General features: G+C 39.1%; 5 protein-coding genes across 12 annotated transcripts; 2 read left to right on the plus strand and 3 right to left on the minus strand.

The window, feature by feature from the left end:
* Positions 1–62,284: 62,284 nt before the first annotated feature.
* LOC144055749 (uncharacterized) lies at positions 62,285–66,615 on the minus strand. 6 transcript variants are annotated; one of them, XM_077572009.1, is made up of 5 exons: positions 65,900–66,615; positions 65,693–65,817; positions 64,956–65,007; positions 63,500–63,553; positions 62,285–63,430 (listed from the first exon to the last, which is right to left on the minus strand). In XM_077572009.1, exons 1-5 carry the CDS (start codon positions 66,186–66,188, stop codon positions 62,475–62,477), a joined length of 1,476 nt encoding a protein of 491 aa, XP_077428135.1. In that variant the 5' UTR covers positions 66,189–66,615; the 3' UTR covers positions 62,285–62,474. The 6 variants fall into 6 exon arrangements, with proteins under 6 accessions (XP_077428135.1, XP_077428137.1, XP_077428138.1 ...); XM_077572011.1 differs by having other exon boundaries at positions 62,285–63,387; positions 64,960–65,007; positions 65,900–66,614; XM_077572012.1 differs by having other exon boundaries at positions 64,960–65,007; positions 65,900–66,614.
* A 1,873-nt stretch (positions 66,616–68,488) lies between these two features.
* Positions 68,489–71,684, minus strand: LOC144055159 (uncharacterized). Of its 3 annotated transcripts, none has more exons than XM_077570897.1 (5): positions 70,922–71,679; positions 70,583–70,692; positions 69,815–69,884; positions 69,534–69,690; positions 69,203–69,348 (listed from the first exon to the last, which is right to left on the minus strand). In XM_077570897.1, the coding sequence occupies exons 1-5, from the start codon at positions 71,178–71,180 to the stop codon at positions 69,345–69,347; spliced, it is 600 nt and encodes a 199-aa protein (XP_077427023.1). In that variant the 5' UTR covers positions 71,181–71,679; the 3' UTR covers positions 69,203–69,344. The 3 variants fall into 3 exon arrangements, with proteins under 3 accessions (XP_077427021.1, XP_077427023.1, XP_077427022.1); XM_077570896.1 differs by having other exon boundaries at positions 69,266–69,447; positions 70,922–71,680; XM_077570895.1 differs by having other exon boundaries at positions 68,489–69,690; positions 70,922–71,684.
* A 365-nt stretch (positions 71,685–72,049) lies between these two features.
* On the plus strand, positions 72,050–89,103 carry LOC144055122 (uncharacterized). Its single transcript, XM_077570833.1, has 5 exons — positions 72,050–72,440; positions 77,402–77,571; positions 80,771–80,810; positions 80,936–83,322; positions 83,868–89,103. Exon 5 carries the CDS (start codon positions 86,544–86,546, stop codon positions 87,099–87,101), a length of 558 nt encoding a protein of 185 aa, XP_077426959.1. The 5' UTR covers positions 72,050–72,440; positions 77,402–77,571; positions 80,771–80,810; positions 80,936–83,322; positions 83,868–86,543; the 3' UTR covers positions 87,102–89,103.
* On the minus strand, positions 88,116–101,347 carry vwa11 (von Willebrand factor A domain containing 11). Its single transcript, XM_077570149.1, has 17 exons — positions 101,165–101,347; positions 100,231–100,367; positions 99,995–100,139; positions 99,738–99,831; positions 99,438–99,566; positions 96,149–96,335; positions 95,846–96,015; positions 95,076–95,188; positions 94,827–94,943; positions 94,564–94,737; positions 93,826–93,958; positions 93,558–93,710; positions 91,760–91,852; positions 90,776–91,044; positions 90,495–90,628; positions 88,629–88,788; positions 88,116–88,496 (listed from the first exon to the last, which is right to left on the minus strand). The coding sequence occupies exons 1-17, from the start codon at positions 101,345–101,347 to the stop codon at positions 88,116–88,118; spliced, it is 2,772 nt and encodes a 923-aa protein (XP_077426275.1).
* A 7,968-nt stretch (positions 101,348–109,315) lies between these two features.
* On the plus strand, positions 109,316–120,609 carry LOC144055658 (prostaglandin D2 receptor 2). Its single transcript, XM_077571835.1, has 4 exons — positions 109,316–109,426; positions 112,529–112,607; positions 112,723–112,784; positions 117,677–120,609. The coding sequence occupies exon 4, from the start codon at positions 117,684–117,686 to the stop codon at positions 119,070–119,072; it is 1,389 nt and encodes a 462-aa protein (XP_077427961.1). The 5' UTR covers positions 109,316–109,426; positions 112,529–112,607; positions 112,723–112,784; positions 117,677–117,683; the 3' UTR covers positions 119,073–120,609.
* Positions 120,610–121,014: the final 405 nt, after the last annotated feature.

Raw genomic sequence — 121,014 nt, forward strand, 5'->3', positions numbered from 1 at the left:
TTCGCCATGCAAAAGCTGCTTAGCACATAAACAATTCTCCTCAGGTGCAGATGAAGCAACCACGGCATTTCTTCCTCGCTTTGTTTCTTTTCTTTCTTTCTTTTTTACATTTTCATTCTCCTTTCCTTGTCTTGCAATATGGTGATTTTTAATCACCTAATATCATGGCACAATGAACAGATTGCTATTGCAAATGGAGGCCACACGAGAACAAACAAGGCGAAGGAATCAGAGAGGAAGCACTGAAAAAAAGGAGCCTTGTGTGCATACATGTTTGTATATTGTTCACGTCCACCCACATTGTATTGTTAGTGTATTTAAAAATAAAAATGTCAAGCTGTGGAAGTCAGTTGACAATATAACGACCTGTCATGATAAACTTGACATATTTTAAATTGGAGAACATTGAAAAATAAATTGCAAATTAAGGAAAATTGCAGGCATATTTCTACATAGATTTGTTTCTCCACAAAACTAGCAGTGTTTATACATTTGGTCATTATTCTGAGAAGAATTTATTAAATGTCGGAAATTTGTAAATTAAAATCTGTAGAGTAAATTTGACTCTTATTTAGAGTACATTTGACTCTATTTAGAGTGGGACCAAATAAACTCGTTTTAAAGTAGGCTAATATTTACACTTGAAAGAGAGTAAAATAAAGAATTGGGGAAAAAAAAGTTACTCAAGGGTTGAGGAATTAACTCACGACTTTCAGGTTGGGAGACTGCCACACTACCACCTGAGCTATGCCCCTCCTATTGTTTGCTTATATCCAAGAGGAGATGTTTTTAGAGTTACGAAAATTCCAGTTGACATGAACGATATACTTACACTCAGCAGGAGCTGTGTCGGTGGCTCAGGGAGTAGATCAGCTGTCTCACAAGCTGTAGATCGCGAGTTTGTTCCTCAACCCTTGAGCGACTTTTATTTATTTATTTATTTTCAATTCTTTATTTTACTATTACTCTAAAACTGACTCTATTTGATCCCACTCTAAAGAGAGTCAAATTTACTCTACAGAATTGATTGTGTGTATTTTAACACCAACAGTAGGTATCCCTGGTGTGAGCCACAGTCAAAATCTGCGCAGGGACAGGCGAGACTTTGTTTGGGTATTTTCACAGACGAACGGAGCTTAGTGCAGTTTAAAATGTGGGTTTTGTGCCGTTGTGGGTACGAGCACAGCCAACTTGATGCACCACAAATAGGAGCAGCTCATCTCACTCCTTTAAAATTGGCACGTGAGAGGCATACAGTCCTTAACATGGAGAAGGAGAAACTGATTTGCTGGAGTCTATGCAGGAGGTTGAAGCATGCAAAGTACTTTTATATGGAACTGAAAGCAGACCTCCATGGGTGGATGATGTTCAGTTACCAGAGCGATCACAGATCTGGGAAGTGGGCAATTGGAGACAGCCTTCCACCACAATCATGGGCGTCCGTGTCCGACAACAGAAAAACCCCTACCCCCGACTGCTATTCAACATTCATAATCATTATTGATTTTTTAAAACTCATTTACAGATGTGTGATGTAGGTAGCGATAATTCATCTATGGTAAATTTATCGCCAGTTTTTCAAAGAACAAAAAAGCAATGTTAAGTATGCTGTAAGCTATGAAACTTGTATTTTAGTTCCCGCATCGTGACATGCTCCCGTTCACTTTTTGAGAAATGGTATTTCAACTTTAATCAGAAAGTTCCTGCAATTTCTTGTCTGTCAGCAAATTATGCAGGGGGATGTAGGATCAAGTAGAAATGTGCGGAACCTTGTGTCAGTGTAGCCAATCCTATTGGTTGGAGACAAAGCTCAGTAATGAGCATTGAGGTCAGCATTTTCTATTTCTGTGACTCCAGCAGAAAAACACTGTATCTGCACATTTACACATGAGAACACACATATATGTGCACACACACCCACAATGACACACTAAAGACAAGAACGTTGGTTCTTCAAAAGGGAGTCTTGTCCCATTTTATTTTCTGCCAATTTCAATATTATGCTGCCATCGACAGTAATGTATTTTTCTTTTTCAAGCTGACTCAACATGTATAGATATGACTGACGTCTAAAAAAAAAAAAAAAAAAAAAAGTAGACATAAAACATCACTTGCTTACCCAAGCAAGACTCGCCTGTTAGCCAGACAGGACACAATGCAAACAAACATCTGAACCAGACCAAGCGCCACCAGAGTGTCAAGGTGAGGTGCATCTCCTGTGAGCGCTTTTGGCATGCGAAAGCAAAAGAGAAAGCACCATATAAATCAAATGCCTTATTATTATTATTATTATTATTATTATTATTATTAACTGTTACAGACACATTTCTTAGTTGAATTCAGAAATGGTTTTGAAGTATGTACAGTGTCTAATTCATATTGCCTTTCAGTTTCTAACGTTTTTTTCTTGTATTGCTGCACCTTGGAAACATAATTTCCCTAAATGCAACAAATGACATTTCAGTACACTGCAAAAACGTGTCTCCTTAATATTAGAAAAAATGCATTTGTTCTTATTGTGAATTTACTAGAAACAAGCAATATTCTGCTAGTGCAGTAAGATAATTTTACTTATTTAGATTTCTTGAAATAAGAAAAATGTGTAGATCTACTGTATATTAATCTTAAAATAAGCTTAATGAACTTATTCTAAGCAACAAAACAGTCAATTAAATCTTAAAAAAGGACAAACACTTATTTTTAAAGGTTTAATGGCCTTATTTCAAGTAAATTAAATCTTAAAAAAGCGTAAAACACAAATTCTAAGATGCAAAACAATTAGTTAAATCTTAAAATAAGCCCCCAACCACTCATATTAAGGAGTAAATGGCTTTTATTGTTGCTTAAAATAAGATGCAAATACCTATTCCAAGCATCAATTCAAGACAAACATTCTTAAAACATTTTTTATATAACCATGGAAAATTAAAAATGAATAAACAAATACTTGAAACAGAACATGAGGTCAATCAGGGAGATAATGGGTCCCAAGTTTAATTGCATTTGGTATGACCAGGCCAGATATTGAACCCACAACCTCCCAGTCTGAGAGTAGACACTCATCCACTAGACCACTGAGCTGGTACTATATTTACTGGAAACAGGACAAATGAGTTAAGTGAATACAGTACAACGAAACCAAACGGATTTTTACAAGAACATTTTATTTTAAGCCTCACAGTACTTGTTAACACTCAAGGCTAAGACTGCTTGATCAAATAAGAGAATTGAGTAATAAGTATCTTAAATTAAGCAGAATGATATTGTCGCACAATCTTATTTTAAGTAAAAATAACTTGTCAGAGCAAAATAAGAAAATTTAGGTTTTAAAAATGATATCTTATTTCAGATATCTGCTTTTGCAGTGTGTCATTCCATCAATTGTTGCAATAATGAATGGGACGGTACTTTCCTTTGGGACAAACTTTTGACCTGCAGTTTCAATAAAGTTGTTTTGTCTCAATTCAAGTTTGGTTTCTTTCTGGAAACAAGATCATTCACCATGCAACCTACAAAAGCATTTTATAACATGTAAAAAAAAAAAGCATCTAAAATATTCCTCAAAACAAGATCATTTCAAGATGTTGTCACTTAACAAGATATTCAAGATGCACTGTCTTTGTGTAATTTTGGTTATAAGTCATATTGTCTAAAATTAAGCACATCATTTGACTAAAAATAAGATAAATGTTTTTGGCAAGATTTCAAGTTTTTCCAGCGTGTACGCCTCTTTAAGCAGAAAACATTTACTCAAAGCAGTAGCGGATGTCAGAGTGAGCAGCAGTAATCACAAAGTTGTCAAATGTCTAAAAATGACAGACGAAGAAGACCGTCCTAATGAAGTAGCCGAGTATTTTAGTGCCATTACAGGCAATGATGATACGATATTGAAACAGGTGTTGATCAGCCATAATGACAAGAGAAGAATGTGAGGCTTAAAAATACAGTGTACAGCAGTCCTGTGGTGGGGAGAGCAGCCAAACTAGTTCTCAAGTAAGAATATGACACAAGTAAAACTAAAAAAGTAGTACTCCAAATAATTACGTGAGCAAAAGTATGTATTCAGTGAAAAAACAACTAGGGTAACTGCATAACTGGTAACCAAACATGTAATTGCAAAATAAACTCACCAGACAGATATTAGTTATATAATTATGCTGTGCTGGCATCTGTTTCATTATTCAAACACAATGTGAGTTCTGCCAACGTATATATCTTTATCTAATTATTATTATTATTATTATTATTATTATTATTATTATTATTATTATTATTACTATGCACGTCCATCTCTGCTCGGCGCTGAGGTCCGTCTTCACCCACCGAATCAAATCATGCTGTTGGTGAGCGGCTTTACCATTGTAACAACATAATATACATTCTGTTTTAGAACAGAAAATACAATTAATAATAATAAAATCATTACTGGTGACCATATTTATAATTTCATATAGATAAAATAGTGAAAGTTTGTGGCCAAAATTTAGCAAGCAAAGAAAATAGATTGAAATTTGTTTGCTCTCTTTATTGTAATTTGCATCCTCTTCCAACTGTCATTTTTTTGGTGCTAAATTTCAGTCCAAATTAGGCTCAAATTAATCACACTTTCATGCGCAAGGCAAATTTCACACTAAACTAACATCAAAATAACACCAATGTAATTATTTATACTTTATTAATTGTAAAATGGTTAACCTTTATTTTTTACTCCATCATCTCTGGCTCATTTTGTTTTAAATTCATGATTTGTCAAATTGTATTTATTGGGGAGAATGTTGAAGTATTATTGTTATTATTATTTTTAAAATATTTTATTGTTGAATAAATTCACATGTATTACCACAAACAATAGAACAAAAGTACAAAAAAATGGTACCGTTCAGTATCGGTTTTAATTCCTGGGTATTGAGAATTGGAACTGAATCGGTTCAAATGCGAAAGGTACCAATTCCTACTGTGAGACTGCTTCAATTAAACAATAAAACAGAGCGACCAACTTACTGACAGGTTGTCATTGCCAAATTCAGAGTGAAGACAACTCAATCTGACTATATGACGAATGCACAGTAAAAAAAAAAAAAAAGTGGACGTGCCAGTGAGCTGTCACAGCTTGCAAAATTCATCAAAGTATCACATTTTTATGTGAACTTTCAAAGTGTTTTTACCAAGGTAATCATTGAATCATATTATTTGTACTTTCTTAAAAATGTCTCATGTCTCTGGCACTGTAAGTTAAGTTGTTTCATTGTTGTACATGTTCCACAGTAAAATCACATTAGCCTTACTGTTTTGTTGTTTAAACGCATTAAATGCTCTAAATGCCGAATTTTCCCGAAATGGGCTCAGTGTTTAGACAGCACGGTGGATGACTGGTTAGCACTTCTGCCTCCCAGTACAGCGGACATGAGATCGAGTCCAGGCTTCGGCCTTCCCGGGTGGAATTTGCATCTTCTCCCCGTGCTTGTGTGGGTTTCCTCCGGGTACTGCGGTTTTTGATTGTTGGTTAGGAATAAAAGCCAATTTCGTGGTCTATTTTACAGGCCTGTAATTTTCATTATACATTAATTTGGTATTGTTGTTTAGCAATGAAATATATAAACATATTTGGTTGGCAAAAAAAAAGTATGATGTGTTTTGATGTTATGCTATCTGAGTTGCATCTTCTTCATCGTCAGCTTCTTCTTCCACCATCCGTGTCTTAGTCTTCCCTCATTTGCTTTCTGTTTGCTATTTTTTGAACACCAGATGGAAGAAGCTAAAAGACTACTAGAGATGATGAAGACAGAAAAAATAATCATCTGAGATGTATTGTGGTTTATTGGTAAACTGCTTCATCCCTAAATTGTTCAGAACTTTAAAATGTGAAGTCATGTGCCACTGAATAAAAGGGAGGATACAGATTCACATAAACTAATAATATTTCATTACCTTGTTTGCCACTGATATAGCAATTCATATTCTCTCTCTCAACAAATGTGCCTCCCAAATCTAATAAACCTCACTAACCTTTCATAAATCTCTTTTTTCTTCTTTCCTTTCATTCTTGGCAGCATTTTCTATCTTCTCAATTTTAGATGTGTGATACTGCTTATGTCTGGTGGGATTTTTGTCAAGCACAATAGAGTTCATTTAAAGAGATGGAGGGATTAGTGCTAGACATTACCCGATATCATCTTTGCCTTGCTATAGCCTACGCGCTCAAAGAAAGAAAGAAAGTGCTTGTTATCCATAGCTTCCCCAACAGAACAGAGCTCATTCTTGCACATCCGTGTTAGACAAAACATAGAATACAAAATTCTGTCATTCATGCTAACTATTGCCTTTGCGCATTTTGTGATGTGTTACATAGTGTTGCAATGGATTTGTCGTGCTCTCACCAGAAGCTCCAGGGTTCAATAGGGGCTGAGGCTTTAAATGTCGGCAAAAGCTGTGGAATTATGTCTGTCACATCCCTATCAAGCTTGATAGAGGAGCGGCTGGAAGGAAATGAGACAAAGGCAGCGCGGCAAGTTGAATGACTTTGGTGTTTGTGAAGTCTGCGTCTGCTTGCAGTGTGGGCAAACGCGTATTCGGATGCCAGATTTTCTCCCGTTATCTCAGTCCTGTTTAGCCCGGCTTTTCCTAGGAAAATGTCAAAAGCATGGCTCTATCGTCATGGCCATCGCTTGCTAGCTGAGTAGCTTCCTCAACCTCTGAATCAATCCCAAGCTTTATATTATTCTCTGCTGTCTAAAATCTGAAGAACGCCTTTGTCAATATCTCCTGGCAAAGACAAACCCTGAGCTAATGTATGTATTGACAAAGAGGAAATAGAGCTTTTAATTCACATCAGTGGAGATAAGAAAGGCCCTGGGTGGAGTTGAATGAGTGCTATGTCTTTTTCATGTAAAGCCTACAATAACCTTCATGAGGATTATCAAGGGAGGATACGCCTTGGGAAACTGAAAAACAGTTAGAGATGCAAAGTAATCACTGATTAGGATACATTGACTGAGTTGGACAAGAAACCTCGAGGGGGGTACTGGAAATATGCAGTAGATAATGGTGCTTGCACAAAATGCCAACAGACCGATCTTGGTAAAACATTTGCCATATGCCATTGGAGACAATACATATTGGAACTTTGCTAATGGAAGATAGAGATAAGAGAAATGGTGGTGAATTGGTAATTACATTTACTATATAGCGCAACAATATCAGCAGAAGATAATTATGTTTCAAACATTTAATTAGTCATGCTGTTGATGCTATTGTTATCATTATTATTATTAGTAGTAGTAGTAGTAGTAGTCGTAGTAGTAATCATATTAGTCGTAATAGTGCTATTTGCCCAATAGTTTAGTCTATGTAGAGTATCAGATTGCAGTTTATGTCCTGTTGTCATTTTAAGTAAAATGAAGAAGAATGGGGAAAGCGATGGTTCATCCTAGTAGTAATCGCTTGCATTGCTCATGTGCTTAGTCACTAAACTTTAGTGTGTAGTCTACATTGAACACAATGAAATTTCCCAGACTTTAAACATTTGTCACAGTTTGAACTGTGGTTTAGGAGATCTTAATGATTGTGAAATTAAGGCTAGCTTCAAAAGTTCCAGATTAAACAACAGAGGGCAAGGATAATTTATTTCCCTTGGTGAAGAAGAAGAAGTGTTTTTATTCATTTTTTGCATATAAATTTAACCCCTTACAACAACAACAAATCTTGTGTGCCAGATTATTTATTTTTTAAATGTATTTTATTAAAGTTAAACTACAAGATTATTACAGAGTGGATAAATCCCACAAAACTCTCTATTATACCTCATATATCACTGTGTTTTGCCTACATGCACATCTGTTTGTTTGTTTTTTGTTTTTTTGTTTGTTTGTTTGTTTGTTTTGTTTTTTTATCATTAATTCAAATCAATGCCATTAAACCATTTATCAGCTCAAAACACTTGGTCACTTACGTGGTTCAAGTAGTTTTCATAGGGACAGTCACAAATATTAGCACTATATTAATTTACACAAGCTTAAAAATAATACAAATTTGGCAGCAAAAAAAATAAAATAAATACAACACATGTGAAGGTGAGGTAGAAACACATTACGAGCTTATCAAGGACTTCGCCTAAAAATAATAATATCATTTAATCTTATACAAAATACCGTGACTGGTCACAACAAGACTCTTCGAATGACATGCAGGAGAAGAAGTGTCCTGCCTCCACTTCGATTGCCCAGTCAGTTAAACTCTTCCTTTACATAAGTTTGTGAAGACACAACTCTTGATCACAGGTTTAATGATGATGACAATGTAGGTTTATTTTAGGTTGTTCTTTTTTTACTCATCATTGGTTAATGTATGATAATTTGGGGTGACTTTCTTTAGATCATAGCTGGCAATTTCATTGGTTCCCGTTTCTTTTTAAATGTATTCATTTTATTTTTTCTTATTGTTTGAAACAATATTTTGTTCCAGTCAGCCAACTATAGCCTACATTACAAAGTTCAACCCAGTTTTTTTTTATTATAGTCTCCTCTGTCACTAAAGAAATAGGAAAGAAAGCCTGGAAGTCACTTGTCCCATCTAATTGGAATAGTCTACCTGTTAATATTCGTTTGTTGTCTTCGCTCTATATTTAAAAAAATATATCTTGTTTAATTATTTAAAAACAGATTGTCAATGTTTTCAATAATGTATTGTCACGCTATATTTTTATTTTTTTATTTTATTATTATGAAATAGTTTAAATTTTGTTGTGTTGAGATTATGGTTGTCTCTGTTCAGTGTTATTGTATTCTATGTTTTTTTTTTCTTCTTTTCTTATTTTTTCTTTCTTATCTTTGTCTGGTGTGTTGTTATGATTACCTTGTATTTTTTTGTGTGGGACCCTCTCATAAACGAGATGTATCTCAAGGGCTTATCCCACGATAATAAAAATTTTCAACAACAAAGTTAAAGTTAAAATACCACTTATTGTCACGCCCATATAAGTGGGGTGAATTTAGTACTCCGCATTTGATCCATCCACTGAGGGAGCGGTGAGCAGCAGCAGGGTCTTGCGCTTGGGGATCATTTTGATGAGCTAACCCCCAAATTCCAACCCGTAATGCTGAGTGTCAAGCAGGCAGGCAAACGTGTCCCATTTTATAGTCTTTGGTATGATCCGGCCGGGGATTGAACCCACGACCTCCCAGTCTCAGCCTACCACTAGGACACTAAGCATATCAACAACAACATAAGACTGTGAAGACACAATTCTTGGTCACATGTTTAATGATGCAAGGAAAATGTAAAACTAAAAACTATTACATACAGTAAAATGCATAACGCTAGTGTCGAGCCAATACATTGTACCTCCCCAAAAACCGTCACTTTTCAGGAGACGCAAAAAATTGCATGTTTGTTCACCCATTAACATTGCATCCTCAAAGAGAGTAAGACAATTTTAACACTTAGTTTGGAAGGTAATTAGCTAAAAATATAATAATAATAATAATATTATTATTATTATTAATAATAATAATAATTATTATTATATTAATAATAATAATAAAATATTTTTTAAAAGAACATGAATTTTACTGAATTGTGAGGTTTTGGGTCCACACTAGTTGATTCTTTACCATGTTTATCTATAACAACGAAAAAACCTCACTTTGCTTTTTATGCAATTAACCTTAATGTTTCACACTATTTATTGTAATTACCTTACCTAAGTCAAATATATGAATGTACGATTTAAGGAATGGCAATTATATCAATCAATCAATTGATTGCCAGCTTAATCGAGGACTTCATTTTCCATTTTTAAAAAAAATCTTCCAGCAATAAACACAAATAATTAAACAAGCTCATACAAACAATTATATATTTTGGATTAGCTACAATATCACTTTTATTAATTAATTTAATTGCCTTTGCAGTATACTTGTGCTAGATGGGGGAGAATCTAATTATACTCCACTGTAAATGTCAAACTTGAAAACAACTTTACTGATGCAGTAGATGACATCATTGCTCAATTTTATATTAAATAACACAGTTTGAGAGGCCTTGGGAGTAATGATTACATTTTCTGAAACCTACAATTTTCTAATGTTGATTATAAAAAAACTGGACAATGCAGAAAGGAGAGTCTATTCTTTCATTCGGTTTATTTATATATATTGGGTTTAAATTATTGAACATAATATTGTGTGGGTATTGAAAATTTAGAAATTTTCTTAAATGGCTGTCAGTGAATGACCAACTAACTTCCTAGTTTCTGATGATGCAATTTCCTGTCTGGTTGGTCAGTGACTGACCCTTGCACGTCTCTGAACCATCCCAAACTTGCTGGAGCAATTAATGCAACCCATGACATTCTCATCAGGAAACAAAAAAATAAATAAAAAAATTGTGCCACTGGGCCTTGGCTACTGTAGTTATAATTTAACAACGTTACAACCAAAATATTTGAAGTCTGTTGAAGAAATACAAACATTTTGACTCAGCTTGATAGTGCATTGTGGAGTTAAAAAAAAAAAATATATATATATATATATATATATATATATATATATATATATATAATTTTTATTTTTTTCCCTCTGGAGAGCTCAGTATTTTAAGTAATTTTACCGATTTGACATGTCATCATCATTGCTCTCTTTTTTTTTTGGGGCGGGGGGGGGGGGGGGGTAATGTTAAAGTTATCTACATCAACATGATGTCAAATCAGCTGCAAACTCTATAGTGTAAAACGTTCTATAAAATAAAACGGGAAGAGGGGATACGAGGGTCACAATAGAAATATAAGAGTGCCCATGATTAACAGTAAAGAAGTGAGTGTAAATGGTTGCAGAGCCATATTTATACCCTTGAGGAACAGGCACCACTATGATGGTGTTCAACATTTAATGAGAAATTCTAATAAGAAGCTTCCGTCGTCAACACTCTAATCAGATTAATATACGTATGGACAAAAACACAATGGACATTATGCCTGCTTCCTAATGAAGTACTAAAACATCCCAATGGTAAATGCTTAATTTACTGCATGAGCGATAACAGGGATCCAAAGTGAAGTGATCAATAGCAAGAATTTGAATTGTGAGCACTGGGAAAATGGATACTGAGACACCAAAGAATATGAGGAAGAGTGAGTGATGATGGCATAGGAGGTGAAGAAAATAGGGGGAAAATAGAGAGAAGGCGTGGTGATGGAAAAAAGGAAAAATAGTCCTGTCCCCAGGTTTGGTTTAGAAACACTTATAACTCAAGACCATAGATTATGACAGTCCAATCTTCTGGGCTGCTGCCTGAAAAATAACCACAAGCATCCAGTTGCCACACACACAAATACACAGATAAAATGGAGGGAGATGGGGATAGGGAAATGAAGGGCCAACTGGAAGAGAGGAGGTGGGCGGTAATTGAAATGAAATGAGGAAGGGTGTATGGAGAAAAGGTTGAAGTAAAAAGTCTAAGCACAAGTCTAAGCGGGATTGATGGCACAATAAAGAGCAGAGGAATTTGGAATATTGGAAGGTTTGTACAACGTTTGGAGAAGCAGCACATGGAAAATAATGATAGGAAAAACTACAAGGGGAAGAGGAAAGAACCAACATGAGTAAAAGGACATATTTTATGCTGCTGCACTATCCTCCAGAAGACTTTTGCACACATCTCATAGAGAACAGAAAGCTTTGAAAGGCAGCCCCGACTGAAAGAGGTGTATGGATTATTAGTGGTTTGATAATATACACCATATGAAAAAAACACTAGTACACCAAAAGTAACTGAAAGAAGAAAATGTCTGACCTTGGCAAATACCAGATTTACAGTAGCTAGTGGAAGTGTTCGTCAGTTCATCCAGAAACTCATTTGCGATGTCAGAAGTCACTGATGTTGAGAGCAACAGCCTGGCTCAAAGTCTCTTTTCAAGTTTTTTCAAAAAGCAACCGCTAATCGAGGATGCTGATTGTGGACTTCAGCTTCTGGCAGGCAGGGGTTGGTGATTCCCCTGTAATGAGAGTAGACCGGAGGGTGTGTTCCAAATACAGCGGGGTGACACTCCTCAGCATCCCTGGCAATATGCAGGGGTGCTAGAAAGTGAAGTCAACTCTCAGATTTAGGAGGAATAGTGACACAGTTGATGTCACACATCGTCATCCTCTTTGGATCCAACTATCTATCTATCTATCTATCTATCTATCTATCTATCTATCTATCTATCTATCTATCTATCTATCTATCTATCTATCTATCTATCAAACTGTGAGGTGTGGTTGCTTTCAGTGACAGTTCGAAAACAGCATATGGCCTTCAATCAATCAATCAATCAATCAATCAATAGCCTACATGCTTTTTAATTACACAAGGGTTTTTGCTATTTGTAGGCTTCCCGGGTCCCTATCACCTGCAAATAGCAGGGGCACATTGTATAGAATATATATTGTGGTGATATTTATTTTAATTTTGTCTTCATGAGCAAATTATCAATATTGGAGTAATCCAAAAGTAATGCAGTTACATTACTTTAATATTATGGTACTTGCATTACGTTACTAACTACATTTTTTAGCACGTAACTTGTAACTGTAACGGATTACATTTTAAAAATAACCCTCCTAACCCTGTTCACTATACAAATTCATTTAATTCAAATACATGATTTCTACCAGTTTGTCTAAACAAACAAAAACACACATACCTCACTCTGCCAAGTAGCCCTGGATGCAGAGCGCACTTCGAGGCCACGCCGGGTGGACTTAACGTTTGACTCCGCCCACACGGATTTTACAAAATGGTTTACACAATTTTTTTAATATCAAAATTTGTAGATTTAATGATGCACCATCTTAGGGCGTAAGTAATTTTTTTTAAACACATTATGGAGCATCGAAAATTACAAATACTCAACCCTCAGTCAGCCGGGGTGGAGCTACTTAATCGGTTTGATGGAAGAGGTCGAAGTGCAGTGCTACATGTCCCCAACAGAAAGCGCATCCCTGAATGGTTGAGGTTAGTATTTGGGTTTTTACTGTAATCGTGATGTGTTGTATGGTTATGGTTAGGATTATAAGATGTTATAAGATGGCACACAAAGCCACCAGGCCAATAGTTTGACAACTAAGAAAAAAAAAACTTCGAAAATCCGTGTGGGCGGAGTCAAACGTTTAGGTCCACCTCGCCTGAAAGCAGTGGTGCCCGGCCGTTAAACCATCTATTCAATGGGCTGAATTAATTGGGAACATCGCTCAGGCCAATAATAGGCCTATTGCAACAAAACACTGCATAATGTTGTCTCTGGTCGCAATCAGCAAGCCTTCCAGGTAGCTTCAGGCACTTGGCCAGAGTTTTAATATTCCTTTTTTTAACAACTGACTTGATTGTGAGAAATTCGTTACCCAGGTATCATTTCCAAATGTCCTGGTAGGCAGTATACGTTCCCATTTTGGAAGTTGTGTTTCATCTTCTATACCGCATTTTGGGCACGTTGCGGACATAGCCCAGCATATGCTATTTTTGTTTTTCAGGAGCTTGCAATTAGGGATGCACCGAAATTAAAATTTTGGGCCGAAACCGAAAACCGAAAATGAGAAATGCTTGGCCGAAAACCGAAATGCCTATGCAATGCTAATAACAAAATGGCATACATTTTTTTATTAGCATTGCATTTATTATAATTAATTAAAAAATTACAATATTATTATAAAATATTTAGGCATATTTAGCACGGGCATTTTAACAAAGCACAGTATAAATTGAAATGCGTCCACACCACAGACATCAGAGAAATGTTGCCGAATGGTACATTAAACACCAAACGCTGGGTGAGCAACTGAGCATTTTCTGGCGGTGCAATTGCACTTTATAGTCAATGTACAGTAACTCGCACCGGCGGGCACAGATGCGTGCGGATGACGCATTTGTAGGCTATTTGGAGCGGGACACGGTGCGGCACACTTAAAATTGGCACATTCACATATTCATCAACGTTTAAAAATAAATACATTTCTTCGCACCAGCCAATTGGCTTTGGGACCGGACTGCAAAGTCACGCTCGCCGTCCTGTACAGATCTGTATTCACCCGGAGATAGTGGTAAGTGTTTACTTGTTTAAAACTGTTGATAGCAATAGTGCTAACATTAGCTAAGGTATTTAGCACGGCCACGAGAATGCAAATGAAAAAGTGGAAGCGCTCAAAGATGAAAAGGAAGGCGCTGCAGGAGAAAGAGTGGCTCACCTGTAGTGCAGTACTCGGCAGCGCTCTCTTTTTTTGACATAGTTTACCAAGCGACCCTCTCCTTCTCCGGTGTGCACAATGAAACTGCCGGTACTCACAAACGCCAGCGAGCAGCAAGGCGGACACTCACTGCCGTGTTTTTTTTAATTCAAACAGACACTTGCTTGCAGCTTTTTTGTTTTGTTTTGTTTTTTGCTTGCGTCACCACAACATCCTCTTTCGGCTATATTCTTTCAGCTTGAATTTTAATTCCGTCCGAATGCCGAAAATGCACATTTTTGGCCGAAATTTTTCAGTGGCCGAGTATTCGGTGCATCACTACTTGTAATGCCTTGTGTAAGAACTTCTGCTACCAGTTTTGTTTTTTCCACAGGTTCCCACGGTTTTGGCTGTCCAGGGTTTCACTTCATCAGTTCAGTTGGAGCCACGACCAGCTTCCGCCCTGACAAACTTTTCAATCGATATGATATTAAGCAACAACTAAGTTTCCCCCTGTTGGCATGCTTGGAGAAGCCGAGGGTATCATTAACCATACAAATGCTGCACCTTTTGGAGTTTTTTTCCCCCCAGATACAGTTTTCCTATATCGCCAAACCAGGATACACACGTGTGGCTGTGTATATCCATTTCATCATGTTCGGTTGTATTCCCTACTTTATGACTTATGTCAACTTGCTATCAAGTATACAGTATATATACCAAAGCCAGTACAAAACCTGCCCACTTGTCTACTCACGCAAGAGAGAGCACGGGGACAGGAACCCAAGACTGTCAGACTTGTCAAATGAGAGGTGGCCTTGGGAATGCCTTCCCCAATGCACATGCAGGCCCCTACCCAGTAGCCAACTGGAGCTACTGGTTGCGATGAGACATTCACAAATTGGCGGAGGCAGCCTTCCCAGGTGGCTTTCCCGGTATTTCAGACCTGTGCCCTCTTTTTGCTGAGATTGCTGAGATTCTGTGTTCCTGTCCTTAATACCTTGTGAGAGATGGTGGACAGCTTCCGACTTCTAAGTGTCATGACCTGGATTACAGAAAACGTTAGGGACTCAGGTAACCGAGCACTCGCTTCCACTTGCGCCTGGCACTCTAATTCCCATGTTCATCAACATCCTCAGGCCTTTTGCTAGTACCCCTTGTTAGCCGTTGGTTACAAACATTCCCACCGTGCACTGCGAGAAGGTAAGAGGATGAACTTTTACATGCAAAGGAGTGCTCTTTGTGGGTGGGTCATTTTTCCCACAAAAGTGCTATAGCGGGAAAAAAAAAAATACATTAATTATAGTCAGAATGGTGGCAATTTTTCTAGATGGTGGCCTGCAGATAAGGGTTCTTGCCAAATTTCATGATTATATTACAATTTGCACTGTGTTTTTTGAGCAAAACAACAGAACAGATAATAGGCTATGTCCATCTAGCCGCCATCTTGAAAAATGTATGCTTTTTTTGTGTGTAGCTAGAATGTTTTTCTGGGGGGGGGGGGGGGTAGACCTGTAAGGAACTCACATGCCATATACACTATGCTTGTGTCACAAAGTGCATACATAATTCAACCCAAAATACACATTTACATGCTCCACTAAGTATGGAACAGAAATAAAGAACTTACCTCACTTTTCCAGTAGTTTTAGAGAGGAATGTACATATTGCACTCATTGCTGCATTTGGAGAGTATGCTGCAATAGTTTTCTCAAAATGAGACTGTGGTGATGAATTTTAAAATGGTGAAAAGTGGCAAAGAGCAATGAGCTGAGAAAAAGGCAAAGGAAGATAAAGTGCAAGGAAATGACTACATGTAAAAGCTCAAAGTTGTTGAAAAGGTGGAGGAGCAAAGACAAAGTAAGGGAGGGCTGAGAAAATCCAGGGGGTAAGAAACAGTTAAGAGTAATAGAGGTGGGAGGCCAGAAGATAAGATGATGGACAGAATTTGGCGATGAAGAGCAAAAGAGCTGCAGGGCTATGAAAGGTGTGTCGAAGGTGCCGGTGGAGCTCATTATGGCTTATCTCTGTGGTGGGGCAAAATATTAAGTGTGTGCGTGTGTGTGTGTGTGTGTGCATGTGCGCAAGTTTGTGTGTGAGAAAGAGAGCGAGAGAGCTCAGGCTCTCTTAATTTAAATTTTCACGGCAAACAAAATGATTTATATTATAAAATCTGAACGAAACTGGTTGTGGTTGATATAGTTCCTCAAATACAGTGAATACATATCCCAGCATGTGTACGTAAGCAGTGAGTTTGGTAACCCGCATTACGTGTAAACTCAAGACTTGACTTCAACATTTAAATTTGGCTGCTGTGCTCCCTGATGAGCCACCTCCTCCTCTTGTCTTCCTCTCACATGTCACACGAGCTCTCTGCCGCCAATCTGTGACCCTCCCGCTTGCTCAACCACCTTCACTCTCTCCTCATCAATCTCCCAGCTCACTGTAGACCACACCCATAATGCTGAACTTTGCAGCTCTTCCTCACCCCCCTAACTGCCCCCTCTTTCACCTTCATCATTCTCTGCACCTTCCATCAAGCATGCATCCAGGTCACGCACCGCCATCCGCAGCTCTCACTCAAACCTGTCTACCAACTCAAGACATTAATCTCTATAAGCTATCCACTTGAAGTAAGCCAGACAAGTGGCAGACTTTTCTGTGCTGCTGCCTTTTCTTCACTTTTTCAGAATCTCGTCATCATTTTTCTTTATTTTTCTGTGAAAATGTCCCAAATTTGCTGCACCCATTTAAGGAAACAGATACTTCTTTTGTTATTATATTTTCCCTTTAGCAATATTATACTGAACAGCAGGGAAAATGGAATACGTACATTTTCCCACTATTCTACCTTAAGTTGTGTTCAGAATTATAGCAGTATTGAAAATAAAAATAAAAACTCAAAATAATTATAATAGCTTTTATTTCCTCAGACATAAATGCATTGGGCGAGGTTGTAAAAAAAATGCATATTGCAAGCTGCAAATATGGTTTGTCCAGAAAAGAAAGGACAGTTTAGCAACATCAGCCTTTCTGTCAACACCGTAGCACAGCACATTTTTTATATGTCATCTAACATTTGTGAACAACTGTGTGAGAAAACCAGATGTTTTAATGCATACTCAGTAGCTCTTGATGAGAGCACATACATCACTGAAACTGCCCAGCTCGGCATCTATGTATGTGGTGTTGATGACGATTTTGAAATGATAGAAGAGTTACCCGTACTAACTGGAGATTTTTTTTTTTACTGAACTGCATTATCCATCAGCGGGGCCCTTAGCAGCAAATGCCTAAAGTTTGGCCATGTGACAGATGTCTATTGTTGTGAAATGCATCAACCAAATCAGATCTAGGGGCTTAAAGTACCTGCGTAGGAAATTGAGTCAGAATATGAGGTACGTTGACTTAGTAGAGGAAACATCTTGAAGAGATTTTTTGGAGTTAACGGTAGAAGTGAAAGCCTTCATGGAGAAATAATGGGGTGGCTGTTCCTGTATGAAGTGGCTCCAAATGGCTCATGGACTTAGCTTCTCTTGTTGACATCACGCATGAGCTGAATGTACTAAACAAGAAGTTACAAGGCCATTTCTCAGCATGCAAGGCACTTGTTGATGCCAGCACACAATTCAGTATTCAAAAGTCAAAACTTTGAAATTACATGATTTTGAGCAGATTAGCAGACTTTAGAACACACAGAGACACTTTTCAAATTTTTGTGAATTTTTTCAAAATGTCTAATTTTTTTCCCAAATTTTTCAATTTTTTTCCAAAATCTTTCAATTTTTTTCAAAAAATTTTAAATTTTTTTCAAAAATTTTCAAATTTTTATGTGCTTCACATGGAGCTCATTGACCTCTAGTGCAACGTTGACCTCAAAGTCAAGTTCATGGACAATCATGAGTGGAAAGGCAGTTAAGCTTGGGCAATTTCTTACAGAAGTTAGCCTCAAGTGTCATGACCATGTGCCTATTTAGGAGCAATAATTTGTGAGAAAAGTTTTTCTTCACTTTGAACTTCACCAAGTAATTTTTTCCCCTGTGGAATACCCGATGCGGCCTGACCTCACCCAGACCCTGCCTCATGCGAGCCCCAGGTAACTTGAGTTTGAGACCCTACAGTAATGTTTCTATGGTACTGTATATCACAGTCATTGGCAACTAGTACCTTTCTGTGGTGCCATCACACAAAAAAGCTCAATTTACTTGTGGTGTTAATCTTTAAGATACTCATGAGATGAAGTTTTCACAATACTGACATAGCGCGTTTGGCTTCCTTTAGGCCATTAGGGTTTTGAGATTCCTCTCAACTCCTACTCTAGCGTGTCTACTCGGCTGTTCAAATACTTTATTTATTTCAAAATGCACAGCATTCCTAGTTGTGGCCTGTATTTCTAGCAGACAACTTTAAACAGAACAAACTTCTTTGCGGCCTGACAATCCACGCTTTTCACTTCATTGTAGTTTCCAATTTTATCTCAATAGGGGACAGTCACTGATCCAGTTACATCTTTAGAAGCCATAACCATATGAGCTTAGGGAAAGAAAAGAAAAAAGCTTAAATGTGCAAGGTTGCTCTAAATCAAGTTTAAAGGTAAGATTACAACAAACCCAAAAATATGTCAAGGTCTTTACACTGCAAAAAGGACAGTAGAAAATTTAAGAAAAAAATAATAAAATAAGAAAATTATTACTTCAAATATTGCAAAATTATCTGCCAACAGAACAAGAAAATTTTACTTGTAAGATTTTGAAAAATAAGAAAATAATACTAGGCCCATGTCAACGACAGCGGTTTTGAAAATAGCATTTTTAGACTAAAAACAAGCAATACTGGCTTTTTTCAAGGTGTAATGTATAGAAATATTTTCTTAACAACTTAATTAACTTGACAAATTCATTTACATTTGGCCAACTTAACCTGAGGGTCAAGCAAAGAGAACATGTCACATTTTTATTTTGGTATGACGTAGCCAAGGATTGAACCCACAACCTCCTAGTCCAGTGGTGGGCAAACTCAGTCCTCAAGGGCCGGCGTCCTGCAGGTTTTGGAGGTTTCCCTGCTGCAAAGCATCTGATTCCAATCAACAGGATTGTTACCAATCTTATGCAGAGCTTGCTGATGAGCTGATCATATATCAGCTGTTGGAGAAGGGAAACATCCAAAACCCTGCAAGACTCCGGCCCTCGTGGACCGAGTGTGCCCACCCCTGTCCTAGTCGGAGGGTAGACACTCTACCACTAGACCACTAAGCTGTTAAATATAACAAAGGAACCACTTTACAAGGGGGGAAATGCTTACAATAAAGCAATATTGCACATGTCTGATTGTTTTCATACTTGTATTTAATCTATTTATCTTATTGCTAGATTATGCAAAATCTTAAAATAGGAAAATTCGGGGCATTTGATGTTAGTTATCTTAAAATGTGGAAAATGTTTTTTTCAAGCCTCATAGTACTAAAACAGATTGTTAACACACAATGATTTTTATCAAATAAGATAATTAAGTAATAACTATCTTAACTCTTTTACTGCCAAGGACGTTAAATGATGTTTAGTAAAAACCTACGGAGGGCTGCCAAGGACGTTAAAAGACGTTCTCCAATTTTTATTTTTTGGAAACGGGTGGAGGAAAGCCTTGGCCAGCTGTGGTGAAAGTTTCAAGCAGATCTAGTTAGCCTAATGACTATTTTTGGCCCCTAGATGGCAGCGATGACTCTCTTTTGACAAGATTGAGTAGGCATCAGTAGAAGACGTGAGGCGGAGCTAGAGGGGACAATGGCTGGGGATGGGAAGCAAAAATGGCGACCGGTTGCAAGCAGCTCACGCTTGAGCATTTTTTTCAAAGACCAGTGCTAAAAAGCACATTGATGACGACGATGATCATCATCGATAATGATGATGGTGACTCCGAGGTTGGAAGCGTTGACGCGGCAGTAGAAGACGTGAGGCGGAGCTAGATGGCTGAGGAAGCGAACAATGGCGACCGGTTGCAAGCAGCTCATTGATCAATGCTAAAGAGCACAGTGATGACGACGATGATGATGATGATGGTGGCTCCGAGGTTGACGCCGAAGTTGGAAGCGTTGACGCGGCGGCTATGACCGCGTCATAAAGCCTCACCGGCTAGCAATGCTAGCACCGGAAAACGCGGAGCACAACCGAGCACTTCTGCACAGGCGGACGTTCAATCGGACGATGAAGAGTACCCCGAGTCCAATGCATATTCATCGGAGGAGTGGGTACAGTCTGCTACTTGCTATTCCCCGGAAAAAAAGACCGTCAAGAAAGTGTAACGTCTGCACGCGAAAGGGGCAATCGCAGTGAAACGAATCTGTTGTGCAAATCCTGCTGCGTCCCCTTACACGCAGGGGAGTGTTACAAAAAGAAAAACTGTATTTGAAACATCCACATAATTGTAAATAGTACCACAGTTGCACACATTTGTAAATAGTTTGCGAAATTGTTTTGTCAAATTGTTGCACTGTTGAATGGAAATAAACGTATTTTGCAATCTAAAAACACTTTTTCATTGTTGGTGGTAGTGTTTTACCGAAGTAAAAGCACTATTTAGGTGTTTGTGGCATCATTCATGGACAAAAAGAAGTGTACAATTCACTAGAGTGCATGAAATAACATCGTTTCACAAAAAGCTTGTTTTCTCCGTTTTTTGTTTCAAAACAGAGCATTTCGGTGAAACTAACCATTTTCTATTGTTGATTACTGAAAAACGGAATAAGGTAGAAACAAACTTTTTTTTCTGATGAAAGATGAAAGTTCAACCTTTCATTTGGTAGTATGTGTGTTTCCATAATCCAAACACAACATTTTCTGTGGACCTTGAAAGATCAGTCAAAATGCTTAAATCAGCTGGCACTGGCGGCATCCCTTTTCTGAAAATGTCTGGTAGTCAAAGAGTTAAAATTAACAGAATGATCTTGTCTGACAATTTTATTTTAAGTAAAAATAACTTTAAAATTTAGGTTAAATTGATGAAATTATGTCTTACTTAAGATTTCAGTTTAAGCAGTGAGGAAGGTCAATCAAACTCTACGACCAAAGACCTAGAGGTCAAAAGTACATATGATGATTTTCTTCATTTAATCCCTTCAGACGTGTTTTCTGTGACATTTGACATGCACATGTATGACGAGCTGTGGCAAAAAAAGTGTGACCTTTATTAACCAACCCCCCTCCATCCTAAAACACGCATATGAACAGTCTGCTACTATAAATCCTTTTGATTCCACAAGTGGGATGCAAGCAAACTGTATGACAGACGAGCATGACATATTGGTCTCCAAAGGGACCTATGGAGATACACAGGGTCTGCAGGCTCAGCTTCATCCATCAACACTAAGCCCACTTCTCCATTTCATCTCCCTCCATCCATCCATCATTCCCTTCTTCCCTCTCCCCCTTGTTCTGCTTCACGCCCTCAATGCCTACCCTCCTTTCACCCTGTGTCATCTCTTCCACCTCTCTCATTTCTACTTTAACACGTGTCCTCCTCTCTAACCTTTAAGCTAACCTCTGCCTCTGCGTGTCATTAGGTGCTCTTTCCTCCATCCATCTTAGCCAAGCCTCCCCTATGCAACTTCCCCACCAATCTTCTTCATCTACCTAAAATGTATTTCGGCATGTACGTTGGCTTTCTTTGCGGTATGTTCACTTTATCTCCCTTAAAGCATCATTCTCATCCTCCATCTCTCACACCTTGCATTTCTGAGTGATTCATTTCATCTTATTACAAATGTTACCTTGACTATGCCATCCACCTGGCTTTCTTTGGTCATATCAGCCCGAGAGCTTACACCATTCATTCACTTTCTCTGCGATAAATCCATGTCTTATATCAACACAAATATTAAGCTAACAAATGTTGGCAAAGAAAAACATGACTTCCTTCTTATAAGGCCGCCTCCAACTGTTTACACCATGCCTGTTAAGTTAAATTAAGCATTTGATTTGGATCAGAGGTTGATTTGGGGAAAATCAATATGAAACTAAGGTGAATCTTCTTGTAAAAAGTATTAATGGAATTCCTTTTAATGACGTTTTATATCGCTATTTGTGGGTGTGATAAGTTTGCTGTGCCGTGCTGTTTGTCGCCTTCGGTTTAATATTGCAGCTCTCCCTGGTGCGCACACCAGTACACACACCAGGACTAATTTCATTGAAGCCTCCAGGTGTTGGAACACAAGCCAAATAATCGATGAGAGATGAAGAGGGACAGGAGAGTAAGAGGTTAGAGGTGAAACTCAGAGCGTGTTGCTGATATTAAACAGCGGTTGGTCTGATTTGGTGCAAACGTGTGTCTGTGCACGTACATATAACCTGCTCTGAGGCATTTGTCTGCATTCTACACACCTAAAAAATTATCAGATTCATAGAAGTAAAAGCTGAAAGTTGTTTTACTTCTTTACCTCAGTCAACCTCGCCCCCCAACCCTCCACCTCACTATCTTCCGTTCCCTTTCCTATTCCTCTCACTCAGCAAAAAGGACAAGAGGCTACGATTAATCCCATCCCGAGTTTTGCCCATTGATTAACAGCCACTTGTCTTTGGAAAATAGCCTAGGAGCAACACACACAATGATTGTATATTGAGGTTGGAGATGAGCAGCGGGAGATGGAAAAGAAAGACCATGCGTGTGGAGATATAGCAAGGGAGGGAAAACATAGGAGGCCAGATTCACACTGCAGAAGCAAGCTATAGAAGAATTACAGTGCAACCTCCACATTCAAGTAACCTTGAGGCGTGTACAATTTGGAATTCAACCAACATTTTCCTGTGAAGTTGCTCTTAAAAGCTGTCATGCATGACGTTACGCAAGCTCTATCAAATTACATGTGGACGTGCGTTTTGCTTTTTCAGTTATCTAGTTTTTTTGTACAATAATTCCCACAAAAAGACCAGACCAATAAAGTACTATAGTTAGATGAAGTGACCTGACACCAACACGCGGAAATAAGCTAATATCCATCCAGTCATTTTCTGCAGTAGCGGAGAGGCAATTTGTGAAAATGTGAACAAATTGTGCAATTGTTGACAAATTTGTGCAATTTTGCACAGTGATAGGCATGGGCATAAGGTTGTCAAAAACCACCACATACAAGTTAGGCTCGCTGGATATATAATATATATATATAATAATAATAAATATGGCCACCACAGAAGACTGGAATGGCATATCTCAGGCCCTGTTCACGCGGAAGCAAAGCCGGCTTTGTTCTTCAAAAAAATCTTGTACACTCAGAACATTTCAAGACATGCGAGTGTCCGAAAGAAGACGCTGAGGACATTTAACGGCTGTAATGTATATCCCAAGTCCCACTGGGAGTTAACGGAATTAAGCGTAGAAGAAGGATCAGCGAAGAAGACAAACCACTGATCTGAATATATTACTGGATAGTCGATAGGCGAAGACTTTTGAAGCCGTGAGGCCGCCACATTACTCCTTTCAAGAAACGTTTCTCATACATTTACAGTATCAAAATTGGAGAACATTTGAGACAGTACTTAGTAGAAACAGCATGATTCATGATGGTTCAAATTTGTTAAACATAAACAAGTGGACTTCAGACATTTTACAACTTGCTTTAAATGCATATAGTAATTATATGCTTTATAATGTTTACAGGAGGACATTTTTCGATTTTTTTATTAAAGAATTATAACTATAAATCAACAAAAGATGGCTCTGCCAAATCTAATATTAGGGTCTAAGGAACTGAGCGATAAACAAAAAAGGGGGTCTTCAAAGTAGTTTATACAGTAGTCTGCTCGCAAGATGGGAGGAGTAAGATGGCCGCCCTGTCGTTTCAACGGCTTGCACGGGCGTATATGGGCTATCAGCTATCCAGTATTATATACAGATCAGTGAGACAACACAGGAGAAGTGACAATGGCGGGTGATCCATATACTTTGCTGTAAAAGCATAAGCAAGCTAAGGAGGTTGCGAAAAACGATTACGACACGGCTTTCCGCCATTGTTGCCGACAGACTGGCGGTTCGCGCGGAGTCATGCGAGAATTGGAGCATACGTCATCAAACTACGACTATGCATCGTCATCAAGCTGCGACCACTACGTCATCATTGGAGGAGTATCCCGCATAAGGTATTCACATTGCGTTTTGAAATCTTTCCACTCTGGAATAACACAATGCGCATCCGTATTGAACTTAAAGGGATAGTTTGGGCTTTTGGACATGAATCTGTATGGCATCTTGACCTAAAGTGGTGTGCAATCAGCATTGACTTACCGCTTACAGCGTCCAGAGACCCGAGAACCGGTCTGGTTTTAGTCGAGATGAAAGTATTCCGGCAAATTGGCTGGGGTCAAACAATTTGTGTTCATAAAGTGATAAATTTGCATCACAAAACTGCACAATAGAAAAAAATAACAAACCGCCAGGCACTATTTTTCTGTTTGTATCACTGCGCGGCGTGCTGACAGACCACCGTTCTACCGTAATTATAACTTTGAAAACACACGATAACATGTCTGACTACGACAATGTCTTTAGCCCTGAGCCAAGGGGGTATCTTTATGAACCCGAATATACTGATGCCGTCATTCGTCAGATGGAATTAGAATGGGCAGAAAGAGAGAGCAAGAGCGAGGAGGGATAGAGAAGTGGTACAACTTGATCAGCTGTAGCCCTGAGAGAGCGGGTGACTGTCACTGACAAATGGGATGCACTTGTTTGAAGTGCTCGGAAAGCGGTGATAAGTGTGCGGCGATTCAGGGAAATCACGCGTCCGCACCATTTTTACATATAGAACAATATAATATAGTGTGACGTGTCTCAAGATTGCTGCCAGCAGACGTGGTTGGTAATCTCACCTTTTTATTTGTCTTCACACAAACTACAAACTACTGTTGGCGGCCTCCAACGGCAAACACAAGAAACTTTACTCGCTAACCGAATTAGCACACGTTAGCAATATATATATATACATATATATATAACTATTATTTATTTTTTATTTTTTTGTCCATATTTCAAATTTTTGTCAAATTCATTTTTGTCATAGAAACGAATAGCAACTGCGTTGATGAAAAATTGTGGCCCCCTCCATTATTTTGTTTCCCATCCCTGGGCTAGAGGCTGGGTCCACCCTGATAAGTCTTTAACCTGTGTGACAACTTATAAGTGTAAATGTTGAATATGAAATACATTTTTAGGCACATGTCACACCTTGGAAGTTTTCACTATAACATGTTCATTTAAAGGTTTCAGAATTATCGCAGTGAAACAAGGTGAACGCATCAAATATGTGACAGTACATATTGGGCCGTAACAGCATTTGGAGGTGGTCCAGCATATGTATTCCCTGACATCACGCAGTCCTTGCAAGGTTTGTCCTTTTCTGTTTTGTCACGGTTCTCATGGCTAGCTAGAATGTATGCCAGCCATTTCATTGTGTGGAATAATAGCACGTTCCGATGTGTAATGGTTTAGGGGCTTGGCGATATACAGCACATTGTCTTCTACTACGGTCTGACACATTGCTTCCAGTAGCCATGGCAGCCCCGTTTGCCAAAAAATAGTGTTGTGTGGAATTTTGACCATTTTTTTCCCCCTTTATTTTTGTAGCAAGACTTAAAAAAAAATTGAATACAGAGAAAGAAATGTCAAAGCGTTTCAGGCAAATGGAGCTGCTTGTGGCCACAGGAAAGAAACATCGGTCCAGCTGCCCCCAAGCTATGGAATTTCCTGCCAGACCATTTGAAGGTGCTTAAAGGCTGATTCTATTAGATAGATAGTATTGTACTTTCTTTCTCTTTCTCTTTTTAAATCTTATCATTTTGAGTAATTTTATCTGTCAACATTTTAGATCCCTCTTGATTGACAGCAAGCTGAATTCTCGCAGTATTTGTTCACAAACACTACGAGAATCAATCTTGTACTGCTCCCGCTGATCCGTCCGTAACAACTTTTTTTTTTTTGTAGGTTGGACCAATCAGGCATTGTTTAGGGCGGGACATGAAGCTGTGACAAAACCAGGAAGTGTCGAGCTCGGGGGAAGCAAACAAACCTAACATGGACGAATAGACGCTGCAATTAATTCTGTTCTCTCAGGACTACTCAGTTTCCTTTTTGAAGAACAGCGAGAGGCGCTTCGTGCATGTTTACCTGGTAAAGACGTTCGTGCTCTTTATTCTCCTGCGACGACAACATTCAAATCCGTTTGGTAGGCATGCACAAGTTAAAGCATCGTCCAATCAGCTCCAAGTATTGTACAGAATGATCCGCCTTTCCTGAGTAAATCACAGTTGGAGCGGTCTCAGATTGATATTGTGAAGATCTTCTTCGAGTGAATCACAATTATCAATCTGGCTATTGCCAGGTTAGATGTCTAGGGTTTTAAACGTGTTACTCATAGGGTTTACAGACTGATCTAGTACTGCGCATGCACTTTGTGGCTTCCTAACCCAAAAAATTACACTCTCAAATAATTTGTGCAAAAAACAAAACCAAGTCCCTCGAATGTCTCATTAAAAGCATCCAACAGCTGCTGGTCCGCTCTAATCAGCCAAATATGATTGCGGTGACTGACTGCTTCTCTATTAATCTGAGACTTGCTGCCCTATCTAAAATGCACTTTTGCAGCTATTGGCAGAATGGCCGTGTATTTTTCGCTTTTCTGACTGTGGGAAAAAAAATTGTCAGTCAAAGAGAAAAAGCATGCATTTGAGCTTCTGAGTCACTTTTTTATAACTTGGTACAAGTTTCCATAAAAGTATCTAGATCTGCTGCTAGGTGCTATGGAAAGTGGGGGGCGGGGGATGGTTTGCAAAGTTGCTAAACCTAGCAACAATTGCTCATCAGATTTAACTGAGAGTGTGCTTTTTAACAGTTCTTTCAGTTTTTCACCTGGCTATTAAAGCCTTACCCAGTACAGATGTAAAGCAGAAATAAAATGCTAATATTTATTATTGTTTTCAATGTAAGAGGTTCCATTGTTTATTGGATTTGTGTTAAAAATAAAAATGGACACAATAATTTAGAAATGAAATATGACTATTTAATAATAATTAATTATTAATAAATAGATTATTTTATTTGTTATATTCCTGTGAAGACAAAAAACATATTTTTGAAATTTAAATTGTAAAGATGACATGACATGTTGTATTTCAACACAATGGAATAAATGCACACAATCAAATTATTATTATTATTATTATTAAAAGAAATATAATATGAACATCTTCTTACACCATCCGTACAAGCAAAATATTAACTTCACTAGTTGATTTATTGTTGTAGAAAACCAACACCATATCTTCCACTGTGGACGAAACCTCATGAAATCCCTTTTCATGTCTCTTTATCCTTCAACCATTTGCATCGTCGTGATCTGAAAATGTCTTTTTGCCACATAATTAGTTTCACCAAATAAGGTTTCATTCCACCCATCCCACTCACTCTGTGCCAACCAGTCAATTTCTTGTGTGCGCTTGTGTTCTACTAGCTGTGTTTCATCTGTGTGATCTTCAGTCTGAGACTTTTTAATTCATCAGTTTCTGCTCAGCTCATTTTTTCTTCTGTGCATCTTTACATTTGTTCTGCGCGCTTTGTTTTGGTTCTTGGTTAAGTTTCTTTTCAAAGTTATTGCATGTCTATCTGCTTCAGGGCATTTGGGACTTTATTCAAGTTAAATAAAAACTTTCAGTTCCCTGTTATTGTTTGGTCCAACATCCTCCAACACTGCACATATTAAAACAAACAGAACACAATTGTTTGCTTCGTAATATATGAGACGGCCATGTGTTTGGATTCTCATATTAATTTGAAATGCATTTGTCAAAGTATGTGCAGACTCTCAGAGATAAACTTGTCCCGAGTATTGTATTGATTCCCTTGATTTGGTCATGATTAATAGGATTATAAAAACCTTGGATTTAATAGTTAAGAACTATTACGACAGTATTTTGAAAAATCTTTACAATTTCTCTTGCTTAAATGTTTTTTTTTCCCGACAAAAGAAACGCGGACAAATTAAAAGTTTAGAAACTTATGTATAAGCAAGAAAATTCCTCTGAGAGCTCATAAGCCCAAAATTTAGTTAAGCGTCTTATTTTATGAGTGATTAAAAACTCTGAAGAGTGATTGAGAGCAACGACAAGACAAAAATCTTTGTCTTAATAAGGAGGCAGGGCTGACAAAATTTCTACATCTGACTAATTATTTTCAACACTCTGATTGGTTGCCCAAAAAGAAAAATGAAACGTCCACTATAAATTTTAGAATAAACCACCTTAACCCTCAAGTCCTCCTGTCCACTTTTAGCATATTTTGGGGCACTTTAACTCACTAACTGCCATTGACTGCTATAGAACAAAAAATCCTTTTGACTACAGTATTTCTACAGTATTAATTTTATTTTTTTCCCACTTTTTTTTTTATTGTATTAGAACAGATATAAGATTTGTGATTAATCGTGAGTTAACTAGTGAAGTCATGTGATTAATTACGATTAAAAATTGTAATCGCCTGACGCCCCTAATTTTTAATAATCTTTTCTTTAAAAAAAAAGAGAAAAGATTATTAAAAAAAATAATAATAATTTGTTTGAAAAAAAAAGAAAAGATTATTACAAATTAGGGGCATCAGGCGAATAAAATGTGTAATCGTAATTAATTGCATGATATCACTTGTTAACTCGTGATTAATCACAAATTTTATATCTGTTTTAAATGTACAAAAACATTCTTGGTTTTCATACTCTTGTTATCAAAAATGGAAAATAAATGTTAAACTAATAGAAATAGTTCAAATTAATTTTTGACGTCTACAGCTGTCAATGGCAGTGAATGAGTTAATCATGTTTATATGATTTATAAAGAACCAGATAACAGATGGATGGACAATTCGTTACTAGGATCGACTCTTCCTGCGGGCGTGTTCCCTCAAAATCAAAGAAATGTTTGAGTGGTTTTTACTACTTTTTGTACGAGGATTCTTTAAATAAATATAGGACCAGGTCAGCTGCGAGACTAAGATGTTGATTTCCCATGTCCAAAAAAGGTTTTTAGCGTGATATAAAGTCACTCAATCAAAATGCTGATTGTATTATTTGATCTTATCAGCTTGAAATACAATAATTCCAGAAACCAGTTACTGTATTTTTCGGACTACAAGTCACACATTTTTTCATGGTTCGGCTGGTTCTGAAGCTTACTCAGATGTGACATACAGTAGTTACAGCACGGACTCGCATGCAAAGTCCCTGTGGCATTCCGTTACTTAATCGTGTTAACGGCAGCTATCAAGTTCCAGTTGGAGTATATTTTTTTTTACAATTGCTTACCTTTACTAGACCACGTCACATTGTGGCTTAAAGGTAGAATTCTGGTCGGTTATTACGCCGTATGGTGCTGTGGCGGTTTCCGTGTGCTAATTAGTGAGCTAGCTGTGGAGATTGTCCCTTAATTTGTTGCCATTACAGGTGGCAGCAAACTAGCGACATACATCACACAATTGCACCGCCAGAAAATGCTGGCGGTGCAATTGCACTTTATAGTCGATGTACAGTACTGCGCACCGGCGGGCACAGATGCGTGCGGTGTGGATGACGCATTTGTAGGCTATTTGGAGTGGGACACGGTGCGGCGCACTTAAAATCGGCACATTCACATATTCACCAACATTAAAAAAATAAATAAAATTCTTCGCACCAGCCAATCGGCTTTGGGAACGGACTGCAAAGTCACACACGGAGTCCCGTGTTTTTTTTTCTTGCGTCACCACAACATCCTCTTTCTGCCAAATTCTTTCGGCTTGAATTTTATTTCGGCTGAATGCCGAAAATGCATATTTTTGCCATTTTTGGTGCATCACTACTTTTAATTATCCAAAAGACAAAATTTGATTTCACCATTTAGCAAATTTTTAACGATTCGATTTTTAAAATGACGATGTATCGAATTAATTTGATTTATTGCCCAGCCCTAGTATGCCATAAAGAAGGTGGTGTATTATTAGGTATCTGAAAAAGGGTCATTATTGACACCAAAAGACTTCACAAAATAAACATGGACTTTGAAAATTAAGATTAGATTTATATAAATGGTTTGATGAGTTAAAGTGAGAGTCTTGGAATGAATAAGTTTATCTGAACATTTCAATGTGTTGCATTAGACAATCTCCTGCATGTTATTTGTGCAACTGACAATGCTTGTAACAGGTAGAAGTAAATTACCTGTTTTCAGCATGGAAGTATTTTGGAGTGTGTGAAGTGTGAAAAGAGAACGACAGCAGCATCACAACATCTCAATGATGAAACCATTCCAGACATTCAGAACAATCTAGCAGTTTAAACTGGCTGATTTAACTCTGTGCACCAAAGGCTGAACATTAAGCAACTTTCTTTTCGAAAAGTCTGAAAATATAAGTTGTATTTTTGTGTCTTTCTTCTGAGGACATGCTTTTAAATCTGCGAATGTCTTTTTTATTGACAGATGCCTAGTGAATGGCACCGTTCAAAAATGTAGAAATAAGGTGAGAGCGCTTTCAGCACCTCTGTGCAAGTCAATATTTCGACTTTAAAGCGATTGACAAGTTGTTTTTGCAAACAAATCCCTTATTTTTGGCATGTAATCCTGTTTGTGTTGTGTCCTGTCCCTCATTTAGTCTCTTTGCTGTCAGACAAGGCATTTCATTTGACTGCCAGAAACAAAGGCAGTGAGGCAGACGAGCTTAGAGTAGCACAAATCTAATTTTCCTTTTTGTGCAGATGGTGTCTCTTCCATTTTGGTTAGGTGCTACTGTTTCTCTGGCATTTCTTTTTAAATATAACTCCACCTAACCTTTTGTTTTCTCTCTGGTTTCTCCCCAGCCACCTTCTTTTCCGTGGTTGGTACTCTGATCCAAATGAGGAAAGATGTCACTGTCATTAGGAAAACTCTATCCGGCTAACCCTCCTCCATTGCAGGCGGTTTAAATTGTTTCTCAGACAGCCTTTCACCTTGATCAGGACACTAAATCCACCAATTAAATTGCCACTGCAGCCAGAGGATAGGATGCTACAGGACTAAAAGCAAAAATTATATTTACTACATTGTGACAAACCACCACCGAGTGAATTTGTGTGTCAGACTGTGTATTTTGACAGCACGGATTGGCTGTAGCTGGTGAGCTTAGTCCATCTGTCAGAAGCCCCCAGCCCAAGGCTAAAGGTGCTATCTATCCTACCAGATGACACTGAGACTGGGAGTCCATGACAGCGTGGTGGAAAGTGGGGGTTAGCACACCACAGCCACCAAAAGAAGGATGGCGGTAGGAAAGCAGATGCGTAGAATAAAAGAGGACATTGATGAGAAGGAAAACATAAGAACAAATGTCATGCTCTATGGTGCGTTGTATAATTGTGTTGAAAATGAAATAAGCATTTTGGAATAGTGCAAAACAAGGATGTGAGACGGCGGCATAGAAATAGCAATAATATATTACAAGAGAAAGACAAGCCTGAGTTTCAACTAGGAAATAAAAATCGGCTTAGGAGATGGGATAGATATGACTGATAGAGTCTGGAGGGTTGAAGAAAGAAATTATAAGTGGAGAATGTAGCACGGATGGCGCAGTGTTAAAATCAAAGAAGATTTGTTTCATGGTGCTTTCAAACACACACGCACACTACAGAGGTGTAACTCTCTTTTCAATTACGTGTGACAGCCGCTGTCTCGCTGATCCATGCGCTTACTGTGACGACGGAGACTGGAATTATGGTGGAGCAGACAGGTGAGTCGGACAAGGAAGGAGAGAGAGGCAAAGGCAAAGGTTGAGCTGAGCCCTGGATGAAAAAAAACATTCTGCAAGTAAATGAAAATACAGATACAGCTGTATGTACAAAGCATAAATATAACGGCGCTGCTATGTAAAAACACTTATGTCCATTTAAAAAAAAAATGTTTTAAAGGTTTTTGGGATGTCTGCATTCAATTTCATCCCAAAAACACAAAAAAATTGACTTAAGTGTTTTTCACATTTCCCTTTGGGATGAAACTGAATGCAGACATCCCAGAAACCTAAAAATAAAAAGAATTGAAAAAAAACGGGGGAAAAATGGGCATAAGTATTTTTCACATAGCAGCAACGATAAAGGAAATCATCAATACAAAACTAATATTTTTTTCAATATATCCATATAATTTTTAAAATATATCCATCCATCATCTACCGCTTATCCGGGGTCGGGTCGTGGGGGCAGCAGCTTTAGCGAGGAAGCCCAAACTTCAACCCTCCCCAGCCACTTCAACCAGCTGCTCCAGCAGGATGCCAAGGCATTCTCAGGCCAGCCGAGAGACATAGTCTCTCCAGCGTGTCCTGGGTGGTTCCCGGGGCCTCCCGCCGGTGGGACATACCCGGAACACCTCTCCAGGGAGGCGTCCAGGAGGCCTCCGAACCAGATGCCCGAGCCACCTCAACTGGTTTCTCTCAACGGCAGGAATAGCGGCTTGAGTTCCTCTCGATGACCGAGCTTCTCACCCTATCTATAAGGGAGAGCCCGGATACCCTGCGGAGGAAACTCATTTCGTCCGCTTGTATCCAGGATCTTGTTCTTTCAGTCATGACCCACAGCTCATGACCATAGGTGAGGGTAGGAACGTAGATCGACCGGTAAATCGAGAGCTTTGCCTTTCGGCTCAGCTCCTTCTTTACCACAACGGAATGATACAGAGTCTGCATCACTGCAGACGCTGCACCAATCCGCCTGATGGCAGGATTGAGAATTTGAAACTGGCCAAAGTAATAATAGCCCTAGATTGATAAAGAAATACTGCAAATAAATAAAAAGCAGGCATTGATTTATTATTAAGATCCCCCCAAAAATATTTAAAAACAAGCTCATGAAGTGTATACAAAGTAAAACAACAAATTAATGACACACTTGACAAAATATTTTAGTGCACAATTTGAGGTCATCTACTACAGTACGATCAAACAATTCTTAAGCTTTTTTTGTCTTGTTTGAAAGGTGATTTAGTCTTCGCAGTGTGTGTTTCAGCTTCTTGCACAGATGTTAACTCGGTTGACCTCTGGCATGGTGGAGGTTCAGTACCTTGCAGAAGGGCAAATGATTCCTTCTGCTAATTATTCACACTTTTCCCACATTGATGATCTCAGAGTACATTTCTTTCGCTGAACTTCTACCTTGTGAACAGTGATGTACACTTTGCCAGAGGTTGGCTGCTCGAAAGTACAATATGTGTCTCATTAGAAAGAAATGGTGTTCTCAACTCATCAGTGAACTTGCTATCCAATTAGGGGATGCAGTCCTGTACAAAAATCTGACCCGGAGGGGGAAAAAACTTTCTTACTTTTTAAGTTTCAGCTAATGTAACAAAGGTTGCTCCTGTTGTAGGGTCAAAGTGAAATCTCCAAGATAACCAGAGGGATAGCCATGAAATAACACTGTCTGAATTTGATGTGTTCACAAACATCTTGGGAGCTGATAGACAGACATAGCAAAAGTATGGAAAGACAGATATATGGCCCCTGTGGAGGATTTGATGGAATAAAAGCAAAAATCTTTTCTTGCCCATCTATCTCTTAAATTGTTCCCTGGGTAAGGGCACACGACTGTTGAAGGAAAATCAAAAATTGACCAAAGGAAGGCTGCACTTATCGTGACAAGTTGTACGGTCAGGAGACATAGAGCACTTCTGCTGTTGCTGTTGCTCACAGAGTGGATGCGGCTTTGTATTGGGCCTAACATTTGAACAATTTCCCAAGTAAACTGGATTAACTGTGATGCTCTCCTCCTGTAACTCGAGACGGAAAAACTGTGAAGCGAGGGAGAAAATGACCCATTGCCCAGTGTGGTTTTTCCAGCTAGTTTTGCAAAAGGGAAGCACAGTTTGCTTTTTGTTATGTGCTTCATAATTTCAGCTAAAAGGCTGAGGGAACTATCACTTCTCAGTTCAGCTATTGTTATACTTACAGCAAAGTAGAACAGAAGGTTAAAATGACAAACAGGCCAAGTCATACCAAACATTTTATCTAACCGTTGTGTGTGTGCGTGCGTGTGTGCGTGTGTGTGTGTGTGTGTGTGTGTGTGCGTGCGTGCGTGCGTGCGTGCGTGCGTGCGTGTGTGTGTGCGTGCAACTTCATATTGTGATTAGGAATTATGAGGATGCCACTGTGACTGCCCCTGTGGTAAAATGTAATTAGACTGCGGAGTATGAAGTCAGCTTATTCATCCATTATTACAATTGACAAAATTCAGCCTACAGACTGGAGTCTGTTTTTCTCAGTCTTATATCACACCCTTTCCTCAAGTTATGCATTTTTGCCAATGTTTTGGCTCAATTTTGGATGTGTTTTATCAACAAGGAGATTGGAGGAGATTATTTGAGAAAACTATTTCTATACTGCCAGGCCTCTGAAATGGATGAAAGTGGTTCAGAACTAGCTACCTCAAGTTACACAATAAGAGAGAAGAGGCCTTTGGTGAAAAACAGTCATTCTGAGCACCAAAAGCCTCAATTCAGTTGCTGAAAATCATAAATGAGACATCAAAAAAGAGAAGACAAAGAAGTAGGCAAAGAAGAATGAGTGGAAGGCACAAAAGTAGAGAAAGGATGAAAAGCAGTGGTGCAGATGGAACTGAGGGATGTGGGCCAAGTCTAGAAAAATCACAACTATATATACATTCATTTATTGTATGGTTGTGACCTTAAAGTTCATTTTGTTATTATGAGCCCAAATGACTTTGATCTCGAAGTTTTTGAAGCTTGTCTAGCTGCTGTCTGACATATTGTAAGTGGGCTGTTTTGTGACGTTTGTGCAGTAATGACTTTTTTGGCAGCCCATTTGTGTTCAAGCCCCTCTTTATTTTACTTCTTTAAACAGTCACATCACGTTTCTGTGTTGAAGGCTGTATTCCAGCTGATGTTGCTTGACGTTCTTGGCATCCCGAAGAATCTTCCTCGCAGTTGTGGCTAAAATAATTCTTGGTCTACCTGACTGTGGCTTGTTATCAACAGAAGCACAAATTTCTCAATTCTTTAAACAAGAATAATTGGCACTTTCAAATCAAACTTATATCATTTTCCAGATTTCTAAAGTTCAACTGTTTTCTCACAGGTCCTTTGACAGTTCTTTCGCTTTTCTTCATGGCTTAGTTACTAGCAAAGTCGGTCCAACCCTGGATAAACTTTCATTACAATCAAACAAGTCACACGTAGTGAAACATACTCAAAAGAGCCGCTAATGCCGGTGTGTGTGTGTCAAAAAGTGCATATCGTGAGGAAAAACTTCAAGTGTATGAAAATTTTGATTAACTTTTTTATGTGAAAGGGACAATGCACATTAATCAACAATTTACAAAGTAAATGTGCCCAAGTTATCTAAGTTAAGCTAATTTTCATTGGCAGTCCTTTGGGTGGATGTAAGAGACAACCTAAAATGAGAGTCATTAAAATCACAAACCAATTTCCAACATTATACAATAATATTACACAAGTTCATTTCCTGTACAGTTGATAGTGCAAACTTAATCAACCTGGTAGTATCCGTATCAGGCCGATATCCAGTCATTTTTTAAGGTATTTGTGACTTGTGACGGCAGTCAATACCAGTATCGGACGCCCTCTTGTGGCCGTTTTACAATCGAGAGCTTGAAGTTAGAAATTTGAAGAATAGAAAATCGCAATTAATTTGAAGGAAAATGCTATTTTAGGTTATATAGGTAGGCCTATCTCCTTAAAATTATCTCATTGTTTTTTGTTGTTGTTTTTTTTGTTTTTTGTTTTTATATATCAAAAGTACACAGTAAGTTATGTAGAGTCAATTTGACTCTATGTAGATTGGGACCAAATAGACTCAGTTTTAGAGTAATATTTACACTTGGAAGAGAGTAAAACAAAGAATTTAAATAAAATAAATAAAAGTCACTCAAGGGTTGAGGAATGAACTCACAGCCTTTAGCTTGAGAGACAGCCGATTTACTCCCTGAGCTACGCACCTCCTGCTGTGTGTTAGTATATAACTTGTGTCAGGTGGAATCTTTTTAACTCCAAGAGACGTTTCGGGTTTTTGGTCTCCTCTTCGAGATAAGCAAACAGTAGGAGGGGTAAAGCTCAAGTGGTAGTGTGGCAGTCTCCCAAGCTAAAGGTCGTGAGTTCGTTCCTCAACCTTTGAGTGACTTTTATTTTTTTTATTTTTTTTCAATTCTTTATTTTACTCTCTTCCAAGTGTAAATATTAGCCTACTCTAAAACTGACTCTATTTGGTCCTACTCTAAATAGAGACAAATTTACTCTAAATAGAGTCGAATTTACTCTACAGAGTTTACTGTGTACTAGTGATATCAGTAATTGATATCGGGTACTACTCAAGTTTTGAGTACTTGTACTGGTATCAGTCTGGGAAAAAAAAGTGGTAACAAACACCCCTAGTTTCACAAATGTAAATATGATTGGATATTTTGCCTGTGCTACAATTTACACCACTGCTTTTCACCCACCTTTCAAATGTGAAATTAAAATCAGGCAGTCTTAAGTTTGCTAAATTTCCGTGTGTATGCTAAAATGATCTGTTTGCATATTTTTCTACCAGAACACGAAAAAAATGAAGTGAATGGCTATTTTGGATTGCAATCTTAGTTGATAAGCTTCCTCCTCTGTTTGCATGAGCAATCAATTTTTATTTTATTTTAGCACATTCAAACTTTTAGTTGCTAATCTCTCAAGCCTGCTAATGTTGAAAGCCCTGCAGGGAGCACATGTTGTTAGTGTTTGTATTGTGTGGTTTGAGTATGGTAATCTTATTTTTGATCTACACTCCCCCAAGCCCTCCGACAAGGCTGTGCGCGGTACTGCCCTGGTACTCGGGTGACTTTCTCCAAAACATCCACCAATTGACTCTCTTCAAACTATTGTGTGTGTGTTGCTTGTGTGTACTGTATAAACATTTACAATTCCACTGAAAAGAAAAGTCATTCACTAAGCGTACCCCATGACAGCCATGTGTTGTTGCAAACATCAATGTTCCAGCTGAACTGTAGCTAAACTAAGTTCCAGGCCCAACAGAGATGAAGCTCAGGCATGTGTCCATTTCTCCTCATTTTCAACCTCGTCTTTTGTATGTAGCAGAGACCGTCCCTGCTGATGTTGACTCTTATGATTTGTCCTCTAACAATCATAAGCCACAGTCAGCTAGGACAAAAACATTGTTTCTTTTTGTACACAGAAGGGTGTCAAGAAACCTACAGTATGTGTAACTCAAAGAGACCCCATGTTTGTTTGTGAACTTTCAGAGGCCAGACCACATGGCTACAACTTTTTATTTTTGACTATATAGTAAAATCCTACCTTTATTCCTGCTGGTAACAAATAATTCATTGTTGTCAGTAGTAGGGCTTATAGATAAAAACATAGCTCAATAAATCACAAAATCAACAATAGCAAAACAAATTTTATACCAGTAACCACTAATTTAGTAAATATTGTGAAGACCATGTGAACATCTGCTGAAGGGGAATGACAAAATAATGTGTATTCCTCTTACTGGAAACTTTGCCTATTATGTGCCATGCAGAGGAGAAAATGGTATGGGGTTCCATTTGTAAAAAAATAACAGCAATATTTTGTCACATTGTCACAAAAAAACAGGTGTGGATTTTGAGAGCCACTTTTCTGCACATTTATAACAACATTTGTCACCTGAAATAGTTGCATCCAAATAAACGCACACATTTTTCTTTTTCATTAATTTTATACTTAAATATTCAATATATATATTTCCATCCTCCAGGAACTTCGACGATCCACTTTCAACTTCTTCTTTCCAGCTTCAGGGCCTTTCTCATCATTGCCTCGCCATATTTTTCTGACCTGATCGCCACTTCAGCCCGCAGCCTCAGGTCCTCCATCTCCATCCATCTGACTGTACCACAGGGAGCAGAACTTTTAGCTGCTGTGGAACTCTTCTGCTTCAAGGATCTTGAAAGGCACTGTCGTAGTGTGCCCCCGCCCCCCTCCAGCACCCCCAAAATGCAGGTCTGGTTAGGGTGATCTTGCAAGGTCGCTGGAAAAGCCATCAACTGGGTGATACTGCCCTGTAATGGATTATCCGTGCAATGCATGTGTCAGATCATATACGTCGGGGTTTTAATGGAAAAAAATTATTACACTCATGAAATAGAGGGCTCAAAATGTCTTCCATATAATATTTTAGATTTGGCTTTATAGGGTTAAGCGTTCATTACATCAACTTCACAAAATTCTACCAAACAAGTATAGTAATGTAAACATAAATCAGTAAGTCATAAATCAGATTGCAACAATAATGCAAACAACTCTAAATAATAATAATAATAATAATAATAATAGTAATAATGCTGTGTGGCTTTATTACTTCAACTTTTTATATTTCATGAAACTATGATGTAAACGGGAGGCCTGGGAGCTTGAGAATCTCTTCTGCACAGAGATGTCGGATGTTGTTGTTCCCGATATTTGCCGGATCCATCCAACCAGCTTGTGGGTTGCAAACAATATATAAACCTAGCATTCGAACAGAGCTATGTAGACTTCTAATATCCACCAAATGCATTTATCCCCCTTATACTGTCTATCCTCCCACATGGAATCCAAGTCCACCCATCCATCTTCCATCCATCCATTTTCTATTCTTTTGAACACCTGTAAAAACACAGAATATTTCCCTGTGCCAAGACAGTGGCATTTGAATGCGATCAAATAAACATTGCATGCCTCCTGCCTCAGAGTCCAGTTTGTGTGTGTGTGTGTGTGTGCGTGCACGTGTGCGTGCGTGCGTGTGTGCGTGCGTGTGTGCGTGCATTGACTGGATATAACCTTGGTGTTTCAGGAATGTAATTCTCTTTTTTTTTGGGGGGGGGGGGGGCTATCACTCGAGACTGTTTGGCGCTATCTTTTCCATTTGAGAGTCTCTAGGGTAGAGAAAATCTAATTTATTAAACTTTTGTTTGCATCCAGATTACAAATCTAATTGTGTCTGTCTCTATTTTCCCAGCGCAGCACGCATACAAAGGTCTAAAGAGGGCTCACAATACACCTAGAGTTGTTTACTAACGGCAAAATGATAGCATGTGCACTGTAGCGCAGCGAGCGGATGTTATTACCCTATTTGCCTGAATGAGCTTCTGTTTCTAAGTTGTTATTATTTTTTTTTCAAATACAGTTTAGTTGTTGCAATATAATATATAATATAAACTATAAATATCAGAATACTGTGTTCCCTCACTTTTTGCGGGTGATACGTTCCACGCCCCCCGTGAATTTTCGCGAAGTAGAGGTCGTAAAAAAAAGAAGTTAAATAATAAGGTTAAAACTATTTATTTGTCATTTAAAAAAGGTCTACTAATTGTTTGGATAGAAAATTACTCATTTTATTTATGTTTAAAAGAAAAGTATTATCGCTAAACGTACTAGCGGTTTCCGTCGACGTACGTCCGGTTTGCGAGTGATACAACATGTCCGCCATCACGGAGCAGTATGGAAATGCAATTCACTGCCATTCATGTTGCATTATCAAGTAGGAATACCGTAAGTTTTTCTATTACACTTAATGCATATAAGTGTGAATATTAATGCTTATTTTTGTCAAAATGTTGTTATAAATAATTTGATGCACTTTAGTTTGCAATGGCGCTACAGTGTAGGTAGCGATTGATTTATTATGTTATGGACCCAAATAAATATCCCCGATAGAATGAATCTGCAATAGGTGAACCGTGAAGTAGTGAGGGACTACTCTATTGCATTCTTAATCATCTACCTCCAATAGATTCATTTCTCCAAATTCCATATTCACACCTATGCTCATATGAAATTAGTACACTCACTCTTTCTGTCCCCCTCCAACTCGCTGCCTGTTTTTCTTACACACACATACACACGCACAGGCCAATATTTTACAGCAGCCCTCCGCAGTTACTGAGCTCCTGGGTGTAGACAGCTCCATCCATTGTGTGTGAATAATGGCCAAGGTCAGTGTGTACTCAGCAGGTGATAATAAAAACCATACTGCTGCTAACCACAGGCCCGACCACCGAATTTGACAGGTGCTGGGCGAAACGAGAACGGAAGAAGGGGGAGGTCAGTGAAGTGAATGTGCTGAGCAAGGACTAAGCCTGACAAAATGGAGAGCATATGAGAAGCTAAGGAGGGATGGAGAGCAGAGGAAACAAGGATACAAGGTTTTGGATTTTAAGGCAGTGATTTCCATACACTGTGTCGTGAGTGATCATCAGAATGTGCCGCGGGAAATTATCCAAAATCAATAGGTTGGAAAATGATTTTTTATTGATTACAAATATATCTGTGCATCTATCTTTTCCACTATAAAATGCTCTTTCATTAGATTGCATTAGTTGCACTGGTCCCTCACCTATGGAGGACCAAAACTGTCTAAATAAAAAATAAATAAATGACTAAATAAAACAATGAATGATTAAAAGTGAAAATACAAATGGAGATAATAAAACTCTAATTCAAAAATTAAATACAAAAAGTATCTATATATATACAGCATATATATATATATATATATATACACATACACATACACAACAGCGGAGCCTAACCCAAGAAACGCTTGGGACCACCCCCTCATTTGAATAACATTTCAACCTGAAATAACATCTGCAGCATGAAATTAATCAATGTGAGAGCAGAGTGTTTTTTATTTAATTTTATTTATTGATTGATATTTAACTATATTTATATATTTATTTTTGTATAAATTTTTACATTTATTTTTAAATTTATTTATATTTTTTTAATCTTGTTTTTTATATTTGTATTTATTTTTACTTTTATTTATTTATTTATTTCCATTAATATTTCTTTTTTGTAATTAATGTTTGAATTATATTTTTAAATCCGTTTTATTTCCACTCTTATTTATTCATTCATTTATTTAGCCAATTATTTATTTTTTAATTTTGGCAGTTTTGGTCTTCCATAACCTATGACCTTTTGGCCATGGGTGACCTTGACAGCCCCAAACAACTTAGCTCGTAGAATCATTGGGACACACGCACCCGTCCACACTGAAATGATTGTGTGGTATCTCAACAGACGCTGATGGAGATGTACTTGAAAGCAATGATTTTGGTCATACATGTTTGAATCTAGTATGTTTTTATTTTCCAAGCTGCTTGGTGCAGAAGGCCAACTTTGCATCTGACTGGCTGAAGCCACACACGCTAACAGCTTTGTGAAAGTTTTTCTGTTTGAGAATGTTTACTTGTTTAAATAGTATTTACATTTCACATAATTGGAATGTGTCTGGTGTGTTTTTGGCTGTGGCTGTGTGCATTACCCCTGAATTCCCCATGCACCTCCATAATTAGTGAGCGCTTGGTAATGTAGTCTAATGGCTTCACAGGAACATTTTGAAATACTGATGAACATCTGTTTGGCAGGAAACACACACTCTTTTCATCACACTCTCTCTTCGTTCCCCTCACCCATTTAAATATACACACACACACACACACACACACACAAAATGCAATACTTGGTTTTGCTCCCATTTCTTTAGCTTTGAGATCAAAGACTGTACAGAAAAGACCCGTATATCTCAAATATTGTTCACAAATCTATCTAAATCTATAGTAAAGAAAACCTCTCATTTGCCAAGATAATCCATCCACCTCACAGATGTGGCATGTTTAGATGCAGATGAGATAACAGCATCATTGTACAGGTGTGCCTTAGGCTACCAACAGTAAAAGGCCATTGTAAAAATTCCAGTTGTACTGTATGTGGAGTGTCAGGTGGCACAAAACCAGTCAGCGGGAGTCACAACGCACCTGAATCAAATCATTAGCAAGTTCTGAAAAAGCCCAATAATGATCCTGATCATTTGAGTCAGGTGTGTTGGAGGAGGGAAACATGCAGGAAAGGGGCCCTTGGAGACCGGAGTTAGTGACCCCTGCCAGTTGGTATCTGGTGGAGTGAGCACGATTTGGCTCACTTAGTACTTCTCTTATGTATTGGGTTGCTCAGGTTTCTTCTTTTTTCCTCATATGTTTTTTTTTTTTTTAGTTTTTAATTAAATATTTGTCAACTATGGGCTTTGAGACACTTCTGTGATGAACAGCTATACAAACTACACAACTTGACTTGAATCAGGTTGTTTATTGTGGCCTGTGGACTGTTGGCCCACTCCTCTTCAATGGCTTTACCAAGTTGCTAGATATTGGCAGGACCTGCAACACACTTTCGTCTGCACCAATCCAGAGAGTTCCAGACTGGAAAGGTTATTTTCTGCCAAGTGCAATGGATATATGTGAAGGTTGCTGAAAGAAGCCACCTAATTGGGCACTAGAGGCATCACAAGTTGAGTGAGAAAAATTTCAACAAAAAAAATCTCAATATTAGCACATCAAGAAGAACAGGGAGTGCTAATTACAGAACTGTATACACTTAGGAATGAAAAGAAAAGAAGGAAAAAATATGGACTCATAAACGCTGATGTACGCAAAAGAGTCACATTTAAAACCAAATCTGTTCATAAAGAGCAAAGCTTTTTCACAGACAGAAGCGAAGACACACACTCACACACACAACAGAGAATATAATAGGAGTCCCTCCAATCTCAAAGCCATTGCATTATTTAACAGCAGGAGTCGGGTACCTCTACTCTAAGTGTGTGTGTGTGGGGGGTAATGGGACATCGCAATTCAAAATACACTGCTATAAATATACTAGGATTTATGAGTCCTATGCATGTTTCCCCTGAATTGTGCCTCTCATTATTTTCTCGCCAATATTTTACCCGTACTCAGCAGTTCGCCTGTGTTTTAACGTTTTAAAGTCTTACACCTAAATTTCATGTGTGTAATGTCTGTGAACCTGAACGTTGATAATACTGGGTGTTTCATAAAATTTTATATCGATTTGAGTGTCCAGGAAAGCACTATATAAATCTGATGCATTATTTTATTTTATTTTATTTTATTTTATTTTATTTTATTTTATTTTATTTTATTTTATTTTTTTTTTATTTATTTATTTATTTTTTTTATTTATTTATTTTTTTTTTTTTTTTTTTTTTTTTTTTGTGTTGTTACGATACCGGTATCAGGAGAGGCCCCGATACTGCATTAAAACAGTGGCATCAACATCGGCAAGTACGAACAAGTAACATGCCGATACTATTATTTTGAACACTAATATAGGACTTTGGATGCAGCATCTTGTGTCTTGCTTGTGCACGACATTCACTGATGTTTGGACGTGTTCATTACGTGCCGATCCCATTGGCCCTTGAATGCTTTTAACCAATGGCAGGGCAACTTTTTCATGTTGAAAAAAAAAAACCCTAGGTATTGGTATGGTATCAGCTGATACTGCAAAACTGGGTATCAGAATCGGTAGCGGAACCAATGGCGAATGGTTAGACCTATTTTACGAGGCTCAAGCCTACCTAAAATGTTCTTAAGGCCTCCCTAAATTAATTGGTTGTGTATTTTATATATATAATTTTATAAAAATGTTAAATATTAAAATACTGACTTTAACTTTTACACCAGTGGTGAGTCCTGCAGGTTTTTGAATATTTCCCTTCTCCAACACAGCTGATATATGATCAGGTCATCAGAAAGCTCTGCATAACCCTGATAACGATCCTGTTGATTGGAATCAGCTTGTGTTGCAAAAGGGCCGATTTCACAAATGTTCAATATGCGCTCTGCCTGAGACACGGTAGGCCTACACGTTAACTCGGCACTCCAGATTTTCTTCACCCCAAACACGAACGTTATGCTTATTGACTTTGCCATTTGTATGAAAAGTGGCCTCTTCACTGAAAACAATTTGTTCCTTGAACTCGTCTTCTTCAAGTTTCTCTTGCATATCAACCCAAAATTGTTTGCGCTTTTGCTTGTCCTCTGTCGTTATGGCCTGATAATCGGCTATGAAATCCACAAATCGCTGAACATTGCATCGTCAAATAAAGCAAGACATTTTCAACACTCAGGTTGTTCGATAATTTGTAAAAAAATAAATAAAAAATAAATAAAAAATAATACAATTTAACAAATTGTGACATAGGAGGTTCCAGACCATTATGAGATTTTCCTATTTAGTGAGGCCAAAGTTAAATTTTTACAAGACAAGCCCAACTCGCAATAAATCGCTCACAAATGCGGGTTGCAGACTTACAAGTGACCAAGCCCTTTAAAAATTTGCACAGAATTTTTTTTAGTTCTCAGTTCTCTAGTTCTGGTATATATTATTTGTAATACATTGTTGGTATATAATTATCGCTGAAACATATTGAACTCTAAATTGTACAAGTTATTATTTAAATAGTAACCGTTTGTAATGTTTCAGTTTTCTGAACCTGCTATTGCATCAGTAGGACTTGTATGGCTGTAATTAAAATATTAGGGAAGCGATAGTTTCTTTTTCTTCTTCACACTCCTTTTTTTGAGCAGCACATGGTGATGACTTTTCTGCCATGATCATTTTCCGATTGTTTGTTATTATGTATTGTTCTGTTTGGCTTCTTGGAACATGAGATATTTGTTTTGGTCTGCTCAAAAATGAAATCCAATGAAAATTACCAGGCACATACTCACTCCAAATCTCATAAATACTTTTTTGGGGGGGGAAGCGGAGTGGCACTGCTATTTAAAACACAATACAAAAGCGTAGAACATTTTAATGAGCTATTGAGGGGTGTTCTGTAAGAGTCTAACATATGAGACTGAGAAGGACTTGGCACCACAAAAAATCAATACTTGGTACTACTAAAAAAAACAAAATGAAAAAAAAACTGAGGCAGTCTTGCTTTGTCATTCAGAGGCATGCTGCAGTTATGAATCAATAGTACTAAAGGAGCATTGGCCGGTTCACTTTGATATTTAAAATTTTCTAATTATTGCAAATATATTTCATGTCATTCTTTAGCCGTAGCTGTGTTGGGATGTTGCTGTTTTTCAGGGGTTTGGACAAGCTGGTCAGTGTTGCAATTTCTTCTTTCTCCTGAGTTGAGTGACCACAGGGTCACCTGAGACTCCACTCTCTTTGTTAACTTTCACCTGATTCCTTCACCAAGTCCGCCTTCCTCCACTTCCAAAATATCACCAGACTAATGGACCTTGTCAGTGACCCCAGACCACAAAGATTACAGCAAATGCCGTCTTCCTTGGTCTACCATGTATTGAACCAACTTGGCATGTCACTGCTCTTTATTATCCATCTTCCGGACTACACCACTACCTGTTCCCAGCAATCCTGCATATTGCTATTTTTGTTTTTTATCCCCAGAAGACCTTAAACAGCACTTCACAGATAAACAAGTTGTTTGGAGGCCCAAAAGGTTCAATTCCTGAAATGGGCACTGAGTGCATGAATCGATGCTGATGATGGTTTCTAACAAGATGCTCAAGTAACTGCATCCTTAAATATCCCCTTTCATAATTGTTCAATCACAATTGTATTTGCCAAGAAACATACTGATTCCATTAGAAAAACAATTTTCAAACAAATTTCATTATTAATTACAAATAGTCATGCCAGATCAGATTTCATTGTCTCTAATTATGGATTGTATTTTGATGACATAGTTTCCTTATTCACATTACCATAGTGACTGAATTGTCACATGGAATAACCAAAACCCACATTGCTTTCATCCATCCAGTTTGTGTACCGCTTATCCTAGGGTTGCGAGCGAGCTTGAGTCCATCCCAGCTGACTTTGAGTTAAAGACAGGGTACAATCTGAACTGCTCAGCAGCTTTTTGAAGGGACAACACTTAGTCTTAGTATATTCACACATTTGGACAGTCAGGATGTGTAATTGGCGGCTCACCTTCAGAGTGGCCCACAATTCATTTTTGAAAATAAAAAAATGTTTACTGTAGCCCCTGGCACGGTTGACAATTTGGTGGTGGAACTGAGCATGAATTTAGACCCCAAGAAAATGGTGTCTTTCCGGTAATATAGGAAGCAGATTATTTGTTTTCTGAATTTAAACACAAACCTATCTAACGGCTTTTCTCAGCTGTGAAAGATTTCAACCTAAGCCAATCTAAAAACTACATAAACACCCATTATTATTTTTCCAACAATAACTCTTTACAGATCGTTTGAAGTGCATAATGGGTTTACTAAATTTGTGTACTCCAAAAACATTCAACTCATAATAGTGTTGTAGACATGTACAGTATGGTAGCTTAAATAAAGCCTGAACCATGAAATATATGAGAGAAAAATCTGATTCTTTATGAATATAGTATTTATTGGTCCTTTTGAACAAACAAACATTTTTTTAAAGGTGTAATATTATTCAAATTTTCAACATACTAAAATTGTTCTCAAATGTGTAAAAGACATGTCTGTGACATGCATTCGTCAAAATTGACTTTGGATCTAATATTTGTGCTATCCCTAAATCAGCCAAAAAACGCTCTGTTCAAAACAGCCTGTTTTAGGGGTGTGTCACTTTTATGTAAATAGCTGCACCAGGCCACGCCTAGGCCACACCCTTTTCTCTCGAAGGGGCAGTGATTTCGATCATGGTAGCCATGTGCTAATGTTGTGAATGGAAACGGCTGGCCATGGCAGCAGAAGAAAAGAACAATACAGACATGTCTTTTACACATTTAAGAACTATTTTACTATAAGAAAAAGTAGCATAACGTTACTAAAGAGACTATGTTGTAGCGTTAGTTTGTGATTCTTTAGGCGAATGGTTATTTTGCCGTGAATGTCTCTGATTTGCCGTGAATCTTTGTAGACATTTACAAGTGGTTCTGAATGATACAAATGTCCACATTTAGGCCACTGCGCGGTCGCAACATGCAAGCCGTCTCGTCGAGACCACTTAGCGGCTGGTTAGCATCACAAAGTCATGTCAACTAGGTGGCGAGTTGCCAGTCACGGCAAATTAAACACAGCGGATTTTATCTTCACAAAACAATACGCTACCGCTTCATATTATCCAACCACCGTCTGCTTTATCATATCTGACCTCTTGTAACCAAACCACCTCCACACGACAAATGTAGCTCCCACTTTAGGCACTAAAAATACACTAGTAATATGGTAGAAGGTGCACATCTCTTATTAGAAAGGATAGGAAACTTACATCTTTCCCGTTTGCAGTCATGTCACACTGTTGGGACCAATCCATTATGTTTAAACGTGTTGCTAATCCTGCCATGAACAGGCTTTCACTAGCAAAACAGTCCTTTGAGAATTGATGTCGGTACACATCCTTCAAAAATGAAATGAATCCACTGTCTTTTCAAAGACTTGGGACAAAGGAATCAACCACTTTTTCCTGATCATTAGCTGCTTTTCCACCAAAAAGCCCAGGATCTTTGAGTTCTGGGTAAAGGAAGTACTTGGTTGTAAAAGATCTGCAGGGAATTTGTCATTTGTGTTTCCACAGCGTCTTAGAGTTCTTGGTAAATACTTTGAATGAGTTTGATGACGTATGAGTTTGATGAGCCCAGCCGATGTAGAAACAATTAATTAATTAATTGCATTTACATTATTTCCTATGGGGGGAAAAATGTTTCGGTGGTTGAACAATTCGGACTTTGAACACTTTGCAGGAACAAATTATGTTCAAACTCCGAGGTACCACTGGATAGGTGTCTGTCCTTTCTTAATTGGGGCGATCTTGCAAGGTCGCTGGAAAAGCCATCGGCTGGGTGATCCTGCCCTCTAATGGATCATCCGTGCAATGCATGTGTCAGATCATATACGTCAGGGTTTTAATGCGAAAAAAAATATTATACTCATGAAATAGAGGGCTCAAAATGTCTTGTATTTATTATGATATATTTGGCATTTTAACCCTATAGCTATGAACAATCAGCTGTCATGATAGATGGCTGGCACACCTGCAATGGGACGGAGTTTACTACCAGTACGGACGAGGGGCTCTTTTATATGCATTTTAGTATTAAAATATAATAAGATACTCGTCTGTAAATTGGTTCCATAAAAAACAGACATCCCTTTTGCAGATAATTTGTCCTTTAAAATAAAGGAATAAATCTCAAAGGCCTCTCCCAAGCTTTTCAAGTTGCCTATTCCTGATTTTGAGTCTTCAATGAACCGAAAATGAATCTTTGAAGTTTATTTAAAACATACTGTAGAGTGGTAAAAAAATAAAAAAATAACAACACTGACAGAACTTCACTCAATGATTTTATTTGAGGGAAGCAACGCGTTTCGCGTCATCAGGTTCATCAACTTTTTCTGGTTGTCATACACGAACTCCTGCTTCCCATCAGCACCTGACCATTGGCGGCTGTGCATAGACACCTCGCCATTTATTAAAAAAAATATACAAATCAATAACACAAAACCAAAACGTGTAATATTTCAAGTGAAAACATGAATTGCTAGTCCGAAAAGAAGTAGGAATAAGTTGAACGTAAATGTTTTAGAAATGTGTGAGTAAGCTCACTGTCACCGTGCATTTGACAAATTTATTTTTTCTCTAATCTATTCTGACCAAAGAGCTAATGTGGCTTGAAGTATTGCATTTGCTGCCATAGTTACTTCAAATTTGATATCGTATAATCACCACAATTGGCAGCTTGTTGCAAGGAACTGCAGTAGATTCTGTTTTAATGGGCTCTTCCTTGCTAATGAGGAAAAGCCTGTTTGGTTTAAATGAGAGAAACAAGCCATGTTCATTTTCTGAAAATGACATGTACTTCATAGGGAGCTATATTGTTGTCAGTTGTATGTTTTTGTTAGCGGACCCCCTTGGGTCACAGTGTTCTATTAGTGCACAGCATCCATGAAGCCAAACACCACACAAAGCAGACAGTAGCTCTGCCCCCTGCAGCATCTGAGGCCCAGTATGGGGTCTGGAGCAATTACAATCATAGGGGGAGTTAGAGTTCACCTATTTAAAGCTCTAGCAGATATCTATCAGGAGAGCATTCAATCACGTTTACACATTTGGGCCAGATGGCACCATGTTTGATCTAATTAGAGATATCTCGTATTGTTGTGTCAACATTTGTGCTAAAATAAGGCATCGCATAGATGAGTTGAGTGACTGGAGCATCAACATTTGTGGATTTTATTAAAGTGTCAAAATGGCCATTAAAAATAATTTATGAAACCTGTCAGGCACACCACCCACTCCATTAAAAAAAAATGATATCATGCTGTGTTGTGAACTACTCGCTTCAAAGCAAAGTTGCCAAAAAATGACAGTAACCACAAAATAAAGGAGAATGAAAATCAACTGTGTTGTGACTGCTCATGAAACAAATTCAGCCTGAGGATGGTGCATGGAGTCAATATTCTTATTTACCTCAAACTGCTGACAGCTCGAATACCCACAAAAAAAATCCACAAGGCAGTAATGCAATAATTGAGGGTTCTTTGATGAAAACGCCCTCCAAAAAAAGTGTTTCAATTTAAAATATAGAACAATCTAGCCTGAGTTTAAACTATTTTTTGTGAAAGAATGCTCAAAACTTTTTGGGGAAGTGACCCCTAACTTTTTACTTTAAAGTGGAATAGTTCCATGTGTAAAATAACATCGGAAAACAGGCAATGATTTATCATGCTGTGGCTGACAAGACCTTCTTTCCTCATTCACCATCTCCTTGCTCCAGGAACAGCTTTGTCCTGCTGATAATGATCTGCACAGGTGTGTTCCCAATTTTGATTGTGCTTGGAAAGGAAAAACAACCAAAAGAGAGGGAGTAAGGGAGAGCATCAGGGAGGTGGTTTTGCAGGGTGACATCGGAGCCCAGACATTAAAAGAGCAAGGAGGAATGGTAATGATGCTGGTGGATGGACAGGGGGAATTAAATCTTTTTCATCTCCAAAAGTGGTAAAAAAAAAAAAAAAGAAGCAACCTGAGGCCTTTTTGGATCAAATTTTGTTGAACATCACAAGTAGGTCAATAGTGCTGGTGTTGCTCATTAGCAAAATGGGTGGAAAGCAGTACTGAGAAGAGGGAGCTATGTTAAAAGTTTGTTGTCAATGCAGTAAGTGTCATTTCTGTGCCCTTGCTTCAAAGAAGGCGAGAGAGGAGTTTGAGAAAGTTAAGGGAAGATTATGTGGCTGTCTGGAGGAGACGTTGAAACGGACACTGACACTGAATAACAACCAGATGACTTGAATAGGATCCAAAGGTTAAAACTGATGGATGGGCGATTACCGATACCAGGTATCAGTATCAGGCCGATACCCAGCCTTATTTCAAGGTATGGGTATTCGTACTCTTGTGGCTGTTTAACAATCAGAATGCATTAATTTGAAGAATAGAAAATTGACATTAATTTCATGATTTTTAAGGGGAAATTATAAATTGGGTTATACAGTTCTTCTTTAAAAATATCTGCCATTGTGTTAAATTAACAATGAGTATGTTAAATCTAACACTAGAAAAGTGTTTATATGTGTCCACACCACCCATCCATGTTCTTAACCACTTATTCTTCACAAGGGTCGCGGGGGCGCTTGAGCCTATCCCAGCTGACTTCGGGCAGTAGGCAGGGTACACCTTGAACTGGTTGCCAGCCAATTCAGGGCGCACACAAACGAACAACCATTCACACTCACAAACACACATATGGACAATTTAGAGTGTTCAATTAACCTGCCATGCATATCTTTGGAATGTGGGAGGAAACCAGAGCGCCCGGAGAAAACCCACACAAGCACGGGGAGAACATGCAAACTTCACCCATGAAAGCCGAAGCCCGGACTCAATCTCATGTCCTCTGCACTGGGAAGCGGACGTGCTTACCAGTCAACCCTGTGCCGCCGTGTCCACACTATTGAGTGTAAATCTGACACTTTTAAAGTGTTACTTTTTCCACAGTGTTACTCCAACACTGTATAGTGTTAAAACTCTATACTGGTAAACACTGAGTAGTGTTGAAAGTACTCTACACTAGTGTCAGTGTTAAACATTTAATTCTGCCTAACTACACTTAACTCTAACACTTATGAGTGTATTGCACTAGTGTCAGTGTTAAAAATGCATTTCAAACTACACTTTATTCTGGTAAACGGCACTTCATTTATAAAGCATTTTTCTCCTTACAAGGCCCTCAAAGCGCTTTACATCTTGACTACTGATGACACGGCATCAGGAGCAACTTGGGATTCAGTATCTTTTGCTCAAGGATACTTTGCCACAGTCACACTGACCTGGGATCAACCCTACACTCTCAGGGTCAGAAAACAGCCACTCTACCACTGAGCCACTCAGCCCCAACAACTGGATGTATCGCTATTGAAATGTTGACAGCATGCTGGAAAATTGGAAAGTTTCTCCTTCACCGGAAATTAGGGTGTGGTCAATTTAACACTTAAGATAGTGCAATTCAGGTTACACCCAACACCCACCCCAACACTCAAGGAAATTTACTCTGACAGTGTTAAAATAACACTGCTTACTGGAAATTTAACACTGACCGATACCTTGCCTTCTGGCATAGAGTAACAATACCGACACTAGCACTAGCAATGAGGTATTCAATCCCATTGAAGCCCGGAGGGAAACATTTGTGGAAACAATAAACACAATTGAAAAGGTCAAGGCCAGTGAAGCACAAGAATGTCAGTGTGTTTTTAAAACAGCAGTAGGGGGTTGCTCTATCCATATATTGTTCACTGACATCATACATTATGGCAACATTCACAGCTTTTAAGTATTTTTTTTCACTTGTGTAAAATAAGTTGTATTTATATCAAATAAACATGGTGTGCTATATGATTGTGGATCATATTGTGCCATGTGATGACTTTGCATAATGATAACTCGGGAAAAATGTGATTTTTTTGGGGGATTTTTATGCTGATTAAAACTAAAATTTGCATGCTGATTCCGAAATTGCAACAACAACAAAAATCCTAGCACATCAAGTTTTTTTTAACTCCACAACTTACCTTCCATTGTTATGTTCTTGCTCTCTGTTAATTTTTCGTTTTCTCCGCAGTTCAATAAATAGAAGTGTTGGTGGGTGGGGTTTCCTTGCTGCACCTGTTGGCAATCATTGGCCATAGGTCACAGGTGAAGGAAGGAGCCGGATTATTGTTTCTTTCATGTTGCTTGTTCCCACTGCTAGATTTTAACTGCTTTGTTCTTCATGTTAGTTCGTCTTCTGTCCATGAGTCTTAAGTTAGTACTGCTCCCTTCCTTTCTCTGTGGCTCTGTCTACCTCAGCAGCAATTAGTTCTATGGCTAATGGGCCTTTTGTTCAACATTTAGTTTTTTGTGTTTTTATGTGTGTGCTACTTTGTAATAAAAACATTATAATTGCTCATGAGTCCTCGTGTCCACGTTAGGGTCCACATTATTGCATCAATCAACAACTTGATAATCCACACAACTAGCTATGTGGCAAATTACCACTTTGATTATCTGTGTCCTATTGCATTCCGGGAATGGAAATTAATAAGCTTCGGCTTCATCCCGTCAGCCCTTTTTCTTTTCGGGTATAATTGTATGTGAAAAGTGAATGTTGTAAATTGTCTCTATGATTGCCCGAAAGGAAACACAAACAAATAAAAACAAAAAAAACAAAACAAACTAATCCTAACATCCAGAAGAGGACATTTCCACTGAATAGCTGTAGTAAGAAGAGCTGATACAACTGGACTTACAGCAACGTGGCAACAAGTTTGTGCAGTCACACATGAGACTGTGTGGCGAGAGGTGTGTGCAGCTCCCAGTAGGTCAATACTACAAATATCTGCAAACACAAAGTTAGCACAGTAGGAATTAAGAGGTTTAGTGATGACTCTTCTCTTAACCTCGCAACCATGGGCATACAGTTGTAAGTTCCATTTCGTTTTATGCTTTTTTTTCTCTCAGTTTTCTAAGCATGTAACTATTCCATTGTCGTGTTTTATTTACATGCATACACATTGAAGTGGAAGTCAATCTTAAACATTAATATTACATTTGTGGAATATGAGTTATGAAGCAAAATCCAGACGCCCTGATCCATCTTAGGGGGCGGCCATTTTACCACTTGTTGTCGACTGAAGATGACAGCACAGTTGCTCAAGCAATGACCAATCACAGCTCACCTATTTTTTTGAAGCAGCGCTGTGATTGGTTGTTACCTGAGACCTGAGCAACGTTGATGTCATCTTCAGTCGACAGCAAGTGGCAAAATGGTCGCCCCCTGAGATGGATAAAAACGGCTGCATTTTGTTGCTAAACTCATGTTCCACTGACACAATATTAACCAGAACATCATACTTAGACTAGTGGGGCTGCATAGATCATATTATTGTCCCAAAAAAATTGGGGGATTGACTTCCCCTTTAAATTCAAAAGATTTAAGAAAATAAGGATCCTACAGCTCAAAAACTTGACATGATTGAGAAGAACCGATGACAGTTTTGAATTCTGCACCCAAAAATTTATTAAAAACAGCTGTCAGACCTAATTCAACAAAAAATGTGTTGCCCAGTGTAACACTTTCTTCAAATCTTTTTTTCAGCTTTATAATGACAATAGATTCTCTGCAGTAAGGTGTTGTTTGTCATATGCAAGGTTTTCTTTAGTTGTGCAATCAATACCATATGACAAATGCTGCCTGTACCCCATTCATGACAATTCAAAACATCTTTTAAGCTTGCACAGAAACAATAGTATCTCTTTCTGTGACCTCAAACTAAAGTTGTACACAAAAAGTGGTTAATCAAGCTCACATTCGCATGTAATCGTGCACACGGTATTGAAAAACATCCCTGTGTAACGCACAGGGAGTGATGCTGATCAAGCAGCCGCAGTTTTTGAACTGAGACAGATGATGGATGGAAGGGAGTTGATGACTGTGTTGGGTGACTGCTCGCCCCCTCTCTTTTTTCATCTCACGTTTCCCCATCTCTCTCTCTCTTCCCATTTTGTCCCTTCATTCCCTCGTATGTTTGTGCAAATCTGCCTCCTTGTTTAAGCTGATAAATGATAGGGCCAGATCTGCCTGCTGGATTGTCAGCCTCTCGCTCATTGTCGTTGCATTGGACCCGTACATTTTATAGAAGAAGATGAGGATGGGGAAAGAGGGGGTGGGGGCATACACAAACAGATATGCATTGAAAAAGCTTGAAAATAAATCAGTGATAGAGTGACAGAGGGACAAAGTGATGTTGCAATGAGAGTGTAACACCGCAGGCACTTCAAACAGTGACGATTTCTGGTACGTGCAACGTGTGCGACCCTCAAAATAAATGCGATGTGCAAGGATTTTCTATTGGCATAATGACATGTAAATCATTGCCGTTTGTAAGAGAGGTCTTGCCCGGAGCGCTATTCAAGCTTGGACCACCACTGATTCCAAACCCACTAATAGTCAGTAATGAGGAACTAAAGTGATATATAGTTGCTCATATGTGACTGTTTAACCAAATCCCGTACCCTCAAATCCCTTCTGAGACACTTTTTCGCGAGAGAGTGAAAGTTGTGGTCTGACCATAAAGTGGCAAACGATTAAACTGTGCTAGATAGTTATTAGGATTAACAGAGAGCAATTAAATGCTAATGATATACTGAATAATGAGCCCCTGCTCACTCTCATTAGCAAACTGTTGTCATTTGTATACGAGGCAGAGGAAGGAAGTAATGGGGGAGAGGAAGCAAGAGAAAAGGAGGCTAATATGAGGAAACAATCTATGAGGCACGAGGGAGACGAGAGGAAAGAGAATCACAAGATGTACATTTCTTAATTATGACGTGGAATAGTAGAAAGCAACGCTCATCCAAAGTCAAATGGGCACGCCTCACTAGCCTCTCTGGCATGTTGTATTAGCCTGAGAGCAGGATGGAGAGCAATTGCTCAAGCAGCACAAAATCTCTCATTTCTTGAAAGCGCCCAGATTTTTAGATTACGTTGATGAGAAATGTATTCTTCTCCAAAAATGGTTTTTAATAGAGTTAAGGCCAGCTTTGCAGATGTATGTGCTATTTTTAATGCTCCCCTTAATTTCCCCCTTTATGTGGAATGCCAAGAGCGCCCCCATGAGGCAAGAAAGCTAACCTTCTGACTTTCCAGGAGGATGAGCATCACTTTGGAGACCTGGAAGTGCACTGAAGTAGATTAAGAAGGGAAATTATTTATACATTTCTCCTCAATTATTTATTTAGCAATTCCTCACAGTGTTTACTCTGGGGTTATTAATTATTATGCTGCTATAAGCTCCTCAAAAGACACAGAAGATACCCCTGGATACTTTTATTCCAGTGCTCGGAACTCACAGGGATTCACAGAGCTTCTAGCAAGACACAATTAACAAAATGCTTCCTCAATCAATTTTCTGGACATGTAACTTCTTTTTTTATATTTGTTTTATTTTTGTCCAACAAGAAGCAGTTGGGCTATCTTGCTAAACACCATCATGTGGGTATTTCTGGTTTGTATTTCCAGGACAGGCAATGGAATAAATGTGAACTCAGCTAATCCCTTCCCTATTTTCTATCCCTAATCTCAGTCTCCTTCTTCTCTGTATCACGTCCTCTCAGTACATTGCAAGACGTGCACCTGTCTGCTGGTTTGGATGCTGTCAATATTTTGTCCAGATAGTGGCGGCAGGATTAGCCAGGCAGAGGAAGTTTAGCCTTGGATTTCGCCCCCTTTCATGGCTTCCATGGCATGCCATTCCATACTTGGTGGGGGAGGGGAGGGGGGAGAAAGAGATAGAGAGAGGGGTGGTGGGGGGCGGGGGGTTCACCTTTATTAGATAGAAATTGAACATTACGCTGCTAAAGTTGTCTAAATTATCCTTGCCGGTACTGATAACACTTACTCACACGCATTCGCATGATTTATTGGTACTTGTCTAGCATGCATATATGCACACAATAAGACAAACTGAATATATTTAATCAAAGTAAACACGCGAGGTGACAAAATGGAAAACACAAACAAATGTGACCCTTTTTTTGTACTCATAGTCTTCCTCATCTTTTAGTTTGTAACTAATGAAAATAGACAAATGACTAAAAATATGACATTAAAAGTAACCATTGCATGAATAAAACCTCGTCCGTCAGATCAGAACAAGAGACTGTGTGGAAAAAATGTGCGTTAAAATTTGTTATGCCAATGACAATTTACATATCTGATTTGCACAACATTGCTCAGACGTTTTTGTTTTGTTTTTAAGATTGCTCAGACGGTAAAAGCAGCTCAACTCATCAATGACGTTGTGCTGAGGGCTCTCTCGCCGACTGAGTTTTATGGAGCACCACTGACCCCTACTGCACATAATTTAGAATTTTTTAATTATTATTTCCCAGTTCTGTTTAGTAAATGTGAGTGGTCATCATACGCTTTTCGGGACGTGAAGCACTTGTGATTGAAAGGGACGATTTCATAAAGATCCTTCAGAAAACAAATCGATGGTGGATTCAGTGAAGACAGTCATGCAAAGAATTAAATGAAAAGGAGACTAAATGTGTGATAAGTGTAGTATTTAAATGAATAATAATAATAATAATTGTATTTTTTTAAGTCTGTTCAGAATAGCAGATTACTTAAGAAAAGTCAAAAGAAAAAAATATTTTAGTGGGAAAAAAAATAAATAAATATGAAGGTCATGCTGTTTCCTTAGTATAGTGTTCATTGGACTACAATACCCACACTGAAGAGAGAAGAAAGAACACAAAAATCAGACAGATGTGAAGAAAGGAAATTATTCAAAAAGCTGTGAGCTGCAATAGTTAATTTATGAAACCACATTAATTGTGCAATGAAAAAGAAACCATTTCCCCAGATGACACCTGCTCGATCCAATGGTGCTGTGCTCCCTTTCTCTCGATGTAAATGTGCTCTAGCATTTATTTATTTAATTTTAATGATTATGCAGGACCTATCATTTGCAGTTTGCTGCTTGGTGTTCCTGCTTTGAAGTTGGTTTGGTCTAATTATCCATACGTGCCACTGAAACAACCCCACACAAAATAAACAGTCAATCCAAACCAAGTAACTAGGGGTGTTTCTGCAATATATCACAATATTACAGCGCGCAATTCTCGAATTGATTCGATATGCGGCCGAATCGATTTTTAAACATAAATTTTTTATGGGAACATCCAACAAAACGTCTTACTTAGGGTTAAGATTTATACATTAAGCATGGAAGAATGGAAGAAAGAATATATTAATAGAACATTAAGCCTTAATATTTTATTTCAGTGCTGTTCAAACATGAAACAGACTGCAACCTGTTAAATGCAGTAGCTCAGTTATTAATGCAGTAGCTCAGTTATAAGCCTGAATTTTCAGATGAATAAATACATTTTCATACAAATCTTACAGTGTACATGTACAAGTTTACTGATTAGTATTTTCTACATTTGAGTAAAAAAAAAAAAATCGCAATGATTTATTTATAGATTCGTACCGGGATTAACCGGTATTGAATGGAATCGTGACCTATGAATCGTGACGCGAATCGAATCGCCAGGTACTAGGCAATTCACACCCCTACAAATAACCGTTTTGTGTATATTATTGTTGCTTTACATGAGAATTATTGTATCTACTGGTTTTCTCACAATAAGACAGGTCTATTGCTCACAATGAGATGTTCCATTATTTGGGCTGAGCTGTGTGTGAACATTTAGTAAAATAAGTGGTTGAGTGCCCAAATCTGATTCTTTTTGTGCGCTAACAAATCTTGTCCACTGTTTTTTCACTCTTCGCCCATTTCTCCTGCCCAAACTGTTCAAGGTCCTTTTTTTAAGTCATGTTTTATTTCAATAGTAAAACTTTTGATGGCCTCTGTCGTTGCTCCCTTAAAAGTAAATACACCCACATGTGCTCTAGTATTTCTTGCATTGCACTCATCGAGCACTGTCGACATTTTCAAATGGCTGTTTGGGATTTGCCAGCAATCTCTCAGCTGACTGAACCACTAATGCCATTCTGTTTTTGATTTGGGGTCTGCCTGTGCAATAGCCCAAGTCAGACAGGGAGACAGGTTTGCTAAAATGCCAGATAGATTGAACAGCAGATGGGGCCAAGTGAGGGAATGGAGGAATTTTGATAGCTTTTAAATTGAACTGCATTTTTTTTCTTCGAAATGAGTGTGGATACTATATTTACATGCATATAATACTCATTCAATCACTTCGTAAAGGTTAGAGGTCACACCTGAAAAACATGAATCACAAAGCGTGAAAATGAGCACACCCTCATGTGTCCTGATACAAGCCTTGATGTGCTTCTTTGGGAATTTGTTTCATCTCTCCGCGCCATAATCGTATTCTGGCATAATGAGGGCATTTGTTTTAATATGTGCCCGGCACATCTGACAATTTGGTGGCTGAAAGTGGACTAAACTTCATGCTTGCTGGAACCATGTCTAAATATTGGCGCAGGGAATATAACATGATTTAAATACCAAAACTTACTCTAGCCCGCCCCTGCACAGATTTACACTACCCCTCGTGCCACACTAGCACTGGGCACAAAAATAGAACTGTGAGTGTGTCAACTTTGTGATTAACTGATGATGAAACTAGCTGGGATTGACTCCTTGGGTGATGTAATTATAATGGCTGACATTGTGACCATGAATTAGCATATCATCCATTCCCTATTTACAATGACTGTGTTTGTACATGAAGTTCTATCCCATGATAAACCAAGACAGACTCTTTTTTTTTGTCCTAGAAAATAAAGATGAATTCCAATGGTGTTCACATTTGACCTGACTTTGGGGTCTAATATGCCCATTCTGGCTCAGTGACTATAGCTCATTACTGCAGAGGCTGTGGTGCTAGTGCAATTTGCCTTTCACGCTGAAAAGAAAGAAAGAAATAAGAGTTTTAAAGCGAGGTCATTTTCCCTACCCGCTTGTCTGCACAGTGTGGACACATTCAAGTTCAACAGGAGAAAATGGGTCAAGTATGGTCAGCCTGTGTCTCGGGCTGCTGACCCTGATGCGTCAATATGACATATTTCCAAGCTCTGTGTGGTTTCTCCTCAAAGTCAACCCCAGATGTCCCATGCGGTCTGCGAGTCATGCATTCTCTCTGCACCAGTAAATGTCCATTTACCCTGACAGAAAATGTGCACATGGACCAGTAGTCATTTTTATATTATTTTATTTTTTTAAGGTAGATGGGTACTTTAAATATTTGGGTACTGAAATTTGTTCCACCACTGCAAAATTGGCAGTGTTAATTCAACACCCACAGAGTTAAATTTGACACCTCAAAAGTGTTTATAATGGGCCATATTAAATATAGTTAAAACATATAGTTTTTATACTGAGATGGGGGTTAAAATAACTCTGATGGTTGTAGAAATTTAATGCTAGTCAACACTGGTCAGTGTTGATTCTACACCAGTGTGTGGCGATTACTCTTTGTCGTTCGTCGATAGGTGCGAAGGCAGAGATTAGTTACATCTCTTCAGAGTTAATCTAGCACTAGGTGATCAAATCTGTAAAATAACACCAATTAACTCTGAAAATGTTACAAAATTACACTTCTGGAGTTACTCCCAAAAATGTAACTCTGAAATTTTAACACTCCAATATATGCTGTGTATTTATTGATGACATTGTTTGTTTGTTTTTTGCAGTAATCAGCTTCGTCAGCCTGACTCAGCTTTGTATTGTCCAAAAAAAAAAAACATTAGACAGGTATTTGTGCCTCAGAAATGAATGAACGATATCAGTGGGAGCTGTTAATCAATTGTTTCATATATTGAATTATAACTGAAAGGTATGTTTTGTCACTTCAAGGATGAACTCTGTTCTGTTTCACCTAAAACATGTAGTACAGTGCACTACAAGGTGCACACAGAAAATGGCTTATTTGATTTTCTGAAGTCGCTGCCAGACTAGAAGGAAAAACAAGATTAAAAAAAAAAAGTCTAGCATGGTTGTTATTATCACACAGTCACACACACATACAAAACATGACATGCATAATAAAACCAAATTTAAAGTCGCTTTTTTACATTTTATTCTCTGAGCCTATAAAAGAAGTGCTCATTGGTGTTCAGGGACATAAGCCAGGTTTCATTCTTATAATTTTTTTGATAGGACAAAGAAGGAGATAGATAGAAGATAACAAAACATTGCAAAAAGAAAAAAAAACGTCATTGTAACGTTACGGAAAGGTGTATCTTCCAAAAAGTGTGACGAAGGTGGTGAAGCCCAAGGACTTCAACTTGTAGTTTGCTCAGTGCTCCTCCGACAAATGGGAATTCAAGTTTGAAGAACACATCAAAGTTCGATTCATTGTGTATTCATTGCCTGTTAAGCACTAAATTTAACATCAGAATTGTGTGGCGTTTAAAATTTGTTCAGAGCTCTCAATTTAATTAAGTAGTAAACCTATTTTCCAAGCTGTTTCTAAGCACTGCTTATCATTCTGACTGTCTCATAAATTTTAAAGGTGGGGATACTGGAGCATCCAATGTAAAAGACTTAAGAATAAAACGCAGGGATGGGCTGAAAATAAAATCAGCACTGATGACATCCACATTGAATAATCTTGATTTACAATCATCATGATGTAAATTCATGGGGTGCAAGATTGTCTTTCTAATTGCTGATGAGGTACAGTTCAGTTCAAAGTCAGTCATGGTGTAAAAGTGTGAATGGTTGGCAGTATGTTTGCCCTACAAGGGGTGCTGCCAGGGATTTTGAAAGAAATCCCAGCCCAATCCCAGTAAAACTAGGCATTTTAATGATATTTTTGGCTATTCACCTATTTTTTAAAAAGCAACACTAAACACCCACACACTCTCTGTTCCAACTGCAAAGCAAGTTGTGAATGTCTTAAACTACTAACCAAACATATCTCCATAATATGAAGTGTGAAATCAAGTAACAATTTTTTGTTGGCTGCTTATTTCTGAAAATGTGTCCGTGGGCAAGCTGATCTGAATTTTGCCCCGCTGTGATCTATCAGTTGGGGACATTTTTATTACACCTCAAACAAGTTTCTTTGCCCATGGCTTGGCAGGAAAGGCTTGGTAATGTGCGGTTTTCATGCAACGGGCTGAGTGAGGCCGTCGCTTTATGCGGAAGTAAGTCCCATGATGTTGAAGCCAAAACGCATAGCAGAAATGTGTTTTATCTATAAATATATGATTGGGCTCCTCCCTTCTTACCTTTGTGTTTATTTACATCAACAAACAGTTTTATGGTTTGCGCTCTAAAAAAAAATCTACAAATGACAGTTCCTAGGGTAAGGACAGAGTTGGGAAAGACATGGAATACCTTATAAAAAATATTTGAACCTGCCTGAACGTATTACGCTTGGAGAGTTCAAGACTTTTGTAAAAGAACATGAAACAAATGCTATTGGGCAATGTGACTGTTTTTAAAGTTTTAGCAAATTCGTTGAATTTATTGATAGTATGTTGAGGATTTTGTATAAACATATTGATGTTTGTCTTAAATTGTTGTAACGATTGTGTTTTTATTGCCCTTGTGGCCAGGTCACTCTTGGAAAATAGATTTTTAATCTCAATGAGTTCTTACCTGGTTAATCAAAGGAATGAATGGAAAAAAAAGATGAGCATTCACTGGAAGCATTAGATCTCCACCACCTGCAATTTTGTTAGTCACTGTAGTGTGTATGATTGAAGATGTGCAGAGAAATGAACAGGCATTTTCCAATAGCTTCCTCTGTTGTAGTATAGAATGTTTACCAATAGATAGTGCTGTTGCCCTTTGCTATTATCATTTATTTGAGTGAATGTGCTATGTGAGATGAATGGAACAGTCTTCTCGCTTGTGGGCGTTTTTTCGAGGATTCGTGGCGAGAACAAGGTTAGACTCCATGCTCGAAGGTAAAGCATTTGAATAATGAATGGGTTTATTTACCTCAGATACATGTAGCATACTACAATGGGATCATAGATGCTAAATTAAGGACTACTCTATGTATTGCCATGTCGTCAGTCTAATTTGCCCAGGGCCTTTACAAACAGTATTGCTGGCCATCCAGATTTCAAATTCATCCTACCAGCACTGCCCTTTGACAACATCAGCATTTTCCCATCCTGAACCCACTGAAGGTCGGGGTACCAGATACACAGCCTGCTAGTGCTGAAATCGAAAGAGTCCACATAAATTAAACACATCAAGATGCCGGATGGTCTCTTTATGACAGGAGGTCCAATACATTTTCCAAACACTGTACAGTAAAATATATGGACAAGACAGGATTGGTATATTCACAGAATAAATATTTGGCCTTTCTTTTATAAATGACATTTTAACAACACTTGATGACATATACTCTGCACACAAAAACTCTTGCTTCTGTTGCCTGTCCATCATCCATCAACATGAATCCTTTGATGGCGTTTCAGGTTACATTTCTGTGTGAAGCGTTTCCCGCAGGCCAAGCAGCAGTACGGTCGCTCTCCAGTGTGGACTCTCCGATGGGCTTTGAGATTGCTCAGTTTGGTGAAGCTGCGACCACACAAAGGGCAGCAGAAAGGCCTCTCACCTGTGTGAGTCTGCAGGTGGGCCTTCAGGTTGCTAGGGTGGGGGAAACATTTCCCACACTGGCCACAGCGCAGGGAGTGCCTGAAAACAGGGTGAGAGTCGGGATGGGATAACAGATATCCATGATGGGAGTTTGCAGGGGGAGGTTGTGTTTTTTTGTTGGCACACAGCGCCGCCGTTAGTTTGTTTGCAAGGTGATCTCGCTGGACCGTGGGGGGCGTAGCTTTCGATGTGGAGGGAATTTTGTTCACTAGATTGAAGTGTAAGATCTGAGAGTGAGTTCGAGACAATGCCGCAGTACTGTTTGACGGTATGGGAGGAGGTTTTTTCAAGGGTCGTCTGATGTGTTTCGCAAGACCCTGCAATCTGTCACATGCGGCATCTTTCGAATGCAGCTTCATTCCTTCCAATATTACGCTTTTGTGGCAATTTGGATTTTGCGTTACCACACATGAGAAGGATGAAATTCCTGACTTGGTTAATGCCTTTTTACTCACGTGACCATCTGAAGCCGCTAAAACCACTTGCTTAACTGGAATGCTTGGTGAGTCAGGATTTTGCATGGAGGACGACTCAGACGTAGAAAGCTGATCTCTGCTTGTGTTAACGTGACTCCTATCCTCTTCTACCAGCTCATTCTTTGCTTGTTGTAAAGAACAACAGCTTTTGGCTGGATCGCACTCCCCGTCAGGTCCAACTTTGTTATGATGTCGCGTGAGGCTTGTCCAGCCAGCGTGCCTTTCCAAAAACAGATCTGTTGTCATGTCCGAGCTCTCCAGGCCTTCAGGAAAGTTGTATACATTTGATATCTGTAGGTCTTTCTCTGTCTTATTCTTCAAAAATACATCACCTTTGCTGCTTTCTTGGCAATCGCCTGGATATGCTCTAGCAGATTCTTCTTCATCTGAGGAGAGAAATAGTTTCATTAAGTTTACAAAGGATAAACAATTATTTTCATTAAAAGAAAAAGTTACTGATAAGTGTTGGGCCGCATGCAGGGCCGTGTAAATTCTAATTTAATGCCTTTAGTGGATTTTATTCATTTCTATTTACACATACATTTCAAGTGATACGGCTGTGTTTATGGATGGTGCACATGAAAAAAAATCACATACACAAGTGGCCAAATTGCACATAGGTAACTTCACAAGCAGTGTCAAAACAGAAGTAAACACTAATACCTACATAAACTATACAAATATGAAATGCTACATAGCATTTACAGAGTTCCTAAATCTTAAGGCAAGTTAAACTTAAGACTTCATAATGTTCCCAAGGTCAATGTTGTTCAAAGTTGCTACAGTACATACATGATAGGGACTCGGCTGGCCAGCATAGCTTAAAATCTGTGTATAGTTGACGGCCATTAAAAATGCACTGAAGTAAACACAACTTTTTGTTTTTTAGTCAAAAGATTCTTGAAAAAAAAGTGAGGATAAACTGACATTAAGCATTTTCCATGTAAAAATGAGGTTGGCTGCCCCTCCCCCCAAAAAAAACAACATTATATTTTAAAAAATATTAAAAACCACAAGTATGCTGAGGTCCATTCTGAATCCTACTTATCGTGTGTTGATATTTTTCAAACGTACCATAATAACATCAGATTTAATGTTCTATGCTTTTGCAGTGTTAAAGTTACAGTTGATGTTTTTAATGCATGCATTTGATTGTTTGATGTCATCAATCAGTGTGTTGAAGCAAGCTCTCATGGACGAGATATATCTGATCTATGTGTTTTACACTGCACTCGCGTTGGTGCAAGGGCCTGCAGAGGGCGGGCCGACGTTCCCCCGTTAACAGAAACGTATTTGGGGTATGTATGTAGCTGATTGCTAATAGATTAATGTAAACTTTGATAATTGTCCGCACCCCCCCCCCCCCCCCCCCCGCCCCTAACCTCCCGTAGCCAAAAACACATATATGATTTTCATTTGGAAGATGCCTGACTCCAAGCAGATATCCGACTGACTGCATGAATTGTTTTTCTTATTAACGATACCATAACGCACGGTTCAATTGTGCCATGTAAGCAAACAAATAGAAACACTTGAACCATGCAGAGTAAATCTGGTATTAAAGCTCACTGATGCAGTAGCTGTATCAAATATTCTTAAAAGATAAGGGTTTTCTTTTGAAAGGCGTTAGTTTGACATGTTTATTAATAAATATTAAATTTGAAGCGATACATCCTGCTGAGTTACATGTGTGTACATATATGTTACATGCGACAGAACTCTTATCAACAATGCTCTCCGTCCGGGTAACACGCTATTCTCCCACAACAGAGGAAAGTTAAAACTTACTGACTTCTTCCTTCACATCGACAGCAGGCATCATATCAGCGTTTTCAACTTTCTGAAAAAGGGCAAACACAAAATTATTCTAACCGTGTTGCTAAATTTCCCTAGCCTCACTCTTCATTCAACAACCACAAAGCTCCTTAGAAAACCAGGTTGTTTGATCTATAATGAATATACAGGGTGCCCCAAAAGGCATTTTGGGAAGCATTTGCACAGACGAAAGTTGATCAGTATTTGCTAGATTAGGCTTTGTGGTTTTTATAAGCATATTGTTGCCGATGGCTTGCCAGTTGACAGTGAAGCAGCATTGCAAAATTGACGCCTGGTAAGTTTTTCTTCCACCGCCTACAGTTTACCGCCAGGTTGAAAAGCTTTATGGCCGTCACATTGTTGCAATGTGCAGTACAATGTATGCTATACCTGGCAGCTTACTCTAAACAGGAAGTGTTCTTAACAAACCATGCAGTGAAAGGCCTGCTTCTATCACACAGGGGGGGGCAAACTGCTAGAGCAGGTGTTTGCCAAGGACAAATGTGTACCTGCGGGGCTGCATTGGAACTAAGAATCTACAAAAGCTTGATTTGGTACTTATGAAAGTGATAAGTCTTTATTCATACCAACTTGAGGTTGTTTAAATGCTACAGGCATATAATGATGCTCAACGATGTTGATGAGTCTCGTCTTTGGAACACCCTGTGCATTCAGTCCTTTCATTATATTTTATGTTGTGCGATAATCACATGTGTCTCCTCCTCTGGGGTGAGATTGGATAGACGTCCATCTGCCTCTGATTCTATTTCACAGATGTGGCTGCTCGTCCATCCAGAGTCAGCTTCTTTCCCCCCACCACAGGACATCAAAACATCTGAAAATAAAAGCATTCAATAATCATGTGTTTTCCCCCCCTCAATCCTTATTTCCATGTATTGTTTTGTGTCTGTTCTCACCACCATGCAGTTCTCCAAGCCTTTCTTCTGAAGATCTTCTGTCATTATCACTAATTGCAATGTCAATAATCTTGCCATCTTTTTTCACACCATGATCATTTAATTTCATTTCAGCGTATTCCAATTTTATCCTCAGGGTCACCAACTCCTGATTTCTGCGCTTCATTTCATCCAAAAAGCAGTCTTCTACGAGCTGCGTGACCTTATACATGGCCGTTTTCACCACAGTCTCCATCACGTCTAGTAGCTGCGCCTGGAAGGTGACAACGAGGGTGTCCAAGGCTGACATGATGGCAAATCAGCGTACGTTCTGTATAAAAATTGTTCCAAAATTAAAGTATGTAGTAGTATCTAAGTTAAAAGTAGGGTAGTTTATATATGTAACCGGCGACCACCAAAATTAGATTCGTGACTCGTCTTTATTGAGTGAGCTGTCAGCGTAGCAACAGCGGATACTTGCCTGCCTTAGCTTAGCAAGTTTTTGCTAATAAATGCATTCCATTGACCAACAAATAGCGGAATAGGTACGATTTATGTTATCATAATAGCGCACGCTTTTAAACTCTCCACAGGTAATCTCAACGTTCCAAATTAAACTAAAGCACAAAAACAAACACATGGTAAATGTTTCAGTTGGACGACCTGCTTCTTGTTGCTAGACAGTGACGCGGTACGGTGGCCGCTTAGACATTGATACGCGATAACGCGTTTCACTTAAAACAGTGAATCCCAACTACTGCACAACTCGCTGGTTGTAATTAGAGATTTTGGACTTGTAATCTCTATTAATAATTATAATAAATGATATTATTTGGGAAAATGTATTTTACACAATACACATTTAAGTTTATTTGTTTTCTATCTTGTTAAATATTTGTTTATACTTATTGTGAACATTTAGGAACATGATCAGTATTTTCACATCATTAGTGTGTATCAAACTGGTAGTAATATTCAATAATAGCCAATAACTGGCTCTGCTTCAAAAAGTCTGGTGACCCCGGCTGTATATCCGATTGGGTCATTGGTGGATGCAAAATTTACCAGACCCAGCACAGTTACGTTTTTTTTTATAAAACACATCAAATATGTTTTCTTTATTATTTACTGTTATCTGCAATGTCACTATTATCTACAATTTAGAACACCTATAGAACATACGACTATCATGGAAAGCTTTCTTCAATGGTTGCACCGGATGATTGTTGGTCAACTTAAATCAAAGTTATGAGGCTAATTAGCCATCTAAACAAAACAAGTTAGCTAGCCATACGAGTAAAATGTTAATTAAATTATATATTTGTTAGACAAATTTAAATTCCAGGTCATACCGCATGATGTCCAAATATGACCACTATACCAGTTGCTAAGAGGATAACTTTTTTTTTTTTTTTTTACATAGTTGTTCTTAAGTACAAACCTGATAGCTGGCCCCATGGGCTCCTTTAAAGCAGCACTGGGGAACTTTTCAACTTTAATAAAATATTTTCATAACTCTTTTGATGAAACATCAACTTAAACTAGTTGAATTGAACCTTTGCCATGGCCTGTGGGGTCTGTATCAATTTTACTGACACTAAGCAACTTTGAGGAGGAAGACGGGAACACTGCCACACAAAAAACTACAAATGTGCTGACAGCTTTTGACATACTTCACTTCTACCTTTCTCCATTTGTTACAAAGACAGAAGTCAATTTGAATGTCAACGCTTGCTGGCGTGAGCTAAAAAACAACGTAATGCACTTGTCCTCATGGGAAATGTGGTATTCCTTCAGGCATAACATTACCGCTTTTGTCCACATGGCATTGCCATAATCGACATAAACGGAAGATTCCTTCGTGTTGCTTTAAAAATATTGAAATAAAAGTCCCAGATTGGTTATTTCTTTCTGGTCACACATTATAATTTATAAAATGGGCATCATCGGACAAACTGATCCATCAATGACACTGTTACATTTGGAGGTTAAATCTTTTAAAATTATAATTTTAATGTTTTTCAAAGTATGTACACATTTTTGCAACACCATGTTTAAGTACAGCATGTCACATAAGTATGTATCTTACTTACAAGATCACCAGTTCAATGCTGCAAACTGAAAATATGTTGCTCTACTTACTGTATATTAATACAAAATATTTTTCCACCAATCAGCACAATGCATTCATGTGATTGCCTAAAAGCTCCAATTACTAAACATTTACTTCAATCATGTATCCCTTATTTAAAATGAAGGGGACATATTTATTATCATTAGTCACAAAACCATGCTACATTCCACCCCCCCCCCCCCCCAAATTATTTTTGTACAAATATCACACACAACCAGAGAACATGCAGCACAGGGGTGCTGAAGTTCGGTCCTCGAGAGCCCCTATCCAGCCTGTTTTCCATGTTTCCCTCCTGCAGCACAGCTGAATCTAATTATCAGTTAATCAGCAAGCTTTGCAGAAGCCTGATAACGACCCTGATCATGAATCAGGTGTGTTAGTGGAGAGAAACGTGGAAAACAGGCTGGATAGGGGCTCTCGAGGACCGAACTTGAGCATCACTGATGCAGATATCATTCAAGAAAAGACAAAACACATTTAATACCACATTATTTTAATTTGATCTAACTTCACAGATCTGTTAAATGTTTGCGTTGATGTGATTTCAAATGATCGAGGCGCTTGAAAGTGAGCCCACACGCGTTGCAACTGTATGGTCTTTCTCCTGTGTGGATACGTTGGTGAACTTTTAATATGTCAGCACGTGTGAAGCACTTATTGCATGTGGTGCACTGATGAGGTTTTTCCTGTGTGTGGATTCTCTGGTGCAACTTCAAATTCCAAAGACGGCTGAATTTGTTACCACATACAGTGCAACCAAACGGTTTGTTGCCGGACTGGCCACACTTGTGAGATTTCAGGTCTTTTGAAGAGGGGAAACTTCTACTGCAGTGGCTGCACAGGTGAAGCCCTTGCCCGAAATGGATCTTCTGGTGGACTTTGAGGTTACAGGACTGAGTGAAATTTTTTCCACAATGCTCACAGAAATACGGTGGCCCTTGTCCAATACCTCTGTGTGTTTGCCTGTGAGCCTTAAGAGCGTCAGAATCGGGAAAGGACAGAGGGCACTGGTTACAAATGTGCCTCCTATTTCCTTTTCCTGCTGTCTGAACCTGAAATCGCTCTCCAACATGTGCAGTGTCACACGCATTGTATACATTTGAGGATCCATACATATCTCCTGGACAGTCCAAAGGTGTGTCAATGTGAATGCCTTGGTCCTGGAAGCTCAATCTGCCATCGGAATCAGTAGAAGCTTGTGCAGGGGACACCAAGCTTTGGTTTTGAATGAATCCTTCCTCATTAATCAGTAAACAGTTGAACTCTATTAAATCTTTGTTAGTCCTTGTGGGTGACCCAGCTGACCCCACTGTTCCATTGCGATTTCTTTGTTCACCTGTTTGGAAAGTTTGACCTTTAGCCTCCTCTAGTGCTTCTGCAATGCCTTCATAATGGCTCATGTAGGTCAGGTCATTGCTCAGCTGTGATGATGATCCTTGTAAATCATCCAAATTGCATAGCATGCCAGTGACATCATATTCAGCCTTTTTAAAGCCGCCTAAGTTTTCCTTCACGACATACCTGTTCTGCAAAAGTGGTTCACATTGATCACTGGGATCAACTTTGTGAGTTGATTCCAGCCTCTGGTCAAAGCCAGCTTCATAGTTTACGTGAGACTTTGGAAATCCCTGGAATCTAGACTGTTTACTTGGTCCTGGCTGATGTGAGCACTCGGTTTCTGATAACAGGAGAAAACAACAAATAAAACAATGGGCACAAAGGGAAACGAGTTTGCTTGTAATGCTTAAAAGTAATATCGCTTTGTAAAAAAAGTGTTTTGCCAAATATAAGAAGTTACAAACCATCATGATCTTTTAAGTCAGATGTGGCGTTATGGGCTTCCTCCTTGAGCAGTCTTTGCACATCTGAGGACTACCAAAAAGAAAAAACACTCATGCCACATGATTGCATAAACATTGTAATACAACAGCCGAGATAAGCGTAAGAAAAGTCCAATCAATACAGAGTTTCAGAGATTTACAGTGGGGATTGAAAGTTTGGCCCCCCTAGGTAAAAATTGGTATTATTGTACATAAACAAGCCAAAGAACGATGGAAACATCTCCAAAAGGCATCAAATGTGCCTGTGTGGGTTTTCTCTGGGTACTCCAGTTTCCTCCCAGTGCTCCCACATTCCAAAAAAACATGCATGGTGGGTAATCGAACAATCTAAATTGTCCCTAGGTGTGATTGTGGGTGTGAATGGTTGTTAAGTCTATATGTGCCCTGCGATTGGCTGGCAAATGGTTCAGGGTGTACCCCGCCTAGTGCCTGAAGACAGCAGTGATAGGGTCCAGCACCTCCGCGACCCTTGTGAAGAATAATCGGTTCGGAAAATGGAATGCTGGATGTGTATATATATATATATATATATATATATATATATATATATATATATATATATTTCTTTTTTTTTTTTAAAAGACATTAATATATGAATGCCACATCTGTAATTTGATATCATATGGAAATTGTTCTATCTTTCCTTGGCTTCGTTACACAAAATAACAGTCACAAAAAAAAAACATCTATTTGCAAAGGCAATTAGCCTAAGCTGTTGTCTAAACCTACCAGTGATGCCTTCAGGTCGCCCTCCACTTCAGAACTTGATGTTTGTCCATCACTTCCATTGTGGCAATTTATATTTTCCTGGAGTCTATTCTCTTGTTTAAGATTGAGTTCTGCGGCAAAATTAAAAAAAAAATGGATTGGACTGACCATGGACTTGAAGGGCTCTTTGGTTTAAAATTAACATTCAGCAAAGAATATAACAAACAAGACCAGCCATTTACAATTAAACATAAAATGGCAGTCAATTAAAACTTGAAAAGGTCTAGTTCAGCAAGACTACATTAAAATTAGACTATCAAGATAATTCAAGGCAAATTGTGGGAATGAATACTGTATCACCTTTCAGTTTCTCTGCGTCGTACATCTCGAGTCTTTCGAAGTCAGCACACCTCAGTTCTGCGTCGTCGCGCATCTCATTGCGTCGGCTCTCCGACCACTTCAGTCTCCTCTTTAATGACTCAACCTGCTCCCTGCAGCGTTTTACTTCCTCCAAAAAACTGTCCTCCACAAGTCTGGTGATCTCATACATAGCAGCCTTGAACACCGTTTCCATAACCCCGGAAAGTTGGGACTGAAAGGTTCCAAGTGGGTCGGCCATTCCCTACTCACAAACCGAAGAGTAGCTGGTGCAGCAACTGAGTCTCACGCCTTAAAATCTACTTGAATGAAGCCCTCAGTTTTCAGTAATTAGCTAACGTTAGTTTGATATTTTGTCGACTACTTTCAGATGACAAACAGAACAAACCGTGACTTCTTTCTTGGTTCTTTCAACAGTAGTCTGGGTCGGCCACGAAAAATAATAACCTACTACTTCGAAATCCAATATAACCAATATTATTATTTTTCTTCTAGCTTCCGTGCTTAAACATTGCCACTTCCGACTTTGTAACTACGGCAAAAAAGTTAGGACATATTTCACCATTTGACGTCATTTACCATGAAAATTAGTATTTGTTGTTAGTAAGTCGGTATTATAGATACAAATTGTAATACATTATGACTTGGGAGGGTATATGAAAGAAATGATGTTTCAAATTAGAAACAAGCACGAGAGCACCGCGCATGTGCGTTTCTCGTCGCAGGAAACGCGTGTAGCAGATATGCGTCATCACTGACCTGTATATATAGCTGGATAGCCCATACACGCCCGTGTAAGTCGCTGGAGCCACAGGGCGGGCCATCTTACTCCTCCCTAAGCATATCACTTATACATGTATTTAAGGTGACTTTGAAAATGTCTGAAGTCCTCTTGTTTGTATTTAACAAATTTAAAACATCATAAATCATGCTGTTCCTACTAAGTACGGTCTCCAATGTTCTCCAATTTCAATACTGTAAATGTATAGGATCGTGTGCCGAGAAACGTTTCTTGGGTGTAGTAATATGGCGGCCACGCGGCTTCAAAGTCTTTACCCATCGGCTATCCACTAATACATACAGATCAATGTGCGTCATCCATTTCACACACAAGCAACAAAGCGGCTAGGCTACGGTTGCGAGAGGCCATGTTGACAACACAGGTTGTCTACACTTCTACCTCCAATCTTGTAAATGCCGTTCGAAATGGACCTGTAATTCCTCATTCGAGATAGAGAATAACATAAAACGATGTCAACGGGCGATTTTGAAACCAAGTACACCTCCTTTATGGAGTGTGCAGTGAAAGCTATAATCGCAGAAACGACCAAACTTTTTGAAAGTATGGTTGACGAATTAAAGGCCGACTTGTCAAAGATGAAGACGGAGAACGAGGTCCTCAAAATAACATGTAGACGAATGGAGGATGCGAAAACCCTGATGATTAGCCAGTCCTGCCAAAGTGTTCGTCAAAGGTTGCGTGATACAGCAGTTCAATGTGGTGAGTTTTCATGCCTTTATGAGTCTTAAACACTCTATTTTTGTTCCTATGTTTCTCAAAGTTATACGTGATGACGTATTTTGTTAGACATATGAGGTGCATAGCCGTCCAACACGCTCATTCGTTTTGCATTTCGAAGTGGATATTTTGCCGTGACCGGCAACTCGCCACTTCGCACTATTTTGCCGTGGCCGGCAACTCGCCACTTCGCACTATTTTGCCGTGAACCGCGCGACAACTAACCCAATTCCAGTTAAGTTGTGACTTTGTGTTAAACATAAATTAAATAAATACGATGATTTGTAAATCATGTTCAACCTATATTTATTTGAATACACTACAGAGACAATATATTTAATGTTCAAACTGATTTACTTTGTTTTTAGCAAATAATCATTCACTTAGAAATGTATGGCTGCAACACGTTCCAAAAAAGCTGGATCATGGTCATGTTTACCACTGTGTTATATCACCTTTTCTTTTAACAATATTCAATAAACGTAAGGGAACTGAGGACACTAATTGTTGAAGTTTTGTAGGTGGAATTCTTTCCCATTCTTGCTTGATGTACAGCTTCAGTTGTTCAATAGTCAGGGCAGGGTCTCCCTTGTCATATTTTACGCTTCATAGTGCGCCACACATTTTTAATGATAGACACGTCTGGACTTAGGGAGGCAGTTGGGCCAGTCTAGTACCCAAACTCATTTACTGCAAAGCCACACTTGTAACACATGCAGAATGTGGGTTATGGTAAATGGACATTGACATTGTCTTGCTGAAATAAGGAGGGACGTCCATGAAAAAGATTGTAGCGTCGGGCAAAAACCTTGTACCTCCAAAATGGTCACTTTTCAGGAGACCCCAAAATTGACACGCTTTATTAAAAAAATAATAATAATAATAAATTTGCCAAAATTGTGACTTACTAGTTTTTGGCCCAACACCACCAATATATGTTGCTCCAAAACCTGTATGTACCTTTCAGCTTTAATGGTGCCTTCACAGATGTGTAATGCCACTTTTCCTCTAGACCTGCGCGGCACATCACCACACTACATTGCATGGCCCGGCACAACACCAAACGGCCTCCATTGCATTTCCTTTACAACAAGTGCGCGACGAAATGGGGGCGGGATCAATTGAACTGTCCAAGCTTGCACATTCGCAGTGTGTGCGGTTCTACCATAACATTTCACGAGTAGAAAGTCTCAACCGCTGTTTTTGCAGGGATTCAGTATATGAAATGCCGTTGCATGACGTGGCGACGTCACAAAGTATAGCCCATTAAATACACAGAAGCTTTCACATATACATGAAAAAGCTATTTCCGGGTTTATACAGGTTGTGCAGAATTATTAGGAAAGTTGTATTTTTGAAGATTCATTTTATTACTGAACAACGACTGTGTTGTCAATGAACACAAATGATTCATAAATATCAAAGCTGAATATTTTTGGAAGTTAAAGTGTTTTTTTTTTAAGTTTTAGTATCTTAGGAGGATATCTGTGTGTGTAGGTTTAAGTGTGCGTAGTTATTAACTTAACAAAAAACAAATATATATCCATTTCACTTATTATTTTCACCAGGGAAACCAATATAGCAACTCAAAATTTACAAATATACATTTCTGGCATTCAAAAACAAATCAGTGACCAATATAGCTACCTTTCTTTGCGAGGACACTCAAAAGCCTGCCATCCCATCCATAGATTCTGTCAGTGTTTTGATCTGTTCACGATCAACATTGCGTGCAGATTTCTTTATTATCTGTTTTATCTGTTTGGCGTCAAATTGGTCGATAATTGCCGATATTTATCAGCCACCGATATTATCATGCATCCCTAGTTGAAGGTATTGCCAATGTTTTTGTCATTATCTGTGGTTACAAGCATGGTTGTATTTGGTGTGTCCAGTTTCCATTCGATGAGTGCTTCTTAAAGTATTTCTGACAAATGATCACATATATGATTCATAAATCTAATGTTTCAATCCCCCAGTTATGTGCTATAACGGTCATGTAACTCTCAGTTGCTCTTGACATCCAGCCAGCTGTTAAGGCAACTAACCATGTTCATTTAATGACTGAATCAAAAGGAGACGGCTCCGTTAGCGCTTAGCACTGCTCAAACACCATAATTTCGCAACAAGTATCGCAAGACCTCTTCCATACTTTCACTTTTCCCATACGAGTGTGCTATTAGCTTGTGTTCACTGTGGCCGTTAACATAGCATGTAACTTCGTTACAATCCAATCACGGGAGATAAAAGCCTTCGATGGCCACAAATACTCTTAAATTGGGAGGGGGTTGCTGTCTGTGCTTGTAGCGGACATTGGGCTCCATTATCTGTGCAGTATTCTCAGCAATCAGTCTTCTATTTATATTTAATCACCTGGTACACAATACTAAAATCCATTTATCGTCTGTGACTTTCTTCTTCGGCTGTCTCAGTGAAGTACGTCATTACGTGGGTGGCACGCAGTGTGCCACCTGGTGTTCAATGTGATGAAATCAACACTTTTAATGTACTGTATAATATACTGTACAATATTTTTCACTTATCTTTTATCATTACTTATAGGAATCATTATTTTCTTTTATATCTTATTATAATTATCTTATTGATGAATAATTTGTCAAACCCCATTGGGGTTTCAAGCTTTGGGTATCATGTCTCCTTTGCTAAATGCAGGTTAGCTAACTAGTGCCGCCGGCGACAGTACCTCATTTGAACGGGGAATTGGTTTGCTTTGTGCACGGCATCCTTTTCTTCTTCTTGGTCTTGGTCTTTGTCTTTTTCTTCTTTGCTTATTTCTATTCACAATCTTGGTCTGTAGTGCAGGAACTACTTGTACGCGCAGCTAGGGCCGGGTTTAAAATATCAATATTCAATCGATATTGCTTTTCATAGCCCAATATCGATTCATAAAACCATGTATCGATACTTTTAATACGGCTTTTTCTGGTAAATGAATGTGCCCAAGGCAAGCACGTACTCGTTCAAAACCGTGTGCGAGCGTTGTTCAAATGTGCCCTTCTGTTATTCAGAGTACTACAAAAGAAGCCAGTGCTTACAAAGAAAGGAAACAGCTCAAGGATGAGCTGCTCCGAGCTGCTGATTGCTGTATAACTTGCTTGTATCTTGTATAACTAACAAATGGGTTGTGTTTTAATGCAAGCGGATCACATTGTGGGTCTCCCTCTTGAAAAATACACACATGCAAACACACACTGTTTAGACAGATGTACTATGGAAAAGTTTTTCTTTTTGCAGTACTGTAGTTTTAAATGGCTTACCTTAACTTAAATTCTGTGTCACATTTGCATTGAAATGCTAAACCTACGCCTGTTATTTAGTATAAAATGTAATGGTTCAGATTGAACAACAAAATCAGGTTGAAACAATTGGAAAATCCAGATTGCTTAAGAGGTTCACAAACTTTTGAGCAGCACTGTATATGGGAGGAACTTTGTCTGCCACACATGTAAACAGGTTATCTCTAATGTTTCAGAAAAAAATAAACATTTTGCCAGCCCTAATGTTTATTGTATAATACTGTATTTTTATGACTGGCAACGGCTGGCGGGCGCCTCTGCCTCACTCACGTAAAACCAAGAAATGGGCGTGTTCCACGGATTTGCTCGCTCATCGATGTCGGCCAATAATGTGACAGTAACGACAGTGCCCCGCTTGGCCCCAGACAACCGGCGCTTTAGAACCTCCTCAGTGATGGTTCTAAAAGGCTGCCCTGAAAAAGTCAAATAGAAACGCAAACATCCGGGGCCAACCAAGGCCGACTCGGTGTGGAACCTGTCTAGTGGTAAAGCGGCATAAGTTACCCATGCCATTGGCACTAACACATCCCCATACAATCACAAATGCTGGCTTTAGAACTTTGTGTCCATAACAGTCCGGATGGTTGGCCCGGAGGAGGGTACGACAATTTCCAAAAGCAATTTAAAATGTGGACTCGTCAGACCACAGAACACTTTTCCACTGTGCATCAGTCCAAGTTAATGATTATTTGCTAAAAACAATTACATTTATCAGTTTGAACATTACATGTCTTGTCCTTGTAGTGTATTCAATTAAATATAGGTTGAGCATTATTTGCAAATCATTGTATTCTGTTTTTATTTATGTTTAACACAACGACCCAACTTCATTCAGGATTGGGTTTGTTCAGGTACAAATTCTGCAACAGTGAATATGCACTAGCTTGTGGTATAATGGTTTGGGCAGACACCAACTAAGCGTGGGGTCATGGGTTCAAATCCTGCTTTGTACATAATTTTTTTTTTTTTTTTACTACACTTCTTGACATCCAAATATATCCTGAGAGGGTGAAGGTTAGGCTAGTAATGCCGGTACCTTCAGCATCAAAACAAAATGAGAACTCGAGGTGGGTGAGGACATCCCAGCCGCCAGTCGGCATCGACATCGAAAAGTCCACCCACCACCAGTGGTGGGCCACCACACTCGACCAAAGCATGCTAGGAAGTGTGAGGTTTCACCCACGCTACAATTCTTCATAAACTAACAAACTTTGACATGGTGGCTGACAAATTCTTATTAATTATAATTATTATTATTATTGTTTTTGAACGCGGCCATCAGTGGCCGGAAACAACGCTGATGTGTGAAACCCGGAAGTCGGAGGCATCTACCCCATTCTTTGCATTGCATCATATCCCGCTGTCATCAAATAATGTCAGTGTAATTTAATTTGCATTTTCCATCTTACTTGCAGTGAATCGTATTGCATTGTAATCAGATTGAATCACATCTCAATTTTAGTAGGCTACTTTGTGTAATGTCGCTTTGTAACTGGAGTACATTTCATGAATGTATTGTATCATTGGCAGTGTATCAATATACCTATCAGTCTCACTGATGGAGGTGCACTGCATATAGTAAGTGCATTTCAAGATTTTAATTTGACTTTGTGCATTCATTTGCAGACCTTCTTCCTGGTGATTCTTTGTTGGAAGTGCAACGAGAGGAGCATAGCATAGAGGAACAAAGCAAACAGTGTGATAAAGAGTACCTGGTGTGCATCCTAAAGGACCATGACTATGATGCTCCAATGGATGCAAATTTAAAGCTGACAGTTTCACTTCCAACCCACGAGGTGTGTATGTCTTCTGGTAGCATAAGTGGTTAAAAATGTAAAATACATAATATATTTAAGGCTGGGATGATTCACTTCTGTCACGATCCAATACGGATCCCGATACCTTGGTGGCGATTTGATACGTATTGCGATTTTTTTTTGTATTTTTGGGGGGCAGGGTGGGGGGGGGGGGGGTCCTTCAATATTAAAGTTATTAACCTTAAAATGTGTATTTAAAAAAGGGATCATGCTGCCAGGATGGCCCATTTTTCACTCATAAACTCATTGTTTTTTTAATCAGGAAAGTGATATTAGCATGCATTTTCAATTTCATCTACAGCCTTGCTTTATCTATTAATGTTTTTTGACTGCACCACACTTGTGTGGGGCATTCCAGGGAACCACATATTACAGGGGGTGGGAAGGAATCGATTTGTGTTTTTGATTTTCGTTGTTCTTTCTTTTTTTTATGTGAAGCACCTTGTGTTGCTTTCAAAGTATGAAAGGTGCAATAGAAATAAAGATTTGATTGGTTGATTAATTCATCCATCTGTTGGAAATTCAGGGGGGAAAACAAATGTGAATTGCATGACACGTTGATCAGCGACACTTAGAAGTTGTAACGCACCTGTCTTGTTCTGAGTGTCGCTTCCCCATTGATCGATAGCGGGGTGCCCCGCCTTTGGGCTGGGGCTGTTGCAAGCCGCTTCAAACTCCGTTCCGTTCCTCCAAGCGCAGAACGAGCGCTGGCCCGGCCTGCGCAGCACATCGCGGATGTCGGTGGAGAGGACCTGTTCCCTCGCTTGCAGCCCGCATCGTGGCTGCTGAGGCGGCCACCTCAAAGCCTCTCCCGCTCAGTTTAAACATATTACTAAAGTGGCTGCCTGTGGAGGATGATATATTCCCCCGCACACAGCCCGCTCCCCAAGTCGCCTCCCGAGGGGGCTAGTTAGAAACCTGGACGCCGGCGGATCCCTCACCACCAACCGCCTCTCTAACCGGAGAAGACCTGCTGAATTTAAGCACATTACTAAAAGCAGAGAAAGAGAAATGAACCGGTGTGGCGCAATGCTGCCCCCCCTCTGGGATTAGCAGATATGGCTACTTGTAATGAATGCAGCTGCACTGCACGGTACCGGCGGATCGTGTGAACAAGTATCGCGATGTATTGCCAACCGATATTTTTTCCCAGCTCTATAATATATACTGTATTTATGGCCCAAAATTGTAAAACCTGAGTTTTAGTGCCGGGAGATGCTCCAGAGTTCATAAAATGTTTGGAGTTTGAAACTGCTAGTATCATCACTGTACCTCTGTACGATACGTCTCATTAAACCACCATCAAAAGATTACCTATTGGTGTGTGTCGGGCCTTTTGCTGGAGAAAGTCTTCCAGATTAACCTTGCTGTGCAAAATTAATTCTTGCGGTATTTGTGAGTTCACAAACTCCCAAGAATACATCTTGTACCAAGCCCGTTGATTTTCACCGATACGAACCACTGGTAGTTCAAACCAATCACAAAGCAACATTGTGTTTGGGAATGGGATATGCTGCTGTGACGAAACCAGAAAGCGCTGACACCATAGGAAACAAAACAAACTAACCTGGACGAATGGACGCGGCACTGAATTTTGTTCTCGCACAATTACTCACTGTTTCCTTGTGAAATGTTAAACTGTGAGAGGCGCCTTCCTGCATTATTAGCTGGTAACGATATTTGTGAGATTTCTTTCTACAACGAGAATTAAGACGACATTTTCAGCCGTAGCCATAATTGGTCAAAACAAAACGTAGGTAGACGTGCACAAGATGCCGCATCGTCCAATTAGCTCGAAGTATTGTACAGATTGTTCCACCTTTCCCGAGCAAATCACAGTGGAGCAGTCTCAGATTGATGTTGTGGAGGCTCCACTAGATGTCAAATATCAGATTCCTTTAGGAGAAGTGTGCTTTTTGTCCTTGCTGTGGAACAGTGGACCAACTCGACACTATTAGCAGAATCTTTGAGGGTGCATGGGAGTTCACTCAACCCTTACACATGTGTTTTGTGGACTTGGAGAAGGCGTTCTACCATGTCCTCCGGGAAGTTCTGCGATGCTTCTGGAGTACGGGTTACCACCGATGTCGGAGATTGGTCCACATTGCCGGCAGTAAGTCAGATTTGTTTCCAGTGAGGGTAGGTCTCCGCCAAGGCTGCCCTTTGTCACCTGTTCATAACATTTATAGAGATCATTTCTAGATGCAGTCAAGTCGTTGGAGGTGGCGTCAGTATTACATCGCTGATTTATGCAGATGATATGGTAATGTTGGCTTCATCAAGCCACGATCACCAACTCTCAGTGGAGTGGTTCGCAGCTGAGTGTGAAGCAGCTGGGGTGAAAATCAGCACCTCTAAATCTGAGACCATTGTCCTCAGTCGGAAAAGGGGGAAGTGTCTTCTTCTGGTCAGTGATGTGCTCCTGCCCCAAGTGGAGGAATGAGTCTTGGGGTCTTGTTCATCAGTCAGGGGAGAATGTAGCGGAAGATTGACAAGCTGATCGTTACAGCATCTGCAGTGATGCGAACTACATATCGATCTGCCGTTGTGAAGAGGGGGTTGAGCCGGAAGGCGAAGCTCTCTGTTTACTGGTTGATTTACCATCCTACCCTCACCCATGGTCACGAGCTGTGAGTTGTGAAAAACAGAACAAGATCCCTGTAGCCGTAATGAGTTTCTGACGCAGGGTGTCGGCTCTACCTTATAGATGGATGTGTGTGTCAGCCGCTGCTGCTCCAAGTTGAGAGGAGCCAGATGAAGTTGCTCGGGCATCTGGTTAGGATGCCTGATTGATGTCTTCCTGCTGAGTGTTCTGGGCATGTCCCAATAGCAGGATGCCCCAGGAACGACCCAGTACAGGTTGGATAGACTCTCGCGGATGGCCTGGGAATGCTTTGGGATCCCTCTGGAAGAGCTAGAAAAAGTGACTGCGGAGAGGGAAGACCAGATCTTTCCTGCAAAAGCTGCTGGCCTCGTGAACCAATAAGCGGTGGAAAATGGATGGATGGATATTTTTTCTTTATTTAAATCACCTCAGTGTTTGGTGGGAGATTAACATTTCTGGCATATAAATAATAAGGCTTGAGTGTTTTGCTTTTTTGCTTCAGCTTCTCTATTTTGTGTTCAGTTGCTGCTTTAATATGCGCCTTAAAATGTTTATTTTGTCTTTACTTTAAAGGATTCTACTCGCACTGCAGTCAGCAAGAACATATTAACAGGTGAGAAATTAAAACTGGGTAAATATATTAGGTAATTTTAAAATTGGTATACTTAAATACGGTTCACAAATTCTAAATGTGCTGCTCTAAAGTCCCTTTCATTATGCCCATCTCACTTTTCTTAGATTCATCACCAACCGCTGTTTGTGGAAATGAAACAAAAGGCTCTGAGATTGACCAGCAATGTTTAAATGGAAAGGACAGAAAAAAACATGAGATCCCTGTGCCCATTGTTCAACCCAGTTTGGAAGAGGCATGGAATCAGTCAAGAGAGCCAGTAAATAATCTAAATTCACTTGGTACTATAAGTAATAACAGGGACGTAGAAGCCAGGGCTGGTCAAGTATTAGTCGGACTGGTGACCCAGGGATGTGCTAGTCCAGCATCAACCTTGAAAGAACAGTTGAAGGCATCAGAGTCTCAAATTGAGCAATCATCATACAATGAAACACCAGTACACGAAAAGGCATATGTCACTGAGCAACAATACAGTGGCCTTCTCCTTCCAGTGGAGCGGAACAAAACACTTTTGTTACCTACAACTAGTGCTGATGATGCAGTACACGATGAAGTGAATAATTCACCTTCCAATTGCGAGGAGGTCACAACTTCGTGTTGGATTGCACAAGTCTCTTCAGGTCAACCAGAAGAAGCTGTTACCATTGTTTTGCCATCAACGGGAAAGAGAACAGTTAGGGCATCAGAGGACAGGGAGGACCATAACTCTACACCTCTCGTAGTATTTTCTTTGTCAGAAACGGGTTTATATTCTGATTTCCAGCATCCCTGCATGGAAATTGAAAAAGCAACAATTTATGCTCCGACCAGCGATATTCCATCTGCATCAAAGTTATTCAACAGCCTAGCAGCTTTATCACCACAAGCACTGTCGTGTCAGATCAGGGAAGGTTGCACGTCTGTAACACTTCAGGATGCAATGCTACTCATTGAAGCGATGGATCAACCAACCAAAAATTCTACTTTCTCCCATGAAAAGGCAACAACCCAAGACCAGTGTACTCTCTCTGTTGCTACCTTACCATCCATTGTCCAATGCCCATTATCTACTCAATTGCCATCCCAATCACCACAAGCCGCCATTTTAAGTGACAAAGATTCAGAAGAGGTATTACCAAACAAGACACTTTATGTCACTTATGCAACAGAATCCAGCAATTCTCAGTCCTACATTAGAGTTCCCGCTGTGCTCAAACAACATAGTGCTACTTCTGACACGTTTACATCTACAACATCGTTTACTACTACAGCAAACACTGCACTTGAGCAGTGCCCTCTCCATACTCCAAGGATGTTGGCAGCACCATTAGAGACACTGATAGTCTCAGACCCTGTCCCAAGTAATATCTTTGTTTTGTCCGAATCATCATTCCTTCAACCACAACATACAATTGTCCCACTGTCCCCAGATCAAATTTCAGCTGTTGTGACAACACTTGCTACAGTCCACAAAACGTGTAAAACGTCATCTTCAGAACTTTCTCAGGGGATAAATGATGTTATGACCACAACGGATGCTCCCCTTGCCCTGTCTGATACAGCAGAACTAAGCTCAAGCCAAATACCTCACACACAAATTAAAATAATAATTCCTAGAGCTACAGCTGTTGTAGAAAATCAACTACAAGAGTCTGAGATACTAGTCGCACCTACCAACCAGAATTCAGTTGGAGCAGATGTCATTCTGCCATCATCACAGGATACAAATATGTCTGCACAAATAAGTAAAGATGAAAACGAAACTCCGCTGCAGGCTGTACATGTACCACTTAGTTTATCCACATTGCAATCCCCACAACTGGAATGTTTGTCACAACAGATGAGCATTTGTGAAAATTTACAAATAACTCCCGACATACAAAAAGCAGCGGTGTCAACTAAGAGTGCACCGATAAACTGTTTTCCACAAGTCCCATCAATCACACAAAAAAAGCTGCCATATCTCGCATTGTCCACCAAGTCAGTGTCGGTGTCACAGATGCTTTCTCATGAAAAGGAATCTGAAGTTGTCCTACCAGACAGAACCGCATCTGTGGTCAATGACCAGGCATCAGAACCCAAAGTCTGTCCGTCAGATGTATCTGCATTACCAACTAGCATTTCTCCCGTTTTTGACATTTTTGCTGCTGAAACTGCGAATGCCACTATGGTATCACAGAACGCATTAGCAAACACCATTTTGGTAGGGGAGCCAACTACTTTTTTATTACCCTGTATACCTTCCAATGTGACCGAACCTGTCTTGGAGAAATCAACTATGGACTTTGCAACGGTCGAGTTTTCAGCTGAAGATGACAAAGCGCATAAAACTTGTACTCTGGATGAGGAAAGAATCAACAATGCAGTGCAGACATGCGGTTCATTAAATGGCTCTTCTATCCCTTCACAATTAATCCCCTTCACCAAGGACATATCTGACCCTCGTTTACAATTGTCCAAAACTCAATTCCTTTCACAGTTGGCTGTGTCACCTGTAATCCAAGATGCCCAAAAGGTAATGTAATACCACACAAGTTACCAGATCCCTTGGTATAGTAATAGGATGAGATTTTATTTTATTTTTTGGTATGGCTAATGCAAATTCAATCGTAAAAATTGGGCTGCAACTAACGATTGTTTTAATAATTGTCTGGTTTATAATTGTCATAGCATCGGTGCTAATTTTTTTGCTATCATGTTTATCTGTATATGCAAGAAGGGAGTGTTTTCTGTTTTGTTTTGTTTTGTTTTTACTTTTTGTTTTATGTACTGCGTACATCTACTCTGTATTGACTCAGCCCGTAGTTTGAGCTCATCTTCTCCTCAGTGACGCCAACATTTATTGCTTTGAACAGCTTGCAAGAAACAATGTGATAACCGCGGAACACAGTGGGTGATTGACATTAAAAATCGCATGCCAACACTTAGAATTATCGATAGTATCAATTTGTTGTTGCAGCCTTACTTAAGTGTAACTCATTACTGATGATGCTGTCATTGATTGATTGTGCTTCTCTGTGATCTAAAACCTGCATATGATGTCATTTTTTTATGTTGTAGGTATTCACAAATGAATCTACAGATGCCCAAAGTGTGTGTGAAGGGACCAGTACCAATGGCAACAAAAAGTCACAGAAAGAATCCATTGTTACCCATCTCCAATGCGACCTGGAAATGCACTTTCAAGCTAAAAGAACAAAAACAACTCTGGAACCACCAACAGGCAAACAGGATAACGAAGCCAGATTAAAGAATATTTGTACTACTGAACCAGAGACCACCAATGAGCCAGTACCTATTTGTACAAATATTGCCAGTCCCTTGTGTCCCACAGGGCAACTAAAAGAATCTGAGTTTACCCAAGTAAATCTCTGGAAGCAACAGAGTGCTGATATCAGTTCAACTGAAAGTATGGCTACATTTGAGCCTGTTTCTGCTCGCCCCCCAAACCCAATTTTAAAAAACTCTACAGTCAGTGCTTTAATTATCACACCAGAGCCGCACACTGAAATGACCGTCACCCATGCAGACTCAACAGAACATTCATTACAGTCTGACAATCTAAAAATGGGCGATGCGTTGGGATCTAAAAACCCCTTAGCTGAAGATTTTGAAAGTAAAGCATCTGGATCTTCTACTACTACTACAGATACAACTGACATGACAAAAGTGAAATTATCACTGTTGAGTGGTTATACGGTCACTCCATGTACCAATGATGCTGTCTCAGAAAAATCGGCAGATTGTTATCAGAGCCCTGGCTCAGTTTCAACTAAAGCTAAACTTTGTGTTACACAATCAACACACTCTGCTGTGATCACAGGAAAGCGTAGCACAAATAAACGAGAGGATAGCCCAAAGAAGTTAAAAGCCACTACTGTGTGTCTAAGGTCACGTACAACAAAAGCTACCACCACCCCTCTAAAGATTAAATTCCCACCTGACAGTCGCAAGAGGTTTGTCTCTGCCAAGAAAGATACTAGTGTTAAAAATACCCAATTAAATTGTTCTCAAGAATGGTTTGCCCATGAAAAGACTTCTCCAAAAAGTTCCCAATTATCCCCCGTCAGCCCAAATGAATCCAGTTTACTTGCAAATGCTCCTGGCTCTGAAACGCCTTACCGTGAATGTCTCAGAAGTCACACCCTTTCAAAAGAAGAGCATACCTCAAGACAGATGAAAAGAAAATCCACTTCATTATTGGAGAAAACTGTTCCCGCAAGTGCTCGGTTGTCCAAATTGGCTAAGAATAGTGCAAGTTCAAGTAGTACTGGAGAGAGTAAGAATTTGAGATTAAATCAAACATTATCCAAAGCGGCAAAGGCTAAAACTATAGACAAAATAAAGCAAACTAAATTAAAGAAAACAAATCAAGTAATAAAGCATGATACCAGTGATGAAACAGAAAACGAATGTACTTCTCAATTTGTGTGGACTCCTAAAGTACGATCTGGAGAAGCAACCTCATTCAGAGATACGAGGTCATCACTTTTTCAGAGAGTGACAAGCAGCCCAAGATCTCAAAGTCAATCTGCAGTCTCTCTCCCAAGTTTTTCTCACCAACTGACACTTGTCAGAGCCCCAGCTATTGTATCACCACTGCCGGTAATTGGTGAGCAGCTGCTCAAGAACCAATGTGGGGATTGTGGTCGTGTTCTTAGTAGCAGTGCTGCTCTTGAGAGCCACATCAGCCTCCACACCGGTTACAGACCGTACTCTTGTACACTCTGCGGAAAGAGCTTTCCTGACTCCAAGGGTCTTAAACGACATGGCAGAGTGCATCGCGATAGTAGGATCCATATCTGCCAGCAGTGCGGGAAGGGTTTCGTCTATGGTTTTGGACTCACCAAGCATATCCAGATGGTCCATGGCAAAATCAAGCCATTTGTCTGCCAGATCTGCAACAAGGCATTCTTCACAAAGCGAGATGTGGAGGACCACATACGAATCCATACAGGGGAGAAACCATTCCACTGCCATCTATGTGAAAAAAAGTTTGTAAGGAAAGTTGAGCTAAATGTGCATCTGAGGTGGCACAACGGGGAGAAAAGACACTGGTGTCCATTTTGTGGGAAAGGATTTTTAGACTACAACAACTTGAAAAGACACAAGTACATTCATACAGGAGAGAAACCACATTCTTGCCCACATTGCCCCAAACACTTCACACAGTCCGGGCACCTGAAAAAGCATGTTAAAAATGTACATAAAGTAAAATGAGAAGGAGCCTATAAGTTGGCTTTAAAAAACTAAAAAACATTATTTTTGCAACATGCTTGACCTTGTATTCTTTGTTTTTATTTACAGTATCTGTAAAATATGGAACCATGTTTTCCTTGTAGTTCTTTGTAGGCATTTAAGTGCCTCTTGATTGTAAAATGTTGCATAAAAATTTATCTCAGGCATGCTCTTTGTTTACCTAATTAAAGGGGACCTGAAATGAAAATTGCAATTTGAGGTTTTTCATTCCCCCACCCTCACTAAGTCCCCAGAGTTGTGAGGAAAACGACCCATGTTTCCCATGTCTATGGCAGTTTGTGTCAACACAGCTCAAACATGCTGTTTCAGCAGATTGGTTTTATACGTCACTAACCCCACCTTTTTTAGTTTTATATGTCACTAGCTCAGCAGGAAACTCCACCCTCACAATTTTGAACTCCTTGCCCCCACCTTCATTATAATACTCGCGGAAGCTGGTCAGCACTACGGGCGGCAGTGGAACTTCACGAGCAGGGAATGGCTGGTTTCTGCTCGCTGGCTCGTGGAAGCCACTCGGCAGCGTTCGGGATCAATGCAGGTGCTGTGCCGCCGGTTCGAGGAAGATCGAGGCGGGCCGAGCCTACCGGCTCGCAAAAGCCGTTCGGCATTGAGGCGGGCACTGCGCCGGCGGCTCACGGAGGCCGCCCCCGCGCTGCCGGCTCGCAGAGGCAGTTTGGCATCGAGGCAGGCCCTGCGCTGGCGACTCATGGAAGCCGTGCCCCCGTGGCACCGGCTTGTGGAAGCCGTTTGGCATTGAGGGGGGGCACGGCGCCCCCGGCTCGCGGAAGCCGCGCCCCCACACCACCGGCCGCCGTCAGGACACATTTGCGCGAGAGAGAGAGGTGGGACCGCCTGGTCTCATCGCCGGCCGAGCGGGGACCTCTGCTCTTTCTCTCGCGAAAGTCCACCACCCCGCAACCGGGGCCAGCCTCGCTGCCGAGGTGCTTCTGCGAGCTGGCAGGCTCCGTGGAAAGACAGCAGTGTGGGAAGCGGCAACCGAGTTTGCTGAGGCGGGCGAGACAGAAAATAATGTAATTAATTATGCCTGTTGTAATGGAATTTTGTACATAAAAATGTAATTTGGTGATCATCTATTGAAACTGAAGCGCAAAAAAGCATCTAGCCTATCAATATTTCTTCAGGTGCAGACATGAAAGACAGTGTGTAGACCGAAGCAGGTGGCATATGAAAGCTTTGGCCATGCCCAACTCATTTTGTAAACAGAAGCACTTGGAATCAGGCGAGCCTGGGCCATGCCCACCAAAATCCGTCCGTTTGAAACTGGTCTCACCGTAGACCATCTTTTGGAGCCTGTATTTGTACAAAAAGGCAGAATTTCATATGTATATATATATATATGTGTATATATATGTATATATATATATATGTGTATATATATATGTATATATATATATGTGTATATATGTATATGTATATGTGTATATATGTATATGTGTATATATATGTATATGTATATATATATATGTATATATACATATATATATATACATATACATATATACATATATATATATACATATACATATACATATATACATATACATATATCTGCCTGCTCTGGGCGCGTGCGCCTCCTGCCCCCGCCGGATAGGGAGAGGCCCCGCTGGTCGCTCCTTTTAACTCACTCCACTAGTTTTGCACAACTAGTGGAGTGAGTTAAAAGGAGACATTGAACCATATTTCATATGGACCACCATGGATGAAATATTATATTCTTGATTTCACGACCGGCTCGTGAAGCTATTTCTGTAAATTAATTAAATAATTATTAATGAATTCCACAACAGTGGATTTAAAACGAAACGATGTAAGTGCAAATTTCCAGCTTTATTTGAGGGTATACATCCAAATCGGTTTTGACCAAAAGTGATGAGACCAAAAGAAAAAATCACTTTCCTATTTTTAAGTACTTTACTGCAAATCCCTGGCTGTCTATTACATCCTCAATTCTAAAACGCATCGACATAACCAGGCTTCTGCATTTCATTCAAGAGATCGAGGACAGTTGGAGAAACCAGATCAGGTTTTTTATGGTCCAAACAAGAAGACAGACATCAGAAGGCACAACCAAAAAGGCAGTGACGGAATTAACGCAGCATGACCAGTAGATCGGACAATGGAGTGGTAACACTTGCCAACATTGCCAACTTGGTCAATAGCTACAAACTCAACAATTTGTGAACAGCAGGGGGCGTTGTAGCTCGCCTGAATACTAGGTTCACTCAGAGAGGTGTATGATAGAGTCCCATCCCCCTGGCGGAGGGCAATGCTCTCTATTCCCGTTCCATTTCCATCAGTAAGGTTGGCAGACAGCTTCCAGTCGAAGAACGTACACTGAGACATGTCATGAGGACAGTCATCTGCAAATACGCTGACCACATCACACACAGGCTGGACAAAGTCTGTAATCTGAGGACAAATGGGGAAATGTAAAGTTTACTGTTTTGTACTTAATGTTTATTCAATGCAATATATATTTTAAAGGTATATAATTACTCAGCAAGTAATGAAAGCCTTTGTGTGTAATGAATAAACTGTTACCTTAGTAACAACAGACAATCTCAGAACTGCATAATTGGAGTCAACGCCATTGGATGATCTGGCTTCCAAAGTCAAAGTGACATCAGTTCCTGATGGTGTGTTAGAAGGCGGTGTAATGGTCAGAGTTCCATTGCTGTATGTTCCAGTTGTCAGGCTAAGACTGTAACGAGAAGACAGAAAATCTCACTTAAAATAAATAATAATAAATGAGCTTTTGTTCAATTTGTATAGGGGTTTTGTTCAAAATGTGAGAATATTTTCATATTTTTAATGTAACTATAGCAATGCCGTGGAACCTTCAAATTTGAATGCGGTTGTTACTGTGGTGTTGACAGAAATATAATGGTTGTTGTAACAGCAATTTGCCTCAAGAGGGCGCAAAGTGTCCATATAAAGCACTGTTCATTCTGAGAACGCAGTAGAGCGAGTTGAGTGGAGTTTGAGCTGTTGTTCACGAGACTTGAATAAAACAACGAATCGCAACCATTATTTTCTCTGTCGTTTTTCACCGTGGCACAGCCGAAAAACATATTCTGGATAACATTTACAGTTGATTAAGAAACGCACACACTGAGTACTCTGCGTAACAAAAATCACTTATTCTTCTTTTCTTTGCAAGAATCATTGAGAGCTTGTTTAAATTTCATTTCAGCAAATTGCCCCTTCCTGGTCTAGAATACTCTAACTACTGTATACGGGTACGTGTTTCATCTCAATATGTCACTTTACAAAACCTCAATAACAGGCAAAGGTAGCAGGATAAAATGGGTTTCGTTGGAAAGGTGAAATCTCCATATATATTTTTTTCAGTGGTGGGTTTGCCATACCATTTTTACGTCAAACTCAAGGTTTCAGCTTTTTGCATAAAATGCCATTTCCACCAATTTGCCTCTTATTTGCTTTTTCGTTTCTTACCATTATGCCTCCATGCTAAATCCTTTGTATTTGTTCGTTTATTAAATATTCATTCATCTCGGGGTACTTGCTTATCATTAAGTCTTAGGGTTGTAGTAGCAGAGTAGCTAATATTGTCATTTAGGTGGGTGATGGGGGTGGAATTCAAAGCGTTTTCTTCTTTCCACTCCCTTTCAAGCAATATTGGTATTTGTTACCATTTTGCTTTTTGTTGGAATATGACAACGACTTTGCTGCTTTTATTATTGCCTGAAACAAATAAAAACTAAATGAAATGAAACTGTGCGCCGTACAAGATTGTTGATGATTTGAAATGTTAATACAGGAAATCATTCAATTAAACTTTCATATTTCTCAAATTGGACAATGTTAATAACTGTTTATGCAAATTTGACTTATCACAAAACGTCGTTGGCCTTTTCTTAATTTGGCTCATAGCGTCCTCATTTGAGGTCGGATGCATATCAAAGCACTGTAGCCTATACATATTTTTCGAGCAGTAAGACCAAGTTAAAAATGTTCAATATTCATCAGGGAATCCCCCAAAACTTTGTTTCCAGGATTTGGACTTACTGGCTTAATGACAATCCATCAATCAAATCTTTATTTCTATAGCACCTTTCACACTTAAAAAGCTTCATGAGGTGCTTCACAGGAAAAAAAAAGAAAAGAGAATTAACAACGAAAATCACAAACACCAACCGATTCCCTTCCACCCCTACTGGTGTTAACATTTGTATACAAATGTAATTGTAATGGAGCTCCTCTTTTTACCTTTCACTCATTATAACAAACACTGGTCATGTGGAAAGGTTTGGATGAAATCCATTTCAAGTCCCTAGTCTACATGAAAGCATCAGCAATGAATTACTCAGGATTTGTGTTATGCGAATATTGATACAGAAGCCTGACAACAACATTAAATACATTCATCTTCATCCACAAGCTCACCTCTTTGGATATGACATTACGAAGTCTCTGTCATTTCTTCCACTGATGGTAAATGTACCACCTGGGCCCTGAGTCATAACACTGAACGGAAGGTTGAATTTGACCCCCGGCTCTGCACTTCTGTCCACCGTGGCCTAAAATTCAGGAATCAACACGTTGTTAATGCTGAGGAGAATTTGCATAATGTGTAATACAAACTCCAATACCAATGAAATTGGAATGTTGTGTAAAATCTATATTTAAAAAAAAGAATGCAATGATTTGCAAATGCAGAAGTTCACCTGGATGTTCACTTTGGAGACAGACAACTGAGTGGTAGACTGCCTCTGAAATGCACCGCTTGACACCTTGTCAGTTCCTTTCAGGGTGACCACAAACTCCCCTGCAGGGACTGCATCAACTGTCACCAAGATGTCTCCATTGCCCATCTCAGTTGTCATACCATTACTTTCAGCTCCAGTGTCAGACACTAACAGGCCAACATTTTCTACACTGATGGAGGATGGACCTTTTCTCCCCAATGTAGAGAGGATCAAAGTAGCTGGCTGGCCTGGTAGGAAAGGAAACAAAAAAGGATTTTCGATTTTAAATTTTTTAAACATACATTTAGATAATAAGGTACACTGAAAGGTTACATTTTGTGATATTATTCATTTAAATTGTAATATGTACCATGATTTTTTTTCCAGTTTTTAAAAAAAATATCACACATTAACTTATTCACTGCTATTGACGGCTATAAACGCCAAAAATTCATTTGAACTATTTCTATCAGTTTAACTTTTTTTTTTCATTTTTGTTAACAAGAGTATGAAAACCTAGAAAAAAAATATTGTACATTTAGAACAGATATAACATTTGTGAATAATCAAGAGTTAGCTATTGATGTCAAGTGATTCATTAATATTAAAAATTTTAATCGCCTAACGCGATTTTAAAAAACAAAAGAAAAAAGAAAAAAAATTAGGGGCATCAGGTGATTAAAATTTGTAATCGCATGACTTCAGTAGTTAACTCACGATTAATCACAAATGTTATATCTGTTCTAAATGTACAATTAAAAAAATCTAGGTTTTCATACACTACTTGACAAAAGTGGGGGGTAAAATGTTAAACTAATAGAAATTGTTCAAATGAATTATAATTACTATAGCTGTTTGGCAGTGAATGAGTTAAAAAAAAATCTTGAATGTCTACATGGTTGTTTGTTACATATGATTAATGTTCATGTGCCTTTATAATTATGATTGGCTGCATATATGTACCAGCTTGTGGAAGGCCACTGAGCACTGCATAACCTGGGTGAGGTCCCTTGAAGCTCTCCACAAAGTCATAGATAAAGGAAATGGTACTTTGGCCTGAAACACAACACACCCACTATAAGTTCCCATACACACAAAATAAGTTTCTCTTAAAATAGAAAAGTATTTGTCCTTTTTAATAAACTAATAGTTGAATATGCTGTAAAAACTCAAAACCAAAGGAATGCAATGAAGGGTATTCTCCTCGAACTACAGGAATAGCATTTGGGATTGGGCAAAAGCAGGGATGTGCACTCGGGGGAGGCAGCGCTGTCCCCTCCCTGGCTTGTTAAGAGTAAAAAAAACAAAACAACAAGAAGTAATGATTACACTTAATTATTTTCCATTAGTGTTCTCTGGTCTGTGCATTGATTTTCTTTTTCAATCCAATAATGTAGGTAGGCAATGTCACGATAATTTGTACGGACAATATTTTTTCTTCAGAAAATATCACTAAATGATAGTTTTATGTTTTTATTAATTAATCCTACTTACAGTGATATTAGAGCAAAAATAAAAGTGCAATTATCTTTCAATTCTCAAGGATATTGAACATGTACACATTGAAACGTATTACGATAAAATATCTTGAATACAAAATATAAATAAAAATGGTTCAGCTTCTGATAAAAACAAAACAAAAAAAGCACTTTCAATAAATATAAACACACCACACCACACCACTCACTGTCTGTACTGGAAAGTGTATGTGTGTGTGTTGGTAATACAGAAGTGTCAAACTCATTTGAATTCATCCATCCATCCATTTTCTTAACCACTTTTCCTCACAAGGGTCGCGGGGGGCGCCGGAGCCTATCCCAGCTGGCTTTGGGCAGTAGGCGGGGAACACCCTGAACTGGTTGCCAGCCAATCGCAGCATTTGACTTCATTTCACCCAAATTTGTGTCCACTGTGTCCACTTCATAAGCTATACATAACAGGTCAAAATATTGAATATTATTTATATATAGAGAGTATTGTTGTTTTTATTTCTATTTATTTTTTGTATTTAATTTTTGAATCTTTATCTCCGTTTTTATTTTCACTTTTATTCATTTATTTATTATTTAGTCTTCTTCTTTTTTTTATTAGGACAGTTTTGGTCCTCTTTAGGTGACTGACCAGTGCAACTAGCAACTAATGCAATCTAATGAAAGAGCGTTTTATAGTGAAAAGAAAGATGCACTGATATATTTGTAATCAATAAATAATAATTTTCCAATTCCAAAAGTAAGTTTTGACTACACAATTGCTAAAAAAAAAAAAAAAAAAAAAGAACAATGCATTGAATTGATAAACCTACACCTCTTATTTCATATAAAATGTAATGCTTCAGATTGAACAACAAAATCAGGTTGAAACAATTAGAAAGTCCAAATTGCTGTGTATATATATATATATATATATATATATATATATATATATATATATATATATATATATATATATATATATATATATATATATATTAACTTAGGGGATGCAAATAATTAGTAGTACATTCCGTAAATGTTCCATTTTATTATGCAAGATCTTAGCATCAAATCCTGACTAGCTGCAAAATGTCAATATAATATATAATTTAAGTGGTTGTTAGTGCACCCTCCAGTGGACAAAATTAGCAACAACAGTTAATTGTATTTGTGCTCTGTCCTCACGGGCCAGATTGGACCCCCTGGCAAGCTGATTATGACACACGGGCCATATGTTTGACACCACTGGTATAAATACTGTATAAAACGTTGACAAGTATATCACTGACCTGTGACTTTAATTGTGTATGGTTGTTTAGAGTTAATGTTGATTTTCCAGGAGCCTTGCTGATGGTCTGAATGAAGACGAATTCTCCTCAGGTTGCCCACGGTCTCTATCAATGCCAGCGCACCAACGGTCTCAATATTACTTTGGCTCACACCTGGAGTACGAAAAGAATGCAGGTTGTGAGATAATGTAATTTCCTCAAAACAAAACAAAAAGGATATGAAAGACAAAAATGTCTGCAGAAATTCTTTTGGCACTGGACTTGATACCTGCAGGGTTGGTCAGTGTAAAAGCTATGGACTCTCCTGTGATGTAGACGGTGATATTTTTTAGGGATTCATCCAGCATAAAAGGGAAGGTCTCTGGCTTCCCAGGATCCCTCACGCTCTGAAAAACTGTCACCTGAGGTAGGCAGCACAAAAAGTGGAATATTTGTAATTTTAACTCATTCAAACCTCAAAACGTATAAATATATTTTTTAATACTTTGTCGTTCTTTCCCCAAAACGTTTTTTTATGCTAGAGCATACAGAAGGCTTTGATGCAGCTTCTGACCTGAAGAGGTCGCTTAAAGCAATGGTAGTTATTACAGAAAATGGCAAGCAGGTGGCAGCAGAGTATAAGAGATCAGTAAGGGCCATGTTGCAATACACTCCTTTTCCCAGGGTTTTCAACAGGTTTGTGAATAATGATGAAACTTAGCTATATTCTAATGCTAATTTCTGCTAAACGGAAACCGATACAAATATACTTTTTTTCCTGATGGAAAGAAGATAGTCTAATCTTCTTTATGGTATGTTCTATGTTTTTATAGCAATATTCTGTGGGCCTTGCAAAATCAGTCAAAAATCAAGAAAAACAGCCGGGAGCGAAGGGGGTTGCTTCAGTAAAATGGCTGGGAGTAAATTTACAGATTTCACTGATTTTCTAAAACAATCAGATAAGAAATATCGGATGCCTCGGATGATGGAAAGTAATTCTCTTGAGTTTATGGTAATATAGTCTTACCAAAGCTGAAGTGGACGTATCAAGGATGACGTCTGTGGCTTGAGCCAACTGACTCTTGGACACATGTATGGCCTGGCCTCCTGAAGCCAGAGCCAGGTCCTTGTAGTCATTAAAGGAAGCAGCCCGAACAGAACGACGGCGTCTTCTACGGCCCGCGGTGAGGTAGAATGACACCTGCCAAGATCACGTATAGTCCGGTAAAATTAGCTTGACCTCTTAGAAGAGAAAATGTTCATGAGGTACAACTGAATGTCAGCATTCACCGTTGACTTGGTGCTTCTGATGAGGGCCAAAATGGTGTTCTTCAAGTGGATGTCTTTCGCTGTAGCGTCTGTGAAAACATAGATGTGAGAGGAGGCAGGAGAACCTGTGAGAGCCAACTGGTGAGATAAAAACAAACAAACAAGGCACCGGTTCACTTATGCTGAGTCATCTTAGTCTGCAGAATGTAAGTGCTAGTTTAACTTGCAATTGCAACTCATCCTTTAAACATGTAATTCCACTTGTAGTACCTGAAGTCCTGACAAGCACATCTCTGGGACGTCACCACCACCACTCGCTTTTATCTTTGAAATTTTTGCTTTCATTTTATCAGGGTCTGTTGTCCTGAATAAAGGTCCAAAATCTACAAAAAGCACAAGAATGTATAATTGATAGCAACTTGTCATTGTCATGTAAGCCCAATTTATAAAATGCACTTATGCTGACACACTTATTATTACACATGGATTGCAAATAATTCAGTCAGACAAGGTAAGTATTGCCTTTAAACCAGTGCTTCTTAACCTGGGTCCCATCGAACCCCAAGGGTTCGGTGAGTCAGTCTCAGGGGTTCGGTGGAGGTCAAGGCCGATCTGTGCTGCAGGGAATTTGGTGCGTTCAGAAGTCGATTTTTGACTATTGTGATGATGTGATTATTGTAATCCTTTCATACTAAGTCGAGCAAAAAAAAGAAAGTGGTCGGACAAATATGTGCAATAATGGAACGTATGGTGTTCCACAGGGTTCAATTCTGGGGCCTCTGCGGTTTCCATAAGTACATAACTCCACATGTGTTCGTTAGTTGTCATAGTTTTGATTGCATTCAGTGAGAATCTACAGAATACATAGTCATGAAAATAAAGAAATTGTATTTGAATGAATGTGTCCAAACTTTTAGCCTGTACTGGATATTATTTTTCAGGAAAGAAGGGTTTGGTGAATGCACATTGTAAACTGGTGGGCTTCAGTAATTCAACAAAGTTAAGAGCCACTGCTTTAAACAATGAGGCGGCCCTCTTACGTGGGTCATTGAAGGTGACCAAAATGTACTCTGATGGCTCGTCTTGTGTTCCTTTTTTGGTGTCAATGATTTTGTACACAGCTTTTCTGGCTTCCTCAATGTCATCTGACATACTACGAGTATTATCAATGACAAAACACACCACAGAAGAACGGCTGATCCCCATCAATCTGTGATAAAGAAATAGAACTTGAAAATAAATAGTTAAACTTGTCACATTTGACACCCAAAAACGCAACATATCTTGAGTGGCAGCGCCACAAAGAAGAAGCCGTATTTGTTGTTTTGTTGTGACCCTTTCACCTTAGGAAGTCATTGTTCCCCACAGTCAAGCGGATGTCCTCCAGCAGCTGAAGGCTGGCGGCCGTGGCTGCATTTACAGCAGCATTGTGGAAGGCCTCGTTGTCGGAGCGACTCTGATCTTTGCTGATTCCTCCTCGAGGAAGTGCTGTGCTGGAGAGATCAGCTTCACCTCCATGGCTACATTTACCTGGCCAGGTAAAGGACAAGAAACGTGTTGAACTGCACTATGATGCAAACTGCTTGTTGTCATATGTCATGGACTGCTTTTTGTTTCTTGACTGCGATTAATCAAATTTGGAAAAACATCGATCATGATTTCAGTGTTAAGTAGGGATGGGCGAGTACAGATCAAGAAGTAGAAATTAGAAGAATAGAAAATTGCCATTCATTTTATGCAAATTTGAGGAAAAATGTTATATTGAGATATTGTTCTTTATAATTATGTCAGCACCCTCGCCACCCTTGTGAGGAATAAGTGATGGATGGATGGATGTTTTTTTTAGGGAAATTTTATGGTATGTAGTACTGGTGAAAAACAAATATGTATATTGCAGTACACAGTACATATAGTATAATTTAGTATTCATATTATTAATTAAAATTCATTAAGCCAGCATTTACGCATTTTTAAGCATGTCATTTAAAGGTGTATTCCAGGATCTTCTTGAAAACGTCCGTTTGTCACTTTGTGAAAACTGCGCATGCCAAAGACCATCCTACAAGCTCTCCTGCTCGTTAGGGGGAAACGCCTATCAAATGTCAGGAACGTGAGGGCTCATCTTCATCTTGATCAGTCTCTGCAGCTGGCCTCACTTTATAGACGGATATTCTCTTTTTCAAAGTATGCGGTGAGATCAGTGGAGCCACAACGATGAACGGCTGAATCCGAAGCTCAGCGACTGCATGCTATAAAAACTCAAAGCGCGAACGCGCAGCTAGAAACGAGCATGCACGACGTCGTTACGGCAGATTGGTTGATATGATCGATTGTTCGATCGATCAACCTGGAAGACGCAGTGACAAAAGATCCTGGAATACACCTTTAATTCATTGCTAGTCCATTTTTGGGAAAATAATCACTAGAGGGCAGTATCAGAAAAGTTGCTAAATAAAGTCGCTTGGAGAAACTTGCTGCCATTTTTCCATGCAATCAACAAAATAACAATGGTTTTACCAGAGGACAATTAAAAGTGCAATTGCTGAGACCAAATCTGAATCAATAAATATTGGGTTATGTTTTTTTCTTGGTTTGTTTGTTTTGTTTTTCAACAAATGTATGTACACATACACATGGTGGATTGCACATTTGGCTTGCATGTCTGCTTTGTTTCAATAAAATGCTAAATGTATACAGTATAGTTATGATTTATATCGTTATAATTAGGCAATACAAATTTATAAGCAGTCATTAAAATTACATACTGTATTTACACATTCAAAATTCTAGCAACCACCTACTCCTATTAGGTGTTCCTAGTCAGGACTTTTAAATGTACAGATAAGTGGGCAGTATAATATTATTGACAGTTGACAGTGATGTATGATACAGTGATGAATTATAATTAGGATTGGATAATTGGATACCTACTCAACTCTTCAGTACTCACTGATACTGATACCAAGTGCCGATACCATTAGTTCTTTTGATACATGACCCCCCCCCCCCACACACACACACACACAAAAACTATGACAGATCATTTTAAAGAAAGACCTATTGCCAGTATAAGAAATTTTCGTAAAATTGCATGAAATGAATGGCAATTTTTCTATTACATTTTTTCCATTTGTTCATTAAAAAAAAACATATTTTGCATAGAGCACACAAGAACATGAATTTCAAACAAAATAAATTGAAACAAATAATCCAGTGGCCAGAAAATCTCCCAGTCAAAACGTGTTTGTACAACTTTGTTTTAAGGAATGGCTACAGTGAAGTGCAAAGAATTAAATTGACAAAAATAGCTCTTCAAGTAACATTTAGGAATATCTGCCATTTACAGATTTGTCACTGTTTAATTCAACTGGCGTCTCAGTCTGACCACTTGGTGGCGTGTAACGACTAAAGTAGCAGTGGGCAAACTGGGCCCTCGAGGGCCGGAGTCCTGCAGGTTTTGGATGTTTCCCTGCTCCATCCAACACAGCTGATTGCAATCAACAGGATTGTTATCAGGCTTATGCAGAGCTTGCTGATGAGCTGATCATATATCAGCTGTGTTGGAGAAGGGAAACATATCCCACCCCTGGACTAAAGTGAGGTCATCTGCCGTCATTTCAAAGTGCTCTACTGCTAAATTGCAAATGAAAGGTTGGAAAATGTGAATACAAATATACCTATACAGAACTGCTTGTTGAGAATTACAACACGGACCAATCCTGAATTTCTGGTACAGACACAGACAAAACCCCTTTAACTGATTTTCATGAAGCTTACTTTCTTGTCAATGCCAAAGTGTGTGCTATCAATTAGGGGTGTGCCAAAAAATCGCTTCTCATAAGAATCGCGATTCTCATTTAGTACAATTCAGAATCGATTTTAAATGTCCCAAAATCGTTTTTATTTAAAAAAAAAATCTGTGTGTGCCTTTATTTGAGCGCTGTTCATGTTGTACCCAGTTTGGCCACTGAGGGGCAGTGCGGTTCCACGAGGTCTAATACACTGTTAAGTTGTAGCCACATTAGAGAGTAGAAGGAAAAAGTTCCGATCAAGTTATTCCAATAAAAGTTAGGGGTTTTTTTTCAGCTTGGAGCCGTTCTTTTGAGTGATAAAAGTGCTGCGAGTAGCGCGCTAATTAGCATTAGCGAGTCAGACTGGAGTAGATCATTACAGTTCCTTGCACATCTATAGATTGAAGCAAAAATAATGTCAATCAAATCATTTTGAATCAAAAGTCGTTCTTAGTCGAAAATCGATTCTGAAGCGAATCGCAGACCCAAAAATCGGAATCGAATCGAATCGTGAGACATTCAAAGATTCCCACCCCTGCTATCAATACAGAAGAAAAAAATGCATTTTTGATTAATGATTAGTTAGTTTTAGTGACGTCCATGAACATGTTTGCCCATGTGAGCTTTAATGTCACTGGAGGCACCAGCGTCATATCTACTTTTTATTATCAGGGAAAATCCTCTTGGGCCTCTTCCCTTGCCCTTGAAGGGAATAAGAATGTTGATAACATTAAGACCTGTTGTCATTTTCCCTCACCTTTCTTTCTTTCTTTCTTTCTTAATTGTTGTTTAAAAAGGTTGAAAAAAGTGACCAAATATAGAAAACATAGGACGGTGATACCTTGGGGCTTGCCAGCAGATAAGATGCCCATGTAGCCAGAAGTTAGCTTCCTCTCATTCAGGATGTTTTGAAGGATTGGGTTGGGACACGTTCCCGTGGCGCAGTCACTGCAGGTGGCAGTATCAATATCTACAGAGGCAGAAGAAGAACAGATTGTATACACTTTAGTCCCCCTATGAGTTACGATGGAGTATAAGAACCAAAAAAGAAAAAATACAACAAAAGTCAGATTTGTAAGTATTTATGGTAGTAGTATTAAAACGCACACAAATGCAGAAACGCAGGTGCACACACACCTACCTGCCAGGTTTTCCAAAGGAAGGTCAGGGCGTATGAGAGCGATATATGGTTCTGTGTAGCCCAACTCCACCCAGTTACTGTGGCTATAGAAGTCCTGTCAGAGCATTGACAAACATGAACTCACATTCATTTTCAGTGTGAGACCATTTGATAAATCTATATGTGACATTTTTTCTCTTGTTACTCCAACTTCTCAAGCATCTACTTGTGTAAAACACACACATCAATTGTTTTTTTTTCTACTCCACTTCCCTCACCTGAAGTGTATGAAGGACTCTACCCAATGTTTCTCTGGCAGCCTTGAAGTTCTCAGTGCGAATGTTAGCCTTAATGGATGCCATACCATTTGTAATGAGACTACGTCCCTCCAAAAAGGCCTCAGAATTGAAATGATGTGGAGCACTGAAAGCATGTGGACCTCATGTTTATCAGTTTCAGAGCGGGACAATATTGAAAGTGATCAAAAATAACTCTTGTTTTTACTTAAACTCACCTGTTGGCAAAATTCCAATCAACAAGCCCATTTTGGGTGTAGATCTCTTGTAGAGCAGAGTAAAACTTCACCCCTGACACCTCACCTGTAGCTGTTGGGCCAAGACAGGCCTGGACCAACTCCCCAGGAGAAGGACCCTGTAGTCAGAGCAAAATTCGTTGCAGAATTGAAAAATCAAAGACAGGCAGTGCATGAGTATCATTTTCGTACAGATTTTCGACTATAATCTCAGAATAAAGTGATAATTCTGACTTTATTCTCAGAATTCTCACTTCATCACTTTTATCTCAGAATTCTGACTTTAAAGTGAGAATTCTCACTTTAATCTCAGAATTCTGAATTTAAAGTGAGAAATCTGACTTTGTGACGTAGAGCTATGAATTGTGGGGGAAGTCAGAATTCAGACAATAAAGTCAGAATCCTGCCTCTTCACTGGCCCTAATGCTCTTCCGCACATTCATATTTTTCCATTTTCAATTAGCAATAAAAAAAAATGAACATATGACTATTTTCTTAATTGGTTTTATTGTAACTTAGGGGTGTGGAAGTTTCCAAATAAAGATGATTCCATATGTTTCCCGACATATGGGTGCGATACGATTCAAGGACGGTCTATTTTAAAGTGGAACGACTCAATTTGGTTCGACTCAGTGGGATTATGCTTTGATTACATTCAATATGATTTGGCTTAGTTTGAGTGCAAATAAGTTTCTTATAATATGAATGACCTTGTCAATAGGTTACTGTACATTCGGGTGACCAAATTATGATTTCCAAAAAAGACACTCAACCTTGAGATACTTCAATGATACTCAAAAGTTTACTCATTCACTCACTCACTATAATATCATGCAATCGCGATGCTTTTTTTCCTTAACACTTTGTAATTCCTTCCATTACGTGTGTTGTGTGCCGAGTTGAGCTTCTTTCCTACCGTTGGTTTGAACTCATGACCAGCAGCCTCAGCCACGGCTCGGCATGTTTCTGTCACTTTTTGCAACAAGGCCGTCCCTGTGATACTGACATGAGTGGACACACCACCCCCGATGGGGACGAAGGCCACAATGGGCCCAGATAGGATCAAAGCCGAAAGGGCAAAAGCCAACCCTGACGTCATGTTTTCTCTGAAAATGGAAACAAAAAGATTAATCATGGTCTGTAAACCATAAAATGAAAGAGCTCATAGGTCAAGAAACGCATTTGGTACACAAAAGTGCCACACCCAACCAGATAACTGCAGTTCAGGGTTTTTGTTGTTTTTTCTTGACAGAAAGCACCCAAGTCACCTGTACAATACTCGTGCATTTAGATTGTATTTAATGGTAAAATAATGCAATTAGGAAAACATAAGTTATCTTTGGCAAGTGGGAAAAAATAAGGCTGTAAACTAGGGGTGTGAATTGCCTAGTACCTGGCGATTCGATTCGTATCACGATTCATTGGTCACGATTCGATTCGATACCGATTAATCCCGATACGAATCTATAAATTGATTAATGATAAATTGATTTTTTTTACTCAAATTTAGAAAATATTCATCAGTAAATTTGTACATGTACACTGTAAGATTTGTATGAAAATGTATTTATTTATCTGAAAATTCAGGTTTATAACTGAGCCACTGCATCTAACAAACAGGTTGCAGTCTGTTGTATGTTTGAACAGCACTGAAATAAAATATTAAGGCTTAATGTTCCATTAATATAACATTCTTCCATGCTTAATGTGTGAATCCTAACATTAAGTAAGACGTTTTGTTGAATATTCCCATAAAAAATTATGAATAAAAGATTTTTATCGAGAATCGAGAATTGCGCGCTGTAATATCGCGATATATTGCTGAATCGATTTTTTCTAACACACCTACTGTAAACTGAGTTTGCACCTTTATTTTGTGAGTCACAAAATATATTAAATAAGGGGAATAAAAACTGAAACAGAAACGATATGTTAAAAACTAACAATATAAGCAAAACTAGAACTGAAAAATCATTTTCTTCAATGAAATAAAATAAAAACAAAAATGCTCTTGAAAAAAATGAAGACTGAAAATACATTTTGGGTTCATAAAGTGAACAAAACCTATAATGATATTGACAATGTCTTTTGTTTCCCTCTGTTAATATCATTTATGTGCTTTTGGGATTTCATTTTAAATGTATAAATTTTGATATTGCTGTACATCTATAGCTACACAAGTCAGACACAATACTTAGAGACCTTTTTTTTTTTTAATCTTGCACTCGACAAAAAAATTATCATACTAAATCTATTCAAATCTAACTAGCAAACTTGCTGTAAAAACTAATTAAAACTAACCTATTTTTTTTAAACAATAGTGGGAAAAAAACTACCGCAAAATCCAAATCTATTAGAATCTTGCTCTACATTAGTAGATAAATTAATTATAGGTCAACTGTATAACTACACTGCATACATTATAATTAATCATAATCAAAATTAACTATTACTATAACTTGTTTAATTGTCAAATTAAACAAGTTATAGAACAAGTTATAGAACAAATAAAACCTTACAGTACCTTGACCTGCAACCCCTGATGCCTTGAATGACTCAAAAGTGCAACACACCATAAAATGTGCCTTTATGAAGGGAAGGCGGAGCTAAATGTTTTAAGGTTTAAGTGAATGAACAATCAACAATAAAACAATGGGTTGTACAAGCGGGTTGGAGCAGGGGTAAGGATTGGATTTTGGAAATGGGGGACAGGGACCAAGCTTATTAAAAAAAACTGTCAAATAATGAGTAAAGTGGTCATTTGAAATTGGAATATTAATCAAGCACTTTAACTTTATTTTTCAATAATATGTTAGAATGTGCCATATTGTATTTACATTGTATTTACTTTTGTATTTAATGCTTCTTAAGCTTTGTAAGGTATTGGATATTATATGCTATGCTCTATATACAGTTGTGCAACAGATGTCTGTTTTTCTTCAAAGTAAAAATTCTTGAGTGAAGAAACATTTTCAACGCACACTGATTTATTTTTTTGTATCAAAGTCACGTCTGATGTTATCAGCAAAATAAACTGCATGAATATTGATGAAAAATCCGGTGAGTTCTGTTTTTTCTTGTTTTTTCTTTTAGTTTGCTGCGAGGAAGTTGACGCTGGAATTCCCAGGATGCCGAGCGGCATTGTGTAGTCAATGATGACATTTTTATTGTTAATGTTAGAGGTTAATGATATATTTCCTAGTAGAGTTAATCTACCCCTTTTATCCAATTACTGTTCACTCACTATTGGTGTATTTAATTCTGCACCGTAACTATTGCGGTTAAAGTCATTTGCATAAATTTCTGGCCAGACAACATTTACTTCTGTGATCACAAGTTGAAGTAAAACAACTCTTCACCTCGAATGCATTTAAAGTCAGAGTGCAGTCATCATGTTGGCCCCCTTCTGCCATCTGTACCAATGTTCGGAGAATGAATGAATGAATGAATCTTATTTGCTACTCATATACAACCACAATGATAAGTAAATGAACCACATCGCAACAGTGTATCCTTGCAAAGGCAGTGCGTGTGCTGGATCTCAAAAGAAAGTGGCGTTGTACTTCGTCATGTTATAGACAGGAAATGTGCATTGTCATGATTTTACTCTTTACAAGTATCACCTTTTCAAATGTAAATATTCGATTACTTCCTGTAACATCAGTCCTGTAAACTCTTTAAGACAACTTACTATTATCTGTTTTCAATTTTTTTTTAATGTAATATAGATAGATAGATGAACACAACATCACACACTCACAGAAATATTTCAAGCCGAATTTAGGATTTATGTATTTTCATACATAACAAATTCCCATTTACTCTTTTTTAAAGATAATTTTAACACAACCCTACAAAATAAACCTTATATGATGTATATTAATTAATCTAATAATAATAATAATAAATATTTATTTGAAATGCATAATTCTCTGGTTTATGTATTAGTTGTAATAAAGTATCATTACTTTTTTTAATTTTTACGTTTTTGAGATGTCTGCATTCAGTTTCTTCCCAAAATCATAAAAATGAAAAATAAAGAAGAAAAAAAAGGACATAAGTGTTTTTCAAATAGCAGTATATTTATTGTGTATAGGTAACCTGATTATAATGCAATTCTAACTATACTTTATGTATTTTAAATAAATACTCTCATTATTAATTTAGAGTAATTATACTTTATTAATACTAAATACATAAACCTGAGAATTATGCATTTCAAATGCATTTGATCTGGATTTTTTTTGTTTATGGTTGTCAAAGCACCTTGTAAACTCTTGTTTTTAAAGGCGCCATACAAATAAAGTGTATTATTATTATGATATTATATTAAACAAACAGGCTTTGTTAGACCAATGAATATGTATCATATGAGGATTACACTTCCTGGAAATGATGACCGGATTTCCCATATTCATAAAAGCAATAACAGTAAATCTGCAGTATAGTGCAATTAACTTCTCTTCACTATCCCCACGATCAAATGAATCATCTATTTTTATATCATCTGACAAGCGTGGGTGTGCTCTGTAACAGTGTAATTAACTAGTGTCACAGTTACAACAGCCCAAGCAAGGAAATTTCCCTTCCTGTGTAATGCTTTGAGGCTTCATAAAGCACATCCACATATCAGTGACTTATTCCTCAGTAAAGTTACATAGTTAAAAATATGTTGTGATCTCAACGGCAACATTATCATCTTGAAACATCATCCACTGTTTGTATTGTTGTGTACACTAGAGACACTTTTTATACACAAATACAAAACATTCAGATTCTTAGCATCACTTAACTAGACTGTTACTGATAACAATATAACGTTATACTTATTACACAGAACAATGTGTTAACAATATTTGACGCATACAAAAATACAATGATACTAAACAGCAGAAAAATGGAAGGACGTATAGAGCTAGTTCCCATTTGTAGCAATAAAGAGTGTCGCCTTATCTGGGACAAATTTACAAGATTTTGAATCGTGTTTCTCTTAAAGAACATTTGTGAGGTCATAGGTCACTGATGTTGGAGCTGCCTGGTTCACAAGCTCTAATCTAGTCAGTTGGACGCATAGACCAGTCAAAAATGTATTGGTAGATTCAGAGGCGACAAATGCAGGGCCTGTCAACCCTAGCAATGATTATTTGCGACACAGTCACATGTCCCAAGATACTCCAAGACATTCCTTTTTTTCTTTCTTTTTTTTTTTGTACATGTGGTGCCCTGTTATTGACTGGCAACCAGCTGAGTGTGTACAGTAGTTGGCCTTTTGCCCCAAGTCTGTTGGGATAAGCTCTACTGCCAGCCACCCTGAACAGAATAAATGTGAATGTTAATATTAGGTATGTACCATCAGAGATGTATGAATCCAGTGTTGCTTATTTCATTCCATTCCTTAGAGAATATACTAGTCCAATTTTATTCAAATCATGGGCCAATGGTATTGTGTCAGCAGACAAATTCTCTATGACAATGTGATGTATCATCTTAGCGCCGGTGGAGTTGACAGTCATTAGCCAACTAACTGCAGGTATCTGTCATGTTTTGGTTTTGTAGGGTTTGGGGTTTGTTTTGGGTGTTTTTGTTATGTTTGTCTGTGACTGGTGTTTGTCATGTGTTCCTGAGTTCTTCCCCTGTCTCGTTATGTCTGATCAAGTCCACCTGTGTGTCTCTTCCCTTCCCAGTCCGTGTGACAAATCAGTGCCCTCTGCCTATTGTGTTCCCCAGGTGTGGCTCATTAGTGTTAGTGTATTAAGTCTGTTGTGTTTGTCGGGTCTGTGTGGGAGCATTGACGTTATCAAGGTTATGTGTGGAAATTATGTGTGGTTTTTGGTCCAAGTCAGCCCCTTGTTTCTCTAAGTCATCTTCATCTCAGTCTAGTCACTAGGAATGGCAGAAATGGAACATTAAAACGATCAAATCATTTGAAACAATTGCTTCACAAAAGCAATCGATCTTTAGGAACGTTTGAAACATCTCCCCACAGCGACATCTGGTGGCCATTTGTAAAATATTACAATCAAACAGTAGAGCAGTGTTGCCAGCTCCCCAGTAAGGAAACTATTTGCTCTCTGTCATCACCTAATTTACAAAACTGGCAATCGGCCTATACTGTAATTGTAATGGACGCCATAAGAGAGAGAAATAATATCATGGGAAACAAAAACTGAATAACCCCACCCCGTCAAAATAAGTATAGAAGTACAAATGAGCTTTTTGTTGCTGATATTTGTTTTGTTTTTAATTTTGCCTCAACATGACTTAAATGCTCTGTTGAAACCCCCAGTACTATCACATTTAATCAAAAACCTGTGGGCTCCATTTGTTTTTGTTGTGTTTTTTGCGACAGGGCATCTTAAGTTTTGACAGAAAGTATTAGAGAGGAAAAATGAATGACCTGCAAAAACAAGCTGCCCGAAACGGGATTTGAACCGGGGTTACCTGCATATCGTACTATTTTTAGCACATTGTGTTACCACTGAACCTACCGCCTATTGACATTTGATCATGTAGGGCGATGAATCAGCATCAAGGACAATTTTACATACGAAATATACTTAGGTTGGATTTATTTCTGATTCAAGACATTTTAATATAGTGCAATGGTCGGATTTTATTTAATTTTGGAAAAGGGATCGATCACGTTCACTTGCTGAAACAATGTGACGTTTAGAGGCGAAATAGAACGCGGAAGGCAACTATTACGTGACATCCTAATTCTGAGACAGATTTGGGAACGTGATTCAAATCACAAGTTCCGCCTGTGTTCTGGTACATACCAAAACACAGTTTTGATTTTGCCATCACTACTAGTCATCCTCGTCTTCGTCTAGTTGTCTCAGTCCCCGTCCAGTCGCCCACGTCACCATTAAGTCCCCTTCGTCTCAGTCTAGCCACCCTCGTCTTCGTCACGTCACCGTCCTGTTGCCCACGCCACCTTCAAGTTCTCCATGTTCTCCACGTTCTGCCAAGCCACCCACAGTCAAGCTGGCCTCCTCTCGTCCTGTCCTGTCATGGTGACCAGTCTCCTCTCGCCCAGTCCAGTTCTGCCAACCAGTCTCCCCCCGCGCATTCCAGTCATGGCGACCAGTCTCCTCTCGCCCAGTGCAGTTCTGCCGACCAGTCTCCTCCCGCGCATTCCTTTCATGGCGACCAGTTTCCACCGCCCAGTCCAGTTATGGCAAACAGTTTACTATCGCCTTGCACTGTCTTGGCAACCCGTCTACTCCCGTCCCATCCAGTCATTCCGACCAGTCTTCTCACATCCCGTCCAGTCATGTCCAGTCCTCGTCCACTCACCTGTCTCTACATGTTTTAATAAAGTTCCTCACAAAGCTCACCATTCTTGTCTCCCTGCTGTTTCTCTCCGTATTTGGGTCCACCCTCTGGCAACCATTCACACTTATCTTAACAGAATTCTCCCACCAACTAAGGACCCAGTGAGAGGCACATGGACCGTCCATGCTCGTTTGAAACTGCAGTCTCAATTTACAGATTCCCGCCAGCTGCAGTCTCACGTCACAGAACCTTGTCGGCTGCAGGACAAAGTTACAAATTCTCGTTTGCTGCAGCCCCAAGTCCCTGTCCGGGCTTCTCGGAAGCCTCCAGTCCCTTTCCCGGCTCCTCGGAAGCCTCCAGTCCCTGTCCCGGATCCTCAGAAGCCTCAAGTCCCCCGTCCTGTCACCAATCAGTGCCCTCTGCCTATTGTGTTCTCCAGGTGTGTTTCATTAGTGTTGGTGTATTTAGTCTGTTGTGTTTGTCCAGTCTGTGTGGGAGCATTGTCGTTATCATGGTTATGTGTGGAATTCGTGTGTGTGTTTTTCATCCAAGTCAAAGCCTCGTTTCAGTAAGTCATCTTCATCTCAGTCTAGTCACCCTCGTCTTTGTCTAGTTGTCTCAGTCCCTGTCCAGTCGCCCATGTCACCATTAAGTCCCCTTCGTCTCATTCTGGCCACTGTCGTCGTCTAGTTATCCTTGTCACCGTCCAGTTGCGCACATCACCATCAAGTCTCCTTCGTCTTAGTCTTATCACCCTTGTCTTTGTCACGTCATCCTTCTCACCGTCCTGTTACCTGCATCACCTTCAAGTTCTCCACGCTCTGCCAAGTTGCCCACGTTCTGCCAAGTTGCCTACGTTCTTCCAAGCCAGCCACAGTCAAGCCAGACTCCTCTCGTCCTGTCCTGTCATGGCGACCAGCCTCCTCTCGTGCCATCCTGTCATTGCGACCAGCCTCCTCCCGCCCATACCAGCATGGCGACCAGCCTCCTCCTGCCTAGTCCAGTCATGGCGACCAGCTTCCTCCTGCCCAGTCCAGTCATGGCGATCAGTCTCCTCCCGCCCACTCCAATCACAGCGACCAGTCTCCTCCCACCCAGTCCAGTCACGGTGACCAGTCTCCTCTCGCCCAGTCCAGTCATGGCGACCAGTCTCCTCTCGCCCAGTTCAGTCATGGCAATCTGTCTCCTCTCCCTGCCCTGTCTTTGCGACCCGTCTACTCCTGTCACATTCCAACCAGTCTTCTCATGTCCCGCCCAATCCAGACATGACGACCAGTCTCCTTATGCCCACTCCAATCATGGCGACCAGTCTCCTTACGTCTATTCCAGTCATGGCGACCAGTCTCCCCTTGCCCAGTCCAGTTATGGCAAACAGTCTTCTCTCGCCCTGTCCAGTCATGGCGACCAGTCTACTATCGCCCTGCCCTGTCTTGGCAACCCGTCTACTCCCGTCACATCCAGTCATTCCAGCCAGTCTTCTCACGTCCCGTCCAGTCATGTCCAGTCCTCGCCCACTCATCTGTCTCTACATGTTTTAATAAAGTTCCTCACATAGCTTTCCATTCCTTTCTCCCTGCTGTTTCTCCCCGCATTTGGTTCCTTCCTCTGACAACCATTCACACTTATGATGACAGTATCATATTTTGTTTCTTTGTCCAGTTTCCTGCAACCTTTCCTCTTTGTCTTAATCATTAATAACAACCAAATTTGTATTTGTGTTAACGCCCTGCGTCACTTCAAAAACTCCCCATCAGCATATTAGGGAGGGGCCAGCAAGGTTGTGTTCTGCGTGTCTGAGCTGAAGTGACAGAACAGGCTGAGAGTACTTGTGACAGTAAGACAGTCACATAACTGGAAATAGGAAGGGAGCAAATGGTCGCCACACTCGTGTAAATTCTAGGTGAGTATGACATCATCGACTAAATTACTAGCTGGACTCACAAAGTCACCTCCATCACAGAATGTTCCTTGAATTGCCATTCATAGTGCTAAATCATTTGGATTGAAAAGCTTTATTTGAGTGAAATGAATGGTATGAGGAAGATGCAGTGTGTGTGCAGTGTGCACTCTGATAGAACAAAAAAAAAATCTAAGGTGTTGTAACTTAATTATAAATTAAATGCTATGTCATGAAGGCTTAAGGCTCCATATTCAGACAAACGTAGGAACTGGTGTATCCTGCTTTTCGTGCTAACGCTAGCCCTGAAGCCCTTGTTTGGGAATTTGGTTCAACTCTCTATGCCATGCTGGACATTCCGGCATATTGAGGGTATTTCTTTTTAATGCAAATTGTTGACTGAAAGTAGACTCAACTTTATACCTGCTGGAAGCACGTCTAAGTATTGGAGCAGGTATTCTAATGCAATTTTGGAGAATTGGATCAGGGGGCACGGTGGCTGACTGGTTAGCACGTCCGCCTCCTAGTGTAGAGGACGTGAGATTGAGTCCGGGCTTCGGCCTTTCATGGGTGGAGTTTACATGTTCTCCCCGTGCTTGCGTGGATTTTCTCCGGGTACTCCGGTTTCCTCCCACATTCCAAAGACATGCATGGCATGTTAATTGAACACTCCAAATTGTCAATAGGTGTTATTGTGAGTGTGAATGGTTGTTTGTCTCTGTGTGCCCTGCGATTGGCTGGAAAACAGTTCAGGGTGTACCCCGCCTACTGCCCGAAGCCAGCTGGGATAGGCTCCAGCGACCCCCGCGACCCTTGTGAGGACAAGCGGTTAAGAAGATGGATGGATCAGGGCACAGGCAGGCAGATTCTGAGCTCTGCGGACATGTGTGATGGATTTCATTCATAAATATGACAACAGCTAACTCTGAATCGTTGCAGAAATCAATTTATTGAGCAAATTAGTTTCTCCTCTCCTTCCACCATGTCAAGCACTATCAGCACACCTGTTGTGCACGGCATTTATAGGGAATGGGAGGAGCTGTTTCAATTTGACCGTTAACTCATTTGTTCCCAAAAACGTATACAAATGTTCTATTTTAAATATTGCCATGGTCCCAAAAACATATTTATATGTATGATTTTTTTATGCTAGAACTAGTGATGGGTACCTTTCACATTTGAACCGGTACTGTTCCAATACTTGGTACCTGGGAATCGATACCGGTACTCAATGGTACGAATTTTCGGTACTTTTGTACTCTATCTCTCTGTGTCTCTCTTTTTTTTTATTTGTTAAATTGTATTTATTAATTTATTTGGGTGGCAGTAAATGTTCATCATTGTTTATGTAATAGTAAAAGCTTTTAAAAAATCAATTTAACAATTACCTTTCAATATATAAAACTTGACAAAAACTTGTCAAAAACTTGACAAAAATGAAATTGTATTCAAATGGGCCAGAGAGGAATAGTAAAAATAAAGGTTTAACATTTTCCAATTACTGGAGAAGTAGTATAATTAATAAACATAAGTTAATATTACAAAAACAAAAACAAAGCGTGAATCTAAGTTCTGTGGAATGAACAACAGTAAAAATCAAAATTAATAATAATTGATGCAGTTCAGTGTTTTTTCAAAGACGTAAAGCCTGGCGCACGTTGAGCTTAAAGTTTGAACCCACGTTGGGCTCAAATATAAAATAAAATAAAATGACAATTGGAAGAGGACAAGACATGAACAAAGAGAATAATTTGATTCAAATTAATCATTTGAATATACCCAACATGGTCTGTAATGCTCACTACAATTTGGCCACAATCTTTTTCTATTTTAAATATGGTCACCAGTAGTATATCCACATTACAATGTCTACATACCTTAACGATGGTGAAGCCGTGTTTATTCCAATATGATTCCATTTGGTGGGGGAAGACCGCCGCCGATACGTCCCTCCCGTACGCTGATTGTGCTGGGACATTGCCAGCTTCCACACGGCGCGGAGGCTTTCATACTTCATAAACTATATTTCTTTAGCTTGGCGGCGTAAAAATCTCACTTGTTTCCAAACCCGGAAATTTAGGCGTCCCCGCGCCATTTGCTGCGGGGCAGACCGAGGCTGTGGTGGCGGTAGTGAGGCCAGCAGTCGGTCTCTCAGCAGAGCCACCCGTCGCTACCAAGTTAGCTCCCGCGAGCCCCGACCGCGCCCTTGGCCTCGTTCCTCGCATGTGAAATCCTGTGCAAGTGGGTGACATCAGTACGCTGGTGCACGAGTACCGACCCGAATCGGTCCATACCACAAAAAATACCGTCTTCGGTACCCATCTCATGCCAGAGCTTACAAAAGGCTTTGATGCAGCCTCTGACCTGAAGAGTTCGCTTAAAGCAATGGTAGTTACAAAAACGGTAGTTACAAAAACGGCCAACAGGTGGCAGCAGAGTATAAGAGATCAACCAGGGCCATGTTGCAACAAGCTCTTTTCCCCACTGTATTGAACAGGTTTGTGAATAATGATGATACAGTATATTCTAATGCTAATTGCTGCAAAATGGAAACAGATACAAATATACTTTTTTTTTCCTGATAAAAGAAGAGACTCTAATCTTTCTTTTGGTGGGTTCCATGTTTTTTATAGCAACAGAAGAGAATATTCTGTGCAATAAAACAGCCGGGAACGAAGGGGTTTGCTTCAATGAAAATGGCTGGGAGTGAATGAGTTAATCAGGCTAGCTCTGTTCACGCCCACAATGGTGCAATTTGTGCCACATTGCGCCCATTCCTGGCTTTAACTGGGCACGAAAATAGAGCCATTAATGTTTCTCCAAGACAATATCTAGATACATTTATAAGATAATTATAGTTAGACTAAGTTTTTATAAATTATATGCTTTTATTTTAAAACTTGCTTATATTTTATCTTGATATTTGGTTTACCATATTACCATATGTGTCCTAAATTGCAAAAGCAGATATAGCCTAGAGCAAAGCAGTGGTTTGGAATTATTGAATGTGTTAAAAAAAAAAAAAAAGTAGTAAAAACACAAATATCATGTCTGTAAGAATTTAACAAACCTGTCCTAACCATATTGTATCTAACTTCATGGCAGACCCTAAATCTGTGAGAGCTATGCCAACATTGAACATCAGTTGTAGTTACAGACACCCCCATCTTCATACCAAGCTACGGTAAGTACTGCAGTTGGATGAGCATGTTGCAAACTTGCGATTGCAACTCACTCAGTCATTTTCACTAACTGGCCATGGAACATTGTTCAACAATTGAATCTTTTTTTCTTTATAGCTGATGAAGATGTTTCTCTGCAGGCAGCATTCCATTAGTGACACAACACAAAAGTAAACAAGGCAAGTCAGTACCTTTTACCTATTGTAGTGTATCATTCATTAGAGTAGACTAAATAATTCTTATTTCTGGGAGGGGGAATTTTTTTTTGCCAAGGTACACAGCTCAGCATAGTAGTTAGTTCATAATTCAGCGTCACTTCTATACAGGACATGTTGTTTTTGTTTGTATTACATTCACTTCACAACCAGGTAAAAAAAAAAAACCCCGCAACAAACAAAAGACAAGAACAAAAATTGGGAGTTTAAAGTGAGTTGTTAGTGTCGTGCAGTTTGTGTTAAGCAATTCCAAAGCCCTCTGTTCTAATCAGTGTAACCACATACCAAACTTGGTATGTAGTTTGTCAACACAAAAACAGGCTTTGACGCATTTGAATCAGAAAAGAAACTATCTTTATCTTCTTTCTTTTTTTCCTTCTTTTTTTCTGCTGAAGTGGCAGAAAAAGATTTTTAACCAGACTTTTAGTTTTCATGTCACTACTGTGCACGCATTGAGAACTCATAAAGTACCACCCATATCTAGTACTTGGACATAAAACAACACCACATAAATCAAGATAATGAAGATTTGATTAATGTCAAACTGTTCATCTATAATCTATAATGTTTTGTAAAATAAAATATCACAGCAATTTTAAGGAGCTTGGAATTATGTGGATTTAATTCAGTAGCACAGCACAGTGAGCATAGTTGTGACGTGGAGGCATAAAGGAGGACTCAAATGCGAGGTAGAAAAGTAGTAAATGACCACAGCGTATTAGCTAGCCTAGTTTCGGCTGGTTAATGCCCCTACTAGCGCCAACACCACCTCCCTCAACTTCGGTCTAATCAACATTCACTCACTGTCAGGTAAGGGGCATCTTATTCATGACCTCAATATTGACCGTAAGCTTGACTTGACCTGGCAACAGCCTAACGACTTCTCTCAGCTGATTGAATCCACTCCGCGTGTGTTTGGTTGCATCTCTTGTCCCCACAATTCCGGCTGGGGCGGAGGTCTTGCCATAACTCGGACTTCCTGCCTGGGACTTCGTCTCACACGTTTGAATCTGCAGTCTACAAACTGTCTGGTCCCACTCCAACCATCATTGCTACTGTTTACTGTCCTCCTAAACCCAAAAGTAAATTTTTGCATGACTTTGCTGGCTTTTTCACCAACCTATCCCCTCTCTCTTGACATAATCCTGCTGGGCGATTTCAGTCTTCACATGGACAATGCCAATCTACTGCTTACCAAAGACTTGACTTCCTGTCTCCAGCTTTGGATGCAAGCAATTTGTAACTTCTCCTATACATTCTGAAGGCCATATTCTTGACTTAATCTGCTGCTCTAGTGTCACCCCCTCTGAACTTGCTACCAAGGAACTTCCCATAACTGACCACTTTCTCCTCTCATTTAACATTCAAAACTCCACATATAATCTCATTTCGGAATATAAATACTGACGATCTCACAGCAATGATTGACTCTTCCTCTCTCCCCAACATACACAGTTTCTCCAGCCCTAATGATGTGGTCACAGATTACAATTCCCGACTTCAAAACATCTTGAATATTCTTGCTCCACTAAAAAAAACGGCATGTTTCTTTCTCTTTCTCTGCTCCTTGGTTTACCCCCGATCTCCGTCTCCTAAAATCAAAAGCTCGACAACTGGAATGCCTCTGCAGGAGAACCGGACTAAACATTCACAAAGAAATGTATGCTAATCACATCTCATATTATAAGGTTTCCATTACCAATGCCAAAACTAACTATTATTCCAAGATCATCACTGACAATAATGGAAATGCTAAGTCCCTGTTTGCTGTTTTCAACAATATCACCGATAACCAGGACTCCCTCCTCCCCTCCTCACTTATGCACAACCGCCTTCTGCAACTCCATCTTGTCATTTTGATAAAATTAAGGACATTCATCACAACCGTGGGTCGAGCCATCAACCTACCTTTGCAGCTGACTTTCACCCATCCACCAATTCATTTTCCTTCTTTCAGCTCCTCTCTCTGTCAGAAATCACATAATTCATTCCAGAAATCCAAGCAATCCACCTCTCAACTGGACCCAGTCCTCACTCAACTTGTCAAAGCCTGCCTCCCCTCCCTTATCCCCCTTATTTCTGCCATCATCCACTACTCCCTCACCACTGGAACTGTACCAAAATCATTCAAAACTGCTGCCGTTACTCCCATCTTGAAAAAACACGGCGCTGACCCCACCAACTTCAACACCTACCGTCCTATCTCCAACCTTCCCTTCATATCTAAAATCCTTGAAAAATCAGTTGCAGTTCAACTCCATTCCCACTTATCCTCCAATCATCTGTATGAACAGTTCATACAGACATACTTGACTACTGCAATTCTCTCCTTTTTGGCCTCCCTCACAAATACCTCCATAAACTCCAGTTGGTCCAGAATTCAGCTGCCCGCATCATAACCCAAACTCCCTCCACCCAACGCATCACCCCAGTCCTCCACCAGTTACACTGGCTCCCGGTTCAAACTCACATCCAATTCCAGGCCATCCACAACCCCCCCCCCCCCCCCCATATCTTTCTGATCTTCTGCAAGTACCCACTCCCACCTTTCACCTGTCTCTCCCCGCCACTCGTCTTACCACCATGGGGAGCAGAGCATTCAGCAGCTGTGCTCCCCGACTCTGGAACTCACTACCACCTCAACTCAGAAACATCGACTCTTTTACACAATTTAAATCACAACTCAAAACACACCTGTTTAAAACTGCATACCCAACTTAAATGCCATTCTGTTCTTCTACCTCACCCCATTTTTTTTCTCAGCTTACTGTACAGTGTCCTTGAGTGCCAAGAAAGCCACCTTTAAATATAATGCATTATTATTATTATTATTATTATTATAAAACCAAAGTAAAAGAAAAAAGAGAATCATGAGATCGAATGCTTGTGTGATTGTGAAAATGTTTTTCAGTCAATGATAGCTCATATTGTTGGTCATCTTTTGTTGCAAAAATATAATGAATTATACATTCTACTACAACTTGGTAAGTAGCTAGTAGTAGTAGTAGTAAATAACTACTAATGTGGTACATTATATCTGATTTTCTTTATATTTTCACTTTTGACAACTGTTCAACTATTCAAATGTTGGCCTACTGCATTTAATTGTAATACACAGATGGCCATTGACAAGACAGTGATACAACAACAGCATATCAAAAATGATGATGTCATCTTCATACAGTATATCTAGCCATCCATTTTGTTTACCGCTTATCCTGTTTAGGGTTCAGGAACATCTGCCGGCAGACAAAAGGCAGATTATACACTGACTGGACTGGGAGACGATTAATCATAGAGCACATATAGGGCCATATTTTATGGCCAATCTGCCCCTCCATCTATGTATGTGTGAATTGATTTCTACAATAATTCACACGTCCGCAGAGCGCAGAATCTGTCTGCCTGCACCTTGATGAAATCCACCAAAATCATGTTATACCACCTGCGCCACCACTTAGATGGGCTTTTTACAAGTCTTATACCTAGTCTACTTTTTGCCACCAAGTTGGAGATCACAGATCTGCACTGGAAAGTAAAGCAGTTTAATGCCACGCTCCACCCCAATGAAATCTTGACCTTAAATTTGATAGATTTCCATGGTTGATTATTTATATTTATATTTATTATATATAATTAATTCTGTCTATTCGGTAGTCCAAAATAAAGTAAAATAAAATGCATGCTAGACAATAATATATCGCTGGCGTCGGGCCAAGACCTTGTATCTCCAAAATCGTCACTTTTCAAGAGACCCCAAAAACGGTACGTTTGTTCAACCATTAACATTACATCATCCAAAATAGAGAGCCATAGGCAACACTTTAGATTGGTCAATAATTTGTAAAAAAAAATTACACCCACACGTGTGGATTGACCAAAAGTATAGATTTTTGAAAAATATATCATTTTCCACTTTATGATTTATGAGGTTTTGGCCCAGTGCCAGTGATATATGTTATACATTTACATTACTTTCGTTTCATGTATTTTAGTGATGTATTGGCTCCTAATGAGTTGTGCTGCCTTAATTATTGGTTGCGTGGTTACTATGAGATTCACACTCCTTGTAAAAAATAGCACGCAAATAAAAGACTGTGATCACATGAATACTGACAAACAAAGATGGTGCTCAAATGGGTAGGTAGTGCACAGTGGAGTAGAATATACCATTAGCCTGTTAACTTATTTGCTCCCAAAAATGTGTAAACACGTTCTATTTTAAATATTGTCATGGTCCCAAAAACGTATATATACGTTTTTTAATGATTGTTCATGCTAGAGCATACAGAAGGCTTTGATGCAGCTTCTGACCTAAAGAGGTCACTTAAAGCAATAATAGTTATTACAAAAAATGGCCAGCAGGTGGCAGCAGAGTATAAGAGATCAGCTAGGGCCATGTTGTAACAAGCTCTTTTCCCCAGTGTTTTCAACTGTTTTGTGAATAATGATTAAACTTAACTATATTCTACTACTAATTGCTGCAAAATGGATATATAAATACATATAAATACATAAATACAAGTATATACAAATATACTTATTTTTTTCCAGATGAAAGAAGAGACTCTAATCTTTCCTTTAGTAGGTTTCATGTTTTATAGCTCTAGAACACAATATTCTGTGGGCATTGCAAAATCAGTCAAAATTAAAAATAATAATAAACAGAAACAAAATTAAAACAGCCGGGAGCGAAGCTTCAGTGAAATGACTGGGAGTGAATGAGTTAAAAAATAATTAAGATAAATAGAATTTAAAATAGATAAATGACTGTGATAGCCAAGAGTAGCATGTGTAAATATGTCAGTCTTGTTTTTTATTCATTAACTCTGGCCGGTGTGTCTTGTTTCTTTCAGTGCACCAATGTCCAACACAACCTTCAGCTCCAATGCCTCGGGGGAACAACATTTTTGTCCCCTGCTGGAGCTCATGCAGGAGCATACCATGAACAACCAAACCAAGACCAACTGGATCGTCGTTTCCTTCCACAGCCTGCTCTCCTGTCTCGGGATTTTGGAGAACGCCCTGATCCTTTGGGTGGTGGGCTTCCGCCTACAGCGCCGTACCGTGGCCTCCGTCTGGGTGCTCAATCTGGCCATGTCTGACTTCCTGGCCACCCTGACTCTTCCTCTCTTCACCCTCTACCTTGGCTCCTCCCACAGTTGGGAACTTGGCAACACCCTCTGCAAAATACAAGCATCCATCTTTTTCTTGAACATGTTTGTGTCCGCCTTCCTGCTGGCAGCCATTTCACTAGACCGCTGCATCCTGGTGATCAAACCGGTATGGTGCCAGAATCATCGATCGGTGGCGCAGGCATGGAAAGTGTGTTTGCTGGCTTGGCTATGGGCAGCAGTTAACACATTTCCTTACTTCTTATTTCGCTCAGTGACTGAGACCAAGGATAAAAGGAAACTATGCTACCATAATTTTGCCTTGTATCAAACATCGGGAAGCACACTTGAGAAAGACTGCGAAGTGAGGCAAACAGCCACAGCTGTCTCGAAGCTGTTGCTGGCATTCTTAATTCCTCTCATGGTGATTGCGGGAAGCTACATCCAAATTGGTCTCAGCTTGAGGAACAGGAGTCGAAGGAGGATGCAGCAGAGCATTAAGTTAAACGAGGCGTTAATTGGATCAAATAATAATGAGGCAACAAGAGCTACAAGATCAACTAAATTGTCCCCGAAGCCGCTTGCGTTTGGCCGATCATTGTCTCTGACATCTGCGTCCTTGTCCCGAACCACCTCATTTAGTCTCAACAATCACAACCAGCTGTCCAAAAGCTTCACCAAGATGGTGACATTTGTGATTGCGGTATTTGTCCTGTGCTGGGCTCCCTATCACATCTTCTGCATGATTGAGGTGTCTGCCCTATACTACAGGGAAAACCTGAAATTGGTGGAGGTGGGATTGCATCTCGCCACAACGTTTGCATTTTTAAATCCAGTATTGAATCCCATTCTGTACGCCTTTAGCTGCCCACACTTTTGCGTGAGAATAAGACAAAGCCTGGGAGCTGTCTTTGATGGACTCGTAGAGGAGGGAGGAGGGAAACGATTGTCTTCAACATGGAGCGTGCGATCTCATGTGAGGCCAAAATGCAGTAGAAGGGCCTGCTTTGCTACAACAGGCTCACCAAAGACTCCACAATCCCCTCAGATTTTGCTTGACCCCCCACCAGTCTTTGCTGCTACTGACAATCAACAAAACTCAAGGAGCATTCAGACTGCGAATCAAGCAATGAAGTAGAACAACTTGTTACTTCGTCATTCTTTAGCCATATGTAATGAGAATCATCCTCATATGTGCAGCATAAGTAATAAACATGGGTACAACATGAGTTAAAAAAACACACACACAAAAACAGTTTGCATTTTGACTGATATTAATCTACTTCAATAGTTTTGCAAATGCTGTGCTTGAGTGAAACATTAAATCCTGCTGAAATTCATCCTTAACATATCAAAGAAAATTGTTCCCTTAAATCATGATTTGTGATGATGCACCCCACTTGTCCATCATTGGCTGCAGGTGATCACGCTACATTACTTGGGAATTTGGTGCTTAGTAGTTGACTTGTGTTGTTTTGATGATACGTTGTGTGATTTCTTTATCACTGTAATCCTTCTCACTGTGCTGAGCAAAAAAAAGATAGTGGTCAGACAAATATGTGCAAAATGAATTTATACATGTATGGTGTTCCACAGGGTTCAATTCCGGGGCTTCTGCTCTTTTCATTGTATCTTCTGCCCTTGGCGTCCATCTTAAGAAAGCAGCAGAGCTTGTGTTAAAGTGTATACTGTATATATTGGGTAGAGTTGAGTGATGGGCATCAGCATCCTAACTGCATGATTTGCATTGCCAATGTAAGCAATTCTAGTCTAAATCTGTATGTTTCATCAGCCGAATTATAAAAATATGAATGGAAGGTTGAAAAGTTATTTACAAATGGTAACGTTTTGCAAGATTTGGGTGAATTTTGAGGCCTCGAATGACTGTGTGTGTGTGTGTGTGTGTGTGTGTGTGTGTGTGTGTGTGTGTGTGTGTGTGTGTGTGTGTGTGTGTGTGTGTGTGTGTGTGTGTGTGTGTGTGTGTGTGTGTGTGTGTGTGTGTGTGTGTGTGTGTGTGTGTGTGTGTGTGTGTGTGTGTGTGTGTGTGTGTGTGTGTGTGTGTGTGTGTGCGTGTGTGTGTGTGTGTGCGTGTGTGTGTGTGTGTGTGTGTGTGTGTAATTGTTAATCACTAGAGGGCAGTCTATCATTCCATGCATTAACATGAAACATGTTAAAGTAGGATTATGCTTTTCAGGTCCCCTAATCCAGGATCATTATAAATCTGCACTGCTGAACATTTGACCACCTTTCTGGAAGATTGGATTTGATTATATCAGACAATAATTTTGATTGACTGTCTCACAACTGCCATCCAAATTGTCTGGTTCCGTCGCACTTGACACATAAAGGGTGGTGGGTGAAATGTGGGTCAAACCAACATAGGATTACTATGGAGGTAGTTGCAATTTGGAGAGAATATTAAAGAGAGAAGATCATGAATATAAAAACAGAACAGGATTAAAACGAAAGACTCAGACCTACATACACAGCTCCCTTTTGATCTCAGCAATTCAACAGATAATCTCTCAGCAGTTGGGACATTGCTGTTGCATTGTTTTCTTCTCCAGACCAAAACTTTCAGCATGTACAGAAATAGTTTGTCATTTGAAGGAATGAAGCAAGTTGAGCACTGTTCTTATGAATAAAGTGGTTCTTGTCCTTTTTTCAGTGATGTACCTCCTGTGAAATATTTTTTTCAGTTTAGTACCCCTAACCAGCGTAAAGCATTTCGTATTAAAGAAAAAAAACAACAACAACAATTTAAAGCCGAGTGCTGTGCCATCACTGTCTGATTTATTAAACTTTGGAACTCTATTTGTATTTATGTGGTCTCTTGAATTATTTGGAAATAAAAATATATCACTAAAATAATAATAAATAATTATCCTAATTATAAATAAAGATTTGTGCACATAGAAATTATTATCAACATGAATTGTCATCTTTTGGGATCACAGTAAAGCTCTGTTCTTAAAAAGAAATAACAGAATTTTAAATAAAGTTTTCAAGTGAGTGACAGGTGATTCTAGGTGGCATATGACAAGGTGGGTCAAACCATTCTGGTATGGGGGAGATTCAGG

Source organism: Vanacampus margaritifer, chromosome 7 (assembly GCF_051991255.1).
Source record: "Vanacampus margaritifer isolate UIUO_Vmar chromosome 7, RoL_Vmar_1.0, whole genome shotgun sequence".
NCBI classification, from domain to species: Eukaryota; Metazoa; Chordata; class Actinopteri; order Syngnathiformes; family Syngnathidae; genus Vanacampus; species Vanacampus margaritifer.

Bases quoted from the DNA above. Each gene is read 5' to 3' on its own strand.
- LOC144055159 (XM_077570895.1), bottom strand. From the start codon at position 71,180: ATGGCCGACCCACTTGGAACCTTTCAGTCCCAACTTTCCGGGGTTATG. The intron at 70,693-70,921 runs GTGATACAGTAT...ATTTTGCCGCAG, and splicing joins CGACGCAGAGAAACTGAAAG to AACTCAATCTTAAACAAGAG. The intron at 69,885-70,582 runs GTAGGTTTAGAC...TCTTTTTGGTAG, and splicing joins GCGACCTGAAGGCATCACTG to TCCTCAGATGTGCAAAGACT.
- LOC144055749 (XM_077572006.1), bottom strand. From the start codon at position 66,188: ATGTCAGCCTTGGACACCCTCGTTGTCACCTTCCAGGCGCAGCTACTA. The intron at 65,818-65,899 runs GTGAGAACAGAC...TTTTATTTTCAG, and splicing joins GCTTGGAGAACTGCATGGTG to ATGTTTTGATGTCCTGTGGT. The intron at 63,554-64,955 runs GTAAGTTTTAAC...TTCTCTCCTCAG, and splicing joins CGATGTGAAGGAAGAAGTCA to ATGAAGAAGAATCTGCTAGA.
- LOC144055122 (XM_077570833.1), top strand. From the start codon at position 86,544: ATGGCTGGTTTCTGCTCGCTGGCTCGTGGAAGCCACTCGGCAGCGTTC.
- vwa11 (XM_077570149.1), bottom strand. From the start codon at position 101,347: ATGACGTCAGGGTTGGCTTTTGCCCTTTCGGCTTTGATCCTATCTGGG. The intron at 96,016-96,148 runs GTGAAAGGGTCA...TCTTTATCACAG, and splicing joins GGGAACAATGACTTCCTAAG to ATTGATGGGGATCAGCCGTT. The intron at 90,629-90,775 runs GTGAACTTCTGC...CCTGAATTTTAG, and splicing joins TCTCCAAAGTGAACATCCAG to GCCACGGTGGACAGAAGTGC.
- LOC144055658 (XM_077571835.1), top strand. From the start codon at position 117,684: ATGTCCAACACAACCTTCAGCTCCAATGCCTCGGGGGAACAACATTTT.